At 38.2% G+C, this 144179-nt stretch overlaps 1 protein-coding gene across 1 annotated transcript; it reads right to left on the bottom strand.

Moving 5' to 3' along the window:
- Positions 1 to 53498: 53498 nt before the first annotated feature.
- efnb1 (ephrin-B1) lies at positions 53499 to 103883 on the bottom strand. Its single transcript, XM_067438581.1, has 5 exons — positions 102832 to 103883; positions 76127 to 76404; positions 60417 to 60509; positions 59941 to 60087; positions 53499 to 57336 (listed from the first exon to the last, which is right to left on the bottom strand). Exons 1-5 carry the CDS (start codon positions 102948 to 102950, stop codon positions 56951 to 56953), a joined length of 1023 nt encoding a protein of 340 aa, XP_067294682.1. The 5' UTR covers positions 102951 to 103883; the 3' UTR covers positions 53499 to 56950.
- Between the last annotated feature and the right edge of the window lie 40296 nt (positions 103884 to 144179).

Below are 144179 nucleotides of genomic sequence, written 5' to 3'. Positions count from 1 at the left end.
TCGCACACCCTGGTATTAAATCCCATGGGGGGAGTAATTATCTGCTGCTTTGTTTTAATTGGCTTCAGAGAACGATACGGCAGCAGAAGCAGCAGCACAAGGCTAAGTGTTAAAACTCTCCGATCATCATTTAATCAGCCCGAACATGGAGCCAAGAGCCCACGGCATGACTCTTGGAAGAGTTACACACACATTCTCTCGGCATATGCAAGTTTTGGGGATCACATCAAAGCAAGCGGACACAGTCTGGACTACCCCAGCCTGACAGAACGCTCGTTTTTTTGCCAGAATCCCGACTGGGATGTTTGAAGTTTGGGAATCGGTCCAGGACCAACGAGTCAGACAGCGAGATATTTTCTTGTTCGTGTCACCTCCGTGACTCAAACTCGCTGGCGAGATTCTTAAATGAATCACATCCCTCTTTTAATATTTTACAGAAATCTGTCACTTTAATTAAGCACCCTCTTGAGTGATTACTCAAAAGAATCTGTGTCTGTCTTGTTCTCTGTCACCATGGCAACTCCAGTATGTCAAGCTGCCAGTCACATTTCAAACTGTCATTTCAAGCTCTAATAAGAGTTTGATATTCCAGAGACTCACGCTCACGCAGTCCATTGACTCAACCTGCATACACACAGTAGTCTCTCTCTCTCTCTCTCTCTCTCTCTCTCTCTCTCTCTCTCTCTCTCTCTCTCTCTCTCTCTCTCTCTCTCTCTCTCTCTCTCTCTCTCTCTCTCTCTCACTTTTGGTTAGAACCGTTCGGGCAGATCAACTCATTGACACAAATTGGAGAATTTATCTCGGTGTCCTGAATTAAGAGGTAAACATCTCAGTGGCATCTGTTGGCTTCCAAAACCTTGCTTTGGAATGACATACTCATGAATATGCAAAAACCCCAATTAATTATTAAATGGGTGATGCCATATTGGGTCCTACTCAGGCACGCAAATGAGTGTATTAATATTAATGGAATATGCATTCACCTAGAACTGAGTGAACAGAAATACTCCCGATGAAAGCGAGTTAACGGTCACACACGCACCTGTGTACATTATTTGCCAGGGCGCCCAGTTATCAAGATCTAATGAGATCTTCCTCACTCACACAGGCAAACAGACCAGGGGAAAAAAGAGGTCTGTGTGTGTGCGAGATGTCCCAGTGTCCCTCTAGAGAAAACCATCAGACTTTGCAAAAGTGTGTCAACTATTCTTACCTCCTCATCATTGCTGCAGGCACAGTATAACATTCCTGCTACACTTTCCTAATAATGGGGGAGAAACGTTCAGTGCTGTCAGATATTTCTGTTTCCAGAGTTGGTTGAGGTTCAGATTTTTCATTTAATGGGCATTACAATGTGATTTATATTCTTTCTCTTTATTTTTCTTTGGTAACTTTTAGTAACATATATCACTAAATTAATTATTTTGCAGATTTCATAGATCAAGTGATTGACAGACTTGGCAAAGTAATGTACAGGTTAGACAGCTTTTTACAGAGCTTACACAGCATGGGGAATCGCATGACAGCGGGTCTTTTGTAACAGTCTCCTTGTCCTTCTGTCCTTTTCTTGGCTTGTTTGTCTTGTGCGTATTTTGTATTTTTGGACTAGCTCGTTTGAAGTCGAGTGAAGCAAACAGTGGCTCTGAGGGAGCAGACAGAACCCTGACACACTCTGTTGACAAAGTAATATCAAAGCAAACTGCTCCCAGATCAGTAAGAGTTCATTTCCGCTCTGACAGGTTCAGATAAAACACAACATGGTTTAATGTTCTGATGATTTCACTGGGTGGCAAGGCAGTCAAGTTAAGGAAGTAAAAACGCAAATAAAATATTCTCGTGACTCTACGAGGATAATCACCTGGGCACATACAGCGTGAGAGATAATATAATTTCCACTCTGCAGCCGATGTGTATTATCATGCTTATGGCTGCTCGACAAATCGCTAAAAATGTGGACATTACATTTTTGAGTTTATTTTTTAATAATACATATTTCCTTGAAAATATAGTTTTGCTTTAAAAGTTTACACACCCCTTGCAGAATCTTTGAAAATGTGAATAATTTTACCCAAATAAGAGGGATTATGCAAAATGCATGTTTTTATTTATTTATTGCTGTCCTGAATAAGATATTTTACATAAAAGATGTTTACATAATAGTCCACAAGACAAATCAATAGCTAAATATTTTTTTTTAACAATGACCCATACAAAAGTTTATGTACCCTTCATTCTCAATGCTGTGAGTTGTTCCCTGGATGGTCCACGTCTGTTTTTCTTGTTTTGTGATGGTTCTTCTTGAGTCCCTTGTTTGTCCTGAGCAGATAAACTGCCCAACGTTCTTCAGAAAAATCCTCCAGGTCCTACAAGTTCTTCAGTTTTACAGCATTTTTACATATTTGAACCGTTTCCAGCAGTGACTGTTTGATTCTGAGATCCATCTTTTCACACTGAGGACAACTGAGGGACTCAAACACAGTTATTAAAAAAAGGTTCAAATATTCACTGATGTTCCAGAAGGAAACGATGCATTAAGAGCAAGGGTTTGAAACATTTCTGAATTTGAAGATCAAGGTAAATTATATTTAATTTGTCTTCCGGGAAACGTAATTATCTATATATATATTTAAACAAAATAAGAAAATCTGGACATCTTCACACTCCTGCTCTTAATTCACATCATGTTTCCTTTTGGAGCATTAGTCAATGTTTGAACCTTGAAATCTTTGAGTTTATTATTTTATAATCTTAACTATATTATATTAAAGATTCTGCTAAGAAAAAAATCTATCTATTATATTGTACTAGGGCTGTCACAATATAAAATTTTCACAATACAATTATCGTGGCTAAAAGATTTCACAATAACAGTATTATCAGGGCATAAAATTTTGATTTAAAAAAAACATAAGGCTATAAGTCAAATTCTTTAACTTTATTTGAATCAAACTCAATGAATATGATGGAATCACACTCAAAATACAATTTTAGGGAAGTGGAAAACTGCAAACTACAAAAGAACTTAATGTTGATGGTGTCTAACCAAAAACTCCCACACAATTTTTTTTTTTTTTTTGTGTGCAGATAGAGTATCTCACTTTCATCTGTTACCTCCTCTGATTATTGGCTGAGCTACATATTAATTAGTTACATACTTTTTTCTGTTTTGTGATGAAGTGGCAACCAGCGTTAAACTGCAATATCGTCGCCTACGATATTGGAGTGCCAACCAGATACTGGTGCTGGATTATTTACGATCTTATTATATGTGAAGTATTAAAGGAACCGTATGTAGGATTTTAGTTTGAATTGCTTTTTTTCTTGAGTCACCAAGAGCAATGTTTTTACCATGACTCAGAGACACTATTTTGTCAAATGGCTAACATGGCATAATCAAAGAGAGCTTACTTACTCATACAATACACACCGATCAATCATAACATTAGGACCAACTTCCTAATGTTGTGTTGGTCCCCCTTTTGCTGAAGAAACAGCCCTGACCCGTCAAGGCATGGACTGCACTAGACCCCTGAAGGTGTGCTGTGGTATCTGGCACCAAGATGTAAGCAGCAGATCCTTTAGGTTGTGTAAGTTGCAAGGTGGGCCTGCATGGATGGACTTGTTTATTCAGCACATCCCTGAGATGCTCGATTGGATTGAGGTCAAGTCAACACTCCAAACTCGTTGTGCTCCTCAAACCATTCCTGAAAATTTTTTGCTTTGTGGCAGGGCACATTATCCTGCTGAAAGAGGCCACCGCCACCAAGGAATACCGTTTCAATGAAAGGATGTACATGGTCTGCAACAATACTTTGGTTGGTGGTACGTGTCAAAGTAACATCCACATGGATGGCAGGACCCAAGGTTTCCCAGCAGAGCACTATGTTGCACTATGCATTATGAGTTTTTCATATTGCCTCTGCCAGCTTGCCTTCTTCTCATAGTGCATCCTGGTGCCATGTGTTCCCCAGATAAGCGACACACATGCACCCGGCATGGGTACCCTGACTGGTCTGCAGCTGTTTATGCACTGTGCATTTTGACAGCTTTCTATCAGAACCAGCATTAACTTCTTGAGCAATTTGAGCTACAGTAGCTAGGGCCAGCCTTTGCTCCTCACATGCATCAATGAGCCTTAGCCATTATTCTGTCGCCGTTTTTCACCACTGTTCCTTCCTTGGACCACTTTTGATGGATACTGACCACTGCAGACCGGGAACACCCCACAAGAGCTGCAGTTTTGGAGATGCTCTTACCTAGTTGTCTAGCCCTCACAATTTGGCTCTTGTCAAACTCATTAAAATCCTTGCGCTTTCCCATTTTTCCTGCTTATAAAACATCAACTTTGAGGACATGTTCACTAGGTACCTATTATATCCCACCCACTAACAGGTGCCTTAATGAAGAGATAATCAGTGTTATTTACTTCACCTGTCATAATTTTATGCCCTTTTGGGATATTTTAAAATTAATTGCCAAGTCATTTAGGCCCAATCTCTTTTCTCGTTTATACCCTTTCACCTACCCCTATACCCCCATGCCTATTCTAGCTGTCACGAATAACAACACAAAACATGGCAATGAAAATCTCAGGTCGTTTGTGCTTTATTTAATATTAAAAGCGTGTGAATTCGAATGTCATTTTAGTGCTCCCAGCTTTGAAACTTTGTCATACTAAAAGCAACAATGGATAATTCACCTCAGTTGTTGAAAATAAACAAATGGAAACAAGAACATTCAAACTTTGAACATACAAGCATATTCTATGACAAAGACTGTTTTAGTAACTCAGTATGTATTTTTAGTAAGGCTGTCAATCGATTAAAATATTGAATCACAATTAATCGCATGATTGTCATGAGTTAACTTGCGAATAATCACAACTTGATTGCACATTTTTGTCAGTTGTAAATGTATCTTAAATTAAGTTTAAATTAAGTTTTTAATGTTCTAATCGACATTGGTATGGACATATGTGCATGCTTTATGCAAATGTGCATTTATTATTAGTGAAACCATACTTATTCAATAATAATCAATAATACAGCATGAAGTCTAGACATGTATCAAAGGTCATAGATGTTTATCAAATGACTTGTTCATTGTCCCTTAAAGGGTTAGTTCACCCAAAAATGAAATTGATGTCATTAATGACTCCCCCTAATGTCGTTCCACAGCCGTAAGACCTCCGTTCATCTTCAGAACACAGTTTAAGATATTTTATATTTAGTCTGACAGCGTATCTAAGTGTATGCACACTATACTGTCCATGTCCAGAAAGGGAATAAAAACATCATCAAAGTAATCCAACATCAGTTGGTTAGTTAGAATCTCTTGAAGCATCGAAAATACATTTTGGTCCAAAAATAACAAAAAATACGACTTTATTCAGCATGGTCTTGTATTCCACGTTTATTTTTAAACCTCAAATAAAGATTTAAATGGTAATGAATCAGCTTATTGATTTATGATTCTGATCGAATGTCAATCTGCCACACTGCTGAAATCACGTGACATTGGCGATTCGAATCATGATTCTAAGCTCATTTGCGGCGTTATCAAGCTACACCTTTCTTTTGAGTGTAGAAACTTACATACTCTGCCCACTCCACTCCACTGGGCCCAGTATGTAACACTCCACTTTTTTGAAAATAGGCTAATTTTCCACGTCCCTTAGAGTTAAACAGTTGAGTTTTACCGTTTTTTAATCCATTCAGCTGATCTCTGTATCTGGTGGTGGTAGCACTTTTAGTATAGCATAGCATACATCATTGAATCATATAAGTCCATTAGCATCGCTCTCAAAAATGACCAAAGACTTTATTTTTCCAAAGATAATATTCCTATTTAAAACTTGACTATTCTGTAGTTACATCGTGTAATCGATAGGAACTATTTTCTGATTCCTGTGTAGTAATCATAGAACTTTGCGGCCGTACCATGGGTTCAGCCCCGCGATGATATTACGCAGCGCCTGAAAGTAGTCCTCAGATAGGTAACTTCCGGCACTAAGTTTGTGTCTTTGCAAATAATAGAGAGTTGCATCCGGCAAATTATGTAGTGGATTTACTGTGCGATTAGCCATGGTTCTGTGTGTCGTAAAGAGCTGTGATAGCGAGTCGAATGGTGTATTCTATCATGTTTCACAGAATACCAACGAAAATTAAGTAACGAAAGAATCAGTGGTTGACTGCTCTGAACCATAGATATCAAAACAACGGTAGATTCAAACAAGAAACTGGGTGTTTGCTCAAAGCATTTGTGACCAGATAACTATTTGGAAAACAGTGTTACCACGGTACGGCGTCTAAAGGATATGGGCAGACCGAGCGAAGTGTAAAATAATTCCCCATGGCTGTAAGTATAAAAAAAAAATTGTTAGCTTGAACGACCAGATTGAAAAGCACTGCTGTTGTCTTTAGCTAACGTTAACTGTGAATGCAATCACTTATCGTGGGGGTTTGCGCGTTTATTTGCTATTTGGTTTATACAGTATATAACGTTAGTAGTTTTGTAGTAGCATTCTGGTGAGGTAGTGTATAGTTTGATTAAAATAGGATGTGGAATTGTTGTTATTGTTTATCTTTACAGTTTCTATGGCACCAAATGCTACGTTAGTGATGTTACATTCTGTGCCGAGGCTTTGGATTGTGTTTCCTGCATTGAAAATTATTTGCTGGCCGCCAAAAAATGTTTGTCCCGTCAAAGCCTTATTCGATCAGTTTTTTTGTGATTTATGAGTGATGTAGATGACAGGGCCCATGTTAACTGAGAGACAGAGATAAACAACGTGCACATTCTTTCTGTCTTCATAAAAAGCAGCACCATCTAAGCATTTTTCATTTACATATTACGTGAAAAGATTGGAAGACCAAATCCATGTAATAAATCATTGCGCCGATGCACCCATGACAGCCGCACAATTCCTACGCAGGAATGGGAAAATAATTCCTAGCTATAACAGTCTAAAAAATAGCAACTTTTCATTTTTCGTTGGTCTTACACAATGTAACTATAGAGTAGTCAAGTTTTAAATGGGAAAAATATTTTTAAGTCTTTGGTCATTTTACTGATTTACTGAATACTGATGCTGATGGTCTAATATGATTCAATGATGTACGCCAGATACAGAGATCGGCTGAATTGATTCAAAAACGGTAAAACTCAACTGTTTTACTCTAAGGGACTTAGAAAAATGAGCCTATTTTAGAAAAAAAAGTGGAGTGATCCTTTAACATAATATCAGTCTTTGATTTTTATATCATGGCTATTGCTACATCCCTACACTTGAACAAAACCATCAGCCAAGCAACAAAACACTCGCCTCGTACACACTGTAAAGTTTATTCCAACCTTATTTAAATACAAGTGTGATTTTTTTTGTGTGTACAAAACACAAATCACTCCCCAAATTTTGATGATTGCAACAGCAACATTAAGGCATCTCACACGTTTGCTATCTACTATTTTTGAACAAAGTAATATTACGTCGACCATTTCGACCAAAGACTTTTGATTAGCAATTTTAAACAAACCACCGTTGACGAACATCATGTTTTGTACTTGCTGCTTCACAGAGCATTCTCTTGCAGTGTTGCCATGTCCAAATAGTATAAATGTCCTTGGGCTTGTTATTTGGGTTTAGTGATCCAGTTTATGGATTTAGTAAACTTGGCAGGTTCATGTCTCAATATTTTGGTCTTATTTACATTATAAAGCATTTGGATTTATTTAGGTTTATTGTGGGCTTTTATGACAGTGAGTCAAGGCTTCTTTTCCTCTTTTCTTGTTTTTCCTTGAGAGACATCCCTGATGCATGTTTAAATACGTCATTAACAACTAGTTGTTCAGTTTGGGTCCTTGCACGCTTGGTAAATGTTGTCACTAATGAGATGGAGGGCAGTTGCATTTGTGTGCATCAAGAAAGCAAGTACGAAACATAACACAAGACAAAAATAGTAGCCCTGTATCATATTTCAGTATAACATGAAATATCGGACCACCTAATACAGGAAAACCAATCGAATTGTTAATTCCAGAGAGCAGTGGAATAATATAAAACTATCACATTGACAGATTCACAGAAAGCCAGTGAGTCTGTTAACACAACAGCGTGTTTAGGAATGTCCGTACATGTGTTGGTCCTCTCTGCTTCTGATTAGGAGATGATTTTCGGAAGCGCTCTGTTCGTAAACACCTCTCTGGGCACAGACTCTGATTAGCTCAGTTGGTGACGTGCTAAAACTGAGCAATTGCAGGCTGAACTGAAGCAGGTGTTTCAAAAGGCTTTGAATTCTTTATCTCTCTCAGTGGGATATGATGTTTTTGAGCCATCTGCTTGCAGGAGACTGTGGTTCTCATTACCTACCATGGCCTTTCATGTGAATTTATTACTGTAATGGCTGTCTCTGTATGAAGTCGCTATGTCACACAGAATATACTTTTTTAACTTTAGCCTTTTTTGAGAGACTTTAGACAGGAGGGGAAATGGATAAAGTACATTCTGGAAACCAAATTCGAACCAATGCTGCTTGAATGCGCACCACAGTTAAACATAAAAACATGGGTGATGTTAGGCTACAATTACAAAAAAACCTTACAGCTTTCAAATCTGGCATGTGTTGTGTTGGTAGTCTAAAACGCTGATCTAGAATGACAAAATTCTCTGTATAGCAGGAAGATGTTCATTCATCACACCAGGCATCAAAACACGTTTCTGCATGATGTAAACAAAGTGAAATTTGCAGCGGGCTGAAGCGATGTAAACAAAGTTTTGATGAAACCCGTAGCAGGCCGTACTATAAGCAAAGTTCACATCACTGCAGCCTGCTACATATTTCATCAAAAGATCATCAGAAAGGAGTTATTGGTATCCGCTGTGAGTATGCGAGTGCCACTGTTTCATTGACGGTAAGGACGTTTTGCTGGTTAGATCTTCATGCCAAAGAAGTTTCTAGCTCATGCCGCTCTGATTTGCACAGACAATTCATCAAGAAAGACTCCAGAGTGTGCCGTAAAGTGAGAACTCTCCCGTGCAATGGGCTTATCACATACAGGCGCACCACAGGTGTTCCACAGCCATCACTGCAGTTCTTTTGTTTGGCTCACAACTGTAACTAAAAGGAAACAGACAACCTGGATACGGATTCAAGTGCCACTTCCACAGAATTTAAATGTGCATGAACAAAAAGAGAACCTGTGTCAGTTTATTTATTTATTTATCAAATTCAGTCAAAGAGCTTTCAGAAGTTGTTTCTGAGGTTTGGTGATACACTTGAGCATATGACCTAATACTTTAAAATATTTTTTATTTTATAATTTGATTGGTTTTGCAGTGTTCCAAGACATTCAGGCCACACCATTACATGGTGGTGTAAGTGGTAACTTAAAAGAGATATTGAATCATCAATTGAACCTATTCAGTCCAAAACACTGATTCATTCAGGAACATAGCAAGTGACTGGCTTTATGAGTGAGTCATTGAATCATTCACTCAAGTTTATCAATCAAAATACTGATTTGTTCTGGAGTGTAAAGCCTGTGTGTTTCCCAAAGATGCTCAATGGTTATTTTGGCTGTGGATCGGTTTAGAAATACTTTCATTGGCAGAGCAAAATTGTTCAAAGTAACTCCCATATTGAGTATCAAATGTAAGTTTATTTTACTTTTCTAATGTTGCTTAAATAGGTTTCTTTATTTAGAAAGCTAATTAAATGTCAGTGAAATCCTTTTAATAAATTAAATAAAAGATGCAAAAGAATGTTACAGCCAGTTGTCATATGTTTTTGTTTTGTGTGTGAAATATTAACTTTGATAGTGTGTGCCATGAGGACACACAAATCATGACATGTGAAATACGCAACTCTTGGGCTGAGCGAATTTACTCTTGTGATTGGTGATTTTCGCTGTCCCCCTTAAAGGCAGGGCTGATCCAAATGCAATGATTTTTCAGCGTATGTATTCGTAAGTTCCTGCACCCTGCTCAGGCAGACATCACACATCATCAGCTTGTATTATGCTATGCAGAGTTAAACAGATGGCAGTCACCGAGCACTGCTATCGAAACAAAGCCCTTACTTTACTGTCTCCTGAACCAAAGCAACGAGCTTATGCTGTGTTCACACCATAACTACCACAATTTAGAAGAGATTAAATCCTGTGACGTTATACTCCGAGCAGTTTGTGAATCGAATGTATACGTTTCAACGTCAACACTATCAACACCGAAATTAATCTGCAGCAGTCCGCTGGTACTGCTCAATGCTCTAAGTTGTTAAGCTGTTCATTGTTATTGAAATGCTATGTGCTTTAAGACACGAGTTATGCTCTCATGACGCTTTTGTTTGCTCCGTGTCCTTGCTATGTGCGTTCATGTGTTTTTGAGGAGGAGTGCCTTTTTATAGTGCTCTGGTTTCAAAGCTAGTTTGTTATGGCAAGCCTCTTCGAAAATGGCCTACCTTACCTTTAATTTTGCATATTTTGAAATTGCATTGAAAATCCACTTGGCTGAAAAAACATAAGAGGGATGTGAATAGGCATGACGCATCTAAATGTTGTTGACAGGTGTTTAGTCCTTGGCAGCCAGCCATAGTTTATGATATTGCTGTTTCCCTATAGATATCATTAACTAAAACAACAAAGCAAAATGTGCTGTGCAGGTTGTGAATTTCAAACACGTTATTACAAAGCAGAGTGTTACCTTTTCCTTTTTAGTTCTCAATTGCAAACTAATTACAAAATTGCAGGTTCAGTTAAGACGTGTCTGATTAACGGTGACGAGCAGCAGAAGAATGAGCAGAACATGAGTAATCCGTTCATGTTCACACACATACCACGCACACATTAAGTAATTTCACAGAAAAAATGCAGAAGTGCTGACTCAACCTGCATACACACAGTAGTCTCTCTCTCTCTCTCTCTCTCTCTCTCTCTCTCTCTCTCTCTCTCTCTCTCTCTCTCTCTCTCTCTCTCTCTCTCTCTCTCTCTCTCCCTCTCTCTCTCTCTCTGTTTAAATAACCTCTCCCACTCTTTCCCCTCTCTGTGATATCTCAGAAGATGCAAACTGTTGAAGATAAAACACAAGCACACACTCTGAGCCCACCAGGCGGGTCAGGGCTGATTGATGTAGTCCTAAGAGAGAGCATAACATCCCTGAACTCCCATCACACTCAGTGGAAGAGAGAGAGAGAGGTGATATATTTGATGATGGAGAATGATGAGGGGCATTTATTTTCATTTAGTCTTAAGTTATTTCTGCAGTGGGTTCTGTGTAGTGTCTGGCAAGCAGATGGGTTAAGGTGGGTGTTACGCTTACACACACACACACACACACACACACACACACACACACACACACACACACACACACACACACACACACACACACACACACACATGTTTGTTTTTGTGAATTGTGGGGACATTCCATAGGCGTAATGGGTTTTATACTGTACAAACCGTATTTTCTATCCCCTTACACTGCCCCTACCCCTAAACCTACCCATCACAGGAAACATTCTGCATTTTTACTTTTTTTTAAAAACTCCTCCTGTATGATTTATAAGCATTTTGAAAAGTGGGGACATGGGGTAATGTCCTGATATGTCACCATTTTCTGTAATACCTGTGTCATACACATGTTATTATACACATTTTTGTCCTGATATGTCACAAAAACAAGCACACAGACACACACATACACACACACACACACACACACACACACACACACACACACACACACACACACACACACACACACACACACACTTATGTGACAGTAAAAAGAGCTTCCAGACTTTTTATATGCATTTAGAAGTGAAGACAGATATTACTGTGTGTGTGTGTGTGTGTGTGTGTGTGTGTGTGTGTGTGTGTGTGTGTGTGTGTGTGTGTGTGTGGTGTGTGTGTGTGTGTGTGTGTGTGTGTGTGTGTGTGTGTGTGTGTGTGTGTGTGTGTGTGTGTGTGTGTGTGTGTGTGTGTGTGTGTGTGTGTGTGTGTGTGTCTAGGTAAGAGCTCATTATTCTGCCATCTCTACTTGGAAGAGATTAAGATCTAAAAGGAGGGGTGAGAGAGAGAGAGAGAGAGAGAGAGAGAGAGAGAGAGAGAGAGAGAGAGAGAGAGAGAGAGAGAGAGAGAGAGAGAGAGAGAGAGAGAGAGAGAGAGAGAGAGAGAGAGAGAATCATGATGATTTTGCGCAATGGAACTCATATTGCCTTTTATTGCCTCTGAGAGTTTCCTCAAATATCATCACTCTGTCATACTTGTCGCTGTGTGTGTGTGTGTGTGTGTGTGTGTGTGTGTGTGTGTGTGTGTGTGTGTGTGTGTGTGTGTGTGTGTGTGTGTGTGTGTGTGTGTGTGTGTGTGTGTGTGTGTGGGCGCGCGTGTGTGTGTGTGGTTCAGATTTTGGCTACTTTGTGAGGGACCAAAGGTACCCACACGCTTATTAAAACCTGAAATCCCAAACCCTGTGAGGACCAAAGGAAAACAATTTAAGCATATTGATCATATTTTAATGAGGATGGAAAATACAAAATGATGTCTGTGGTGATTAGATTTATGATAGAAAATAATATTAGGTCAGTTTATAACAGTAGTCAATGGAAAAGTGCAACTTTGTTTAGTTAAACTTTATAACTTTCATATAAGGATTAATAAACTTATGTAATGCAAACATTATATAATAATGGTAATTATATAACTGTATTTTAACTAATGAGCATTACATAATGTAAAACTGTTTGCTAATGTTATTAATTAACTTTTTTATAAAGCGCTATGCTACTGAACTTTTGCAATTAAATACAATAAACATACAGATTTTTTTTAAATGAATTGTATTCATACTTTTGAACGGTAGTGTGTGTAATGTGTGTATATACCTGTAGTATATAACTGTAAACATTCATTTCCACAAGATGATAAGCATGTGAAAAATTCACAGTTTATATAGTAAAAGCTCCAGTAATCCAGGCAACACAGTCATACAGTCATTTGTGGTAATCTGAATGTTTCAGGGCAAGTCATAAACTTGTTTTTTATTGTTTCTTGCTGTTTTACCATAGCAGCTCAGCAGTTTCAGTTGGCTGACATATGCTCTAATTGACACGTTGGCATTAATGACAGGATTTCTGCTTGCTGATGGCCTGCTTCGTATAATAGTGTTTTTTGAATTAAACATCCTCAAGATTGCATGTACCGTTGCCTCGGCCCATAAACGTTTATACAGTAATAGAATTGCAGTTTTATCATGAACTCATTTTTCATCCTCCCCCCTATTTCCCCAAAATGAACAATGGCTCACTTGAGAGATGAATGATGAGTCACTTGAGACATCTTTGTCTTCTTTCCACTTAGCACAGGTTTGTAGAAGCGTTTTATTTTGATATTGGACCGCGCACACATGCACAACACAACCAGTTCAGAGATATTTTGCAATGCTTGCCACGATTCTTTGTCATTGTAGGTGGAGGCCACTGGTGCAGCTGATGGATGGCGCTCAGCATGGGGTAAACACAACGTTTGGCATCTGTGTCAGACACACAATCATTGGGTGCAACCCGGAGTTCTGCCAATCCTCTGTTGGATCTCGGCTCCTTTGATATCGGCCGAGGGCTTCTTTCCCACGTGGGTGTAGTCTCATCATGTCAGCCTTTTGTTTTCCCAATGAATCCATTAAACAAACCAATCACAAGCTGTTGTATTTTTACACTGCCGGTTGCGTCAAGATACAGACTCACATCAGCCTCTTCGTTTTTCATATAATCCCCCACAGCTGCATATTTTGAAGGGAGGGTGTGAAATCTGTGGAAGATTTAACGGCAGAGGTCTTATGATATCAAGGATCTGAATCACTGACCCATCTGGAGAAGTCGTACAACATAAATAAGCAGTACGCCCATTACAACACCAAATCAACTGGTGACTGTTAAACAACTAAAGACGCCACATGAAAGTCTCTGTTAATGCTGGCCATAGTAGATCATAAGACTGTAACCACAGTGGAACAATAACTAATAAATCCCCAGACTGTGATTTGTGATTCATGGGCTGAGGGATTATGTTCATTGTCTCTTGCTTTAAGGTGTTACGACACTTAAGGGCTGGATCACATGATTGAACATGTTTTATGAGCATCTCCTTTTACATTAAAATTATTAAGCCTGAACTTGCAGGCACAGTTTTGTCCTGCCAAGGTAGTTGAAGTAACAGATGTCTACCTGATTCTCCTGTTTTATTACATTTTATATATTTATATTTTGCTGATGCAACAATGCATTTAAATTGATTGGTTGAGTGAGGTTTTTGTTTTTCAAAAAATGTAAATACACTAATTTATGCATTACCTGTCAGGGTTGGTGGCTGTAGAAATCGCACGAAGAAGTATAATTCACCAAGAACTATATTTAATAGCAAGTACTATATGCAGTCACAACCACTTCAACAAACACAAATGGGACTGAACAAGAACTAAGCAAACTTAGGCTGTATTTACACTCCAGGTCTTGATGCACAATTCTGATTTGGTGACTATATCCGTTTTTTATACGACCTGCTTACATCATCTTTTCAAAAGTGACCCGTATCCGATATTTGCATTTACACTGTGCACTGGGAAAACAGCCCAATATGCGATGGACACAGACAAAATGATTGTACAATGTTTTGCTGTCTGCACTGTTCCACACAACTTTAAAGGTCGGCAAAACATTTCTCTCGTAAGGGGGAGAAAAAGAGGAAAGCCCTTGACAGGGTTGCCAGGTTTTCACAACAAAACCCGTCCAATTGCAACTCAAAACTGTGCTAAAGTATCCCAATTCAGCATGAAAACCGCAGCCTTGGCAACACTGGCCCTTGATCTCAGTTTGTGTCCACCTGAGTTGACGTCATTCGCCTCCGTCCTTTTTTCAATGACGTACGACTCGCATTTACTGGGGAATATCCGATTTGACCGCTTACATGGCAGACGCAAATGCACGCATCCAAATCATATCGGATTTATTACCACATATGAGTGAGGCCTGAAGCCAATCTGAGGATATCAGAATTCATACGTTTTTTTCCTGCTTACACATTCACATGTCATATCCGATCTGTGCCACATGAGAGGAAAAAATCGGAATTGGGTCACTTGAACCATGCAGTGTAAATGGGGCCTAAGGGCTTAAAGGGGGTACTTTAGCGCTGGAAAGATGAATCTGTATTTAAACTGGGTCATTAATGTAGTAGAAATGTGAAATTATTTTTTGAATTTGGCTGTAGTCTTTAACCTCTGGCTAAAAATTCCAAAGATGACGCAAATATCGTTAGTTTGCGTCACGGGAGGAATTTTTCCAGAAATAAAATGCATAAATCTCTTGTCTCAGGGGGATATGAGGGGGGGAGCACAATAATTTAAATACACTCCAGGGTTTCTACTGATACAAAGCCATTTGCGAATCGCTGAAGTAACCCTTTAAATACTCAGGGAAACACAATGATTAACAGGTGAACGTAATCAGTTACCACGGGAACAAATCAGGCTAGACTATTTAGGACTAAACTGAACCTCAAGAAACAAACATAACTCTGCCATTACACCTCCCTCCCACAAGGGCGTCCTCACACTGTATACAGTCCAACAGAGGAGGGAGGGTGGGGGCTCTTGAGGTGAACGAGGAGCTGGCGAAGGGATGGAAACAAATGAAGGTGACGGTGGAAGAGACCAGGGTGGCAATTACAGTGGAAGAAGCAAGGAGCAGGAGTAACCAGACGGGGATGCAGAGTGAAGCCAGGACGATGGCCCGAGTCGAGGGAGGGAGGTGCCATGGTGGAGACTTGGCTAATGACACCAGTGGGACGGCTGATGATGATGGAGCAGATGGAAGAGGAGACCAGGGTGCAGACGGAGAGCTGATGTGACCACACAGCACCGATGGCTCTGAAAGCTGAGCCGCAGCGACCAGTGTCTGAGATGGAGCCAGGGGACAGAGGCGGAGCAATCGAAGGATAACCAAGGTGGAGCATGATGAGTCGAAGGGGAGAAGCTGAAGGCCCTAAAATCTGTGCCGCAGGCTGAACAATTGGAGCGGAAGTGCAGAGGGAGCCTAGTAGAGCCGTAAGGATGACAGTCCCAAGTGGTGCCAAGAGAGGTAGGAACCAAGTTGCAGCTGACATGTTGACAGTAATCTAGGTGGAGCTATGGACTCAGAGGCTAGAGTGGCATTAGAGGAGAATTTGAGGGGCTAAAGGGAATCAGCAGAGGCAGGACTGACAGACTGGCTAATTTTGGAAGAGGATGCAGGAGAGGTAGGGTGGTTGGGAACTCTGGAGACACAGGAGACTTTGAGCTATGCAGAGACACAGGAGACGTAGAGCTGGGAAAGACCAGCGGGGATAGGTGAACCAGGGAAATATCGTCTTCAAAAACTTCATAAATACTTGCAAAGGCCAGCTTCAGCTCACTCAACTGTGGGTGTGTGGTCCCCATGCCTTCGTACTTCAAGAGCAGTCTGCTTGCTCACGTACCTGGTCAGACTCTCTGTGGGGCTTGGGGGCATTGGTTGGGTTATTTCTCTTCTCTGATGCTGACCCGTGCACCATATCAGACTCTGTCTTTCTGTCTACGGTGGGCTCTGGCATTAGCTCTGTGCAGTGTGTGAGGTGGCTGGATGGGGCTCAGGGTCCAGAGGGTGGCTAATGATGTCTTCAGAGGGGGCAGATGGTGAATACTCATCCATTATTCACCAGCGCCTACTCCATAAATGCAGCGAAATCTCCACTGGGAAGTGTGCTTTGGATTGCCGGCTGAGGCTGATGTGGTAAAAAAAAAAAAAAACACAACAAAGTGAGCGGTCCAGATAGTTTGTTAGGCACAACAGATCTAAAAAGTCCTGAGTGTGGATCTCCAGTTAATGGTCCTTCTCCAGGCAGAGCAGTTGGGTGGCCAGCAGGAGAGAAAAAATCAAGGTTGGTGATAGTAGAAATCGCACAACGAAGGATAATTCAACAACATTTATATTTAATAACTACTCAGCTATTTAACTAATCAGGAATGTACAAAAATAATAAATTACAACTATGCCAACATAAAAGCAAACGAGGCCGAACAAAGAACTAAGGAAACTAAGGGCTTAAATACACAGAGAGACATAATGATTGACAGGTGAACGTAACCAAGGGAATAAACCAAGGACTAATTAGGACTAAACTGAACCACAAGCATAACAAACTAAACATAAACAAACATAACTCTGACAACCACATAAAAGTACATTATTTTACATTGAGTTTAATTATTTGCTTATGCTTTAATGCTTTATACTTGTATGTAAAATGGTAAATATATCAAATAAATATATAAATAAGTATGTGACCAGATAGAGAGATCAGATCAAACCTCTCTAAAAAAAAAAAATATATATATATATATATATATATATATATATATATATATATATATATATATATATATATATATATATATATAATAAACATTTCTAAAATGAAGCTTATACAAAAAGCTGTCAAGTAACTCAATAAAAGTTATTTTAAACTGCAACTTTTACACATATCTTTTGAAATTTTCATATAATAATGACATATTTTTAATACAAAAAAACTCTTTGAAAGTTGGTTCAAGTATATTTGTAAAGACATTTTATGAAATCTGAACTTTTCGCATGGCAAAACATTTTCTCGCACACACACAAAGACGTATCCTGTGGATCCACTCAGATTCAAATTCCATCTTTATCTTTATGACTGCACCTCATCACACTGACACAGGTCAGCATGAGGCACTGTACCTCCTAGCCCTCCTCCTGCTCCATGCGTGTGTGTGTGTAAATGTGTTTTGTGTCAGCATACGTGTGTTGGTGGCCATTATTTCCATTACCCTGTTGAAATAACCTCTCTGCTTTCAGTAACAGGCTACAGATGTGAGTGTGTCTGTGTCCAGCATTAAACTCGCACCGAATTCCTGTAGTTTCATGACCGTGTGAGTCCGGATTAGAATTGCGTCGCTCTGCAGTCGAGCATGAAAGAGGGGAAAAATGGTTGTGTTTGTTTTTTCATTGGTATGACACACACACAGACACACAGATGTGAACACTATTAAATGCACTTCTACTGCTTATTTTGGTCAGAAATGATGTAGAAGAGTTTCTAAATGATTTCTAGAGGCCAGCAATTGTTCCGCTTGCCTGCTTTGGCCCTGAGTGTGTGTTGGCCTCTGTGTGCGTGTGTGTATATGTGTGTGTGTATCGCGGGGTTTGACCAGCAGGGGTTGGTCATGCTGCTGTGTTTGATTTAGGACTGACACGTACAAATATAGGCACATATGAATATAGGAAGGCAGAAGATAGACATGTTCTTGGAAGACATCTTAATCTTTAAAAGAAAGTGTTCGGAATTGGTCCAACTTAACCGTATCATGAAAAATGGGTGAACAGTGCACAACAAAAAGGAAAAGTGAGAAAGACAGCTTAATTGTTATTTCTATATAACTAAATAAACTGTTAAGGTATGCCAATAAAATGTCAAGTGTTAAAGTATAGAAAAAACGTTACTTAAAGCCTTTATGTATAATGCATATATAAGTAAAGTAAGTTAATATGCCTTGATAATTATGCCTTGTAATTCACTTTATAATGCACGGTATGGCCTCATGATTTTTTTTTTACAAAAGTTATAATACATAATACACCTTTAGAAAGTATAAATCTTTAAAACGCGACAAACAACCAATTTCAGAATGCATTTTAACTTTGTTTACAGTTAATAATTAAAATATACAGTGCATTATAATTTACATTATGAATAAATTATACATATATGCATTATACATAAAGGCTTCATGTAAAGTCTTACCAAAACTCCTAAAAGGGCTAGTTCACCCAACTGCACCCTTTACAAATATGTTTTTGCATTTTTTTTATTATTATTTTTAATAACAAAAAAATCTAATCATCCTTACAAATTGTTTTTTTAGAAGGAACTAAAATATTTGTGTTGACATTTTCAGAAATGTGGCCTTCTCAAGAGTAGCGAAAAAGAGAGCGAGGGAGAGAGATGGTGCTTTGGACGACCAGGGAATACATAAAAGGTCTATCCTAGAAGAGACATGACTGACTGTATCCGAGTATCTGTATTGACGTGACTGCTACGGATCCTTTAAGCCACTTTAACAACAGGTGCAAAGACTCAGTCAATTACCTTCTCACAATCTCACTGTATGTGTGTGTGTGATGGTAATCTTTGGATACGGAAACCGGATTTCTGTCATTTTTCTGTACAGCTGAAATCATTAAATCTGTCTCTGTCCTTTTTCACTCGGCAAAAAGAAAAGTTTTTAGATGTAAAACAGATCTGATCAGAACACTTTCTCTAGTTGTTTAGTTGGCTAAATTGATTTAGAATTAGCACAGATCCGCAGACAGAATGACAGCTGCACTTGTTCCTCTGAACACAGAGAAGAACAAAAGATGAATAAAATTGAATAAAAACAGACAATGTTAAAAGAAAAATATGAAAAAGATTCTTTCGGAGAACAAAGTTCCTTTGCGTGCGTGTGTGCGAGGATGAAATTGTGTGTGTGTGTGTGTGTGTGTGTGTGTGTGTGTGTGTGTATGCGTGTGTTTGACTGCCACATTCGTGAAAGCAAAAGCAATGGTTCGTGAATAAAGCACACACACAGGTTTTCCATTCGGGAGGTGTCTCCATGTCATTAACGCTGCTTAAACATGAAACCCCATTAGCAAAATAAAGCATTAAAATAAAAGGTAAAATTACAGCTGAACCATAGAGCTCAATTTCATCCACCTACGTGCATGCACATATACACACACACACACCCACACACGCACACCTCTGTTCACTTCCAGCGGTTTATGAGGTGCCAACCTGACCTGGCACTGCGCCACTCTAACAGTTTAAACTTGCCTCGCCGCAGACCTGAAAGGCTTTCTGCGATCCTGATCTGCGCTCACCAAATCCTGTGTAAAAAAACAAATGGAGAGATAAACAGCATGTGTGTGTTCTCTTATCTAAGTGCAGGATGTGTTTTGTGTATAAATAGGGTAACAATACTCTTAGTGATGTGCTGCCCTCTGGATCCATTTAACTGTTAATCAGACCAATCATCCCACACTTCCCCCCTCTGTCTCCTGTAGCCGAGCCCAGAATTTACCCTGCAGAGGTGTATGTGTGAGCGTTCATTTTTTAAGTTGGATTACGGCCCGTGAGAAAGACACGCTGACTGCGTGTTCCCTTTAGATATGATCCAGATTTTCTCCCCCAAAGCACAGCGAACTAAAGCAGTTCAACAGTTTTAACAGTACAGTAACAATAACCTCAACACACAGTGCACGACCCAAAGCAATATCGCCTGTACATCTGCATATTTGTCGGAAATTGCAAACGTCTGTGAGATGACATATGTTATCACCTTTTTTCATTTTGCTTTGAGAAAGTGTGTAATGAGATTTGTAAGTTGTGTGTGTGTGTGTGCACTTATGAGGCATGGGGAAGCCAAAGGAGCGCCGTTGTGGGGTTGCGGCAGGAGGTCAGTGTAATGGGAATGATCTGTTTCCGAGCTTAAAGTATTTTCCGAGCGGAATGTCCTCTGCCGTCTATATGCTGTGAACGCGTATGGCAGAGCGATCTACCGTAAAGCACGCACACCATCTCTGCTTCTGCTGCCGCTGAGACGTTGTGCTGTCTCAAGCGTTTTTCCCTCCCTCGCCTCGTCCCCATGCAGGCCGTAGATAGAGACGTACGAGAACAAACTCCAGTGGGCTCCTCTCCATCATAAAGCCCCACTTCCGTCTAACCATCACATCTCTATGATCATTTCCATATGCGCTCTTTTCTTTCTCTTGCTCTGTTGTGATAACTATACAAGAGAAAACCTAAATCCATGACTTTCAGCATAGTTAGCGTGATTGATTTTGAATTGTTTTTACTGGTAGCATTTAAAACATAAACCTACTTATTTTGCTCAAGTAAAGTGGACTAAGAATCGCATCGAAATCGCACAGAAGTATTTTTTCAATCTTAAAATAAAATTTTAAACTTAAACATTTAAGTAAAGTTAACTAGTTTCTAGACTGGAAATTGTGATTGAAGTATTATTGTTTTAACATAATTATTAAGCTAAATAGGACTAAATCTAAATTATAGTATAACATAATACCTTATTGTTATATTGCTCAGTCACAAACACTGCTACTTGGTGCACATAAAACTGTACATTTGTAAAAATTCCAAATTCATATGGGAAAAAATGGTTTTGACCAAGCACATAATTAAATCATTTGGTCGCATTGATTTATGGGTATTTCATCATTATGAGTTATTAAAATGTATACTAAATATATATATATATATATATATATATATATATATATATATATATATATATATATATATATATATATATATATATATATATATATATATATATGGTCAATAACTTGGGGTATATATATATATATTTTTAAATGGGTACTATTTTGGTAAAAAATTAGTTACAGTGCCACTGAAACTTAATTAAAATGGTATGAAAAGCAAAAAATTAAGTTTAAATAAAAAAATGTGGCATATTACCTGTGTGTTTGTTGACTTTTATGTTATTTTCTGTTGTATGTTTTGCATTGTCGTTTTTTTTATGTTGATTTAAGTTCCCCAGGTGTTTCCTATCTGCCATGCCCCCTTGTTACCTTGTTTAGCTAGTCTTCCCTGTGTATTTATAGTCCTTGTGTTCCACTAATGTTTGATCAGTCATTGTGTATGTATGTATGTGGTATTATTAGTTCCTTGTTTTGTTTTTTTTGTTTGTTTTTTGTTGTACTTTTATCATTAAATGTTCCTGCACTATTTGTTTCGCTGTCTGCTCTTTCTTTACAGAAAATTAACATGAAGAAACACAGGGAATATGTGACAGAGCTGTTAGAATTGATGGTTTATGGTTCTCACTTAATGACTGTACACCCGTCGCTTGATGTGTGGCTTCACAGCTACAGTTACTCATAATTTAAAAGAGAAATATTTACATATCTGACTCGTTTGTAAATTGCGGTCGCAAAGCAGGCCGAATTTTTTAAAGATTTATCGTCCGTGTTGGCAGCTGTTCTACTCAGTTTAAAGGATTGTGAAAGATACACTCCTCAGATTACAGGTTAGAACAGGAACAACCAGAGAAATATTTCACACACACACACAAAGTTCTTTAGTTTTAAGTTAAAGGTGTTTGCCGTTTTTAATTACTGAGACTAGACTATGCTCCGGGGCTTTATGTGTGTGTGTGTATGTGTGTGGGGTGGGGTGGTATGTGTGTGTTAGTTACAGAAGTAAGAGAAAATGTCCTCTGGGCTGAAATACTGATGAGAACTTTTTTTTTTCACAGAAGCAAACTTTTAAAGCACACTTTGCTAATGATCAGCTAAGCATTTCACTCTTTAGAGGTTTCGAAAATCACCCTTGAATGTCCTACTGTAAACTGAGCTGAGGATTGATGCTCTCAGCTGCTCTGAGTTCAGAGTTTTTCCATTTGTATACAAGATGGTGACCCAAAACTGTACGTTTGAATTAATGTAATAATATCTGGGGGCTCACATGAGTTTGTGTTAGTGTATTTGTCGCGCACGGTAACACAGTCGATCTGTTCTAACTGGAAAACTCTTTTCACAAGTGTGTCAGCTTAAAAATAACATCAATAATTATGACACAGCATTGCTTTAATAATTAATTGGAAATTGCCAGTTAACACATTGTTTTTAATTATTTAAATCTTCATGAAACTGTTTTCTTTATTTGTTTGAGAAAATCATCTGTGTAGCTCTTTCAGGCTCTGAATAGTTTGATGTTTTTTTTCTTCATGTTTTGTCTTTGTGTCTTTTGTCTGTGTACAATGTCAGTGAGCAGCTCTTATTTACATCTCTCTTTAGTGGTGTTTACTCAAGCGTTAACAAGGTTTCTGACGTATGGTTTGTGAGTGTGTGCGGTGGCATGCACATGGGCAGGTTGTGTGTGTGTTTGTGTGTGTGTGTGTGTGTGTGTGTTTGTCCATATGGGGACAAAATATCGGAAAACACCCTGAAGGATAGCACAAACCACCTTGTAAGTGACTATCCCAAGACCACCCCAAAAAGACTAAATAATGTCTTAATTATGAATTAAAAATTGTTTAAAAAAATAGTGCTAGAGTTAGTGTGTAACGACTGTAATTAGCGACAGTAGAGGTACAAGTCCACAAATCATTTTAGTAGAGGGGTGTTTGCTTTTTTGTGTTTACAAATATATTTGTTTGTGTGTATAAATTTGTGTGCATGCATGCGTGCAAAATAATGAAGTTATTTGTCATTTTAGCTGTGTAATATGCAATATGCAAGTATCAACATCTGTTGCAAATATGCATAGACCTTCAGTTAAACATACGTATGTACGCAGGCATTTATACACAAACAAACACACTGTGTTAAGATTTCCTTTCTGTGTCCTCCACAACTATTTACAAACAATTCATTTTACATTCTGTAAGGGAATTAAATTGAAAATTGGATAGTATGAGTATCTTTCTACATTGATTGGCTGGGAAAATCCCTGTTTTTGTGTGTGTGTGTGTGTGTGTGTGTGTGTGTGTGTGTGTGTGTGTGTGTGTGTGTGTGTGTGTGTGTGTGTGTGTGTGTGTGTGTGTGTGTGTGTGTGTGTGTGTGTGTGTACTGTCATGACTTCTACCAATATGAGTTCTGGTAAAGTCATCAATGCTGATACATGATATCACTTAATCTCAGCCACATGTGTGTGTGTCACCCTCCATAAACTCGAGTCTAACGTGTGTACGTGTGTGTGTTTGAATGGACTGCAGAGATTTATTAAAGTGTTCTTCCTTCTGTCTGAGCCTTAGATGCTCTTCTCTGCCGTTCGTGCTTTAGATTCTCCTGCAGAGAGAAACCATCTCTAATGAGGACACTGTGCAAGTGGGAGCCAAATATGGGATGGTCCTGTTGTGCATATCCCATCATGAGACTATTCTAGGTTATGGGAAAAAAAAACATATAAATATATATATATATATATATATATATATATATATATATATATATATATATATATATATATATATATATATATATATATATATATATATATATATATATATATATATATATATATATATATAAAAGAAAAAAACAAGTTAAAAACCAAGCTTTATAAATTTAAATTCTCTATGAAATTAAATTTGAAGTTTTAAGTTTTTTTTGTATGAATATGTTACTGTTATAAATAAGCCAATGTGCTCTAAAACAATGACAAAAATCCTATTTAAAATATATAATCATTTAAAACTGACAGTCTCTCACTTCCACCAATGTGGATCAACAATTATGATGACATTACTCTGCACTTCAGCTTCTCTTCAGGTTTTCTGTCCAATCAAATGCTCTCTAGAATCCAAAGCATCCAGCCCAATACCAGTACACTAGAAATGGATGCTGAAGCTGCGACTAAAATCTGACACATTTACTATTTTCTACATGGTGAATAGAACATAGTGCACTATATAGGGGATAGGGAACGATTCCGACAGTGTAAATATTGTTTCCATTGGGGTTAATGAAGCCTGGTTTCATGTTACTGTCTGTGAACCGCCGTAGTGCTCACACAGTCTGCTCCGGTCCAGAGAAACGATAGCACAGAGTGGATCATAGTCAGCACATGCCACATAATGAATCACGTATCAGACCCATTTTAATTTCTGCACAGAATGCTATTTTAAAGCAATATGGAGAAAAAGAAACGAGAATAGGTTAGAGAATAGGATGAAATTGCAGCTTCACCAAGATCAACTGCTCTGACCGGGCTGTGATATAAAGAGTCAATACAGGGTAAATATAGTTTATAATTACAACATAAAGGATGAACAAGTGAGAAGAGTCTGATTTCAGAACTAGCGTTACTTGTCTCAAGTAAATTAGACACAAAATATTGTCTTGAGTTGAAATATTTTATTAGCTCTTAAGCAAAGCTTCCGCAAAGAAAAACAGTTCCAAACTGCTTAAGCCTTTATCTATTACTGAAAAGATTGCTGTTGTTTTTTACCATATATGTTGTAATTAATGCTGAAAGGGATAGTTCACCCATAAATGAAAATTAGCCCATGATTTACTCACCCTCAAGTCATCCTACACTGAAAATTTTTTTTTAGAAAAAAAGTTACCTGGTTGCCTTAAAATTTTGAGTTAATTGAAATTCAAATTTTGAGTTAATACAATGAACTTTTTTGAGATTTAACAACCTTTATTAAAATATTATTAAAAGATTTTATAAGCATATTGGGTAATTGTGTGTGTTTTATTTCTGATGACGTAGCCAAATAGTGCTATTTTCATGATTTATCACATTTTTTATGTGGTTCAGATACAATAATATTTTGAGTGTCTATTTATTAAATAAATTTCCTTCATTGTATCAACTCAAATTTTTAATTTCAATAAACTCAAAATTTTAAGGCAACCAGGTTACTGACTTTTTTTAAGTTAAACCAACAAAAAACAACTTTTTTTTTTTTTTTTACAGTGTAGGTGTATATGACATTAAAAAGTCCTGGCTAATCCAAGCTTTTGCAGTAACTTAGTTGTAGCTCTCTTTTTGAAATAGATAAAAAAAAATGCATCTGTCCATCAAATTATGTGCTCCACGCGGCTCTGAAGGCTTCTGAAGCAAATTGTGTGTATAAGAAAAAAATTCCATATTTGAAAAATTTCCATATTTGAGCTTAAAGCTCCAGCCGATCGCTTTCCATGCAAAGTGTTGTAAGTGCCTTCTCGCAATTCATGATGTGTACGGCCTTTTGAACTGCAGAAGCACTTTCAACACTTTTCCCATGAATTGAATATGGAATGCGATTGGACGAGAGGCCGATCCCGGAGCCTTGAGGAGCACGTCATTTGACGGACAGATGCATTTTTTATGGACTTCAAAAACAGCTACATCCACTGCCATTATAAAGCTTGGATTAACCAGGACTATTTAAATATAACTGAATGTCATTTACATCTAGGATGACTAGAGAGTGAGTAAATCATGAGTAAAACACCTTGAAGTCTTCTTCCATTGTAACCTATGGTGCTTAAGTGTTTCATTCACATGATGGCACCAGACAGTCGACAGCGGAGTGACACGTTGAGTAGTACCTGTCAAGATAACTCGTAGTACCCGGATGAGCGGTGTGTTATTCAACTTTGTCGGTTGTTATCTGGGAATAACGTACCGCTGGAATGTGCGATTGACCAATTAGAATCAAGTATTTCACAAAGCCGTATAATACAGACTTGAAAGTCTTTCTCTTTAACCTATAAAATACTCAATTTCAAAATGTACTCTTGTAATTCAGTCCCACCCAAAGCATGCTCTACAGCGTTGTCCTGTTAGTTACTTTAACAATAATAAGTGTAGTGAAAATTATTAAGTTAACTTCCATTTTACAAATTTTCGTGGATTCATCATGAAATTTGTGACAAAATGTTAAAGAATTGTGCTTCTTCAACATATTAAAAGCACTTTTTTGTTGACTGAACTTAAAATGTCATGTTGGGGTGACTTAAAATCTGCAATCATTGTAAAGTCTCCATTGAAATCAAAAATGACAAATTCGTTATCGATCTTTCTTTTTATTTTAAATATTGTAGTATTTATCAGATGATTTATCAATGCACATAATTTTTATTTTTATCTTTTTAATTTGTGTGCTCCTAATCTTTAATCAAAATAACTTAACCCTTTTGCAGCAACATCTCTTCATGGTGACGTGTTTAACCTGCCACTCACATGAGATCACACTAACAAACCACAATGATCCAACGATCCAATCAATTCCCGTTGGACAAAATCAAGTCCCGGCCTACATTTTTTTTCTTGTTTGAAAAGCCATTTGCCTTTAATATGCATCACAATATAGGGGAGGAAAGACTTTTGTTTCATGCCAAAATTGTTATATCAAATATCAATAGTTGAAATTTGCATGGTTTTAAAGGGTTCATCTCATATATTATAAGAGAGATTATATTTAGTTGAGAGCCACTCTTATTGTCTGAACTATTGGCAACACCACATGAATCATCACATGAACTCATAAGACAAACATGAATACATTATAATGCCACTCACACAACCTCAGCTCTTGATGTGATACATCACCTGATCATTTGTCAGGTGAACATATTCACCCCAATGACTTTCATTGTATTCACAAAAACAGTTCAAAATAAAACAATAAAAATTGTTTTGTGTTCCACAACAGAAAGCCATTCATGCAGGTTTGAAACAATATGAGCCTGAGGGACATAATGTGATGACACTGTAAACCAAAAAGAAAAAGTCAAGTAAATCTGCTTATATTTTCATCTCTGTTATATTGCAGAAATTAATTGTGTTTGTCCAGCTTCTGTAGCATTGAGTCAAATCTAAACGAGGGATAAAGTGTGATAAAGTCAGTAAAAATGAATATGTGCATGGAAAAAGAGAAAAAATGAAGTGGGTTAAACTATAAATCAGACCTTATGTTTCATGTCTCCACGTCTCTCTGTCTTCCTTTCCATTCACAAACTTAATCTTGTTCTTTCTCTTTTGAAGCCTGTGAAGTCTGGACATCATCCATGGACCCATTCCCTCTCGCTGCCTACACATGTTCCCTTTTGGTTCTGATCTCTTGTATGTGTGCGTGTTTGTGTGTGCATGTGTTTGTAATTCATAAGGTCAGAGGGTAGCCCATAAATTCGCAGTGTGACTTTGAAAGTGGATTAAGGCAGACTAGTTAAACCACTGTGAACTTTAAAACAGGACGACTGATTCGTTTTAAAATTCCACACATTCGGCTGCTGCAGATAAAAGATAAAGTCATAATGATCAACTTCTAACAATCCGAACAAACTATAAAACTATTGGTGTGTATAAATAACACCTGTTCATTACTACTTAGATCTATTGATCAACTTGTCTGCTGTGGTATTGTTCAACTATCAGGATAATAAAAAATCAGTTGGCTTTTATATGTCATTGCATGTTGCCAGGCATTCTTTAATTAAAGTTTAATATCAAGCTTTGAGTTCAGGTTTCTAGCTCGTTTAGAATCAAAAATTGATTCAGTGAGTTAACTGACCGAATCAGTCTGATTCACATTTAAAAGAACAGACTCAAGAGCGCTTCACTGAACTGTCATCAAATTTACACATGGAAGCTTTGATTTAGTAGACCTGCATCATACACTGAATCTTTAATGGAAAGTTTAAAGGAAATGACTTTTGTCTTAAGTGTGTGTAGCGGCGGTACTCAACTTAACCAGCTCGGCAACTAACATCTTCAGTTTGCAATTTTCAAAACGCCTTGTGAAAATCCTGTTCTTTGTTTCATGGTGTTGCTTTGAATTTGATATTTTCTATTGTGACATTACCCTGCCACAAAGCAGACATAGATACCTTCCCACACAAGTTACTAATCCTGTCTGAATGTTCGGTATTCATCCTCATGTCTTCGCTTCATTTTGTCTCCTGCACGTTGACAACCACAATTTAAGTAAAGTTAGTGGATTGGTATGAAACAGTTACATGATTTGCACTAAAAAGTTGATATTAAAAATGAAAAACAAACATTCTGCTCAAGAAATGAAACTCTGAGCCACTGTCACTGAACACAGTCACTAAACAGCCATGCTATATTTCTCACAGTTTCCTATTTTACAGAAAATAACTGAATTATTGAAACAAAATAATGAATCACAATCATCCTGAGTTGCCTCATTTTTTTAAAGTTAAGAAATGTAAAGTTTTAGAAATCAATACTTGCTAGATATATTTTTATTTTGTAATCATACATATTACGCGCTCTGAAATTAATTTTTTGTAGTGAAAACTTGACTAGCTTTATCTAGTTAATTCAATTAATACCACTTTTCTAATTGGTTAAACAATTCTTTAGTAGCATTAGCATAGCATAGCACTTGCTGAATGAGAACAGCATAATATTTTTAAAATATATCTGTTCTCAAACTATAAGCTTATGCTCCACTCGTCACCATGATGATGGTATCCAAACCAACGTAACAGAAATAGCATAACAAAACATTAAACAACTTAAACTCCCACTTAATGTTAATCTCTCTCACACACACACACATGTTGGTCTATGTGGTTTACAGGGACTCTCCATAGGCGTAATGGTTTTTATACCATACAAACCGTATTTTCTATCTCCTTACACTGCCACTGCCCCTAAACCTACCCATCACAAGAAACATTCTGCATTTTTACTTTCTCAAAAAAAACATAATTTAGTATGTTTTTAAAGCTATTTGAAATATGAGGACATTTGATATGTCCTCATGAACCACATTTATAGTGTAATACCCATGTAGTTATACAAATTTGTGTCCTCATTAACCACATAAACAGGCTCTCACACACACACAAACACAAACACAAACAACAACAACAACATAACAATTAATTTTTGCATTTACTGTCCCTTTGGAGTGTCGTGTCAAAGCAGGCTGGGAAAAGAAATCCGAGCACATTTTTGTTTATATATAAGTTAGTCTAAATTAAAATAAACAAGTTCATTAAACTCAAAACAATGAAACAATTCAGATTACTTAAAATGTGTCCGTTTTGAGAACGTAAAAGTAAGTTCTTAATACTCATAAAAGTGCATTAGTTTGAACTAAATTGTTTAATTTGAGCTAGCTCTAGTCAAACCAATTCATTATTTTGAGTGTTATGGCTTATGGTTTAAGATATATGCAAACACCTCAAGGTTTGAGAGATAATATAAATAACAAAGCTCATGAACTGTTTGTAGTTTTAAATCAGTTGTAGAAATACATTTCTTTTATGGAAGATAAAATGTTTAAAACACACACACACGATCTGCAGCAGCATGGTTTTCTCTCCCCCGTGGTGTTCATGGACAGTTTAATTAAAGATGTCATTGTGATAAAATGCTCTGATATCACATTTTCATGCCTGTTTGTCAACAAAATATTTATGCCTTCCTGCTCTCAGCAGACTCCTCAAGCATATATATATATATACTGTAAAAAAAAAAAAAAAAGTCCATAAAAATAAGGCACAATGTACTGTATAGATATGAAGGAATTTTCCATATTGGTTTTTTACAGGTGTTTTACCTGTATTTTGAATTACACATTGCATTAGTTTGTATTTTAAGGGTTAACGGAAATTTCGTTAGTGTAAAATTACTGGATAATGTACTGGCAGAAAATTACCAGTACATTTTCCGTTTTTTGTGTGTGTGTGTGTGTGTATGTTATTTGAATTATTATTATTATTATTTATTTATTTATGTTGTTGTTGTTGGCAAAAATAACTTATTTAAAGCAGACCAGGAAGATGCTTTTTTTACACAAGCAGTAGTTTAGGGTCAATGATTTCAGGACATGTATAAACCTCGACTGTCTCGGCTACACAGAAAATAAACCCTGCTTTTTAGACAGCAGCTGCCTATAGGAAAGGACAGATGGAGGGGAAATAGAAGGTGTTTGTGATTGATGCAAAAGGATGAGACACGAGTGACATTTCAGTCTCACAGCCATTCATGTACTTGTGTGTGTGCACTGGTTTGACCTACATTATGAGGACCCAAAGTCCTTATATTGTGGTGTGTATTCAGGTTCCAGGCCATGCCACCTATACATTATGAGGACATGCCGATGTCCTTGTAATTAGAAATGCATAATAAATTATTTTTTATCAAAAATTTACAAATGCAGATAGTTTTATGTGATGTGTAGGTTTAGGGTTAATGTATTGAATACAATTTAATGTACAGTATAAAATCATTATGTCCATGTCCCCATAAAACATGAAAACCTAACATTGAAGGTCCACATTAAAAATGTGATTCAAAATCGAATTAAAATTGTGTAAAAAAAAAAAAAAAAAAACATTTTAACTTTTTCCCCCACCAGCGTTTAAAAAAAAATTCCAGTCACCGCCAGGGTTTTTGATCATTTGCACCTGAATATTATAGCCCATAGAATACAGGTCCTTCTCAAAAAATTTGCGTATGTGATAAAAGTTCATTATTTTCCATAATGTAATGATAAAAATTAAACTTTCATATATTTTAGATTCATTGCACACCAACTGAAATATTTCAGGTCTTTTATTGTTTTAATACTGATGATTTTGGCATACAGCTCATGAAAACCCAAAATTCCTTAAAAAAAACTTTAAAAATTAGCTTATGGTTCTCTAAACGAGCGATTAACCTTATCATCTGAATCAACTAATTAACTCTAAACACCTGCAAAAGATTCCTGAGGCTTTTAACCACTTAAACTCAGAGGAACCTGTACAGGGTCGGGAATGACATTGTCATGTATATCAACCCATTCTCACTCCCAAGGCGTCAAAAACCGAAGCATGGTCAAGTGCCTTCCGCGTCACAATACAGACGCTAAAGGTGCCCCAAGGCGTCATGTTTCGACGCGCTGGGTGTTCCATTCATTTCAGTGAGAAACCTTTGGCGTCATACACAGACGCGCTGGGTATTAGTAATGTTATCGTCATGGTGAAATTGTATTAGTTTATAATTTTGCCATTATGACATGTTGGAGTGTGTTTTTCAATTTAATCAGCAAGCATAATTTTATTTACATTTATTTTATTTACGCTATTTAGACATGCTTAACATGTAACCCAACCCCATCCCATCCCTAAACCTACCCATTTGTCTGAACATGATATAAAACACAGGATATAACATACGACTGCATCCACGAGTTATTCAAAAAAGTTAAATAATCCAAGTTTTCCGAGGCCAAACGATTGATTTGTATGAAGAAAATCCCCAAAAGCGATCAGCATCTCCATCCGCAGAAGATCATCAACAAACACAATCAAATTTCAAATATTGGCGCCGGTTACGTGAGATTTCATAGTGAAATTGCATTGGCTCTCGTATGTCTTGTGACCAATTGCGTCATTACGTCAGCATTGATTGTAAAATGTCATTGGCTCTCGTGTGTCTTGTGACCGATTGCGTCATGCTCAGGAGTCTTTTGAATTATTTGAATGAGATATGAATGAGTTCGTTCACGGGGCAGCGGGATCATCATTTCAGCGATTAAAACATCAAGATCGACTCTGTTCTTCACATGAAGATATCGTATGACTTCAGAAGACTTGGAATGCAACATGAGTTAATACTTTTATATTTCGGAGCAACTAACTCCACTCCTACCCTAAACCTACCCATATCTAAACAATATAAAACACGTAACAGGCAAATAAATGTACAGACACAGGTATTTATTGCAAAAACTGACCAAAGCAGTATAAAAGTAGCCTTTAAATATTAATAAAATCATGTCTGCTTTTATAAACGCAAATAATTAAATGCGTCTGTTTATGACGCCAAAGGTTTATCATTGTAATGAATGGAGCACCCAGCGCGTCGCAAAATGACGCCCAGGGGCACCTTTAGCGTCTTAATTGTGACGCGGAAGGCACTTGACTATGCTTCGGATTTTGACGCCTTGGGAGTGAGAACGGGTTGTGTATATACTTTCCATTTTAAATGTATTTACTCTAAATTACTCTGATATCATTTCCGCCTGGATTTGGCCTACCCAAATTGAAAAGCCTCCTATACACACATACAGTGGTCTAGGTTCAAAATGTTGGTGTCATTTTACCGGAAACCCTTTAAAGTTACATAAAACACTGCTAAAATTGATTAACATGTATATAATGTGTAAGCTGTTATAACCCCCCAAAAAATTTGGCGCTTTTTTTTATAGAAATTCATTTTTGAAAGTGTGTAACTCAGGCTCTGTGTGCTCTAGGACCCTGCAGACACTTTGGGCTGCTTCCAGCATATATAATTAATTTAATGACACTGGGATATTGCATTTATATCACTGTATATGTTGGTGGGAGGGGGGGTAGCAGGGTCGGGGGAGGGGAAAAAAGGGGGGTCATCCTTTCAGACCATAGACCGTAAAAAAATATGGACGACTCGACATCATCCGTTTCCACTTGGCAGATTTGAAGCTTTTAGGCGGCCTGCATGGTGCGGACATCTTGGGACCGAGTCTGCGCAGTAGCGATTTCGGGACTGGAGTTGCGCAGTAGAGCACAGGAAGTAGAGCAGGAAGTACAGCTGTGATATCAAAAGCTAAATTAATTATGTTGGTGTGAAATAAACAGTTATGGAAATGTAGAAATTAAAGCTAAAGCTCAAATCTGCTCCCAAAAATTCTGAAAAAAGTCCGTTACCCCGGTCACCGGGGGGCGATCGAGGCCCGAAAGCTTCAGTATCTGAGAGGGAGACTGCAGGCTTGGTTCAGACCCATTTGAGTAAATCTGGCATACAACATGACACAGACAAACTTCTTTTTTACACTATTTTCTGTAATTTAGTGGAAACAGCCCAAACTGTCTGCAGGTTCCTAGAGCACACAAGGCCTGAGTTACACACTTTCAAAAATGAATTTATGGAAAGAATAAAAAAAGCGCCTACTTTTTGGGCGGGTTATTTCAGCTTAGACAACATATACTTACATGTTTATCACTTTTAGCAGTGTTTTATGTAACTTAAAAGGGTTTCCTGTAAAATGACACCAAAATTTTGAACCTAGACCACTGTATGTTTGTATGGGAAGCTTTTCAATTTGGGTAGGCCAAATCCAGGCGGAAATCCCAAAAAATGGCCCTGAGTGTAAGAGGTTAAAAACTCCCAGCCTGGTTCATTACTCAAAACCGTAAGACTGCCGACAAATAATGAAAAATTCTGTTTTTGGTGGGGAAAGAGTTAAAGGTGCACCGTGTTCATTTTAGGGGCATATAGCGGTGAGGGTGTGAATTGCAATCCTCCACCACTCACCCCTCCCTTTCGAAGCACATAGAGAAGCTACGGTGGCCGACACAGATGTCAATGTCTGAGACAGAAGAGAGTAGTTTAGGGCTACTGTAGAAACATGATGGCGCAAAAAGGCGACTTTACCATAAGGGGACCCGCGAGATAGAAATGGCTCACTGTAATGTAATAAAAACATAACGGTTCATTCTGTGAGATCTTAACCACTGAAAACATATATGTATAATATATTGCATATATGTACACTGTAAAAAATTATATGTTCAATAAGTTAAAAGAAATGTTAAACTTGTTTTTATTAGTTATACAAGATCTCATTTTTTAAAGTCAGTGTAACATAATTTAAGTTGAAATAACTTAAACATCCAAGTCGATTGTACTGCAAAAGTTCAAAATTTGCCCTTTTTTTACAGTGTATATTATATTGAATTTCTGTCAATAGATAATCATAAATATTACACACTGCACCTTTAAAACATGAAAATGTTTTCATGTATCCATAAAAACATTGTACTTCTGCACTATTTCTAGATCACTAATCAAATGTATACATTTGTGACATGAACCATGTGACTAGAGACCACTGAAGCACAATATGCTCTTTGGATCATTCTCAAGTCAAATGTGATTATCAGGTTTGAGTTCATGCCCTAAAGCAAAATTCACAAATGTTCATGTTTTAATTAATTTAAAAATGCACAATTTTCATGAGTGTACTTTGAGATGTCTGCTTTCATCTCTTTTGCTCATTTTGTCTTTTTCTGTGTTTGTTTTGAGGGCAAATTTGTCCTTTGTCGAGGCTATTTGGTTCTCATCAACAGCTTTAGTAGCATCAGAACTGACAACCTCAAATTTAACACCATATTCATGAGCAGTATATTTGTACGTGTGAGGGGTGAGAAAAAGATATCTGTCTGTCATTGATATTATATGACTGTGAGTGTTTTTTTGTTAAAAACAGGCTTTATCAGAGGACAGACCTCTCTATGACCGCTTTAGCTCACTATAAAAGGCACAGCATCCATTCCAGTTTATGTCATGTGTCCTGAAAAGAAAAGAGGCAGAAGCAAGCAACTGTAAAATCTAATAAGCACAATATGTCCTATTTATAAATCAAAAAAGTCGTCTTTCCACTTTAAACTAAGGAGATCTATAATACAAACTCAGTAGCAATCCCATTCACCATTGGTGAAATCTGTTATCTGACTTGTTGAGCTAATCACCTCAGAATAAATGCAGAATGACTGATCATTCTGAAACCATAAAAAAGCTAAAATATTCACCACAGGACAACTCCTTTAACTCTCTTTCTCCTTCTTACACCTGGTATTAAAATGAGTTTTGGTCGATCGGATCACAAGCGGACGGCGCTAAATAAAGGTGTCGACGGGGTCTAAAACATTTTGAAATTGTCCACTTTTAGCCACTTTCAGAGGTAGTTGAAAACACATTTGATTGGTTTGCTTCCGTAGTGTAAACTCTCATGTGGTCAAATTAGTTTGAACAGCCGCCTACAAAAGGCCGCCTACTCTCTGCCTACTAACTTTATGCATAAAAACATTATGAGAATTGCGCTAGCCAGACGGGATCAAAGGGACAAAAGGCAAAAAAAGATACAGTTGTCTCTCTCATATACCCGTGTGCCGATCGACCAAAACACATCTTAATACCAGGTGTAAACAGGGGCTAATGGATGAAATATGTCATGACATTTACGTATGAACGCAAAAGGGGACAGTGGAAAAACACATGGAGAGCATAAGGCTTATGGCTGTTCCTAGATGCTACTTCATAATTAAATATATATTGTGTTTCTAACCGACACTTTTATGGCTTTAAAGGCTTTATTTTTGATGCTCAGATTATACCATGCCATATATCAGATTACACTACACTCAGGTCATTCGGTCAATGTTGGTTTGCTAGACGGAGTCATTAGAGAGCTACACAACTGGCCACAATGTAAAAAAAAAAGGAAAGAAAAAGATAATTAATAAGAAGTAATGCTAGATAAAAAATGTCATACTAATTAGACAAGAAATCAGTTTGCTTGCTGCTAAAAAATGAACAGAGGAAAATGTTTGTATATAAATTACAGCAGTGGATAATATATCCTGAAAAACTTGAATAAATGCATGAATGAAACTTATAATTTGTATTACCCTACATCTGATGGTTTTTATTTTTTATTTGAATATTTTTTCCAGGGCAAATGTTTTCTTAGAAATCAGTTCTCAAGTGTCTGTAATGTTTAAAGTAATGTTATCATCAGATTATGTAAGTGTTCTTTTAGTAGGCTATTAGTGGTTTTGTATTTTCCTTTTTCATTTTAATTAATTCATTTTGTTGTGTTTTTGTCATTTTTTGTTGTTGTTGTTTTAATGTCTATATCGTTTTTATTAAGTTTTAGTTTTGGTTATTTATGTACTTTACTTTATTTAAGTTAAATGTTGCTTTGGCAACTATCTGAAATAAAATAAGCTTACATTTAAATACATATATTTTATTTCAGTTATTTATTTATTTATTTATTTTTTAGTTCAATTAATGAAAGTTATTTTATGGTTTAAGTTTTAAAGTAACCGTGAATCATGTTAAGAAAATTCCTGAGTATTGCGTGTTGGGTTGAAATGCCACCCGTTCCCCGTAGCGTAACCGTAGGGTTGAACAGCGTGAGTACTCTGTGCTGTCTGAGGACATGGTAAACGTTAAATGTTAACAGTCAGATCAAAGAGGGCAAGCTGGTGGACCATGTATGAATTACATGAATCAAAAGGGTAAAAGGCTCGTATAGTATTTCTAAATAGATGCTCATAACATGTGATCAGCTATATGAGACAACATCAGCACCTTTCCCATGAGGGTAGTTTTGCAACGCAGTGCATCAGAGCTCATGCACACGAGCTGCCAAACAGAGACGATTGTGGAACATCATTTCAATCTATCAGGTGACTAGACTGAATTTCCGTCAAACCGTCTCATCACTTTCACGTTTCTTTTCAGTCTTCGGTTAGACATCTTAAGTAGGGATGGGACGATACACTTAAACTCACGATACGATGCACCTCGATATGCCAGGGTTACGATACGATACGTCACGATACGATATCAAATTTTATGTTTATTTTTTTAAAATCTGTGATTTTTTTACCACCAAAGTAATGTACTTAAACGAACGGTAGGATTTTTCTCTTTTTTTGCATTTTGGTTCTATGTTGTTTATGTTGTTAAAAAAAAAAGAAGAATTTTTAGAAGTCCGTGACCACATCTTAAACAGGGGTGCCAATAATTGTGGAGGGCACTGTAGGGCTGTCAACCAATTAAAATATTGAATCGCGATTAACTGCATGATTGTCATGAGTTAACTCGATTTTAAATCGCACCTTTTTAGCAATTGTAAATGTATCTTAAATTAAGTTTAAATTAAGTTTTTAATACTCTAATCAACATAGGTATGGACAAATATGCATGCTTTAAGCAAATGTACATTTATTATTAGTGAAACCATACTTATTCAATAATAATCAATACAGTATGAAGACTAGACATATCAAAGATCATAGATATGTTTATCTAAGAAATTGTTCATGTCTCTTAAGCCTAAACTTAAAAATAATGAGTAAGTAACTGTTAGTGATTTCTCTCATTTTAAGAATATAAAGGGAGTTTTTACACTGGCAGTTTAATTCAGAACAGGGCAAAGTTCGTATGAAAAATTGTTAATGTGTACCAGTGAGCGAACCAGAACCACACCATACCTGGAGGAGGTCCATATTACACGAGTAGGAATAAAGTGCGGCCCCTTTAAGAGATCCGCATTTCCTGTTGAACTGCCGGTATTTTGCGCGTGCGCGCCGAACTGGGCCGCGATTCACGTGGACAGTGTGAAGAACACGGACTCGGGAGCGCGCTTGTTCAGGAAAGTAACCTGTGCATTCGTTTTAGCCGATTGTAATGTATTTAGTTCAATAAAACAGGTGTACTGTAAGCGGGGTGATGGTGTTAATGATTTACCTCAGACATGAGCGAGAGTGAGCTGCAGTGCATCGCGCTCAGACTGCAGAGAATGTGCTCAGTGAAAAAACGCCCTTTTCTTTCTGGAGTCTAATAAAAGTTAAACAGAAAATATGGTAGTTTATGTAGGCAATAACTGCATTTTTCGTTTAGAATATTAATGCTAATGTCAACCCTTTTCTTTCCCTATTAATGTTTGCTGCTGCACCCCAACCTCATTCTACGCAAATCATGCAGCAGTGCGATCTATCTTTATTTCGCGATACATTTTTTTCGACCTCGATGCGTTTCGTCACGTTTTGTATCGCGATATTTTGTCAAACGATATTTCGTCCCATCCCTAATCTTAAGCATCATGTTTTTCAAATATGGTGACTTTTTCAAACACGAGGTAAACTAAATCTGTACTTTTACCTTCTAATATACTCAAAAAATACTCAAATACTTGTTGAATGTACATAAAAAGCAGCGTCAAGTGGTTCCACACAACTATATTGAGTAATTTTTACAAATAACAATTTAGTGAACAAAAGAAATTCAAGTAAAGCTCACAAAATGCATTTGAGTAAATACAAACCATTTGGATTTGTCACTGTTACATAATATTTATGTGCAGTTCACTTAATAATGTTATGTTACAGTTATAAAAGTTTATTAAATTAGTGAACACATTTATCAATTTAATTTACCTTATTAAATAACCTATTTGCTCTACAAGTGTAAATGGAAAACTATTAAATAACAAGCATATTTTTAGAAACAAAATGCAAAAATACCTAATTGGACAATTTTTTTTATTTATTATTATTTTTATTATTATTTACTTATTTAAAATGTCTTTCAATTTTTTTGAGCAGGAATTCCAAATATGTGCATACGAGTGCCAACAGCATAAACAAAAGCACCACTCTTCTGTATAATGGTAACCAAAATTACAGAAACTCATAGAAACATATTTACCTTTACTGAAAAACACATAAATAACACTTTAATCCCTAAAGGCGGGCGTACACTGTGCGAATTCGGACACTCGGAAGGTCGTGAGATATTGCAGACGCTACGAGTCATTTAATTTGATCATCGCATCAAATCAGCTGGTACACGGCACGACTGTTTGCACCGCGAGCCGGCCGCGATCACACGAGTTTTCATGTAACACAGACACCGGAGCTTTCAATGTTGCTGCTATAGCTTTAGATACAAAAAAATAAAGAAAAAAGATGTGAAAATGATTTGTTGAAAAGCAGAGAACCTCTTAACCGAAACAACCAGAGGGAGGGAGAAGAGTGCACGTGAGAGAGAGAATGTGTGTGTGTGTGTGTGTGTGTGTGTGTGTGTGTGTGTGTGTGTGTGTGTGTGTGTGTGTGTGTGTGTGTGTGTGTGTGTGTGTGAACTCAGTATGTGGCAGCCACTGAGCTAATAATAGTCATAGATTGAGCGTATGTGACGTGCTTGTGCATGATTTGGCAATAGGGGACAGCCATATGCTGGTAAAAATCGGGCCGACTCCCCGAACTTTTTAAACATGTTTAAAAATTATCATAAGGTCGGGAGGTGCTCTTAACGTGCTCGGCTCGTCTCGTATTTCCTCTCACACGGTGCGAGCCGCGACCATACGAGCATCCACGATGTCCACGCGATTTCTTCCGAGAAAAAAAAATCGTCTGCGAGTTCAAAAATCGCACCCTGTACGCCCGCCTTAAATGTACTCTCCTAATGTAGTCCCTTGCAAAGCATGCTGGGAACTACAGATCCACTGCAGTTTGTTCATTTTATTCAGCAATGTTACGTTTTACCGAACACACAATTATTAAGTAAGTGCAAGTAACAACTCAGTAAATTTAAGTTTATGTAGTAACTTGAGTTTTTTTTTAACTAACTAATTGCTTTTTTTAAGCAACTAACAACAGTGAAAGTTAATTTTTTTGAGTATATCAGACTTTTTTCTTTCTTTCTTTCTTTCTTTCTTTCTTTCTTTCTTTCTTTCTTTCTTTTTTTCTTTCTTTCTTTCTTTCTTTCTTTCTTTCTTTCTTTCTTTCTTTCTTTCTTTCTTTCTTTCTTTCTTTCTTTCTTTCTTTCTGAATGTGAAAATGTTTTTATTAGTCCACCTGGAGATTTGTTTTGATTGTATTATTATTATAATATGATTGTATAATATGTTGTTAATACATTATGCTGCATTCAAAAGATTTGAACATTTATAAATGACAAAAATAGCATTTTTTATTTAAAAAACCGTCAAGCATCAGACACATCACTTACACTCTGAAAAAGAATGAGTATCAGTTTGCTTATGGTAGGAAAAGTACTATAACCTAATGCGTTACAAAAATAACACATAATTGCTTTCTATACAAATTCCCAGTGTAACATAATTAGTTTGTTCTTATTGCTTGCTTAAAAATGTAATTATATTTTATTAACACGGTTTGGTAGGAGCACGTTGAGATCATCAGCATGAGTGGAGAGCACTCAGCTAATCAACAATAAGAGGTATATATATATATATATTCATCAGTCTTACCTCCGTTTGTTGACAGTTTATCAGCATCCCTCCACCACCCCTTCTCCACACTTCTAGTTACACGGGGGGAGTACTCTGGGTTCGGGCCAAATTCTGAGCTCAGAGCCCTCTCCCTGGACAGCACACCAGATACACATTAAAACTTCACTCCCTCTAAATCATGTGTAAGTGTGAACTTGTAAGACATGTTATCGATCTTACAGCGATTTGTGTATATGTAATTTTTTTTTCTTTATTTTAACCTTGAAACATATTCAAAAAATAGCTTTGTTAAGCGTTAAATAATGGGCAAGTAAATTAACAAACGCACACCTTAGTAAATCACCTTGCATGATTCATTTAAATACTCTCCTCCCATACATTTTGCGTCTGAAAAGGAAACTCCTATAAATGCATATGCAATAAGGTCAGCCGCAAAAAAAACACGCCCTTTCAGCTCTAATTTTTCACTGCATGTTTTTAGTAAATCCTGACAGTAGTTTTTTTTAATGCCAAAAGAGGGTTTGACGCTGGCACAAGCTGTTAGTGAATCTGGCCCTATGACTTCAGTATAAAAACAACATTATTTTTACTTTGCTTGTGTGTATACGCAAGGGATTTTTAACGTATTTTATCATAATTTCTTCATGTCCTTTTTCTACGGTTTCAGGCACAGAGTCAAAACCCAAAAAGCAAAGAAATAACTGTGTATGCTCAAAAAAAAAAAAAAAAAGTATCAGAACAGACAAATTGTCAGAACATAGTAATCTCATCTCGTTTGCTCCAACAGTTTCCATGGTTGTAAAGCATGTGTTAACAGCTGCCTAATATAAGGGAACATAACATGGGCCTGCTCACCCAATATAGTCTGTTGGTGATACCTGAAAGTTACAGACCAAAAAGCCGGCAGAGTTAATGTCCTAGCGCCTTGACCTCTTATTACCGTTTTAAAGTTTATTGGCTGCCACTCCAATACTATACAACCTCTAACGACCTCCCATAACGTTCATGGATTGAGCTCAAACATCATCTGCAGGACAGATGATTTGTACCCGAGTCAGACACTACAGCAACATATCAGCCAAGTTAGCATTAGCAGCTCTCTGGCTAATTTGCCTTATCCTGAAACATAACTTTAATATGCTTGGCACATGCTAATGCTATTTATCTCCAAAGATAGGGCCAGCACACATGTACCATTCATCATCTTAATTGTGATTAATATTCAAATATCCTGGAGTGCTAAATGAGCTCCTCGGTGCAGAGTTTTCTCTTTAAATAAATTTCACTAGTTTGCCAATTAATATAATGCATAGGAGGAGAATAGGGATAGAGGAAATGAACGAGGTTCGTCGTCCGCAGAGGGATTAAAGTAGAACCTAGTTTGATGCAGAAGCAAAAGTAGAACTCATATCACCTACAGCAAAGATATCACCAAAGCCAATATAGTTTGACTCTTTTTTTATCGTTCCATATCACATACAGTGAACATCACCACAACCAAGAGAGTTTGACATTATTTTATGTATTAATCAGATGTGTAATGGTTAAAACACTTTCCATTATGTCTTGTATTTAGAGGGGAAAACTTATTGACGGTGGTTGTTTTGGCAGAGCTACCAACAAATTTAATTTCATATATCATCATTACTTGTGCATATTCTTGGCAGATGCTTTTTAGGCAAACAACATCAAGAATTTCATCAGCCGGTAGGAACAGATGAAACTGGAAAGACTAAACTATGATGTGGTGATGAAAACCAATATGATTATAGTACTGCATGTGCAGGAAGTGCCTGTTTTTTTTTTTTTTTTGTCAATTCTTTGAATAGTCTGTTGGCTAAAGTCCCTCAACCAAGAAAGATAGAGTATTTTCCATCCCTCAGTGACTTTTATCTCAGATTTGTGCTAAAAAACCTTTTGCTATTTGTCAAGTTTAACGGTGAAGGAACAATGTACTTAACTGTATATTTCTTCTTAAAAAATGTCTTACTTTGGCTGATGAGTCGTGTTCTGCCATCAATTTGTTGTTTTTGCTTTCCTTTTATCTTTTGATATGTGCATGGAAAGAGAGAAAACAAGAGTATGTTTTCGTCCTAGCAGATCTGTGACATTCTTAAGCTATTCTAGGAAAACAAGAAATGCGATCATCTCACACAGAACAGACACACAGAAATCAGACAATGGCAAGCAATGCATTTTTGAAGAATATAATATCAGAGACAATATTAAACAAGATTAGACATTGTCCAAATTAAATCTGGAAACAGTGATTTCACTCTGCTGGGTTCACTTCAACATGCCTAGCCTGGCATTCTGACTGTATCCACAGAGGGGTGTGTGTGTGTGTGTGTGTGTGTGTGTGTGTGTGTGTGTGTGTGTGTGTGTGTGTGTGTGTGTGTGTGTGTGTGTGTGTGTGTGTGTGTGTGTGTGTGTGTGTGTGTGTGTGTGTGTGTGTGTGTGTGTGTGTGTGTGTGTGTGTGTGTGTGTGTGTGTGTGTGTGTGTGTGTGTGTGTGTGTGTGTCTGTGAGTGTGTGTGTGTGTGTGTGTGTGTGTGTGTGTGTGTGTGTGTGTGTGTGTGTGTGTCTGTCTGTGTGTGTGTGTGTGTGTGTGTGTGTGTGTGTGTGTGTGTGTGTCTGTCTGTGTGTGTGTGTGTGTGTGTGTGTGTGTGTGTGTGTGTGTGTGTGTGTGTGTGTGTGTGTGTGTGTGTGTGTGTGTGTGTGTGTGTGTGTGTGTGTGTGTGTGTGTGTGTGTGTGTGTCTGTCTGTCTGCCTGTCTGTCCAGGGTTTTTGAGGACACAAATGTATATATAATGACATGGTTATTACAACGTAAACATGGTTTATTGGGACACTCCTGTGTCCTCGTAAACCAAATGGCTTAAAGGTGCTTTATGTCATTTTTTTTTAAAGTGAATTAAATCATAAAAATACCATATGTTTGCAGATATTTAGGAAACATGCTGTTGTCACTTATTTCTCTGTAATACAATGCTACAGCCAGTTATTCTACTTTGAAATGTGTGTTTCGTGTCAGAATGTCTGTTTGTTTTTTGGTCTGTGTGATTACGCCCGCTGTGAATTTACCTGGATTGCCATTCGATAGTAAACACAGCGCATTGCAACCATGGAAGCCAGCAAATTAACTGACTTACCTGACCTAAAAAGCCTCAGCATCCATCTAAAAATCTTTGAATGGGAGCATATTAAAACACAGATAAATCGACCAATTAGCAAGTCTCCTCGCCTTCCATTGTCAATTGTGCTCAGTCTTGTTGCGTGTCCTTAATCTGGCATCCCATGTGAGCAGCAAGTCTGAGGACGAAGAGGCAGGAGAAACAACTCTCTCCAATATTTTAAATTTGGACTGCAGTACCCATTTCAACCACTAGCTGTCAATATTACATACTGTACCCTTAAAAACATACAAAATTGTGTGGGGTTTTTTTAATGCCAAAAGTTTTGTGTGAGGGGTAGGTTTATGGGTGGGGTTACTGTTGTGGAATAGAATATACCATTTGTACAGTATAAAAACCATTAGTCCCCGTAAACCACATATATTTACAGATTTTGTGTGTGTGTGTGTGTGTGTGTGTGTGTGTGTGTGTGTGTGTGTGTGTGTGTGTGTGTGTGTGTGTGTGTGTGTGTGTGTGTGTGTGTGTGTGTGTGTGTGTGTGTGTTTTTCTAGCCTGGTGGGGACTTCAACCTGAATGGACTCATGTCACTGTGGAGACCTAAATTGAGGTCCCCATGGGTACAAAAGCTTATAAATTATACAGAATGAGTTCTTTTGAAAATGTAAAAATACAGAAAGTTTTGTGATGGTATAGGTTTAGGGGTAGGGGCAGTGTAGGTAGGGGGTTAGAATATATGGTTTGTACGGTATAGAATCCATTATGTCTACGGCGAACAGACGTGTGTGTGTGTGTGTGTGTGTGTGTGTGTGTGTGTGTGTGTGTGTGTGTGTGTGTGTGTGTGTGTGTGTGTGTGTGTGTGTGTGTGTGTGTGTGTGTGTGTGTGTGGACAACTCATTGACAACGCCGAGTTGGTTTATACGGTCATATAAATAATCTTATCTAACTTCATACACACACCTCATCAAAACTCTAAACACTCATGGTCTCCCAAGATGATACCACGATGAGCTTATAAGTCTGGCTGTCAGCAATGCCGCCTGGGTCTCATATGCAGCGAATAACAGCATTAACATAAATGGACTGATGATTGGTGAATTTCAGGGTGTTCTGCTGAGAATTTGGTCCTTTGGTGCAGATTTGTTAAAAGGTTTCCACAGAAAACAGGATGCAGTGACGGTTCGTGAACTCATCTGTTTAAGGGCACTATATCAAAAATGAAATCTAAATGACTGCAGTTCACTGGCCTTTACAATTTTGAAGAAGTCCAACATGGCAATCACAATAAAGGCCTGACCTGTAGAGCACCTCTCTTTTAGAGAGAGAGAGAAAGAGAGAGAGAGATGATTCATATGGGTCAAGATTAATTTGGAACAGGGTTTGGTCGTGTTTCACATCCAGAATAAATCTTTGGTTTTTCCCAATAAGTTGCACAAATCTTCTTGATTTATAAGAGACGTTTTTTTCTTGCTTGTTTTCAGGCCTCTCAGATTCTTTCCATTTGCTTAGTCCACATAAAACCTTCATTTATATATTCTTAATGTTTTGTGGAATACTGCTGCAGCGCATTTGGAAAGTCATTCCTGAATTAGAGTTTCAAGTTTGTTCACCACCATTATGAAATGCAGTGAGCAGAACGTCAGAGTCCGGCCAAGACTTTAGCCAGCCAGACTCAGAGAAAATTATAAGTCATTCTTTTTGAGTCTTTTATTTTTGGATTATAAATGATAATATTTATGTATATTTATGCATTTGTGCTTTTTAATTTCGCAACAGATATAAGTGCTCTAATTATCAGGCACACCTTATTTTAACCTCAATAAATCCTTTTTGGAAGATACTCAAATATGAATGCAGTGCAGTCGGGTGGCGTTTGAAAAAACTAACTCATAAACTCTCTCATTAGAGAGATGCTCAGTTCATGACCTCTCGTCCGTTTTATATTCCGTTGGATACGTTGTATGTGCCGGCTGAGGGGCAAGCAGGCAATATGTGCTGTGGACTTTTGTGTGTGTGTGTCTGTGCATGTGAGAGAGAGCGAGAGAGAGACTCAGTGAGCATGTGGTGTGGTATTTAGGTCACATTTCCAGCAGGCTGGTTTTCCAGCGTCAGACAGAATTTAAGAGCGAGGTTCTGCGAGTTCTGGACGAGTGTTTTAGCCTCAGACTGAGGAAGTAAAGCAGGTTCCTCATCTTTGCTATCATGTCCGTGCGGCTTCATCATAAATACATTAAGATTTAATAGGCAGTGGAGCAAGCTGCTTCCAAATGAACCTCTGCGACTATGGCCTCACTTGTCATACAGTCGCACTCCTTTAAAACTCAGAAAAGATGTTTCACATACACGCAAAAATATAAAAATATAACTCTCTCACTGTCGTGCATAAGTACATTTCAGACAACACACACCCTTTAGACGATTAAAATGATTTACAGTTACAGGAATTAATGTTGGCGTGATACCAATAACATTTCAGAAACATGTTTGTGCACTTGTGTGAGATACATTTAGTTTTGTGTGTTTATAGGGGCTTTTATGCTGTCTTTTTATATTTGTTGTTTCTTTTTTTTGTGTACAGACACACACACACATGCACACACACACACACACACACACACACACACACACACACACACACACACACACACACACACACACACACATATATATATATATACATGTGTGTGTGTGTGTGTGTGTGTGTGTGTGTGTGTGTGTGTGTGTGTGTGTGTGTGTGTGTGTGTGTGTGTGTGTGTGTGTGTGTGTGTGCAAAGTATTAGATTGGTACTAAAACAAGAAAATGTCTCATATTCTAATTTTCATTTAACATAAATTATTTCATTAGTAATTATTAAATAAATTTAAACTTTCACGTTAAGCTGTCAAACCCCTACAACCATCAAAAGAAAATTGCACTCTGGCCTTTTCTGCTCATACTTCTATATATAATACTTGGTTCAAGTATTTTCACAAAATTAAAGTACTGACTTAATTAAAATTACATGAAATATATATATGTTAATATTTTTGTGCACTAGATTAAAAGTGCAGTCAGCAAAACTTACAGGCCAAACCAGGTATTCAGGTTTTTTAGAGAGAGAGAGAGAGAGAGAGAGAGAGAGAGAGAGAGAGAGAGAGAGAGAGAGAGAGAGAGAGAGAGAGAGAGAGAGAGAGAGAGAGAGAGAGAGAGAGAGAGAGAGAGAGAGCGAGCGAGCGGCTACTCTACTGACATAGACAAATGAGAGGACATGAATGAAACCACCCTGAAACTTCCCCCCTACAGATCACTGGGAATTAGAGTGAGTTAGGGGGCAGAAAGAGCAGAGAGACAGTGAGAGAAAGAGAATTCTCCTGCTGCTCCTGCTGAGATCCCTGTTAAAAGTGTCCTACACACAGAAGGGAGAAAGGAGAGCGCGAAGGAAGCAGTGATTTAGAGAAGGAAAGGCTTGTTTCTACAGAGCTCGTTAAAAAATAATTAACAATTAAACTAAGTAAAATAGAGGAAGAGAATGAAATAACTGTATAATCCCTTGTCCTCCATCTCTGTCTGTCTCTCACTCTTTAGGCATCAATCTCTCGTTCTCTCCTTTGCAAGGTAGCAGACGGTATAGTTCAATATTTATGTTATTCCCCGACTGCGGCTCTCAAATACATATGAACCTTTCTCGTGTGTCCTGAGTTCATACAAGTCAACCCAGAGAGACCAACGGCAGATGAAAAAACACTTTAGGGGAGTGGGGGGAATCGTCAAGTGGAATTACATTCTCACTATACAGTCAAACCAAAAATTCAGACACTAGATATCATTTTTACTAGTGGGTACAGGACACTATATGTAATTTATGTAAATGAGGATAGCAAAATAAAGTAAACTGCGACATATTATACCCAAAAATTCTTCATACAGTGGACTACCAGTAAAATGTATAAACATCTGGGACCAAAATGATTCAGACACTTTGACCTGACTATATGCTTTCCTAAAGTGTTTTTTCTTTAATTGCTAACGCGACCTTTTACACCACAGACTGAACAAAATGAAGCTTTGCTTGGTCATTGGTTGACATAAATTTGTATCATCTAATTGTGTACTTAAGCTTAACTCAGCTGACAGGTTGATTGGTTGATTGTAATCTAACTACATACCTTTCTATCAAAGTTATCTGACATAATCGAGATGAATTTCCCTGAAGAAACCCTCCTGCAAAGCTACAGTACTGTGAACAGTTTAAGACAATTGTGTAAACATGCTGTAAAGTGAGAATGCTTTCAAAAAATAATGTCATAAATAGATTTTGTTTATCAATTAACTCCTAATAACTAAATCAAATCTGTGTTTGGTGTGACCACCCAGCTTTTGTCCTGGTACACTTGCTCATAGTTTTTCAGGCAGCTTTGCGTGAGGGTTTCTTCAAGCGTCTTGGAGATGTTGTCGCAGTTCTTGTGGATTTTGTCTCAGTTTATTCATGTAATCACTGACAAACTCGATGATGGTGAGATTAGATCACCGTGTGGATCAAACAGCTGTTGCCAGACTCCTTCTTCATACAAAAATCTCACTGGAATGGATTATTACAATTAATGGCAAAATAAATGTTTGAAAATGCAAACTGATACCGAAACCTACTGACACACTATTACAAAATGTGTACTTATTTTTTGATGTAAGTACACACTCTCAGAAAGAAATGTACAGTGCTGGGCGGTACCCTAAGGTACAAAAGTGAAAATGTACATATTTGTACCTTACTCAGCCCTAAATGATACATATTAGTACCTTAAAAGGTACATATCAGTACTTTAAGAGTGCAAATTAGTTCCTTAATGGTACATATTAGTACCTTTTCGGTTTTGTACCTTAGGGTACCAACCCCCAGTGACTGCAATGTACCTTTTTTTCTGACAGTAGTAGTTAAGGCCACCTAATATAAAGTGGGATCATAATTTTTGTCCAGGATTGGTGTTACAAAAAGTGTTACACAAAATAAAATAAAAATCTTTGAAAGATACTGCATATTATTCCTTATATTTCATATACCGTATGTTATAGAAAGTTTATAAGACTTAAAGGTGCCCTAGGATGATTTGAAAAAATATTTTAAATTATTCTCTGATATCTAAATAGAGGGTATGTGGCTTATTTATGGTCAAAATTGTCCAGATACAGTTTTACAGGTCCATTTACAACCCTAGAATGTCCCTAGGATAAATTGTCTCTAGGATGTAATGCTCTGTTTTTGCCTTATTTGGAAGAGTCATGAATATTAATGTTGAGCTCTGCTCTGATTGGCCTTTTCACTGCGCAGCTCAATGACAGCTAACACATCTATACCATGCCTCATGGCAATGATGTGACAATGTTTGCTTCTAAGCTTTGAATCACAAACTGAACTGGGTAGCGCATAAATATGTTGTTTGTACAGTAACGTTACAGTTTGACAGTACAAACTGTACTGATTTAAAAGTCGATTTATTTAGCCAAACAAAGTAATGTAGAAGCCACTCAAAATAGTCAGTGTCATGTTTACTACTCACCCGCTACAAAATAATCATACTTCAGTTCTCAAAAATGTTTATTTATTTAACAAATTGACTAGAAGCCTTGTCAAATGAATATCGTTTCAACTTAGATGGTGGAGAAGGTGACGTTATCTATAAGGATCGAGTGAGCGATCTGTAAGCTAACAGTAGTAGTAAACGTAGTTAGCTTCTGAGTTATGTGTTGATGATTAAATTTAGGCTAATTTAGATTTCAATCCATCAAAAGGGATCGACATACGTATCTGCTGTTGTATTTAATGACAACACTGGCAGGAAATAATATTGAGCTTTGTCATTTGACAAACTGTTATGTGTGCTACTCGGAGTTTACAATTGTTACTTTACTAGTATCTTGCATTGGATCTAAACAACACAGATATTATCATTAATTTGTCTTACTAATAATCTTTCAATTTATTCAAAAATGGGTTCAAAAGGCAAGAAGTGGATAAAATCCCTACTTACTGCTTGCAGGAATATGGTTGGAATCGGCCCTTTCTTCAGTTTTAGACGCTGAGCGAATCCTGCTTGATATTGTCCAGGTTAGAAAAACTGTCTGTGGTGAAATGAGCTGAACAAACGAACGATTTTGAATGAAATTGTAGCGGTATCCGATTATAATAAACATCAACCATGACTGTTGACATTTTTTTATCTGTGGGAAGGGTATGAAAAGTCCTCACATCCCCAGCACAGCCTGGATCATAACATTTATTTCCATGATCTGCCGTGTTCGCTGAACAATGAAGGAGACGTATATATTAATGATCCCAGCGATTGTGTCACAGGTGGCGTTATGTTGAGAATCGCTTATTTTTCTGTGTTGTTTTTCACAAACAAGATTTACATATGAAGGAGGAGGCAATGGTGTTTGAGACTCACTGTATGTGATGTCCATGTACTGAACTCTTGTTATTCAACTATAGCAAGGTTAATAAAATGTTTATTTCTAGGGCACCTTTAATATATTATAAATAAATAATGGATGTGTGTTAAAACATAAGGCCTTTTTATTTTGCATTCACATTTGGCTAAAATGTTTTAAACATTTCAAGTAACCTAGTTTTTAAAAGCCACTGAGCATTTTGAAATATGAAATTATGAGGATGTGGTAACTTGTCTGAAAACAGTAGGACGCCATTTCTCAGGATAATAATCAAGTGTGATCTGATGGCAGCTGCAGGGAACAGTTCAGTGTTCACGTCTGATTGGATTACTGACGAGACGAGAGATCTCAGCCTTGATTGTTCTCTTCCATCTAACGGTGCATCATCAAACAGATGATAAAATGAAATCAATCTTTCACAGATTGACGAGTATCTTCCCTTCTCTTTCTTTCACTGTTTTCAAGTCTTTTCACTGATGTCTAACTTCACCCGCTGAACTCCCTCCTCCAGTTCTCTTGGTAGATTCTCTCTCTCTCTCCCTCTCCCTCTGGGGGCTGTAATAGTAGCAGATAGAAGCTTGCAGAGCCCACGGCATTTACCCAGAATGCACTCGGGGTGAGTGGGCAGTAAATCTAATATCAGTCTTGTGCAGATTGATCACCTGTCACATGACTAGCCTAATATTCTCTAAGTCTCTCCTTGTGTCTCTGTATCACACACACACAACTTTAGTGATATATTAGTGAATACAGTAAACTTTGTCATTCCTAAATACAATTATACAGTATCTCTGTTGCTGACCTAGCAAGAACTACTTCACCCCAATAGTCAAAATAGCTGTATGATGGGCAGTTAGCATTAGCATGGTATATAGCTCTGTAGTTCTCAACCTAGGCTCATTGAAAATAGTGCTGATGATGTATTTTTGTAGTCAAACGAGAAACAGTTTGAGGTTTGCAAACCTCAGAAACGAGTTAGCATTTTTGAACTTTCAGTTCCATCATCCCAAAGTCGATGGTTGTTTTAAAATGGGATTTTGGTTAAAAGCCTGAAATAAGGTCTGTGGTGGTGAACACAATCTTGAGATCTTTTTAAGTTTTATTCTACGACATAAAACACACCAGTAATACCTCACTTAGGACTTTTTTTTAAAAGTTTCTTGAATGGGACTGCAGACATCGTTGGACACTGAACAGGCAAACTCATCTACGCATTAGTCCGTTTCACAGATCGTTTTGTGTATAATCAAGCTCTATTCTAACTCGCACTTTCAGGAAAATGTTTTTTTTTCCTGAAAAAAAAATTAAAAAAAAAAAAAAAATTCTTTTAAAAAAATATATTTTTTTACAAAGACTGAAAGAGTTATTGGAAGCTTGGTGATGGTGATGTTGAAGCTGAGCGACTGTGGTGCTGTTTGTTCATAGCCCAAGTGTAGCTTTTCATTTCTGCCGATTGTATTTCAGCCTCAAAATTCATAAAAGTTGTGGTCATTTGTGAAAATGATCTTGATAGACAAAACATGTAAGTATCATAAACTTTTGTTGATCACAGAAATTATTGTTTGTGATTCAAAAGCCTATTAGGACTTTGTTGAGGGAACCCGTGTGATGCTAACTGATGGGTTGACCTACAAAAGCTATCACTGCATCTCTATCTAGTATCTATGATTTTGCAAAACTTCAAAAACGTACAGGGACAAACATACACACAATTCGCTGCAATTTGCACATTAGAAGTAATAATATGGCAACTACTTTCATTCCTCTTTAAACTAAATATGAATACAGTGGGAGATTAACAATAAATGGACATTTTTGCGTATATTGTTATACAATACTGTTATCACCTCAAAACGCTTTTAAGTATATGATTTGTAAATGCATTTTGACATTTAAATCACATAACTAGCTCCACGGTATTTGGCTTATGTTATGTCTAAGATTGCTTGGTAGTTATGATAAAAGAGTTCAAAAACTTGTACCCAGAAAGGAATTTTAAAAGACGTCTAATAGCCATCCAAATGTCCGGACATCTAGGATAAACAAGGCAAAATTTGGGCTGTCAGTGAAAATGTAATGGATGTATAACCATAGCCCAAGAATAGACTAGTCATCTAAAACATGAACATGTCAAAGAAATAAGAACCAATCTCCTTGTGTAATCACTGTTGACTTACATGATGGAATACATCTCGCACGTTATTTTGGCAAAAACTACATGTAACCAAATTCAAGGTTATTTTGGCTAAAAGTAGGTAACTCATAGCCAGACTCGGGTATATAGTGACTATTGCTTGCTGCGTAGAAGCCAGTTTATATGGTATGGTTACTCTAGAAACTTGTTTTCATCTCACATTTGGGATAAAGTTTAAGTTTAGATTTGAGTGTAGGCAGTACAAGTTGCCATGATAAAAGTTGGCATGAAACGGAAGTCAATAGTCTTTTCTTCCCTCTTGTGACATACTGTATATCCGAATTAAATTACTTCTCCAATAAGCCGCGGGAATTCAATTTGTCCATCGGGAATTGATTGGATTATTAGATTGTGTGTTGCTATTGCTGTGCTCTTATGTAAGTGTTAAGATGTCCCACCCTCACGCCACTGAACACGTCATTAGAGAAATGTTGACGCAAGAGGAAGTTAGTTTAGTTAATTATGAGGGCACATGATTTAAAAAAGCGGGAAAAATATGATATGCATGGTTTGAACATTTATAAGAAATACTGAATTCATATAAATGTAATATTAATATTAATATAAAATAATTGTCCATTTTGATTTCATGGAGACCTTAACCTTTTAGCGCCACTCACTCACTCATTTTTTTTTTTTTTTAAACTACCACATTACGTTCTGCAACCCAGCATAATAAAACATGGCCAGATTCACGTTTATCTGTTCTTGATGAAACTGCATATGCTTTTAGTGCAACTAATTGGACATTTCACTCGAAATGCATCAAGCAATGTAATATCAGTTTGTAGAAATGCCTCCACAGGCACGTATTTCAAATTAGCCTGGGTTGGTATTTCTGCTCATTGAAAAAGTTCACCATTTGCAAAAATCTTAAAATCCCCTTTAACAGTAAATTTTTTGGTCAATCTAAAATAAATTCTAAAGTTTTTAGATAGCACGATGCTAACCTGGATCAAGATAGCAGACAACAAAATAATCTTCCACAAATACCGTTAGACATGAGACAGAATGCTTTCGCACTCCAGCCCCTGACTGACTACAGACTCACTAAAACTTTAATGCGCTGAAGTCAAACAAGAGTGTTTGTGTGCGAGGCTTGAGTGGCCAGGGACAGATACCCAGAGGCATTATGAAATATTTGTGACATAGAGAACGTCACTCGCTGAGGCAGCTTATTATGTTTGAAATAGCAGCACAGTTTGTGTTTGTGTGCATTCAAGATAGGAAAAACTGACATATAGCATGAGTACATCAGACAAACACAGATGTGAACGCTTGAAATTCATTCATTCTCTCTCATTGTGTCTCTCACACAGACAAGCAGTCAGAAACACTAGAGACAAGTGGCTTCCATAGGAAAAAACTTTATTTATCCTTTTAAAATGCTTTCTGAGGGCTGAGACTTGGCTTTAGTGTCATATATCGGGGAACTCTGAGGACACTGTGTGAATTCTACCAACAACAAAAAAAAAACACACTGTCGCCACAGAGGCGTCAGCACTGCCAACACATACATCAAAACTTAAATCAATAATACTGAAATCTGCAACAAAATCTTAGTAAAAGAAAATTATAACAATAATAATGTTGTTCACTGAATAATAATAAAAAATCAGCAACAGCAGGAGGAAACATTGTGCAGCACAAGCGTTTTTGTGAACATTTTTTGTGGGAGTCGTGGTTGGCCTAAGGCCTCAGCACTGCACTGACCCGCTCTATGAACAAGTAAATTTTGTGAAAGAGTGGATGAACTGTGTGTGATGGGGATGGATCTAGGCCAGGGAAAAGGTTTTCTCATTAGATTTGTCTCTCTCATAATATTGTGATAATCCTTACAGGGTCAGAAGTCACAACCAATCTGTCTCTTTGCTGGAGGGGGGAGGGGGATACGAGAGTGTGTGTATGTTTGTGTGAGTACTTTAGTTTTAAATAAGTTCTCCTCAAATAAGTTGACTTCGCTGGGACAAATATTATTAACAGATGTCTGCAAGATCCACACAACATCACAGGTGTCTAACCGCAGCATTAGAGAGGAGTCAAAGCCTCAAGCCTATTCCGATAAACAAGATGGCTGACTTATTTTTCACTCTATTGTTGTGGTACAGACAAGCGTCAAAGGAGGTGTATGCCTTACAGCTGTTAAGAGTGCCGCAAACCAAATGTGTAAGCTAAGCTGCAAAAAGCCTGCAGCAAGACAGTCAGTCACTGAATAAAATCCCACTACAGCAGAGCTGATCCGTAAAACTACACAAACTATTCACAGCTTTTGCTGTTAAGTAATGTACAGAGATGCCAAAATTGGGTTACTTTTTTAATGCACTGCAAAAAAAATCTTGTTTTTGCAATGTGATACTTTGACTCATTCACTTTCACAATATTACTGGTGCGGTCAGTGCACCCCTGCATTTCAATAGTAAAAACAAAGCCATGATTTTCAAAAAGTGCTCTTCTAATGTCAATCGTAAAGACCTGATCTTCCATAAACACTCAGACAAACATACATAAATATTCTGTTTAGTTGCACAAGCTGTTGCTGGTTTAGGGTTTTTTTTTAAATGTAGTTTGCTGGTGCTTGCCCTGTATCTAATAGTGTTTATATTATACTGTATTATATGTATATTGTGTGCTATAAGAATGGTGTGTGTGTGTGTGTGTGTGTGTGTGTGTGTGTGTGTGTGTGTGTGTGTGTGTGTGTGTGTGTGTGTGTGTGTGTGTGTGTGTGTGTGTGTGTGTGTGTGTGTGTGTGTGTGTGTGTGAAAGTAAGCATTTCTTGAGTAATAACTCTCTTTCTCCTCTTTTCCTCCTCCTTGAACCATGTCATGGAATATTTGACCTGGTTCCATCACAGCATTTGTAAAAATGAAACACAACAAAACAAAAATACCACCATTCCCTTGTGTAAAAGGGAGGATAAAGTGTGTTTGTGTGCGTGTGTGTGTGTGTGTGTGTGTGTGTGTGTGTGTGTGTGTGTGTGTAGGGACTAACATGTCTTTTTGCTGCTTTAGGCTGACCTTTTAAAACCCGTTCTACAGGGACCTCTAAGTCTCCTTAATCAAAAACCAACCGAAACGAGAAAAAAAACACAAAAAAACAATTTAAAATAAAAGAGAGAACCATGAGACAAGAAACATTTTACTTATAAAATGTCTTTTTTCCAAAAAAAGACTATTTACAAAAGCTTTTGCATTTTCAAAAATCCTAATTATATTTTAATTAACAGGGTCTATAATAAAATGGAACTTTATATTCAACATTTTTTCCCAACATACATTATTTACATAATCTCGGGCCTTAGAAACTAAATTAAGAGGAAACGACAACAAAAAACAACAGCAATAAACCCTAATCGAAATATAATTTCAAAAATCTATTTTATGAGAAAGCTACAGAGAAATATTGGGCTTCCTCTGATTGGCTGCGCTGGAGGCCAGATGCAAATGCTGCTAATTTTAAATTAGCATAGGCGTAAACGCACCTGCCGCCACTGTTTACTATTTATCATTTCACGTGCAGTCCATATAAAAATAGATCTAGCACTAGATTTTCCAGGATTCGTAGATGATTGCGTTTTTTTGTATGCAAACAGGGATAATTTATGTGCATATATGAGAGGATGGAGAGGTGAAGGCATAATTTCACGTGTTCTGTATGTCGATGGATTTTTGGCTTCTGCGTGGGACTCTACATACACACGGTCATACTGGTTAGAGTCCATGTCTACATCCAAACAGCGAGACATGAGTTATACACAATTATACAAAAGACATGTTAGTGAACTAAATTATGCAAAGATATGTTAGCATGTTTTGTGACTGAAAAGGGGTCATAGGCTCATGGTGTAGAGGCAAATCCTTGAAGATTTTTTTTGACCTACAAACCTTTGGGAGATAGAATAAGAAAAAATAAAATAATGGCAAAATACAAATATTAGCACTTCACGCATCACTGACAAAAGATAGCAAATATCTACTTGTGTTCGGCTGAGAGGATTTCAACTGAAATGTTTCTTAACTGAACAAAAAGCAGACTGAGAGTTCTGGAAGGTCTGACACTGGTGTTTACATATTAAATTCCCTATTTCACTCACTCGCTTTTCCACCGAGAGGCTGTTTGTTTCTGACCCGTGAACGCCAAAGTGTGTGTGTGTGTGTGTGTGTGTGTGTGTGAGGCTGAGTGTGTGTTTTTGTTCAATTGCCTCTACAGCATGTAAAATGAATGAGTGTCTGGAGAGACGCGAGGAAATGAGATGAGAGGACATACTGAGTGTGTGAAAAAGAGATGGGCATTCGTAACAGTGCTTAAGACATTTCTTTGAGTGAGACACTGTGAAAGCTGCAAGAATCGGGTTGATACTGATAAAAAACAAAACACTGTGATGGAGTGAGAGATGAAAAAGAGACAAAAAACTAAGCAAAGAGTTGCAAAGGTACAAAAAACACACGAATGAGAGCTTCCTGCTTTGTGATGTCACTCAAGTGTCCCTCTGGGATTGGTTGTCGGCTGTTCTTCAGCAGTGAAGTCCATGCTTGAGAGCCACGCAACTTGGGGAGGTTTCCTACCATTTCACGCACATCGAGAGCGACCGGCACACACACGTACACACAGTGCAGTGTTCGGAAAAGGGACAGAGGGAAGGAAATCTGATAGGAATATCATCCACGTAGTCTTTTTCATTCCTCCTCTCCACTTCTCCCTCTCCATCCTCTCGCACGCGGAGTAGACGGGGTTAGGTAATGAAAAAAAGAGTCAGAATACCTTACAAAAACAAGTTCTTATTGCGTTTGCTTCGCTCTCATTCTCTCAGACTTTGTAGTAGATATTGGCAGGGCTCTGGGGTGGCATTTCCTGCACTATGTAGACGGGGTGCCCATAGTCTCCACTCACTTTTTCATAGTGTGGACAGTAGTTATTCTCTGTTGTCCGCAGGGGGATGATGATGTCACTCGGTTCTGAGCCGGCCTGGGCGGCTCCTTTGGGCGTGGCCAGAGTGCTGAGTGACAGGGCAGCCCCGCCCCTGGGTTGCGAGTGCTTGCGTGTTCTCTTGCGAAGCTTGAGGAGCAAGACGATGAGGATGATGATGATGAGGAGGAAGATGACACAGCCTGCTCCGATGGCAGCAAAGAGAGCTGGTTTAGAGCCAAAAATCCCTTCCACTGAACCAGGACTGTTATCCTGGTTTCTCGTGTCTGACAGGAAAAAAAGAAAGATGTTATGAATGGCGCACACTCGTTTTTCTTTTCCGTTGTAAATCATCGTTAAGGATGACGTTAGCAGCACACACTCTGATTATCTCTGTTGTCTGAGGCAAAGATAACGGACAATGGCTGTAGAAACAAACCTTTGTGTTTGTTAGCATTGGCACTGAGCAACTATTAAAGTAAATAAAACTGCTGTGTTTATTGTTGAGTTGCCAGCTGAAACAGCTACCGATGACTCCTGCAGCTAAACAGGCATTACGAATACACATTTTTGCTTGACAATAAAATCCATGTTGTCAAGTATATTTAACAGCAGCATGAAGCTAAACAACACACACCCAGACTAGAATAATCCTTCCAAACGGTAGTCCAGCATGTACAAAACTGTTAGCACTTTAAACTAGTTGTGTATTAAAAAATACACCATGGCCAACTAGTCATCCTTAGTAAGGTTAACTCTCTACACTACCATTTAAAAGTTTGGGTCAATAAAAAAAATGTTTCAATGTTTTTGAAATAATGATTCATGACCGTTTGAATCTTTATTTGAGGTTTGAAAACAAACGTGGAAGAGAAGACAATGCTGGATAAAGTCGTAGTTTTTGTTATTTTTGGACCAAAATGTATTTTCGATGCTTCAAGAGATTCTAACTAACTAACTAACTGATGTCACATATGGACTACTTTGATGATGTTTTTATTCCCTTTCTGGACATGGAGAGTATAGTGTACCTACACTTAGATACGCTCTCGGACTAAATCTAAAATATCTTAAACTGTGTTCTGAAGATGAACGGAGGTCTTACGGCTGTGGAACGACATTAGGGGGAGTCATTAATGACATCAATTAAATTTTTGGGTGAAATAACCCTTTAATGCTTACTAAGGCTGCATTTATTTGATTAAATAGATCAAACAGCAATATTGTGAAATATTATTACAATTAAAACTATTTTTATATTTTAAATTGGAATTTAAAACACCCTAGCGGTAGCAAATCTAATTTGCAACGAGTGTCATCTAGCAACTCTCCATAGACTTGCGAGCTTGAAAAACCAAACTCTGGTCAGGCCAATCACATCATGTATAGAGATGGAGGGCGGGCTTAACAATGACAGCAGAGTTGCGGAGGTTCCATGTGCTACTTGTAAACAAAGAAGCTGGCGAACGGCAGTCTTTCAAATCGGCTTTGGCTGCAACTCTGAAAGACATGTTGTTTAGCATTTCTTTGAGAAAAGAACGGCACTGAAATCATTCTTAAGAGGGGAAGATGAGTCCGGAATTTTGTCGACCAGATATGGCGAAAGTTTAATCTATCAACTAGCTCTGCTTCACGTTGCTCTGGTTGGTTGTAGCTCTATCCAGTTGTGTGCAGAGAGAATTTGAAAGACAACCGTTTATCCCGACCCTTGAATTGACCCCTGTCAATGGTGAGTTCCCAGACCCAACATCTTCACGTAGGTCTGGCTTGTCAGGCTAGCATTTATTATTATTATCAATGTTGAAAATACTTTGCTGCTTAATTTGTGTGAAAAATCCCCCAAAAAGATCTGAATCTTTTTTTAAAGATCAATAACATGAAAATAAAATAGAGTAAATTCCATTTTATGCTGATTTTAAAGGAAGTATATGTAAAATTGTGGCCAAAACTGGTACTGCAATCACTTTCAAATGACTGTAGAGCGGTGTATCCCCTCTCCCCCTCCGCCCTGACTCGAGGTTGCCAGATAGGCTGCAGGATGTGCTGCAGCTGTGTTAACTAGAGCAGAGCTGACAACCCGGATGCCGAAACACTACTGACTTCGTGATTGGTAGATAGGTGGAGAGTGGAGCTTCAGGCCAAAACACAACATGTCAACATCAACATCAGTTGAGGGCATCAGCAACAACTTGTCAGTGATAGAAGTATTTGAAATTAACATGATTTCTTAAATGTCTAGTGACATATCAGGGCCATTTTATGATTAATTCAAATACATTTCTTACATACAGTTCCTTTAACTATTAAACGTGCCATGCATTCTGGTTTATTTAATTTGTCTATCTTATGCAAGCACGCCTAATGGAATCAGTTGATCCTTAACTGAGCTTAATTAAAGTATACCAATCAGTCGACTAGTTGTTCAGATAACCCACCGACTAGCTGATTTTAAGATGTATTAGCAGTTAATGTCTGAGTGTCCTCTCAGAGAAGAGGAATCTGAACTCAAGAATCTGTGTGGTGTGATCACTGCAGAGATGCAGCATGAGCCCCTCTGTTCTTTCTTAATGATTCTGTCTCTCTGTTTCTCTCTTTCTTTCTCTCCTAATGAAGTTTAGACCTCCCGTAGGTTAATGGCTGCTAGGACGTGATAAAGACATGCTACATTAACTCCTGTCTCTCTCTCACACACACACAGCTGCCTGAGGGAGGCAGTAGCTCTGCATTGCCGTATTTCATCTGCTGGTTTTCTTGGTGAAATTTACTATGGTAGATCTGCACTGCTGAACTCAGATCAGTTTGGGCTCTGAATAACCAGGGTCATTTGTAGGAAAGCACCATCATATTCCCAAACCAACTGACGTAAACACAGATGATTTGTGTTTCCTCACCTCTGCCGGGCATTATGGATCCGTTCCCATCTACGTCTCCTTGGCCTCGATCTGTCTTGCGGGAAGGGCTGGTTGTGGGCTCCTTGATCTCATTGTCCTGGTCCCGGTCTGGGAGGTCCGTTAAATCTGGATCTGGTGCATTTGGATCTGAAACATACAATCACATACTTAACAAATTAAGAACAAAAAACATTCAAGGAAATCAATTTCAGTACAGCATATGTTTGAGCATATGTCCTTTAGATTTTGAAATTTCCAGTTTCTGCTGACGAGACAGGCGCCTTAGAGTAGAGTACAAATCCTAGAGACAGAAACTAACTTGCTAACTTGGATCATGTTGGATCAACTGCAATCTAATTGGTGGTTAATGAGTCAGCTGACTTAATCATTCACCAAATGGGGCTTAAATGACTTTACCTTTGGACATGCTGAAGATAAAGAAGGTATGTGTGTGAGTAAGTGTGTGTGTAACTCACCTTGGCCCACTTTCATGATGATCTTCATGGATCTCATGCTACAAACTCCACCTTCTCTGTTTTCCAACCCTTCCTGTGTTCCATTAGAAGTTGCTATAGAGAGAGAGAGAGAGCGGGGTTTTGTGATTGTCGAGGCGAATTAGGTTTAGATTTATAGGACTTTTGATTGGAGTTCTTGCTGCAAACCAAAGCAGGAAAAGAAAACCCTAATTTACCTCTATAAATCACACGCAAAACACAAGCACATGCAAACACACATATACAGACAGTCTTTGGCTAAAGAAATACTCATTCTGCCGTTAAATCAGACATTGCAACCTAATATTACCTTAGAAACAACCAAAAACAAACTAACGTTTGTGTGTGTGTCTCAGAATATGGACAAGATGAAAAAAGCTCCAGTGTATTCTCCTGTTACTAGTCCCTATGATAGTAATCTGATCCCATGGGAATGCACAAACACACACACACACCGCCATGCAGAAAGAAAAGCCATGTGTATGAATTTTGTCTTTTTCTTGCATAGGTCCAGAAGCCTCTGCGATTTCTACACAATGATCCTTGTGAGTTTAAACGATCGCAGCCACAGAAAAGGCTAAAATATGCCACAATGTACTGAAGGCCCTGTTGCTTCTCTGCTATGTGTCTGAGAAAGAGATAATGGTGAGAAAGTGAGTGTATTCTGAAAAAGACACACCATACCATATACAAAATGCCTGAACTCACAGTTTAAGTCAGCTAACTCACAGTTAAATAAACCGATATTGTCACAGCAGGTGATCCACCATCATTCAATTTAACCCCCAATTACACTCACACAAGTGTACGCGCACACACATACACATTATTAGCTACTATTAGTTCGTGCTCATTAGGAGGTGTGAGGGAGAAGTGCTGAGAGTGCGCGTGTGTAATGTTTAAGCACCAATGAAGAACTACACAACAGGCAAGATAATAAAATGTGCTTATTCACTAAAATGCACACATTCACAGCCATCAGACATATGATGAATTCTCACTCGTTTTGTTACTTTAAAATTAGGTGGTTTTTTTCCTAAACTTATTCACACTTTAAACAAACAAGATCATTTTAATTAGGAAGCATTTCCTGTTTTATCGCTAAAGTTAATCACGGAATAATATAAAAGACAAAAGTTGCGTTCCATTTCGCATAATCACATACATTTTGTAGTAGCAGTGTACGTACTGTGTTCACACCGAAAAACGGAGTAAGGAGGAGTGCACGACGGGTGTCTGTTTTAACTAAAAATTCTAAAGCTAAAAGCAATTCATCATGTGCATTTAAAACATAATTTCCTTCTAATGGAACAGAAAAAAGATCCCCAGTCTACAACTAAAAGTGTTGAAAATGCACATAAAAAAGCTGTGATGATGATTTAAAATATAGATGACAAATTATATCTAAGCGAACCGTAATCATTAGTTCTGAAGAAATCCAGAGCCATTACATATACTGCAGCAAACTCCCTCCCTGAACTGAAAATCATTTTTCAGTTATGTATGTCTGATTTGAAATGAACCATGAACCATTGGTAAAAGAATAAACAAACAAACATAAATATGTATGACAAGCTAAAAAAAAATCTTAAATTTAAATGTTTAATTCCCTAAAAATGTTTGGCTACCTCATTATTTTGTTTTATTATTGGAACCCGCGATTACTGACTTTCTTACTTACGAGTCCTTTCCATTTCAACATTGCCATCACTTAAAGAGTTTGTTTTTTGTCTAGTTGTCATTCTTCAGCCCAATATTGTCTTCATGAAGCTTTAGAGCAGCAGTATGGATCCTTGTTAGGAAAGAGCTGCGAGAGAGTCCAGTGAGGGAGAAAGGCCAGGGCACTGTGATTGTGAATGGTCCTTTGTGGGCGTGTATGGGGGAGGGGTGATGTGTGTGGTTGCTAGGAGCTGCTATGATGTCATGGAGATTGAGATGTATGGCAGTAGGCAGAGTGCCAGTCTCCTTACGGTAGCGCCATGCCAACCTGTCACCGTGCCAACCACGAAATAGCATCACACGGTGCACACACACACACACACACACACACACACACACCATCCTGACTCCAGCACACTCTCACTCCAGGCTAAAACACAACAGACATTCCAGACAGGCAGGGTAATCCCACCCTGTGTACTGTTAGCAATGGGATGAATTGGCTATGAAGCATTTTTGCAGCCACATTCTGTTGTCACTACATCACTGCTGGATTTTAACTGGTACAGAACATTTTGGTCTTAATAGTTTCCTGCCTCTGTGCACAGAAAAAAAATCTGCATGGATTGAATTAGACTTAATTTCTTGTCAGACAGATGTCAAAATAAATTCCAAGAAGTTCAAAATAGTTACTGAGAACACAGCAGGTATTTCTAAAAAGAATATACCGTAAAACACAACACACAAACACACAAATCCCCAATGAACATGCTGGGAGATTAACGTGATATAGATTTAAAACAAGGTGTAAACACACATTAAAAAAATGTGAAGGGGCTGGGGATTTACCATCTGCCTCCGTGTGTGTGTGTGTGTGTGTGTGTGTGTGTGTGTGTGTGTGTGTGTGTGTCTGTGTGTGTCTGTGTGTGTGTGAGAGAGAGAGAGAGAGAGGAGAGAGAAACAATGAAATATTCAGTCTTGTCACAATAAATATAGTGTTGCCCCAGTTAGCATCTCTTATTGACTGACATATAGTGTGTGTGTGTGTGTGTGTGTGCGTGTGTGTGTGTGTATATCAGTGTTTGTTTGCAGTTGTACACTCATTGAGCCACCATGGAGCCATCTCATGCCTGCCTCATCTTTTCTCAAACAAGCACACAACCCCTGAAGTAAAAACAAAACAAAAAAAACAGTATTATTAAAAGTATTTGGGGTTTTTAAAAAGAGTGATAAACCAATACATCCACCCGGCTGATTAAATGGCTGATATATGGGCCATTTTGAGTGAAATATTTTGTGTATATATTAATTCTATAATAATTGAATGACAGCAAATAATATGTGTATATTAAAAATAATTTAGTAAATAAATTAAATCATCATCCTCTTTTGGCTGTTCCCTTCAGGGGTCGCCACAGCGAATCATCTGCCATTTATTAACCTTAATTTTAGTAAATAAATTAAATAATGTGTGTGTGTGTGTGTGTATATGTATATATATATATATATATATATATATATATATATATATATATATATATATATATATATATATATATATATGCCATCTATATTATTCTATTTGATTTATACTTCAATTATAATATATTATTCTAATTAAAGAATGTTGTGTGTGTTTGTATATATATATATATATATATATATATATATATATAGACACACGCACACACACACAACATACTTTAATTAAAATAATATATTATAATGAAAGTATAAATCAAATAGAATGATATAGATGGCATCAGTAACAGCAACAACAGTAAAAATGTAAGCGGTAAGAGAGGAAATAATAATAATATTTTTTTATTAATATCATCATCAAAATCTCTGAAATCATTATATGCAATTTAATCATTATTATTATTATCATTATTTGTACTTTTTAATAATAATAAATAATTCAAAACATTATTTTCAAAATATTCAAAATTCTAATAATTGATTGCAGAAGAATATTTTCTGTTTCAAAGGAAGCGTTGAATATTCAGCTGCATGTCTAGGGTTTTTGTACCATATTTTCGAATATGATCATTCAGCTGTTAAATCAACACGACAGGCCCTGATTGAGCTGAAGTTCTCGCATCACGTCTCTCACAGAATGAGAGAATCCAAACCTCAACGAACACACTTCAAATGTTCACAACCACAGCTGAGTCAGGCTTTCAAAACGAATATTTTTAAGCTATAACATTTAACGTTTCAGTCGGCAGAGCCCAGTACTGTTTCCCTCGAGATTGATGAGTAACTGAAACAAAGAGCAGAAGGAAAAGACGCTTCGCTGACTGAGTTAGCCACAGTAGCCAACAGCTCCGGGCTGAACCTTCAGGGAAGAGACCACCGCACAGAAAGATCTGATAAACAGCTTTGTGCGAGACAGACAGACAGACAGACCGACAGTGTATAATGTAGCTGCTAAAGGTTTTCAATCTTTTGGTGGGTGAGCATGTGTGTTTGTCTGTGAGATTTGGGTCAGTGTTCATTCTAATGCAGTCGACATAACACAGAGAGCCAGTGACAGGTCAATCCAACACACACACACACACACACACACACACACACACACACACACACACACGTACACAACTCATCAGATCAGACACAGCTAGATTAGATCCTCTTTTACTTCCAAAAGCTCATCCAATCAGATCCCTGCATAACGGCCGACCTTTAAATCCGCAGGACGAGCAGCTCATTGGGAATGTGTGTTGTGGAAGAAAATTAAAATGCAATAACCATCCAACCTTATAGGCCTTCCTGTGCTTTTACATCCACATAGAGACGGAAGTGCTTAATGCGAATACAAACCCCTCCTGAACCGAACCGAACAACATAAATTTGTCATCTCTGCCAACCGGTTCAGGGTAAGTGTTTGTCTGAGTGGGCACATCATACTGGTGTGTGAGTTTTAGGGGTCATTGTTTGTCATCTTCAACAAAGCTTAGATTGTTTCAGTAGAAAATCCTTCAAAATGAACCAATACACTCATGAGGTTTGAGGAAGGGAGGAATGAAACCAGAGGAGACTCGGCCTGCTGTTCCCCCCCCCCCCCCCCCCCCCCCTCTCTCTCTCTCTCTCTCTCTCTCTCTCTCTCTCTCTCTCTCTCTCTCTGCATGGATCACTGGATTGACGGAATTCAACACTTCTATCATGTAACCACTCATTCCTTTCTTTCTTTCAGTTTGTTTATTTTTTTCTTTCTTTCTGCTTGTTTTTTGCTTATTTGATCACTTATTTCTGTTTATTTATTCATTTATTGCTTATTTCTTTAAATTTCTGTTTCCTCCTCCTTTCCCTCATTCTTTTGTTTTTCCCTTCCAGTCTTTCTTTCTTGCTTTATACATCTACATTTCTTCATCATGTTTCTTTCTTTCTGTCGATGTTTTCCTTTCTTCCTTACTTTTTTCTTTGTTACTATTCTCTATTATTTTTCTTTCTTTCTTTCTCTTTCTTTCTTTCTTTCTTTCTTTCTTTCTTTCTTTCTTTCTTTCTTTCTTTCTTTAACACTGCCACCCATTCACTCAAATTACCTGTAAGTGAAGAAAATGAGCAGCACATTCTGTTAGAAGATGGCTATCTGTGTTCTCGCAAATTAGACCATTTCAAAACACCAGCACAAACCATTATTCCTATTATATTCAGACTATATTAAAAGCATTTCTGGGTAAAGCGTTTTGTGACTAATGAAGCAAAGGGAAAAGCTGTTTGTGTGTGTGTGTGTGTGTGTGTGTGTGTGTGTGTGTGTGTGTGTGTGTGTGTGTGTGTTGTCTCAACGGCAGTAATCCAGATCTCCCAGAATTCAACATGTACAGGAGCACGTTTCATTCAGATCCTGACCTTCAAGACCTGCTTGCCCTTGTCATATTTTAACCTGTTAGGAAGAGAACAGAGACTGTGCACAATGGGAATGTAATTAAATGTCAATTAGTCTCTGTTCTGATGTGGCTCACATACTCGCATCCCTGTCTCTAGAACACACCCAAACAAACACTCATTACGTGTGTTAGCTCCATGGGTAGTGTGACCCATCATGCATCACTGACCTTCATCGCCCACTGGGACATCCGCATGGGCATCACTACAGCAACAGTGACCATTACTGCAGCAACCACATCCATACACACACTGATCGTAAGACAGAGTGACATCATACACACACAGCAGAAATCTCGCTCGGTTTGGAGCACGCACCTGGTGCTCGATGTCCCATAAGACAAAGAAAGATGAACTCCCTGTCTTATTGCTTTCTTTCTCAGTCTCTTTCCTTTTCGCTCTCATTCGCTTCTGCCTCAAAGGGGAGAAAAAGTTGTTTAGCTGACTATGTCTTTTTGTACTAGTACTTGCCAAAGAGGTCAGAGATACCACAAGCACAGAACTGAATATTCAGCCAGTGTTTGTCTGCTGGGCACCACAGATTTATTGAGTGTGTTTGTATGATGCTCTTGTGTATGATCTATTGAGAATAAATGTTTACAGTAAGTACTCTATAATTTCAAAAAGCAGTTTATTATTCAGTTGACCTCACATTTGCACCTTAACAATGCCTATTCAGAGTTCTGAAACTTGGCTGTCTCAGCCATGGTGAGGTAACACAGAGGAAGCAGGATAGATACTATTATTCCAAACACCAGAATACCTAATGATAAGAGCAAAATGTGGAAAAGTCTGCCAAACCTTGTGCTATTCCTGGCTGGGTATAACACCCGCCGCCGCTCAGGAGAACAGAAGATCTTTCCTACAGAAGATATATATATACAGTCGTGGTCAAAATTGTTGCTACCCCTGGTAAATATGATCAAATATGGCTGTAAAAAAAGAATCTGCATTGTTTATCCTTTTGATCTTTTATTTAAAAATTTCACAAAAATCCAACCTTTCATTTAAGTAAAATAATTGACAATGGGGGGTAAATCGCATTATGAAATAAATGCTTTTCTCTAAAACACATTGGCCACAATTGTTGGTACCCCTAGAATTTTAAATGAGTAAAATATCTCTGAAGTATATTTACATTAATATTTAATTTTGTTAGCACACCAAGGTGACAAGGAACATGAAATTGTCCAGCTATGATGTCTTGTTTCACAGGAGGATAAACATAAGGAGGCATAAAAGCCAAATTCCCTTAATCATTTATCACAATGCGTGAAACCAAAAAATATAGTTCTGACGTGCAACAAAAGATTGTTGAGCTTCACAAAATAGAAAGAGGCTGTAGGAAAATAGCTAAAGCATTGAAAATCCCCATTTCCACCATCAGGGCAATAATTAAGAAACTCCATTTAACTAAAGATGTTACAAATCTGCCTGAAAGAGGACGTGTGTGTATATTGCCCTAATGCACGGCGAGGAGGAACGTTTGAGTGCACAAAGACTCTCCAAGGATCACAGATGGAGAACTACAGAGATTAGTCTTGGGGTCAGAAAGCCTAAAAAAAAATTCAAACAACCCCTACATCACCACATGTTGTTTGGGAGGGATTCAAGAAAAATCCTCCTCGTTCATCCAGAAACAAACTCCAGCTCATTCAGTTGTCAGACATGACTGGAAAGTCAAAAGGGACCTGGTTCTGTGGTCAGATGAAACTATAAAATAGCTTTTTGGCAGCAAATCTACCAGATGGGTTTTGGGGTACTACCACATGGGGTACTACCAAAAGTACCCCATGCTCACGGTTAAAAATACCACTGGATCTTTAATGTTGTGGGCCTATTTTTTTGCTGTAGGTCCTGTGGACATCTTGTTCAAATACAATGTATCATGGATTTTAGCAAATACCAAAAGATAAAAAATCTAAATGGTTTCTGATGGATACTGCTAGAAATCTTATATTGGGCCATGGTTGGATCTCCCATCAGGACAACGATCCAAAACAAACATCAAAATCAACACACAAATGTGTCACTGAGCACAAAATGAAGCTTTTGCCATGACCGTCCCAGTTTCCTGACCTGAACCCTATAGAAGATGTGTGGCTGAACTGAAGAGAAGAAGCACCAGCATGGATCTGGGAATCTGAAGAGGTTCTGTATGGAGGAATGGTCTCTGATCTCTATTCAGGTGTTCTCCAGACTCATCAGGCATTATAGAAGAAGACTTAGAGCTGTTATCTTGGGAAAAGGAGGTTGCAGAAAGTATTTAATAAAAGGGTACCAACAATTGTGACCAACGTGTTTTGAAGAAAAGTATTAATTTCATAATGTGATTTACCCCTCATTTTCAATTATTTGAAAGGGTTAGATTTTTGTGAATTTTTTAATAAAAGATCAAAAGGATAAACAATGCAGATTTATTTTTTACAGCCATATTTGATCATATTTACCAGGGGTACCAACAATTTTGACCACGACTGTATATATATATATATATATATATATATATATATATATATATATATATAAAAATTATCCCATAATTTACTCACCCTCAAGCCTTCCTAAGAGTATATGACTTTTTTTTTTCTTTTTTTTTCAAGCAAACACAATCAGGGTTATGTTTTAAAAAATCCTGGCTCTTCCAAGCTTTATAATGGGAGTAAATTGTACTTTAGATTTTGAAGCCCCCAAAAAAAGTGCATCCATCAATCCATCATAAAAGTAATCCATATGACTCCAGGGGGTTAATAAAGGCCTTGTGAAGCGAAGTGATGTGTTTTTGTAAGAAAAAATATCCATAATTATAACTTTATCTGTAATCACTAGTATAGTAGCGTAAGCTTAGGTGACATTAGACTCTTCCAATATTTCTCTTTAAAAAAAGTTTTTAGACTTCTAATATGTGACCGTTGTTTTGTTTTGTTTTGCTCTATCCTCTGCGCTTCCGCATTCATCAATGCATAATGCGACAGGTCAGGGTCACTCTTCCGCCAGAATTAGACTCGCATACGGCCGTTACCAGAAGCCAGTAATAATAGTTTTAAAAAGTAATAAATATGGAATTTCTTTTTTAAACCCATCGATTCACTTCAAAAGGCCTTTATTACAGTTTTTCTCGATTGCTAATACACATCTCTTGAAAGCTGCTCTCCTTTTCTCTAAACTGTGAACACTAAACCCAATTTTCAAGCTACATTCACAAAACCAAACTTTCCCCTCAAAAAGTCCAATCTGTGCTCAAAACTGAACTATATTGTCAAATTGTCCCCCGAGTCAATCAAAATTAAAAACACTACTGAACAGTCACTAAACACTACGTAGAAAAATAGAAATTACAAGGCTCAGGACATGAAGCTGGAGAGATATAAATGTTTATTCACTCTAGGCTAAATGCATGTCAGATTTCTATCCATTGTAGGGCCTTAAAAACCAGTGCTCTCTGAACTGGCTTACTGTATATGTTCCCTCACATCATTAGCCACAAGTGTGATCAATTTTGAGGTGTTGTGTTCAAGTTCAAGTTAGATTTTTGTCACATGTGCCCACCATTATGCAGCACGGGGGCATTTCAATGAAAATGTGTTGGCAAGTTGTGTCTAAACAGGTGAAAAGTGCTTATGGTTTGGCCAAAAAAAAGGGATTTATTCAATCAGTGGGTTCAGGCAACTGAGCATTTGGTTCAGACAATAGGGTTTAGTGTTTAAGCAATTGAGAAAAACTGTAACCCCCTCGAGATGTATGGATTACTTTTATAATTGGTGAATGCACGTTTTTGGCTTGAAAATCTAAGGTACCATTCACTCCCATTATAAAGCTTGGAAGAGCCAGGATATTTTTAATATAACTAACTCTTAATAAGTTTGATTGTAACAAGAAAGTCATATACACTTACTATAGCTTGAGGGTGAATAAATGATGGGATCATTTTCATTTTGGGTTGAATTAACCCTTTAAAGACACAGAACCAAAAAATAACCAATTGTAAAAGTTAAAGATAAAGAGGAAAATATTTGTAAAAAAGTATTACTATAAGTTACATTTTATTATATTAAAACCAAAATATGTAAGTGGACCTCAGGAGAAGAAGTATGTAGGAAAATAAACAAAGAAATGTATACCCTCCAGGGTATTACTAAAATCTAAACATTTTGCTTTGAGGCAACACTGCAACAATAAAAAGAAATTAATCAAAGAGGTTTTTTATATTTAATATAAAGTTATTTGAATGTAAAGCAAAATATCAATCCTATTAAACAATTTTACTATGGTAAAACAACAGTGTAACATAACTATATCTACAAACATTAACATTTAAAAAATACTTTAGGCTGTGCTTGCAATAGCAGGTTAAACATTTCAGAGAGCAGAATCTATCAGGCTGGGTGAATATTGGATTGTTATTCAATAGCGCTCTGCAATAGGAGCCATATTCTTCTCACATTACAAAGCGGCTAAAACCAACCGTTTGCGCTACGTTTTTGTGCATGTTAAAAGGGTAGTTTAAATTAGGCATCTAACACACACATTCACATACAGCTCGATGTGATATTTGACCTCTCTCACCCCAGAGCGACCACAGCGAAATGAAGCCACTCATTTTCATACTTCAGCTGTGGCCTGAGAGACAGTTATGGTGAGAGGTTACACAAAGACCCACACACAACACACACACACACACATCATTCTGGTGCAGCGGTTTGGTCAGAATTACTTCAAAGCTGGACTGTCTGAAATCAGAATCATATGTTGCTGACACAGCCTTAACACAAAAATACACACAGAACCAAACACGTACTTGCTCTCTCTTACACACACACACACACACACACACACACACACACACACACACACACACACACACACACACAACGCAGTCAGTCGGCAGAGAAGCTCACCCTAAACAACCCTTAATTTAGCCCTTTTTTAACGCTCTTAATCCTGAAAACATTGCATAAAGCAGAGCCTTTCCAACAGCCACAAACTCCTCCTCATCTGGTCATTACGTGCATTTCATGCAGTGATAATCGCAAAATCTTGTGACTGCTCACTATTTTTTCACTTTCCATCCTACGTTTTTTTTTTCTCTCTCTTTCTCTTTCCATCATGTTTAGCGCTCCCTGGACTGTATGACGGTACTCTTTCCATTGTCATGCTTTTCAAATCAACTTCTCAAACACGCATACATACTGCACGCACGCACACACACACACACGACAATTTGATATCTTTCAGCAAGATTCGTTTATGGGGGTCAAATTTTGATGAATGAGTGAATGTGTGGTTTGGTTTCTAAATATAAAAAAATTGCAGGGTCAGAGCTGATTTCTGTCAAAGTAAAGATCATGATCCGGTCCCTAAAACGCAGAAATCCTTTAGAAACGCTTCTAAAGTTAATGTCTGAATCACGAGAGCTTGAATCACTTTCATCCAAAAGGTTCTGAATTGAATTCAGACCCTCAAACAATGACTCAGATTCCATTTCAAACCTGTACTGCTTCATGTCACTCTTGTGTGGATTCATGATCAGCCCACTGTCTTTCTGGAACATATACTGGAATTAAACCAGGCCATAAAAGACAGTGAATTTCTCAGAATCTCTCTTCACAATTAGAAACAGACACAGAATCTGACCAAGCACAGACTTACTGACCCCAGTCCAGACAGAAAAATACCCCAAACAATAAAAACACAAAGCTTAACGCATGAATGAAAGCGGTGTCAAAAGGACTGCATATTTTTGTATTCATGCCTACATGATTTTGATTAATATTTTGTTGGTTGAACTTTTATTACCCGAATGAGCGCCACACTATAAAAACTTTTTTCATCTGTATTTTTATCTTGTTTTACGGAAAAAATCTAAACATCCGTAAACCAAAAGAATTTAAATTATATTGGTTTGTTAATATTTGTTTTGAAATTGAATGACTGTACAACTTAGTCCATGTCACCTAAAATAATTTTGTTTACTACGGTAAACATTAGTATAACAGACATTACATGACAGAATCTGAAAACAAAAATACTTGAGAACACTAGAGATTTGAGATTTATTTTTCTTACCGCAATGGATCATTTTTAAATGTTTTGAGCATAAACCTCACTTTTCAACCTTGAGCATAAAAAAATGATGCTTATGTGAGATTTATTTAAATATGATGAATGTGGTAAGGGAAACAAAAATGAATGCAAAATATATTCTCTGAAAACCACCCATTTTTTAAAAGATATTTTTACTAGAAAACAAGACGAAAATACTTATACATATATATTTTTTTTTTAGAGAACACCACAAGGTGACGGGAGAGCTTGAGCTAAATGTTACGGCACAGCTCCACAGGATAAAGTTAACATGTATGATTTGGAGGCTGAGCTACGCGAGCGCAGGCCCGGTCTGCTTCAAAGAACCTCTGCAGACAGACTGGAGACGATTTGACAAATAGTTACATGGATAAAGAAAAGGAGTGAGGAGATTTCAAGACGCCGGGTTGGCCTCTGGAGCCAGTGCACTGAACCTCAGTAGGGACTACATTGTCTACTTATCGACTTGAGAATCCTGGGACGTGTGCAGCCTTCGGCTAGATGAGCCGATCATTCGAATAAATTAAATCTCTAAATTTAGATTTATACTATAACATGTCCTGGAAGATTTACATTAAAATTACAGATGAAATGGATGGTGCCGTTGAACTACAAAGAGAGAATCAAAGAGCTCGACGGTTCTTCCTAAAATGGATTAAAGGGGCCGTATTAGGGTACGACGCGGGTGGCATGACGATATGGTGCGTGTTGAGCTCTGCAGGAAAAGGAAACGTAGTCAGCATCACCGAAATCAACATACTGAGGGTACAGAAAAGGCACAGAGGTTGAGAGAAAGAAACTCGACACCAAGCCGAAAGAGTATAATATAGTGAAAGGGGAAACAGCAGATCCTCGTGGATGTATAAAAAACACCTGGAGTGACGCTGTAGCTACTGAAAAGCCTGACAGACACGCTCCAGGCGGGTGGGCAGAGCGACGCCTAATGATTTGTCAGTATTAATGAGGTCTTGCAGTTGTATCTTTTTGCTCAGACACGATCACAACAAGTTAAATGCTAACAGTTCGTTATCAAACCACACGGCAACTTTTCACTAGCATAGTGCTAACAAAAATATCATAAATGTAATAATTAAAAGTGCCATAAACTTTAACCACAAGTATAATGCGAGAAAGACAGAAAACCCCGGGTAGAAATGTAACTGCTTTTTTACTCAGGAATTCGGAGAGCATAATTAGTTCAATATGCTTTTCTTGAGTTTGTGTGTGCTTTAAAAAGGGTTCTAGTTTGAGTGGTCAGTTTAGATGTCTGGAAACATCTTGCTTACATTTAACACACAAAGGAAGACATTTATATTAAACTGCATCTATACTTATGCCAAAGTACAACCAGTTCAGTGACTCGCTGCATGTAAACAATGTAAATGTGACATACCAATAGCACACATTGTAGAAACGCTACTCAAGAGGCTTTTGCTGAGGATGCGTGTGAAACTGTCACGCTCTAAAGTCTCTCGCTGAGTTATTAACTCGAATGACCAGTGAAAACAAGATGACCAGACAGCAAAAACCACTGAACCCAGAACACAAACACATTTCAGCAAAATTATTTTAACCAGACTCATCCTGTTTACCAGAGCAAGATAAAGGAGCTGGTTGCTAGGGAGTCTGTGTGTGCGTGTGTGTGTGCGTGTGAGAGAGAGAGAGAGAGAGAGAGAGAGAGAGAGAGAGAGAGAGAGAGAGAGAGAGAGAGAGAGAGAGAGAGAGAGAGAGAGAGAGAGAGAGAGAGAGAGAGAGAGAGAGAGAGAGAGAGAGAGAGAGAGAGAGAGAGAGAGAGAGAGAGAGAGAGAGAGAGAGAGAGAGAGAGAGAGAGAGAGAGAGAGAGAGAGAGAGAGAGAGAGAGCTTTACTGGATCTAATAGCAGCCTGCTGCTTTCGGGGGGTGTAGTTGTGGTGATGGGTCAGTAGAGGTGAAGTGGATTATGGGACATGTCTGGGCATCATGGCCAAGAGACCAAAAACTCAGTGAGGCAAGACAACCAATGAGACATGCCTGACTGAAAGTGTCTATCCCTCCCACCATCCTTGGGGAAAGAGTTAAAAAAAGAAAGCGGGGTAAAGTGAAAAGGAGTGTTCGATTTACCATGCTGTTCCCTGTTGTTTTCATCTCGTATGCTAAGGGTTTAGCATGCATTTATGCTGAACGTGTTAGAAATATTTAATTCTCAATGAATCATTAATCAGTGCTTCAGTACAAATGTTGTGTGCTGTTTGTGGCTGGAAAATCATGCCTCACTGAAATCCTCACAAAAGCTTGACTGTGGCATTTACAGATTTACACAAATATAAAACCATTACTATGAAAGCCTGTTCCTGCCTTTCTGACTGTATTTGTCATAATTGTGGCTTTATTTCTCATATTATCCACACTTTGTATCACAATGCGAGTTTATTGCTTATTTTAAACTGTACCCTTCGTTTTAAACTATTTCAAATACCTGTTTATTGTTTCCTCCAAGACAGAAACTGGCCTCTATATATTACACATACACACACTTTCCATTGACTTCTACTGTTTCTATATTGCAGTAATGAAATGTTCTATTGCTTAACCCTACCCCAAACCATCACATAGTCTGAGGACCTTTGGCTCGTCCACACAATGTGATGTCCAGTTTTACTATTTTGGGGACATTTGGACCCCGAAAGGTAGACAAATCCTGACTCAAACATTTATTGTGCTTTTCAACTGTGTGGAACAACTTTGTTTGGCACGGCACATCTCAGTTTAGTTTAGTATTTAGTTTAGCTTCAAAGTGGGTGGGATTATAAACTGATTGTTTTAGTTGCGTTGCCTCTACTGCCGTGACATCATCGTAAATGCGTGACTAGGGCTGGGTTTCGATTCAAATTTCAAAAATCGATTCGATTCCGATTATCAAGATCTTGAATCGATTATCATTATTCTATCCGAGCCGATCTGATCCGATCTTCGAGATTTAGATAAGTGTTTTTGAAGAAAGTATTTTTTTCCAGCTGTTATCTAAATTACTGTATTTATGCAACATATTGATACTATTATTATAGACATTCAACTGCAAATTAATGAAGTATTGATGGTTGTAAAGAACAATCCCCCTTCCAGAGTGTTCTAGTCAGCGAACGCGCACTGTGGAGAGGGCGCACGCTGTCATGACAAGGCAGCCATTACAACTTCCTTGGCAGTAAGAACGCGCTGCAGTGAGAATGGCTGTGACGTAAGTCGTGTTCTTGACATATCCAGCAGCCCGAGTTCACTCGTCTAACTTACTCTAACATTCTCTGTCCGCCGCAGAACGAGAGAAGAGGAAGAGTGAGGAAAACTCGGTCTGTCCGCGGCGCTTCTTCAGCACGGTGACGGCGGTATAGTGAAGAGAGCTTCGGCTTGAGTTTGTTCATCCACTCTAGTATTCTTGGAATTCTCAAAGCTGCCATGTTCGCTGTTTTAATGTCCTTCCACCTCGCCCGCATGCGTGAATTCAATGACGCGGCAAATTAAAATTCACAGGGAAAATGTAGGCCTATTATCAAATCGATCCTCTGAGTTACAGATCGATCTTTAGAAATTAATATGAAAATCGATTCAGAATTGGTGAATCAATTTTTTTAACACAGCCCTAGGGCGTGACACAAACAAACGCACAACGCAGGAGCAATGAAGCATTTCGATGAAATGGTGTTCTTGATTCTCTGCATCTGGATGTTTTTCACTGCATCTTGTCATCCAATGACGCTGGTAGTGACATTATAGATTGACTTCTATAATGGGACTTCTCATTAACTACTATTATATTTAAAATTAATTACAATAGACTAATACTTGTAAAGTTGCGAAATACAACTTTACAGCTTTTTTTAAGTGAATCAATACTTTTCAATTTGTTCGTGAATCAATCAATACGTTAAAGGGTACAACAGCTTGTCCGCAGGGACAAGCATCCAACAACAAGCTATTGCACCCCTAATCATTTTTGCAATTATTTCAGTATAAATAATTGTAACTAAATTGTTTCCAAAAGCATAGGTAGTTTAAACAAACACAGAAAAGCTGGAGTTACTTACAAGTGATGTAATAGTTTGTGAAGCGTTTGAATTCAAGTCCCATGTAGTTTGGACTGAACTCCTGGAACTTGATGGTGAATTTGATGTCTTTCTCTGGTTTGTTGCAGGTCACCAGAACATTGGGGTCCAGTATGGTGCTGCAAGACTCGGCCTGCTCTTTCTTCACCAGGTAGAGTTTATAAAACTCATATGGTCTCCCAATGTCCCCTTTGGGGCAGATAATGTCCAGTTTGTCACCAATCTCTGGGTAGATCACCAAGCCTTTCCCAGACACAAACCTGCAACACAAAGCATACAAAGTTACAATAAATCACAAACACATTTAAACAATCCTCTCTGAGACTGACTCTCAGTAGAATCTGCCTCTCTGTGGACCTCACAATTGTGAGAGGAAAAACTTGTGTTCAAATAGCCCTGCAAGTCCAGACTGCCAAGATCCTCCACAAAACGCTCCAGAGGGACTATCGCCATTCCTTTTTTTCCTTTTAATAACATATTTCAAAATATCAAACAATTCCAAATATGAAAGAACAGAAGAGCAGAGTTAGAAATGAGCTGGATGGAGATGGAACTGGATCTGCTGACTATGACTTATTGGACACACGGAAAGAGAAGCATCTCACTTCATTTATTAGAGTTTATAATTTATTGTTCAAGTGCTGATCAACACTCCTCGCACATTCAGAGAATATATGATTCATTCTCAGTAACACTGACTTGTGTATGTGTGTGTATCCCCCATCAATATGCGTCTGTAAGGAGAGACGATTGCAACACAGTCCTTTACACATTTTACTGCTAACCGCACACAAACACACACAAGAACAAATGCAAACACACACAGACATGCCCTAAAACTACATACACAGAGACAAAAACACATTCCCTAAACAACAAACCGTTTGCAAAAAACACACACACCCTCTAATCAAAACGACATGCCCACATAAATAATGGCAAGTAAACAGAAACCTTTAAAAAATAAAAAAAACACATCAGGATAATTTGTGTTTCCCTGATATATGGTCCAGATCAAGCTCAAATATTGTCTCTGTATAATGTAATTCTGCTAGTTATTTCTGCTCTCGTGTGCATACTCTTCGCTGCAGGCTGTTCGCTGGTTTAACACACATAAGAGAGCACAAAACATCTTCACAGACGGATTAACAACAAAAACCTTTTACTGGGGCGCAGACTTCCGTCTATTTTACAAAACATGCTGTATGTGCGTTCACATGCGTGTGTCTCTGTCTGAGGTGTGTGCAGGATTGTGAAATCCAATTATGACTGAGTGATTACAGCCATTGAGAAGCACAATTATGTTCTCAAAGAGAAGAAAGGAAACAATGGCAATAGATAGACTTATATAAACATAAATACACACATACACACTGCAGTTATGATAGCTTACAGTTCTCTCATTGAAAAGAGTAGAGAGAAAATGTATCTTTAGCTAAAAAATGTAAATTAAAAAAACCACAGCAAAAAAAAAAAAAAAAAAAAAAAGTGGCATGTAAAGTCAGGAATTTAAAAAGAAAAACACAATCTATTTAAGTCAGTAGTATGCATAATATATCTTTACCATATCACTTACCAACCAATATTAAAGTTTTGTTTTAAAGTTTTGGTAAAGGTTGATATTGGATATATAAACACTATGTTCCGATTTTATCAATTAATATTTATATTCAGCAAGGATGCATTATATTGTTCAAAAATGACATTTATACTGTTACAAAATATTTATATTTCAAATAAATGCTGTTTTGAGTTCTTTTCATTAAAGAATAAAAAATATTAAGCATCACAACTGTTTTTAACATTAATGTTTCTGCACCAAATCAGTATATTAGAATGATTTCTGAAGGATCATGTGACACTGAAGACTCGAGTTATGAAAAAAAAGCTGAAAATTCAGCTTTGCCATCACAGGAATAAATTACATTTAAAATGCTTAAATACAAAACAGTCATTTTAAATTGTAATATTTCAAAAATGTATGATTTTTACAGTTTTCTTTTCTTTTTTAAAATCAAATATATGCAGCCTTGGTGAGCATTAGAGACTTAAAAAAATATCTTCAAAAACATAAAAATCTATAAATCCCGAACCTTTGAAAAGTATATTGGAAATAAAACACTAAATACCAATAAACATATATAATATATAATAACGTAACTAATGACTATCTCTGGCATATTAAACAATGACATGCTAAATGTATCATATTATGAGGAAGTATACGATCAGCCCAGAGGTTAACGTTTTAGTCAAATTTTCGAGCAGTTCATAAACGCAGATATCTAAGGCGTTGGCATGCAGAACTAGAGAATATCTGTGTGCGCGTGAGAGAATAAGACATTTGCATGACTAAAGGAGTTTTGCAGGGTTAAACTCTTTGTGTGACATTTGCCTCCTCTGTCTGCGGCCTCTTCTCTGTTCCTGTCTATCCCTTTCTTTTATCCCTCTGTTTTTAGATCTCTCTTTTCATCCCTCTCTTTTTTCCCCATCAATGAAGATGTCAAACTCATGCCCTTCCTCTGACGGCCAGCTATGACTGAACAAATCAGAAACAGAAAGAGAAAGCGAGCGAGGAGGAGGAGGAATCTGACCTCCTCAACTCAGAAGAAAGACTTCATCACTTCCTGTCAAATCAGCAGCTGCTGCAGACTGAGAATTTCAGAAGCAGGACCTTAGAGGGATTGTTTGCGAATGTGTGTGTGTGTGTGTTGGAAGCTCAGAGAGGTTCAATAATAGGCATTTTACTCCCTAAAACACACAGCGCTGATTCTGAGATCGCACCAGCAAATGTACAATCATTTAAGTAACCCTTCCTGTTCCTAGACGGAGTTAAGGAGTTTGTGTCCCTGTGTGTGTGAATGTGCCGTACATTTGTGTCGTGTGCGTCACGTGTCAATCAGTGTTATTTTAATTAAGGCTCGTTTACTTTGGTAACACTATTAAACTTTGGGGGAAAAAAAAAAAATGAATATTATTAATTATAGAACTTTCAAATAATTCCCTTTATGACTTAGTAACGACTTTGAATGTACATTGATGATCTGTTCAAGTTTATATAATGTAATGATTCTCATTATTATACATAAAAGTTCCTCTTACGCGGTTTACTCTGTGTAGTTAAAACAAATACAAAAATAAATGAGAAAAACAATATTTTAGAAAGACATATAATAAACAAACGCCATTTCCTGCTTAAAATTGAATTAAATCGGTAGCACATTAGAGTGGGGGAGATGTCTTAATTCAAATTGTAAATGTAATTATCCACACACACACAGACACACACACAGACACACACACACTTCAGTTTTTGTGCACTGTGTGAAACAGAGTTAGACCCACAAGCTCTCTCTCTCTCACACACACACACACACACACACACACACACACACACGCATACACACTCAATAAGAGGCCTCCTCGCTTTTTAAACAAGTGAACACGGGATTAGACCAGGACTGAATGGCACCAATTAAATACTGAATACAGCAGCCATGCAAATCAGCCTCATTCAAGAGGGAGGGAGAGGGAGAGAGACATAGACACAGACACCTCTTAACACACAAGCGCCTACGTTCTGAGAAGGGGCTGTAATCACATGTCTTGGCATTAGGTCTAACCTCCACAATGGACCAACAACAGCAACTTATATATACTCAACACACACACACCTTATTTTACAATTTAAAGACTGGAAAGTTCAGGTTTATTTTTGGTGCGTAACACATCCAACGGAGAAATTTAGTCACCTATCTCTCATTAAATAGACACACACAAACTAATACACACACTCAAAGTGGAGACGCTGGGTGTATGTATAGAGTGTGGGTCATGTGATTGTCCATTCTCAAGGCAGAGCTCCTACAAGTGGCTCTTTGTCTGAGAGAGAGAGAGAGAGAGAGAGAGAGAGAGAGAGAGAGAGAGAGAGAGAGAGAGAGAGAGAGAGAGAGAGAGAGAGAGAGAGAGAGAGAGAGAGAGAGAGAGAGAGAGAGAGAGAGAGAGAGAGAGAGAGAGAGAGAGAGAGAGAGAGAGAGAGAGAGAGAGAGAGAGAGAGAGAGAGCTTACACATATCCCACTCACAATAACAACTGCACACAAACTCACACACTCAAAAAACACACAGAGCCTTGGGCATCTTGTTGAGAATGAGAGAAATGAGTGAATGGAGTCTAAGAGAGATGAGGAATCTCCATAGCAGACTAGAGCCCCCCCATCATCATTAATTCTCTCTCACACACACACGCGCACACACACACGCGCACACGCACACACACATTTTGGATCAACTTTTTTTATTTTTTGAGTAAAGATTTTTACTTTATTTAAATATTGTTTTTACAAAGAAGCACATCTCTGGATGTTCCCAAATTGATGAGAAATTCTGATGAGAAATAAGTCTTTAAAGCATAGCTATGTAAACACACACACACACACACACACACACACACACACACACACACACACACACACACTATGCGTAACATTCACACATGCATATCATTGATGTCTATTGTTTTTAAACATAGCTAAATATAATTACGGCAGATTAAGCCAAAAACTTACCAGCCAAAAAAGTTTCATTTTAGTTTCTCATTTAACTTACTAATCGGTTTCTTAGTTTAACAACATAACTAAACGTTTAATGGAAGGTTCATATCCTGCATGAAATCCTAATCTAAATATATAGGCTAATCCTTTCATATCCTATCTGATAGAAACAGAATGCAGGCAAAGGGGATTTCTGGGATTTTTAGTCAACGGGCAATAGTGCAGCAGTTTTTTTTTTCTGTTTTTTTTTTATCAATCGGCCTTGAAGGGAAATGATGACTCCCCATCACACAATCAGACAGAAGTGCATTCTTTCACTTGATTCGTTTCCTGCTGTCCTCCTCAATGTCTTTAGCTGCTGTTTTTCACCCATATTACTTTCACCAGTTCAAAGGCGCTAAAGGCTAGAGGTCGAGCTAAACTTCCCTACTGAACTATCAAGATCTGCAAATACATCATGTGAACAGACAGAATTCACAAGAACTTTTCCACTTCACTGTTTACCAGTGTCATAACATTTCCATTCGCCCCGATCCCCGCGTAGGGACTGGTGCTGATGGTACAAGTGGAAATCACCAGGCATCCCACAAGAGAAGAACAAAACTATTTTTAGTTTGCAATGCAGTACAGTCTGCATTTTTTACTTGCGATGACAATGCACTTGAAAAATTGTGGCAGTTTTTTATCGGACTGCTGTACGAGTTTCTTGTGACATTTGATAGTTTCGCATCAAGCTTACAGGAAGACATCTATATGACAGGTCTTCCCATAGTGCAAGAAGATATCTTACATCTGTTCAGCCCTGAAACAATGACTTGAGCCACTGTAGGATTTTCTTAAATCCAAACTCTCACAAGGGCTATTTTACGATGGACATGATCAGGCAGCATCATATTATTTTGGGTCTTTTGTGAACATAATGTAATTTTTTTTATCCATTTTAGCTATCCTCCAGATTTTCTAACAAAAAAAAAAAAAAGATTTAGTCTGAGATATAATTTAAATATTTCCTTATCTTTTCTCCTTCAAATAACAAGCAAGCTAGCCACTTTGTTTGTATCTTTTTTCAAAAGGACAGCTCAACTGCAGTTTAACATCTAAAGTTTCAAAGAATCTTCCAAAGTATCTGTTGTATCTCTAAACTCTGATTTTTCTAAAATTTCTCTGATTCTCAAAGTAATATCTAAATAACAGCACAATTATTGATTTAATTAATAACAGCATTCATAACCAAATGTAAACATCTTCATCTGAGCTCTAAATTCATTAGCACCGTGGTAACAGTTGCTATGGCAGACAGTATATATAGAGTGCAAACGGATAAAACTGCCAGAAATGCTCATATTTACTCTGTCTCTCCTCTCTCTGTCAAAGTCTGTCTCCCTCTCGTCTCTCTCTCTCTCTCACACACACACATTTTTGCTCTCCCACTCACTGTCAGGAGTATTGTGTTTGTCTGAGTGTGAGATGAAAGGTATGAATTCCTCCAGAGCTCCTCCAGGATACCACCGTTAAACACACACAGAAAGACACACAGACAAACACACACACAGACACACACACAGACACAATCTGTGCTCTTAATGTGTATGTTGGGGTGTGTGTACACGTCACAGGTCATAGTGATGCAGAAACAGTTTAAGAGTGTGCGGTTTTTTTTCTCACAGAATCTCACATTACAGAGCAATTAAAGCAACTGCAAACACACACACAGACACAGACACTCAAACAGGTTATACTTGTTCGAAAGCTCACTCTAAAATGCCTGGGAGAACACAGCAAAAGAAATCAAACACACACACACAAGGAAAAAAATGCCATTTTACTAATAGCGATGTCAACACATTTGTAGTTATCTGTGACCGCATCACTGATTGATATTTACACCTATGAGAAATATAATAGGAGATAGAGAGACTCTTGGGAACCAAAAGCAACAAGAGAACAATGACAAGTTGTCATTAGACACTAAACAACTCCATCATCACACTTTTTGTTTCAGCACGTCTGTTATGATAATGTGGGCTAGAATAAATATAAAATATACACAAACACGTGTTGGTTTCACTATATTTAATGTTCATCTTTGTAAATCTTTAATTTACAAAATAACAAATAACAACCATATCTTTTTTCAGAACATTTCCCCATTGGTTGTGTTTTTATTTGAATGAAAAATGTTAGTGTCAGTTAGATTTTTTTAATGGTTTTAGAAAAAGTTACTTATGCTTACCATGGCTGCATTTATTTGATCAGAAATACAGTAAAATGCTAATACCGTGAAATATTATTTTAATATATTTATTTTATTAATATTAATATAATATATTACTTAATATATTAAGTCATTTATTCCTGTAATCTCAAAGTTGGATTTTAAGCATCATTACTCCAGTCTATCTATACATAATTCTTCAGAAATCACTCCAAAAAAAAATGTCAATCATGTGATGAAACATTTTTTTCTTTCACTGTCACATTTGATCAAATTCATTGCCGAATAAAAGTGGTGGTGCATCTTTCGTCATCACACAAACTTTGAATCAGCGGATTCAAATTAAAACATGAGTTTTTGAACCTTTCCTAAAGTGAGGTCCACTTTGCAATACGTTTCAAAGCATTTGTGAGGACATTTCCAAAATTTGGGCCTCACAAGCCCAGCCAAACGCATGCAAATGAATAAACTCCCTTTCTCTCTCTCTCACTCATGTTTTATGAATTGTGTGTGTGTGTGTCAAGTGTGTTTTCAGCATTGTTTTATAATTAGATTTTCCATTTGTTCTGTCCAGCTGCAGGCAGAGATCACTGTCTCACCAATAATGGCTCTAAACTCCTTCTCCCCTCCATTTTAAATAATAATGAGCCTTTAAAATGGCTGATTCAGACGTATCTCTCAAAGCAGCTTTCCACAGCTCCTGGACCAGTAAACAGCTTTCAGCCTGATCAAACTGTGGGCATCCTGAGTCTGATAGTTGGGTGTTTTCAACCAAACCTAAGATCAGTAAGGAGAGTTTGATCTCCCGTGTGCGTTCAGGAGTAAGTCTTCTAATGGCAGGTAACCCTAAGAAGCTTAAAACCATTTGTGAGAGATCTGTTCTCAGGTCAGCTGGAGCTAATAAAGGTTATTGTGATTGGAAACTGCATGCAGAGAGCACTGAGCTCAGATCAGCTGGAGATGAAAGCAGGCTGGAGACTTCAGCTTCTCTGATGCTTTATAGCGGCATTTAGCTGACTGAAAGCGTGACCATTTCTCCGGACACACACGCACACACGCCGGCAAGGAATGATGGGTTTAGTGAGTGTGATGGTCTGAGCTGTCGACTGGAAAGTGGATAAAAAGGATGGAGGAGCTTTGAACTCTAAAAGGGTGTGACTGATGGCCCGCTGTGTGTGTGTGTGTGTGTGTGTGTGTGTGTGTGTGTGTGTGTGTGTGTGTGTGTGTGTGTGTGTGTGTGTGTGTGTGTGTATACGTAGCCGAATTTAAGCAGGTTTGGAGTTACTTGCAATGCCTCTCTTTGTTTACAGTACGAGTATAAATGTGTTAAGGGTAGATATATACCCATAATCCACCAGTGCGTACTGTCTCACATAGTTAAAAAGGAAAACAAACATGAGAGTGTGAATGTGCACACAGGGAACTGAAGGAACAAACAGATCGCAAACCTCTCCTTAAAGAACGCTAATCGTTTTCCACCTCACACCCTTGTGCTTGTTGTGTGAGTGTGTGACAGGCTATCCGAATATCCAAAGTCACTTTGCAGGAAAGGTTGCAGCTGTTGTACAAAGGGAAGAGTGTGTTGTAAAGGAGACGCACATTATGGTCAGATCTTTCATGAGATGCTGAATCCCTCTTTAAAAAGAATGACAGAGTCTAGGTATTTGCGTAATGAGTGTTAAGAAGTAGGGCTGCAAAGTTTCCAGAAACTTTCCAGAATTTTTGGAAACTTTACAGAACTTTTTGGAAAGTTTCTGGATATTTACATGAAATTTTCAGCAACCTTTGCAACCCTAATCAGATGAAGGAGAAAGGAAACGGTTCACTAAAGAGGGACATATATCCGGCCCTACTGTAATGATATATTCGAGCACCCACCCCAAACCACAGCACTATAGTGACATTTATCCAGCAGGCTAAATGGATTCTTGTCACGTTCTCATGGCAGTTTGGAAGTAAGAGTCAAAGCAAACTTTAGGTAAAACATAGAGCTGGGTTTATCTACAATACAAAATTTTATTAAAATATTTAAGAATCTTAAGAGATGAAAAAAATGTACAGCTATGATAATTTAAAGGTGCCCTAGAATGAAAAATTGAATTAACCTTGCCATAGTGAAATAATAAGAGTTCAGTACATGGACATCACATACTGTGAGTCTCAAACACCATTGCCTCCTATTTCTTATGTAAATCTCGTGCATGAAAAACACCACGGAAAAATAAGTGATTCTCAACATAAGGCCAACCGTGACGCAAGCTTTGGGGAGCTTTATATGTACGCACCCAACATTTGCATCTGTCCAAACATGTTCATTGTCAGGCAGAACTGACAGAGCCGAATCATCAGTTCAGCCGATGAACAAGCGACACTTGAGGATAGCAAAAACGGCAGCTCTCGTATGGACACAAGTCATGTTTCCTTCATACCCTTCCCACAGACAAAAAAATGTCAACAGTCTTGGTTGATGGATACCACAACAATTTAATTCAAAATCATTCGTTTGTTCGGCCCCTTTTAAAGCAAGCTTCGATCAGCGTCTTAACTGAAGAAAAGTTCAACTATATTCCTTCAAGCAGTAAGTAGTGATTTATCCACTTATTGACTGTTTAAACAATTTCTGATTAAATTGAAAGTTTCTTAGAGAGACCGCATTGTCTAGATAACGCAAGATGCTAGTACAGTAACAATAGGAAACTCCAAGTACCATGTATAACCAAAACACCGGATAGTATACTGGTTTTGGTTTTGTCTGAGGGGAAGAAGAACGTTTGTGCTTGCGGTTGCCAGATTTCAGTCATTTAAATCCCTCAATCAGAGCTTTTAATAAACATACTATCCGGTGTTTTTCCTAAACGTGCGATCTGGCAACCATGTGCACGTGACGCCCGTTTCACACATACTCCGTCTGCAGTGCGTGTGCGGTGCGTGTTGCGTTGCGTGTGCGTTGCAGGAGCCCCACACCCTGTAGTCCTTTCACATATGCTGCGTTTGCAGTCCGCAACTGATCCGCTTTTACATACCACAAACACAGCATTTATTAATGATTTTTTTATTTAAAATCCAGAAGTTGTTACTTATCTTGGCTCATCAGAATTGCAATTCTCTTTGTTTAATCTTTCTGAGTAGACAGGTTAACGTAGGCTACAAGCCTACATTTAAACAACATTTTTTCAATTCATTAATTCATATTTATATATTAATATACTTTAGATTTACCTCACACAAAAGGCAAAACATTTAAACATAGGTTATAGCCTAAAATCATAAACATTTTAAATTAGAAACTTACAATAGTCTATTCAAAAACAGCCGACTCTCGTCTTTTCTTTCGTTTTTAAACCCTTTGAAAAGAAATCCTGCAGGTCAAACTTTGCATTTCACCTCCAAGAAAGTAAGAGTGCTCTCCATTATGGCACTTTTTTTTTTTAACCTAAATGCCAGGTAAGGTGTCGTTTTGTTGCTTTACTTGAGAAAAAAAGCCATGTGTTGACTTTGAAACAAGAGTATATTTTAAATGATATGCATCCGTGTTGAAATTACAAGATTTTCGCGTCAGTACATGTTTATTTTAATGCGAACAATGTTCTATCGCCCGTTTCACACATACTCCGTCTGCAGTGCGTGTGCGGTGCGTGTTGCGTTGCGTGTGCGTTGCAGGAGCCCCACACCCTGTAGTCCTTTCACATATGCTGCGTTTGCAGGCCGCAACTGATCCGCTTTTACATACCACAAACACAGCATTTATTAATGATTTTTTATTTAAAATCCAGAAGTTGTTACTGATCTTGGCTCATCAGAATTGCAATTCTCTTTGTTTAATCTTTCTGAGTAGACAGGTTAACGTAGGCTAGCCTACATGCCTACAAACAACATTTTTTCAATTCATTAATTCATATTTATATATAAATATACTTTAGATTTAGCTCACACAAAAGGCAAAACATTTAAACATAGGTTATAGCCTAAAATCATAAACATTTTAAATTAGAAACTTACAATAGTCTATTCAAAAACAGCCGACTCTCGTCTTTTCTTTCGTTTTTAAACCCTTTGAAAAGAAATCCTGCAGGTCAAAAATAACTTTGCATTTCACCTCCAAGAAAGTACGAGTGCTATCCATTATGGCACATTTTTTAGGCTACCTAAATGCCAGGTAAGGTGTCGTTTTGTTGCTTTACTTGAGAAAAAAAGCCATGTGTTGACTTTGAAACAAGAGTATATTTTAAATGAGATGCATCCGTGTTGAAATTACTAGATTTTCGCGTCAGTACATGTTTATTTTAATGCGAACAATGTTCTATCACTTTAATGCAGCAACGCAACGCAGCGCAGCGCAGCAAAAAATAGACTCGGTACGAAAACGATCCGTGCACTGCTGCAGACGCAACGCTCCTGGAACGGACTGACGGACCGCACCAGCGTGCAGTGTGAAAGCTGTTATCCGTTAACATGGGTACGGAAAAAAATACGCAACGCACACGCACTGCAGACGGAGCATGTGTGAAACGGGCGTGAGCTCTCTCTTGCCCGTGTATGAGTTGAAAACACCAATAAACAAATAAGCTGCATTTTATCGGTCTCCATTTGAGATGTTCTGCTTAAAGAGTCATTCAGTCGGTCTGTGTTCTGTCACGGCTCACGACCCGCTTTGCTGAACAACTGAACTGCTGTGTGAGCTGCTGAAATAAGCCAATCAGAGCAGAACTCCGCATTAATATTCATGACTCTTCCAAATAAGGCAAAAACAGAGCATTACATCTTATTTATTTTTAGGGACAATTTATAGGGTTGTAAATGGACCTGTAAAACTGTATCTGGACAATTTTTGCCCTTAAATAAGCCACATACCCTCTATGTAGATATCAGAGAACAATGTAACATATTATTTTAACTCATTCTAGGGCACCTTTAATCCAAAAATAACAAATCACCATAAAGTGCATTTGACTCGCAGTATATTACACGCGACAGCTGAGTGTCAGGAACAAAGACAAATTATTGGCTCTCAAATCTCTTTCAAAAAGAATCATTCAAACTTGCTGTGTCTTCAGGCAGGGAATTTTGAATGTATAAAAGATATTTGAGTGCTTAGGAGGAGGGGAGGTTTTTCAGGGAATGCCGACTTAAATTTCAGTCTGTTCCTCACACAAAGCGATCACATTGAAGACTTTGAATTACTAAAATTACCACTTTTATTGTACTTTTGCCATTTCTGAAGCCTGACAGTAAAAATCAGAGTGTGTTTACTTTTATTGCAGCTTGATCATTTTGGGACAAAAAATAAGGAAAACCCTTCTGTGTGCCACAGAACACTTGAAATCTTACAAGTTTGGAAAGACATGAAGGTCTGAATTCTCACTGTAACCCTAGAAGTTAGGGCCTTGGGTAAAGTAATGAAATCTTCTAAAAACAAGTTGAAATGCACAATAGTGTCATTTTGGTGGTACAGGATAAAACACAGAAAAAAGCAGGAAGTATAGGGACTGTTTACAAAAGTCTTGTCTGTTTACAAAAAATAAATTGAATGCTGGTACAATGATATGGCGGCAATGTTATCAGATGTTATTACTAAATTCCGATATGCATCAAGACACTGATTAACATGTTCATGACCCACAGAAACCACCTTAAAGGGACAGTTCACCCAGAACATAAAAATAGCATTTACTTACATTTACATTACCGTCATTTGCTTACCATTTGGTTGATGACTTTTACTGTAAGAATTTCTTTTCTTACAGTAAAAAAAGAAATTTCTCGAAATATCTTTTATGTTCCACAGAAGAAATAAAGCCATAGTTTTAGAACGACATAAGGGTGAGTAATTGATGGGAGAAAAAAATCATTTTTGGGTGATCTATCCCTTTAAAAAATTAGCAGAGATCACTGACATCCCCCAAAAAAAGCAGTCTGCTTACACGTCTTCCTAGCTATCTAAACAAGGACGTTAGGCAGAGACTTCTACTGTTTATAAATAAAGCTAATTATAATTACAACAGACTAACCATAACCTAAACCCTATTAGAATCCTTTTAGCCTTTTTACAGTTACAAAAAACTTAATTTACTTTTGGTTTATTTATGAATGCGTTTGACCTCTGAGGATGTCCTGGACCTCCCCAAAGGGAGGTTTTGTCAAATTTAGCTAACTTCTGGGGACAATTTCGTCCCCAAAGTATAACTAAGTAAACCCACCCCCCAGCAGCTGCCACTGCTCCTCTTCCGTCGTGTGCTGCAACAGACCCTACAACTACAAACATTACAGTCCTTAAAACAACACGGGCGCTGGGCTCGGAGCGCGTCTGTGCGTGTGAGAGCCGTTTGAGGAGGCTGTGAGAGCCCAGCGGTCATGCTTGGTCAGGGACAGACAATGTGCGTTTGTTACTTAAGCACTGTTGTTAATGAAGCCTTCCCTATGCGCACACACATATGGATGTACAATAAAAATTAGGTTTCACGCCAACCCTTCTCACTTTCCCTCTCTGTGTTATATAACGACTACAGAAACACGGTTTTAAGTAGCAAACTGAATCCCCGTTAAAACACACATGCGTTCTAGCCGTCACATCGTTAGACTCGGGATATGACATTAACAGAATCCAACTCGCTCACACACACATACACTGACAAACATCCACAACACCGTGAAATGCTATCAACGTTGGAACAAAAGCCACTTCACACACACTTCAGAGAGGAACAGGTCTGTTGTGGAAATGCCGGCTGAGACAGAGGGAAGTGTGTGTGTGTGAGTCTGCGTGAGTCCTCTCTTGCTGTTCAACATATTGAAACTCTGACAGAGTTAATCTCCTCACTGTCAACTCCTATTATAACACCACTGATCATGACACACACACACACCAACTCATGCATACACAAACACACACACACACATTCACGCGTACACACTCGTAAATGCACACGGGCGCATGATTGAAAGTAACACGACTCTGAGAATAATTACTGCTGTGGATGACTGAATATATGCTCAAACATGTCCTAAATGATCCCAAACAGTCACACTCGAATCCATTACTTTGATCACAGTTGAGACCAACATGATCCCTGAGCAGGTCAAAGGTCATTTATGTCTTTTCATGTCGTAATAATTAGATTCTTTAGACTCAAAAAAATTGCTTTCAGAAATGTCTAGATGTTAAACTCAGCGAAACGGTCAGCGCGTGTGTTCGCAACAGGTTGGAATCGCTCACAGGGATGTAGGTTAGAGTCCGGCCTTGATCATATGCTTTCTATGTCATTCTCTTTTATTCTGTAATTATTTCTTGAAAATCCAGGGCCAACTGCTAGAAAATGGCTTCATCATTTATTAACACTCATTTACAAATTTTGTCTGTGGAACATAACTGTTTTTGTCCATATAATTTAATTCAATGGGGTCCAGAACAACATTGTTTTGAAAAAAAAAAAAGTCTAATTTTTTTTTAAACCTTTTTAAAGGGTGTTCATGAGCTAAACAGGATGTTTAACTGCTGCTTTAGATGGTTATATGTGCACATAGAAGTTGCTGATTAAGACTAATTGTGCACCACAGAGTGTTGGGTAAATGAGCGAACTTGTACGCTTGAATACACACTCACACACACATAAGTAAAGTACTTCAGTAGCATTTTTGAGCTAATGAGAGACAGATTTCCAATTAGCTCCTCATCTCCTCCCTTAGCACTGGAATATGGCCAAAACACACAGGCACATTCATACATATATCATGGATTCCCTTTTACTTTGTTCTTAAAAAAGCCAAAAGCCAAAAGAAATTTTATTAATTTGCAGTCGTTCATCAGAAATTTGTTTCTAAACAGCTAGAGTGTTTTCTTGATAAGCAAGTGGCTGCCAAGAGCTTGAATGTAGTAAAATTATATTAATTTGTAACTAGAAGAACTTGATGATGTAACTGGGAAGTAAAGCGAGTCCTCGTTTTGTTGTTTATGTGTGTTTGATTGGGTGTATAGTGTGTGACACATTAAGGGAATAAGATATAACCTGAAAACTCTGACTCAATGTGATAATTGTCCCAATGATTAGCTACTTTATTCTCTCTGTCTGTCGTTCTCTCTCTATTCCCAGCGGAATCCACTTCTCTTTTCTTCCCTCAAGGCAGAGGAAAGGGAGGGGAGGGGTGTCGCTTTTACATTTTTCTCAGTCCAAATTATAGCTGTGAACCATGCAGATAGGAACAGAATTATACATCTGAAACCAGCGGTAAGTCTGTGCGTGAGCGCGTATGTGTAGTTGTGTCTAGAAGTAATTAAATTTACATAATTGTGTCAACAGAATAAATCAGTGAAGCTCTTGTTCCACCAAATGTTTCTTCCAGAGAAAACGCAGCGGTAGCTTCAGCATTCAGTAAACTTTGCGTTTTGCTGATATAAATATCAGAGTGCTGAGGGGTGGAGAACGCAGCCAGAGTTTTTCCAATTTTACAGTCCTTCAATTATATTTTCGCATTCAGTCTGAGAGAAGGCTGACCTAAAACACAAATGGCACATTATTATGGGTAAGTGAGCCGTGTGTGTGTGTGTGTGTGGTGTGTGTGTGTGTGTGTGTGTGTGTGTGTGTGTGTGTGTGTGTGTGTGTGTGTGTGTGTGTGTGTGTGTGTGTGTGTGTGTGTGTGTGTGTGTGTGTGTGAGATGGCCTTACTGCTGAGAGTCTGGTGGTAAGAGGTTTAAAGGGTGACTTGGACTTAGTGGTGGTGGACGCTCCCATATGTCCGCTGTCGAGATAGAGCGCAGAGAGTGTGTTTGCCTGAGGCCCATATGTCTTTATGAGAGTGCTTAGGATAATCTTTGCGTTCAACGACCAATTCATCCTGTATATTGAGTTATTGTGCTGTACTTTAATGAGATGTGGGATTGAGATATGCCGACATGTCTCTCGTAAAACAGTCACTAACAAACGGTTCTGATATTCTTTTTATCAACTTTATTCACTCTTTCAAAGCCCATTCCTTTCAGTGTACTGTGTGGGTCTCTGAACTTGTAATTAACAACACACACATGCTCACGCACAGGTGCATACACACACATACACACATTCTGTAAGTAAATAAACATTAAGTACTTAAAACAACATGCAGCAACTGTGATAAAACAGACCAGGCCAGTTTGAGCATCTGCTGTGCCGTGGAGCTCAAAGCTGCTTCAACGAGTAACACAGAGAGGCTCCAGCAATAGATCGGACATTTTTTCTCGCAGGAAGAAAAGCTCAAATGTTGATGTTTTTTTTTTTTCAATCTCTGTATTGGATTTAGGTCCTATGTGTATTTGTAAAAAAATAAATTAAGTAAAAAATAAATAAATTAACTTAAGAACTCAACATTAATTTTCTATAATCAGAGTCTTGATGAGCCCAAATGCTTTTGCATATGGCAAAATCTATTCTTTTTCAACATATACATTTTTTAAAGTTATAAATAATTAATTTATATATAGAATATCTGAAATTGAATTAAGGAACCATATCAAATGTAGTCAAACTTTATGAAGTGTAACTTAAAAAGTAATTTAAAACTTTATGCAGTGCTTAACAGATATAGCTATGGCTGATTTATAAATGGTGCATAACATTTCTAACTGTTAGGATGTAAATTAACTGAAGTTCTGTTATGCATTAGCCTACATAATAAAGTAATGTTTATCTATATGAATTTAAAGTTTTATAAAGTGTTGCCAATTTCTAAGCAGTTGACTTTAGTTCCCGTTTTCCTTCCTTGCTCAATTTTCGCATGAGAACGGTAAACATTTTTTTTAAAAAACATAAATTTATGTTCATTCGTAATTTAAGGCGCGGTTTTAGTTTTAAAAGCACAATTTATGTTTTCGCGTCGACCCTCGGGTTCTCAACATGCTAAAGTGTTTTGCTCATCTTTTACAAGGCCAACCGAGAGACTCCTTAATTAAAATATTCCCCTCGAGATGAAAAACACATGTGCACTATTCCTGTCCCCCTGTTTACGACTGGCATGAAGTTGGTTTGACGTTAGACGTTTGATATTCGCAAATTTAGGGACCGTCTCTAAAGTTGCATACGACATTGGTATGCACGTTTCAAACTTCAATAACATTTGAATGGAATAATTTACTGTCATAAATCCAACTGTACAGTGTTCATCCAGGTGTCAGCTATCATGCACATCTTTTATATTTTTGATTTATATTAAAATACACTGTCAAATCATACTTAAATATTGCTGTTTTTCACTACTGTATATTGGCTCATACATAAATATGTCATATTTTAGAGCTCAATAACATTTGAATGGAATAATTTACAGTCATAAATCCAACTGTACAGTGTTCATCCAGGTGACAGCAATCATGCACATCTTTTATATTTTTGATTTATATTAAAATACACTGTCAAATCATACTTAAATATTGCTGTTTTTCACTACTGTATATTGGCTCATACATAAATATGTCATAATTTAGAGCTCAATAACATTTGAATGGAATAATTTACAGTCATAAATCCAACTGTACAGTGTTCATCCAGGTGACAGCAATCATGCACATCTTTTATATTTTTGATTTATATTAAAATACACTGTCAAATCATACTTAAATATTGCTGTTTTTCACTACTGTATATTGGCTCATACATAAATATGTCATATTTTAGAGCTCAATAACATTTGAATGGAATAATTTACAGTCATAAATCCAACTGTACAGTGTTCATCCAGGTGACAGCAATCATGCACATCTTTTATATTTTTGATTTATATTAAAATACACTGTCAAATCATACTTAAATATTGCTGTTTTTCACTACTGTATATTAGCTCATACATAAATATGTCATAATTTAGAGCTCAATAACATTTGAATGGAATAATTTACAGTCATAAATCCAACTGTACAGTGTTCATCCAGGTGTCGGCTATCATGCACATCTTTTATATTTTTGATTTATATTAAAATACACTGTCAAATCATACTTAAATATTGCTGTTTTTCACTACTGTATATTGACTCATACATAAATATGTCATATTTTAGAGCTCAATAACATTTGAATGGAATAATTTACAGTCATAAATCCAACTGTACAGTGTTCATCCAGGTGTCGGCTATCATGCACATCTTTTATATTTTTGATTTATATTAAAATACACTGTCAAATCATACTTAAATATTGCTGTTTTCACTACTATATATTGGCTCATACATAAATATGTCATAATTTAGAGCTCAATAACATTTGAATGGAATAATTTACTGTCATAAATCCAACTGTACAGTGTTCATCCAGGTGTCAGCTATCATGCACATCTTTTATATTTTTGATTTATATTAAAATACACTGTCAAATCATACTTAAATATTGCTGTTTTCACTACTATATATTGGCTCATACATAAATATGTCATAATTTAGAGCTCAATAACATTTGAATGGAATAATTTACTGTCATAAATCCAACTGTACAGTGTTCATCCAGGTGACAGCTATCATGCACATCTTTTATATTTTTGATTTGTATTAAAATACACTGTCAAGTCATACTTAAATATTGCTGTTTTTCACTACTGTATATTGGCTCATACATAAATATGTCATATTTTAGAGCTCAATAACATTTGAATGGAATAATTTACAGTCATAAATCCAACTGTACAGTGTTCATCCAGGTGACAGCAATCATGCACATCTTTTATTTTTTTGATTTATATTAAAATACACTGTCAAATCATACTTAAATATTGCTGTTTTCACCACTATATATTGGCTCATACATAAATATGTCATAATTTAGAGCTCAATAACATAATTTTGAATGGAATAATTTACTGTCATAAATCCAACTGTACAGTGTTCATCCAGGTGTCGGCTATCATGCACATCTTTTATATTTTTGATTTGTATTAAAATACACTGTCAAGTCATACTTAAATATTGCTGTTTTTCACTGTCATACTTAAATATTGCTGTTTTCACCACTATATATTGGCTCATACATAAATATGTCATATTTTAGAGCTCAATAACATTTGAATGGAATAATTTACAGTCATAAATCCAACTGTACAGTGATCATCCAGGTGACAGCAATCATGCACATCTTTTATTTTTTTGATTTATATTAAAATACACTGTCAAATCATACTTAAATATTGCTGTTTTCACCACTATATATTGGCTCATACATAAATATGTCATAATTTAGAGCTCAATAACATTTGAATGGAATAATTTACAGTCATAAATCCAACTGTACAGTGTTCATCCAGGTGTCGGCTATCATGCACATCTTTTATATTTTTGATTTATATTAAAATACACTGTCAAGTCATACTTAAATATTGCTGTTTTTCACTACTGTATATTGGCTCATACATAAATATGTCATAATTTAGAGCTCAATAACATTTGAATGGAATAATTTACTGTCATAAATCCAACTGTACAGTGTTCATCCAGGTGTCGGCTATCATGCACATCTTTTATATTTTTGATTTGTATTAAAATACACTGTCAAGTCATACTTAAATATTGCTGTTTTTCACTACTGTATATTGGCTCATACATAAATATGTCATAATTTAGAGCTCAATAACATTTGAATGGAATAATTTACAGTCATAAATCCAACTGTACAGTGTTCATCCAGGTGTCGGCTATCATGCACATCTTTTATATTTTTGATTTATATTAAAATACACTGTCAAATCATACTTAAATATTGCTGTTTTTCACTACTGTATATTGGCTCATACATAAATATGTCATAATTTACCAAAAAGGAGCAAAAAAATTATACATTTCTTAATAATGAAATCGAACAGATTACACAAACATTTTATTATATCAAATTAATATATATATTTATAATATATATAATTATAATATAAAGCGTCCGTGAAAACAAACAGGAACTAGCTTCTGATCCTTCAGCAAGCGATCTGTGTGAACCTGTCTGTCTATTTGGTGTTTTTGTCTGTCTATTGCAAGAGTTTTTCCACCCTTTTGTTATATATTCCATATATATATAACAAAAAAAGAGAAAATAAAATAGATAGAGAATGGCGAGCGAAAGCAGCAATTTCAGGAAGTGTGTTCATCCCTGCCCACGCTACATCACGGGTGGGGATACACACTCTCTCTGTGTTGCCTGCTTGGGAGCGCAGCATGCCCAGGCAGCCCTTGAGGGGGCTGCTTGCGAGCATTGTGAGAAGTTACCGCTGAGAACGCTGCGCTCCCGCCGGGCACTCTTTGAGGAGGGTGCCTCGGCTCGTGTTCCCCGCGGCTCTGGTCCCGCTTGCTGCCGAGGCGGAGCGGAGGCTGCAGTCGTGGGGATCACAATTGGATGTTGCAGAGGGGTTAGAGATGGGCGCTGCCTTATCTCTGCCCTCACCTGCACCATCCAGCGGCTCTTCTCGGGGCATGGAAGCACGCATGGCGGTTTCTTCCCCCCCGAGAGAGTCGCCGGTGCTTCAACTGTCCAGCTCTGAGGAGGTGGACGTTGAAAGCATCGAGACTGAAGACTCGCCACTTCAGTCCCCTGCATGCGAGGAGCTCGTTGAGGTTCTGACGCGAGCGGTGGCCAGGCTTAACATCGACTGGCCAGCCGAGAGATATGAGGCAGGAAGAAAGCGTACAAGCAAATTAGACGAGAGATTCCTGCCTTCTCGCGCCTCAGAGACGGGGATTGCCGTTCTTTCACGACTTGCACACTGAGGTGGCAAGGTCGTGGAGGAGACCGGCATCATATCGTGTTTTCAGCCCACAGACTTCGGTCTACAGTAACATCGCTGGGCTGAAACAGTATGGTTATGGGGCGATGCCAAAGGTCGAGGAGACGCTCGCGAGCCATCTCTCGCCTTCTTCGGCATCGTCCCTTAAAGCCCCGACTTTGCCCACCAGACCTTTAAAAACAACGTCGGCGCTGGTGGGCAAAGCGTACTCGGCAGCGGGTCAGGCGCTGCATGCCTGCACACGATGGCAATCGTGCAGGCGTACCAGGCTGACCTGCTGAGGGATCTGGATAGTAGTGATGTCGTGGGGGGAGATATTATTACAGAGCTGCGTTCCTCCGCTGATCTAGCTCTCCGGGCCACCAAGGAGACGGCCAGATGTGTGGGCCGCTCTATGGCAGCCTTGGTGGCCACGGAGAGGCATCTCTGGTTAAACCCCACAGACATCAAGGAGAGGGAGAAAGCCTTTCTGCTCGATGCGCCGCTTTCTCCTGGAGGCCTCTTCGGTGACGCAGTCCATACTGTCACCGAGAGGTTCCAGGAGACGAAAAAGCAAGCTGCGGCGCTCAAGCAGTTCCTCCCTCTCCGGGTCCAGGTCCCTGGGGCTGCTGCTGACATCAAGCAGCCCAAACCGAGTACGAGCGCCTCGCACAGGGCAAAGCAAAAACAGAGCGTCGCCACCCGAACTCCCCCTCAGCGCGGGGACGAGGGGCGGCGCTCTCAGACGAGGCCTTCGAGGGGCAGGGCTGATCTGAGGACAGTCCTGATCGCCAAGAAGGCCTCGTCGAAGCGTTCCTGATGCCAGAAGCGTCAGGACGCTGAGGGTGGTTCCCCCCGTAGGAAAACGGTGTTTACCCCTGCCAACGGTACCCGTTTCTCTGCGGCACCCTCTGGGGGCCGCGCTGCCAACCCCGCCGCAATGTCGGGGCGCAGTCGGTCTCCGCGGGCCACCCGAGGGTGGTCCGCGCCCCCCTCGGGGGGCCCCCGAGCAGTCAAGTCAGTTGTTCCCTGCCGGTCCGCCGCTTCAGGGCACTGTGCTTGTTGCTCAAAGTACACCAGAGGCCAGCCTCGAGAGGCTGGTTCCCTTAGTAGATTTTCTAGACGAGTGGAAACGTCTATCAAATATATCTCATTGGGTCCTGCAGATAATCGAAAGGGGGTACGCCATTCAATTCAAAAGTCGGCCACCTCCTTTCAGCGGTGTCCTACCTACAGAGGTGGGCCCGGAGCAGGCTCTGGTAATGGCACAGGAAGTACAGACACGCCTGCAAAAAGGGGCTGTAGAGAGGGTTCCCCCTCCCAGCAGGGAGTCTGGGTTTTACAGCCGTTACTTCATCGTGCCGAAGAAGGATGGGGGCTTACGCCCGATATTAGATCTGCGTCTACTAAATCGCTCGGTGGCCAAGCTCAAGTTCAAGATGCTCACACTCAGACAGATTGTGTCGCAGATCAAACTAGAGGATTGGTTTGTCCCCATAGACCTCAAAGATGCGTATTTTCATGTCTCCATCCTTCCACATCACAGGAAGTTCCTCAGGTTTGCCTTCGGGGGAGAGGCATTCCAATATCGAGTACTTCCTTTCGGTCTAGCACTGTCACCCCGCACATTCACCAAGTGTGTGGATGCAGCTCTGGCGCCGTTGCGTCTGCAGGGCATCCGCACACTGAATTATATCGACGACTTGCTGATTCTAGCGAATACAGAGCAGATGGCGGTTCAGCATCGAGATGCTGTTCTCGCGCATATGTCGAAGTTGGGGTTGAGGCTGAACGCCAAGAAGAGTGTGCTTTCTCCGGCTCAGAGAACCACTTTTCTAGGTGTGAACTGGGACTCGGTAATAATGCGGGCGCAATTATCGCCAACACGCATAGCATCGATCCTGGCAGCAGTCAAAGAGCAGAAGCTAGACCGGGCCGTCACTGTGAAACAGTTCCAGAAACTGTTACATCTCATGGCAGCAGCGTCCAACGTAATACCTTTTGGCCTACTGTACATGAGGCCACTGCAGTGGTGGCTCAAAACAAAGGGGTTCTCCCCGAGGGGAAATCCGCTCCGCACGATCAAAGTCACGCGGCGATGCCTACGTGCTCTGGTCATGTGGAAAAACCCGGGGTTTCTATCTCAGGGTCCCGTGTTAGGGGCTCATGTTCGTCGCGTAACGCTAACGACAGATGCCTCTCTCACGGGCTGGGGGGCGACCATGAGTGGTCGCTCATCCCAGGGTCTATGGCAGGAACATCAGCAGCACTGGCATCGGCTAGAGATGCTCGCAGTGTTTCTTGCATTGAAACAGTTTCTGCCCGACCTCAGGGGCCACCATGTGTTAGTCAGGTCAGACAACACATCGGTGGTCGCCTATATAAATCATCAGGGGGGTCTGAGGTCCCGTCCACTGGACAAATTGGCGCATCGGATCCTCCTGTGGGCCCAAGGGAAATTGCTGTCAATCAGGGCAGTATATATCCCGGGGGTCCTGAATCAGGAAGCAGACAGCCTGTCGAGGCAGGGGCCGAGGCCCGGGGAATGGAGACTTCACCCAGAGGTGGTGGAGCTCCTATGGAAGGTATATGGGAAGGCAGAGATAGATCTTTTTGCTTCGGCGGAGAATTCCCACTGCCCGCAGTGGTTTTCTCTGACCCATCCAGCCCCGCTGGGGTTGGATGCCATGGTACAGGAGTGGCCGAGGCTACCCCTGTACGCCTTCCCCCCGATTGTCTTGCTTCCAGGAGTTCTGGAGAGGGTACGCCGGGACGGGGCCCAAGTACTTCTGGTGGCTCCGTACTGGCCGACCAGAGTATGGTTTTCGGACCTGGTATCTCTCCTGGAAGGCTCTCCGATGGAGATTCCGACCAGGAGGGATCTACTCTCTCAGGCGGGCGGGAGATTCCTGCACCCACGCCCAGAGATGTGGAAACTATGGGCTTGGCCTCTGAGGGGGCCAGGCTCATAGAGGAAGGTCTCTCGGCCGAGGTCGTTGAGACCATCCTTCACTCCAGAGCTCCGTCCACGAGGAAGCTGTACGCTCTGAAATGGAAGCTTTTCTCAGCTTGGTGCAGAGAACGCCAGTGGGACCCAGTTAACTGCCCGGTTGGTACAGTGCTGGAGTTTCTGCAGGCTAGGTTCTCGGCAGGGTTGACCCCCTCCACAATAAAGGTGTACGTGGCGGCCTTGGGTGCCTTCCACGTCCCTTTGGGTGGAGTGTCTTTGGGAAGACACCCTCTGATTACACGCTTCCTCCGTGGTACTTTAAGGTTGAGGCCTGTGATGCACTCGAGGGTCCCAGCTTGGGACTTGGCCATTGTTTTGAGGGGCTTGTGCGGGCCGCCATTCGAACCCTTAGAGGAGGTTTTGGACAAGTTCCTCACCCTAAAAACTATCCTTCTTTTGGCCATATCGTCTCTCAAAAGAATAGGAGATATTCAGTCCCTGTCAGTGAGGCCCTCATGTTTAGAGTTTGCGCCGGGATGGTGAAGGCCTTTCTACATCCGGGTTACGTCCCCAAGGTTCCTACGAGCCCACGGGGCCCCATTACTCTCCAAGCCTTCTGTCCTCCTCCGTTCACGACGTCAGACCAGGAAAGATTAAATCTGCTCTGCCCTGTTAGGGCATTAGATACATATGTCCACAGAGCTGCCCTGTGGAGAAAGACCGATCAGTTATTCGTCTGTTTCGGAGCCCCTAAGAAAGGGGCTCCAGTATCTAAGCAGAGAATGAGCAAGTGGGTGGTCGAGGCCATTTCACTTGCTTACGATATTTAAGTATGATTTGACAGTGTATTTTAATATAAATCAAAAATATAAAAGATGTGCATGATAGCCGACACCTGGATGAACACTGAACAGTTGGATTTATGACTGTAAATTATTCCATTCAAATGTTATTGAGCTCTAAATTATGACATATTTATGTATGAGCCAATATACAGTAGTGAAAAACAGCAATATTTAAGTATGACTTGACAGTTTATTTTAATACAAATCAAAAATATAAAAGATGTGCATGATAGCCGACACCTGGATGAACACTGTACAGTTGGATTTATGACTGTAAATTATTCCATTCAAATGTTATTGAGCTCTAAATTATGACATATTTATGTATGAGCCAATATACAGTAGTGAAAACAGCAATATTTAAGTATGATTTGACAGTGTATTTTAATATAAATCAAAAATATAAAAGATGTGCATGATAGCCGACACCTGGATGATCACTGTACAGTTGGATTTATGACTGTAAATTATTCCATTCAAATGTTATTGAGCTCTAAATTATGACATATTTATGTATGAGCCAATATATAGTAGTGAAAAAAAGCAATATTTAAGTATGATTTGACAGTGTATTTTAATATAAATCAAAAATATAAAAGATGTGCATGATTGCTGTCACCTGGATGAACACTGTACAGTTGGATTTATGACTGTAAATTATTCCATTCAAATGTTATTGAGCTCTAAATTATGACATATTTATGTATGGGCCAATATATAGTAGTGAAAAAAAGCAATATTTAAGTATGATTTGACAGTGTATTTTAATATAAATCAAAAATATAAAAGATGTGCATGATAGCCGACACCTGGATGAACACTGTACAGTTGGATTTATGACTGTAAATTATTCCATTCAAATGTTATTGAGCTCTAAATTATGACATATTTATGTATGAGCCAATATACAGTAGTGAAAACAGCAATATTTAAGTATGATTTGACAGTGTATTTTAATATAAATCAAAAATATAAAAGATGTGCATGATAGCCGACACCTGGATGAACACTGTACAGTTGGATTTATGACTGTAAATTATTCCATTCAAATGTTATTGAGCTCTAAATTATGACATATTTATGTATGAGCCAATATACAGTAGTGAAAACAGCAATATTTAAGTATGATTTGACAGTGTATTTTAATATAAATCAAAAATATAAAAGATGTGCATGATAGCCGACACCTGGATGAACACTGTACAGTTGGATTTATGACAGTAAATTATTCCATTCAAATGTTATTGAAGTTTGAAACGTGCATACCAATGTCGTATGCAACTTTAGAGACGGTCCCTAAATTTGCGAATATCAAACGTCTAACGTCAAACCAACTTCATGCCAGTCTGTTTACGCTCATAACTCAGCGGCTGTGTCTCAAACCCTTCTGAGCTGCCTACCAATGGTGCCCAAATTGCTGTCTAGGTGCCCAAAAACTGCTGGCAGGGTAGGCAGCCCATTAGGTTTCTGAGACACACTCGGTAGCCTATTTCACACTGCACACAAAGGCTCAAAACAAAGAAAATCACGTTAGTCAACTAACAAGTCAAAATTAAAAAGTTACCTTTTAGTTACGATATAGATTTTTTTTAACTACACAGATTGTTGTTTTGCAAATGCAAAACTCAAACAACAAGCTTTATTATTCTGTTGAGTGAAGCCTCGGTGGCGTCTCGAGCCATTATTCAGGTTAGGTAAACATATTGGACGCTCCCTAGAACGTTTTATGGGCAGCAATCAGAGAGATTTTATGAGCGTCTAGGAAACCCCTGCTTAAAAACCTATTAACTCTCTCGACACAACTCTGATTTGATCAATATGACAGGCGCAAAGAGCCACCGGGCCGCCGGGATTTAGGCAGGCCGGTGGCGGAGAGTCAGCACGCCTCTTCAGGGAAAAGAAGAAAAGCTGGACAAGCCGAGAGGAAGAGAGAGTTTCGTGCTAAAAACTAAAGAACAGTAGCTGATCCATTTCTAATTTGTAAAAGTATAAAAAGTTAAATAAGGCCTGCGTCAAGGCCACACTTTACATTTTGACTATCCGAATTCCTAGTTAAGAAAGCCATGAGATGTTTGAACTGCGATATTCGTAGAAGTTGTACTAGCATGAAATTGTTGTCGAATCCCCGCTCAACAAGGGATTTTGCGAGTTGATGAGATGCGGCGGTGGAGTATGACAGATGTGTGTAATATCCCGGGAGAGAGCGCGCGCCTGCACGGTCACTTCATGCTCGAGCTCAACGCGAGCTTCATGTCATCATGCCGGAGTGCGAGCCGTGACAAGAGCAACGGAGCTTTTCACATCGGATTTAACCGTACGTCTATTTTTTTTTTGTATCGATACAAGTCGAACTGGTAATATATCACCTATCTGAGACTGTATGATACACTTCATACTCTAAGGGATTTTAAACACGCACTCGTGCACTTACTTGGGATTTTGTGAATTCCACACAACAGACTCCAGCGATTTGGCAGCGGGTAACGCGTATCTGCACATGGCTGTCAGAATCCAGAGGTAATATTTCCACGAGCCGTCACTTCCAGCCATCTTACAGGGTTCTCGGAGAGAGACAAGCCAGCTAGAAGATAAGATCCTTTCGATCGACTGTACTCCGGGTTACCGAACCACATGCAAAAGAGTAGGTTAGGCGTCCAGGCGGAGGGGCTCCATGGCTCAACTTCCAAATCCAATTTTTCTAACGTTGCCTGGAGGAAAAAAGGTGTCGCACAACGTTGCACAGGCAAGGCCAACGTTTCTCTATTACCAAAATCGCTGCTACCTTGCACTTAGGTAGACGGCAGCGCGTGACTGTTTTATTGTACTCATCTATTAGTGAGCTAGTAGCCTTACAAAAGGTCAAATCACGCCAGATAGGGGGTGAGTGACATGAACACAGCAGGTATAAGGACCATCAATCCCGTGTTGGGATTCGGGTTTGTGAACAAATCCGGTCCAAATCATGTGTCAGATTTAAAACTAGATTCCTTTCGCTTTTGATCCCAAATCAGAGATGAGCTTTGGATATGCAACAGTTTTTGTCCGTAATTTATCGACCTAAATCCATTTTCGAAGTGTCCAGCAACAAAGCTTAACTGTCAGTCGCAGGACTGCCAAAAATATCTGTCCAATTCCATTTGGATTTTCTATCGAAAAAGACAAGAAAAGTAAACTCCCGAGTTTTGCGGCTTCTTATATGCTGGCGTTTCAGTGCATGTTGATAGACGGGATATCAGCTACTGTCCGCTGCTGGCTCGTGTGCCACAGGGAGCGCACAGTTTAGCCTCAAGGATTTAAACAGATGGGGAAACTCCAGCAGTTCGGCGCTGTACTGACTTCCTCGGCGAGTTAATGACGCGTCGTTTAGCCTTGGATCTTGTTTGGAGTTGTTCGGCGCTCGACCGTGGATCCGGTGCGTCCGCAGTCAGTCCCGCACACCGTTCACAGCGCAGTGACTCGCGATCCATCACCTCCACTCCCACCGAGCTGCTAAACCCCGCCCCATTCAGGAACGGACCAATCAAAGCGCATGTTTAGGATGACGTCGCAACATGGTGTCACTCGCTGTACAGTGAGTTTCGGAGAAGTTCATCTGCAAGAAAAACATTTATAGTTAGTCTAGTCATTATTTTAAAGCTAAAAGAAAGCGTTTTTGAAAAGGTAGGTGAGTTTAAGATATCCACTGTCAACTGTTTTTTTTTTTTTTTTTTTTTTTTTGCAGATTTACTATTCCGCTAATTAATGTTTTCTTTAGACATCATAAAGCGAGACTGCTTGTTACTGTGGCTACTCCGTAAGTTTATCTCTAATGTTGCATTTTCGTTTCCCCTCCCTGTTTATAATTTTCACCAAGATATGCACTTCTTGAGTAATTTTTCAATAAGTTTTACATTCATAATACGGCTAACAGCTGAAAACACAGGTCTTCACCGTATAAGCGTTTAATAACAGATTTAGGATCATTATCCCAAAGACATCCAAGAGAGTGACACTAATGATATTTGATGGTCAAACAAAGATAACGCTAATCCTTTCAGTAGTCAATACCGCCCCCTATCGGCTATTAATATTTAAAACTGTAAAGGATTTTGAATTTTAATATTTCAAACTGTAAAGGATTTTGTTTTTGTTGGGTTTTTTGGTCTTTGTTGCCATAGAATATACTTTAAAACAAACGGTGACATGTTAAAATGAGAAGTTAGTCGATATTAAGATGGTTTATTTGTTAATCATTTTAGCTGCCCCTGTCTGCAGGCTATGTTGTCTGTAATTAAGGTCTATGGCTAATTTGTGTGTCCTCCTCCCCGAGTAAGTAGCCTACTAAGTAGTGATTCTGAGTGACATATGGTTCCTTGTCAATCTACTATACAACTGGTCTGTGTGTGTGTGTGTGTGTGTGTGTGTGTGTGTGTGTGTGTGTGTGTGTGTGTGTGTGTGTGTGTGTGTGTGTGTGTGTGTGTGTGTGTGTGTGTGTGTGTGTGTGTGTGGTTCTTCAGAGAGCCATATGTCTTGAGACGGGTTAGTCCTCTGGCTTGTTTAGATAACATGAGTGTGGTGTAGCTTTTACTCTCTAAGCTCGTGTGTGTGTGTGAAATGTCAGTTTATTCATTACCCACATTTAGATTGGTCTGAAAGACCAGCCACACATTTATAAATGACATATGCAGTCATGTGATCTGTTTAGGGCTTAACATCATCAACTATGGCAGAAAGAGGAGTTTGTGTTGAGACAGATGGCTTTTACAGTAGTAAGCCGACATGCATTTTTGTTTGATGTTTTGTCTGTATGATTCTTTCTGCAGTTTTATGTGTAATAATGTTTGCATGTCCTTTTGCATAAGTACAAACATCTGACCTTTTCTTATTTCACCAGCACTCAGAGCTAAATATAGTCCCCACCTTAACCTGACTATTATTAAGATCTTTCAGCCATTCATATGCCCTCTTTTTCCTCTCATTTTTCTTTAATGTTCTCTTTGTGTATCTGAGGTGATCTGATGTTTAGTACTGCTAGCCTGAACCCGAAATATTCATCGCAACAAACTCTGAGAGAGCAAAACCACACACACACCCAAGAAGAAATTACTGCCATGCATTTGTCAGCAGCTATTCACTAATATGTCCACACTGCGGTCTGAACACAGTTACTAGTAAACCTAAAGCACACATGGACACACACAACCACAAACACACACACACACACACACACACACACACACACACACACACACACACACACACACACACACACACACACACACACACAAGCACTTTGAACTTTACATACAAAGTTGATAAGCACATATGCATGTGTGTGTGTGTGTGTGTGTGTGTGTGTGTGTGTGTGTGTGTGTGTGTGTGTGTGTGTGTGTGTGTGTGTGTGTGTGTGTGTGTGTGTGTTTAAAAGAACACATTTATGCCGATCAGGGCTGCATTTAAAATATAAATATTTCTTTATATTGACCAAAAATATAATTTATATTGTATACTTTTATAATTTAATATAGCTTTTTTTTTTTTTTTTTTTTATAATTTTAGCTATTTAAAAAATGTAATTTACTCCTGTGATGGTAACACTGTAATAAATGAATACTTACTGAATATAAGTATTCTTTTTTTTATCTTTCAGACACCAAACTTATTTATATATCATTATCATTTAGATGACATTATATTGTGTTTGTGGCTGATAAAACAATTTTATTTGTAGTTTTTAGTTTAAATTTGTATCATTTAATGTTCATTTTGATGTTTACTTCTAGATTGTTTAACTGAAAATAAAAGTTACTCCAGCATATACAGCACAGTGTGTGTAGAACATACATACAGTCAATCTATATAATCCCTGTTTTCCTGTGCAATGCTTGTGTTAAAGTCTGAGCCTTTGTTACTAGGCAGCAAAAAGTTTGGATAAAGTTGATTTTGGTGGTGATGGTGGCTTGACGGGCCTCTGCCCTTTTTAACTTTTTATATTACTAATTGAAATCATTATTAGTTAAGCTAAGTTAGCATTCATGTCTGCATGTGTATAAAGCAGCATCTGTTTGTGCATGCATGTGTGGGCGAATGCCTCACATTGTGTAATGTTGAATTTGGTTTTGGTCCAAAATACAGTAGATTAACTAAACAATGTTTTGGAATAGTCTCACAGGGGAAGGTGAGTGAGTGTGTGTGACGAGGAGGTGGAATGACTGTAATGGAGGAACTCAGGAGGGTGTTGATGGAATATTCAAGCAGATAATAGACCAATTTCACACAAACCCCCCACTCCAACACACACACTTCTCTCTCATTCTCTCTCTCCTACCCTAGTCAGTAGGGAATCATGAATGACAATCCAACACTGCCCCACCCAGAAAGCCCCCGATAGGCCCAGCTCAACACACCGAGGACACAGCATTACAACAAAAACATTTGCTCAGACCGAGAAGAGACACACACCTACACATGCATATACAGGCCAGTTAAAAAAGCACTAGCAAAACCAGACACCTACACATGTACATAGACCCGCTTGCGGTGTACCAGTCCTCTATGAGTATGTGTATCTGGGAACGCAGCCATAGGCAGATGATCTGGTTGTCACGGTGAGCAATGGGCTCACGAAACTTCTTTTTGTCAGTATGCGTGAATAAGTGTGTGCGTGAGTGTGTGCGTGCGTATCTGAACCGGTAAACTTGGCGTGAAATTGTGGTGGCGACTGTGACGGATCTTCATTTCCACTCTGACAGTGGTGCTCACACACACATTACTACCTTTGTTCTTAGACAACAGGTTGGAGAAAGAGAAAAATGTGTGTGTGTGTGTGTGTGTGTGTGTGTGTGTGTGTGTGTGTGTGTGTGTGTGTGTGTGTGTGTGTGTGTGTGTGTGTGTGTGTGTGCCCTTGTTTATATTACATGGTTGGGACCAAATGTCCCCATAAGGATAAAACCTGAGATTACCTACATTGTGGGAACCAGTCAGCGGTCCCTACTTTTCAAAAGGCTTATAAATCATACAGGATGAGTTTTTTTTTGAGAAAGTAAAAATGCAGAATGTTTCCTGAGATGGGTAGGTTTAGGGGCAGGGGCAGTGTAGGGGGATAGAAATTATGGTTTGTACGGTATAAAAACCATTTAGTCTATGGAGAGTCCCCACAAAGATAGTGAACCAGACGTGTGTGTGTGTGCTTGCATGTATCAAGTACAAAATAAAAGTTGTGTTAAGTGCCCTTAATGATTGTTTAAAAAACCATTATGTTCGGCAAATGGATCCTGTATTGATTTCATGTCGTTGTATGAGTGTCCGTGTCTCAGGTTTGATCATCTTTCTTGACTCTTAAATAATGTATTTCTAATGGACTCGAGGCTGCACTTACATACTCCATTTAAACGTGACAGGATTCCGATCAATCACCGATCAATAACCTTTAACCTCGGCATGCAGGTTGCTCTTAACCACATATCTGCATTCATTTCAGACACTGAGTCGGCTGGGTAATTGTTTTACGTCTCAACAGGGAGATTTTTGTTGCATTGTGTAATGGCTAAACCTACACGCAGGCCTTCCAGTCTTTCACTCGTTTTAGCATAATTCGTTTTATTTGTGGGTTCTTTTTCAAATTTGTCGGGGAAAAAATCTGTCAAGATCAAGTTTTGGTGTATGGGGGATATTTTAGGTCATATTTATGCCATTACAAATATTTACACTGAGAAAAAAATTATCATAAGATGAATAAGAGAAAGGTTACTGGATTGAATCTGGTTATAACCAGTTAAATTAAGAGTCACTGTATAGTTTCAGTACCAGTGGAATAAAAACAGTGGAAATTAAATGTTAAAGTAAAAAAATATATGGCAAAAATAGTAAATTGCAAACTGCTATATGAAACGTTTTAATTAGTATTCTATCATTTTTGTTTACAATCATTAACATTGAACTGAAATTGAAAACAAAATTAAGGCCGTACTAGCAGCCATTATGCTAAATGTTTTTATCATTTGCAATCTTTTTATATACTTTCTCAAGTATAAAATATAAACTCATTTAGGTTCAATAGACCTACATCGTTTTAAATGGGTTTTACAATGTAATCAGAAATGCAGTTTATGACAAGATAACAGCTATTATTATTATTTTATTTTATTTTAATTTCCGTTGTATTCTACTGTCTGTATGCATGTTTCATTGTTTCCTTAAGCTGTTTGCAAAGATATCCTACTTTTCTTTCCAGAGAAATGCAAGAATAAGATGGATGAACATGCATTTCATGCTTAATGAGAGTGCATGATGAAATACTATTCACTGATCATTATAAATCTATTAGTTTATAGCTTCTCAAACCACGACAGACTGACTGCACAGTTCATGAATAAACAAATGAACACACACACACACACACACACACACACACACACAAACACACACACAAGCGGAACACTGCTCTCAACACACAATTATCCAGAATTCCTTTGTAATTTAATATAGTTTCTCTCTCTCTTCTCTCTCTCTCTCTCTCTCTCTCTCTCTCTCTCTCTCTCTCTCTCTCTCTCTCTCTCTCTCTCTCTCTCTCTCTCTCTCTCTCTCTCTCTCTCTCTCGACAGATGAATTTAGGAAAATCTTGTGTGTGTCATTTTGTTCCGGGTTTTAAAGATGTTCGAACATCAGCCAGCAGGTATTAGCTTAGACATCTGATGTAATTATCCTGTAACTGTGTGTTTGAGTACAGCCCAATACGTTGGCTCTGAGATGTCTGGTTACAGATGTCAGTCGGAATTGTCTCCTCTTTTCTCTCTCTTTTCTGTTTCTGTGGTGTTGCCTGCAGCTATAGTCTGTGATAGATAAGATATTATCATGAAAGAATCTGATGTGATTGCGAATGGCTGTTTTGAGGGAGCCATGTGAATTACATCACCATCTCTTTTCACATTACAGATAACTGATGTTTTATGTGCTACGCAATGGTTTCACGCTAGAGACGATTTCAAAGCGTGTGTAAAAGAACATTTTTCAGTGTGCACATGTGCGTTTGTGTATATATTTTAATGAGCGTAGGGTTCTGAGTGTGTGTCTACAAATGAGCATGTGTGTGTCTTCTGTAACTGGAGCTCTAACGACTGTCCTGTTTCTTTAGCACCTGTCATTCATTTCCAACCCCACCATACCGGCCGTGAACTCCTCAAATGGTTTTTTGTGTGTGCACACATAACGAAACAAGATGACAGTGAAAAAATTCCCATATCCAAAAGAACGGACTAACATCACTCACTCAACGTTTGCACACACAGTTGTGTTTTGAAATTCCACCGCTTACCGAAAGATTTGGTGGGGTTAAAAATAAACCCTGCATCTCCCTTTCAGCAAAAGCATATTTTCTAATGTCTGTAATAATATTGAGAATTTAAACATTATGAAAAGTACAAAAATACCTTATTTAGAACTGTCTAGACTCTCTGACTACAGAGATATGGACACAGACATGTAGGGTAAACGTGTCCGAGGATTGCGTGAAATGAAAATTCTGTAAAACACAACTCCCAAGAACCTGCTCTGAATTGTTTAAGTGCTCTAAAATGGTATTGTGTCTGAGGTTTCTGTTCTAACGAGACTGAAATACAATACAAGCCAATTATGTTCACAAGCTTAAAGGTGCCAAGCAAGCAAAGGACCCTGTCGTTCATTAACCCCACAATGTTCACGGTGTGTGTGTGTGAGCCTGTATGTGTTCATTAGTGGGTGCAGTAAAGCGTGTCTAAGTGGCACAGTGTGTAAGTAAATGGAGCTGAACTGCCTCTCAGCTGTGGATTTAGGTTCGTGTGTGTGAGAGAGCGTTTTTTTTTTTTTTTTTGTAAGAAAGGGGGGAAAAGTAGTTCGCCTTTTCAAAGTGAGCTGCTTTTTTTGCCATTGAGATGTGCGTGTACCCGGAGAGGAAACTCCCGACCCACATTCACACTTTTTTAACGCATAAACATTTTTTAGGAAGCAAATTAAGGCAGAATGTGTATATTTCAGACTGCATGTGTGTTTTTCTCTTGTTCCTCAGAAGTGAGGGGACAGATGTCACAGATTGAGCCGGCCCCCCCTCCCACTGCTCCGCCTTTTCCCCTCCCTATCAAAGGCCTGGGAGTGCCGGAGTACACATCAATCATTCTGAGTGACAGGTAGGAGTGTGTGTGACATTGTGGGAACATGTATAGTGTGTGTTAGTGTGTGTTCAAACACAAGAATTCCTCTGTCCAGATAAAGGCACTTTATCTGCTGCTGTCTGCCTGGTCAGACATTATTTACTACTGCCCATCCCCACACACACTCCCTTCTTTAAAGAGGACAAAATTGCCCTTCTCTCTCCCTCATTCTTTTTTAAAGTCACATCCCTTTCTCTTTCTTACTTACCTGAGTATCTGCCAATCTTGTACCATGAACGCATGTATATTGCTCATGTATATCAACTCACATGGAGTCATATTTGTAATTTTATAAAGTTCATAATTTTAGTTTTTTCATGAATATGTTTATCTAAAAGTCATGTATATGCTACTTGCTTAATGGAACTTAAAATTAGGCCCTTTTTATTGTAGTGGAGTTTTACAGCCTTATACAAATGGACAGCTATTACATATAAATCTGTAAATGTATTATGAGCGATAGAGTCACTTTGAAGTTGTGTTAGTCTTTAAAGGTATAGTTCACCCAAAAATGAAATTTCTGTCTTCATTCACTCAGCCACACTCACTCAAGGCATCTACTAATGTTAACATAACACAATGTTATCTTATTTATCCTAAAATTCATAAAATTGTATTCATAAAAAAAAAAATCTTCCTATTTAAGATATGCTGGATTGTGTGTTTGACCTGAAAAGGGCGGCTCTAAGGTCATATGGGTATTTATAACCCTCCAATCAATGTAGCGGGAAGTTAAAGGAAAGCAGCAATCTGACTGGTTTCCTTCCTGTGAAGGAGCCATTACGGGAGCCAGATTGATAGTCGATGCACAGCTATATTTTAGTTAGATTTACATATGCACTAGCACTCAAAAGATTGGGGATATACATTTTTTGTTATGTTTTTGAAAGAGATCTATTATGCTCACCAAGGTTGAATTTATTTTGATAAAAACTAATATTTTTGAAGCTAAATTTTCAGCATCATTACTCCAGTGTTTAGTGTCACATGATCCTTCAGAAATCCTTCTGCTAAGCAAATCTGGTGCTCAGTAAACATTGCTAATTATTATTGTGAATGTTGAAAACATTCGTATCGTTTTGTATAAAAAAATTATAACTTTTGGATACTTTTGTTTTTGGCAATATGTTTTTACAGTTACTTTTGATAAATATAATGCTCCCTTTCTGAATAAAAGTATACATTTTCTTTTTTAAATTTCTCTCACTTTTAGAGTAGTGTAGATTTACTATAGTAGTGCAGGTTTAACGTGATGTTGACTGTCTGCAATGCTGCAGTTGATCATTTAATGTAGAGTCAAGTATATAATGCACAGTTATAGTTAATAGTTTATTTAGTCATACTGATGGTTAATGGTTAATGTCTCTTTTTAAAACATGACTGCCTGAATTGCATTTACCTCCTCTCTCTAAATGTGAGTTTATCATCTTTTACTCTTTGATTTTATAATGTAATTATTAAATCAGAGTAATAAATGTTGGGCGGTGCATGTAGGAGGATAGATTGAGGTTTGAATTATTATACTCAGAATATACTTCTGTTGAGGTCAAACACACAGTGTCACGCTTCGGTGCTCACCAAGGACACAGAGAGGGAGGGTGGGAGGAGGATGTGGAAAGGTGGATCACTGAAATAGGAGGAGGACACCAGAGAAAAGGGAGTGAGAGGGTATGATATGGACCCACTCGTGACCTGTGCTATCTCTCTGAACATCACTGACAACTACAGTTGAATTACTCACCGGCCCTCTCTCGTTCTGTCTCTGTCTGGACAGATGTATTACTGATGTGGACAGTAAGTCATATTAAAGGCTTTGTGTCTGGCCCGCTAAGAAGCTTTAGCTAGTAGGTTTCTAATAGGGCTGAGATGCGGTTATTGCAAATCATACGCTCACTGATGAACAATTTGCACACTATTCTATATGGTAGACAAAATTATGACCACAGTTGCACATATTAACCCCCCCCCCCCACACACACACACACACACACACACACACACACCCCATTCTGAGAGGCAGAATAAACTTACAATTTCAGTGGTGTAAAGTATTTGAGTAAATGTAATTAAGTTACTGTATTTAAGTTTTTTTTTTTTTTGTATCTGTAATTAAGATATTAACAACTTTTACTCACTACTTGACAACAGTTAAATCTACTTTTCCCCAATACATTTGTAAGTTTGTAATACATTTGTATGAGGAATGCAATTACACATTACATTTTGCATGGCACCTAACTTTTTCTGCAGCAGTTTGTTTCTGCCAAAAGAAGCAATGTCACATCTAAGGACATTGAATGTACTATATCTTGTGTGTTTTGCCTTTACTCACCCAAACTAGCATGCAGTTGTGAATCGCAGGTGTTTGATTTATGAGATGAGGTCATGACTGCAGCCGGTGATGCAAACCAAACCAGCACATCCAGTGCAAGTTGACTATTTCATTTTATTTAACATTTGAGAACATTTAATTATTCTCCTATATTGACGAGACCTTTCTGAAGGATATTGGTTTACTTGTGGCCTTTTTGTGCACTTGAGCTTAAGACATTAGAGTTTTTAGATGTTTGTGGCTGTTGTGTTTACCTTGATTTATTGCAGTATTGAGGTGTTCAGTTTTATTTTGATTTGAGAAAATAAACATGATTTATCATCTTACAAATCAAAAGTTTCTTATTTTCACTGGCATGTCTCTTAGGTGTTGAGCACTAGCATCATTGAGCCTACATTCAGAATGAGTAAAATACTTAAGTACTGTTAAAATCATATACTTTAAGACTTTTACTCAAGTTGTATTGGAATTGGTGACTTGTAACTTGAAAAGTTATTTTTGCTGTAAGGTATCTGTACTTTTACCCAAGTATGGTTTTCGAGTACTCTTTACACCTCTGTAAAAGTTCAATTTTATTTCACCTAAAAGTGAATTAATAATCCACTTTGAGGTAATGCATTTAGCTACATGCTAACATAGACATGTAATAATAAACTAATAAACCATATAGGTGACAAAGGGGTCGCCCTGTTTGTACCACTTACTTAAACTACAGGTCCTTCTAAAAAAATTTGCATATTGTGATAAAGTTCATTATTTTCCATAATGTAATGATAAAAATTAAACTTTCATATATTTTAGATTCATTGCACACAAACTGAAATATTTCAGGTCTTTTATTGTTTTAATACAGATGATTTTTTGGCAAAAACCCCAAATTCTCAAAAAATTAGCATGTTTCATCCGACCAATAAAAGAAGAGTGTTTTTAATACAAAAAAAGTCAACCTTAAAATAATTATGTTCAGTTATGCACTCAATACTTGGTCGGGAATCGTTTTGCAGAAATGTCTGCTTCAATGCGGCGTGGCATGGAGGCAATCAGCCTGTGGCACTGCTGAGGTGTTATGGAGGCCCAGGATGCTTCGATAGCAGCCTTAAGCTCATCCAGAGTGTTGGGTCTTGCGTCTCTCAACTTTCTCTTCACAATATCCCACAGATTCTCTATGGGGTTTAGGTCAGGAGAGTTGGCAGGCCAATTGAGCACAGTAATACCATGGTCAGTAAACCATTTACCAGTGGTTTTGGCACTGTTAGCAGATGACAGGTTGTGCTGAAAAACAAAATCTTCATCTTCATAAAGCTTTTCAGCAGATGGAAGCATGAAGTGTTCCAAAATCTCCTGATAGCTAGCTGCATTGACCCTGCCCTTGATAAAACACAGTGGACCAACACCAGCAGCTGACATGGCACCCCAGACCATCACTGACTGTGGGTACTTGACACTGGACTTCAGGCATTTTGGCATTTCCTTCTCCCCAATCTTCCTCCAGACTCTGGCACCTTGATTTCCGAATGACATGCAAAATTTGCTTTCATCCGAAAAAAGTACTTTGGACCACTGAGCAACAGTCCAGTGCTGCTTCTCTGTAGCCCAAAAGTGGCTTGACCTGGGGAATGCGGCACCTGTAGCCCATTTCCTGCACACGCCTGTGCACGGTGGCTCTGGATGTTTCTACTCCAGACTCAGTCCACTGCTTCCGCAGGGCCCCCAAGGTCTGGAATCGGTCCTTCTCCACAATCTTCCTCAGGGTCCGGTCAGCTCTTCTCGTTGTGCGTTTTTTGCCACACTTTTTCCTTCCCACAGACTTCCCACTGAGGTGCCTTGATACAGCACTCTGGGAACAGCCTATTCGTTCAGAAATGTCTTTCTGTGTCTTACCCTCTCGCTTGAGGGTGTCAATGATGGCCTTCTGGACAGCAGTCAGGTCGGCAGTCTTACCCATGATTGCGGTTTTGAGTAATGAACCAGGCTGGGAGTTTTTAAAAGCCTCAGGAATCTTTTGCAGGTGTTTAGAGTTAATTAGTTGATTCAGATGATTAGGTTAATAGCTCGTTTAGAGAAACTTTTCATGATATGCTAATTTTTTGAGATAGGAATTTTGGGTTTTCATGAGCTGTTTGCCAAAATCATCAGTATTAAAACAATAAAAGACCTGAAATATTTCAGTTGGTGTGCAATGAATCTAAAATATATGAACGTTTAATTTTTATCATTACATTATGGAAAATAATGAACTATATCACAATATGCACATTTTTTGAGAAGGACCTGTATGTACTTGTGTGTTCCTAGTAAAGAGTATTTGTGTGTGTGAGGGGAGGGGGGTGGGGGGAGGTGAAGTGAAGTGAATAGTTAGTAGTAAGCCTAATGATGTTGCAGTGCTAAGCTGTTTCTCTCATTACTCAGACTGACATTTGAATGCTAATCCTGAATTAGCTGGTAAACTATCTAAGTGTTAAAATGATGACTTCATCAAACTTCACTCCATCTGTGTGTGCCTGACAGTGATAGATAACAACTGTGGTTGCATTGTTGTGTTTTCTTAATTGAGAAAACATCTTTTTTTTTCTTGTTGTATAGTCATCAAAGTAATGAAGGGATATGGTCTGGTGTTTAATTCAGTTTTTATATATTGTGCTGTTTTCAACACTGAACAGAAATGTTACTTGAGCACCAAATCAGCACATGAGAATGATTTCTGAAGGATCATGCGACACTAAAGACTGGAGTAATGATGCTGAAAATTCAGCTTTGCCATCACAGCAAAAAAATAAATGTAAAAATTATTTAAATAGAAAACATTTATTTTATATTTCACAATATCACTGTTTTACTCTATTTCTAATGAGACAATCAAGATGAGCATAAGAGACTTGTTTGCCCCCAAACTTTTGAATGGTATAGTCCCCCACAAGACCTGATCAAAATTACAGGATCACATATAAGGATTTGTTCAGCTCTGGATAAGGATTTGTAGTCGATATGTTTTAGAGCCGAGTATAACTTGAACAATATATTTTTACTTTTCCGGGTCATAAAATCAGTTGTCCATGACCGTGGGAACCATGTTCAAATGTTTTTGGACACAAAATGGACACGTTTGTCAAGCAAGCATTGTCTGTGCTTACACAAAACTTCAGCATATAGCTAATGTCCAGCAGCTAAAACAGAGAAAGATAAAACATCCTGAGGTCTGTATCCTTCCTTTTTGAGTGCGTGTGTGTATATAATTGTGTCTGCGTAGGTGAGTGTGTGTTTGTAAGAGTCATTAGGCTTTCTGTTATTAAAGTCTTGTAAAGGAAGGACAATATCCAGACATCCAAATTTAGCCTTGAAGGTCAGGGAAAAGGTTAGCATGCCTGAAAAAAGACCCCCAAATTCTTGTGTGTATGTGTGTTTGCAGGTGTGGATATTTGTGTGTTTGTTCAGGTGTGTGGATGAGCATAGATGCACTTAAGTAGACAGTAGTCTAAAGTCTAAATCTCATGCGATACGGTTTAATCGTGCTCACTCTTAAGTGTTTACCGATAACTGAGTGGCATTCTGGCATGGCTGTTGTCACTTGGCTGTTCAGTGGAAACGTATGACCTCCATTATGTCATTATGCCATTATGTCATTATAAACTGATTTAAAATCAGAAGACAAATGCACATTGGAAAAAACATACCAAGGTCATCTCACAGCTGCAATGTGATGAACCTCAAAAATATCCCGTAACTTCAGTCTGTCTATCGCTCCCAGCAGGGCAAGTGTGTGTATTGCAAGTGCTGCAAGAGATGTGGGAATAATTACGTTAATGTCAAGCTTCTGGAAATATTTTCAAGTTGAATGTGTAATTTTAGTTTGCCTTGTAATGTAATGTAATTTACATGGTTAACTTCAAACATTCCAGATGTGTATGTGTGTGTGTACAGGCAAGTGACAGGTTATCTCTGTTTACAGCTATCTTTATCAAAACACATTCCTCTGTTGCACACACACACACACACACACACACACACACACACACTCACACCCTGCTGTGTCAAAGACAACAGCTCTATACAAAGTGCACCTGTCTGACTCGTCTTACTCAGAGTAGGGTCTCACCTGTCCGTGACCTGACTACTAAATCATACATACATGCACACATGTACACATTCTCAGCACACTAAATCAGCACAACTTTATAAATATGCAGCCGTTACTCACGCACAAGATTACACACAAAGTGAAACACGAGTTTAAACCCTTACAACCTTCTTCTAGCCCCATGTTCCCCCTCTGACACTGGCATGCACACGGGCACTTTGGACAGGGTGATTCTGACAGGTGACCATAAACAATGACTATTTGTGGCTTTGTAGCATAACAGACATATCTGTTCCCTGCTCTCATGGAGTTTCTTCTTGCCACTGTCACTCTTTCTGAACTGATTTTAGACTTTTGGTATTGTAAAGATGGCAAACAAGTAACTTAGATTTGAGCTGAAGCAACTGCATAATAAAAATCTTTTTTATTATTTTTAACATTTTTATAAACAGATGTTTGGTTTCATAAGCGTAACTTCACTCTAGCGACTTAGGTTGTAACACCAAAACAATATTCCCAAAAAAATTATTGCTTAATTTCTGTTTTATCTGTCCTCGTGTATAAATGGAAATGTTTGTAAAAAGAAATTTTGGGAGGAAAGTCAATTCTCAACAGTGTCATTCTCAGTTTTCAGCGGATGGTCTTTACTGACACTGCTGTCTCTTCTGAATGTTCAGCATCATTCCTCTAGTCTTCAATGATCCTTCAGAAATCATACTTGGTGCACAAGAAACATTTCTTATAATTATCAATGTTGAAAATATTTTTGATGTTTCAGATGAATACAAAGTTGAAATAGAATTTTTGTAATATTATAAATGTCTTTACTGTCACTTTAATACATACATTGCTAAATACATTTTATTAAAATAAAATAAAAATTGACCAAACTTCTAAACAGTATAGTGTAGACATCATATACAATAAATATTAAAATGGTTTATGACTATTTCAGTCTTTTTTCAGACCAGAGCATTATAGTTTTAAAACTGGATTTTTGGAGTAGATTTTAATGTAGAAAAAAAAAAATCTACTTTAAATCTACTTTTGTGTCCCATGGCCAGTGTTGACAGATCTTGCTAGAAAAAAAGTTAACTAGTCTGACAAAACAAGCTCAAAATAAGCTACTGGCCACACTAAAAGAAGAACAAATAAGCAGCTTCTGGACCCAGCAAAAATGCTGAAACGCACATGCACGCGCACACAGAGAGAGAGAGAGAGAGAGAGAGAGAGAGAGAGAGAGAGAGAGAGAGAGAGAGAGAGTGAGAGAGAGAGAGAGAATGCCGTCCACCTCACTCACAGTGCTCATTCAAAGACAGGCAAACGGCAGTTATATTCAACACATGGATCAAGAGTGATGTTATTTATAGTTGTAATGACAATCAGTAAAGTACCAACTTTTCTGTAAATATCCTGTTTGATAAAGGCCTCGACATGACACGGTCTCTGAAAACTGACTTCATTATCATGCCCGCAGCCCCTGACAAAGCATCCATCAATTAAACAAGCCCATCCCCCACCCCTCCTCTGGTCCCACCCTCCCACTGAGAGCTCCCAGCATGCTCTCTGAGAAGCATTCTTCCTTTTCTTCCCTTATGTTATCAGTGTTCTCTTCTTCTATTTGTTTCCTCAGCTTTTGCAATCGCCGGGTTCCATTTTTCATTGGGAGCGGCGAGCTCCGATGTTTCATATTTTATGAGAGGTTTCAGATTCAGTTAAATCCCAGCAGACCCTCTCTCTCTCTGTCTGTCTTCAGTTTATTAAGACATTGAGGAGGGAGTGACAGTGATTAGAGCTTGTGTTCTATAGACAGAGACGCTGTAATGGGACAGTATTTCATAGCCCCCACACTAAATAGAGACAGTTTGTTTCTCATTTCCTGTAACACTTCAGCACTCAAGCCCAATTTCAGCTGTCATTTAGAAGAGGTACTTTCTCATCTCCTTATTTATCTGCAAAAGCGTCTGTCACGGGACATTATAGTCCATCATAGCGGTGTCACATTCATCTAATGATTTATGTATGTTGTATTTAATGCACTACAAGTTCATCTCCTAAATGTGTGACGATCTTATCTTAGTCTTATTCCCCTGGAGAGTTTGCAAAGCCACACGTGACTGCGCATACACACAAATGAAGACACACAGATTCCCTTCCAAAAATTTGAATAGCAGCATTCTTTACGAAACCCTGGCAGGAGATGAGAGAACAACCTGCCTGTGTGTGTTTAGGGGTGATGATGGGGGTGGGGGAGTGATATCAGCAAGGAGGAGACCCAAAATCACGCAGCATGACTCTCCTCTCCAGAGGGGAAGAGAAACAGAGTGATATACACCTCGTCGGTCTGGGGTCATTGTGTGAGTTTAGGTTAGCTTTCATCGCTGGAATGATAAACCGTCTGCAATATTCCATTTGTTCTGGAGGAGAGAGAGAGAGGAGAGCAGAACTTTGATCTGTCTGCAGTAGATCAGTTTGGGAAGCGTTTCATTATTCTGCATTTAATCTAATGCACACACTTTCTTTTCTTTCTTTCTTTCTTTCTTTCTTTCTTTCTTTCTTTCTTTCTTTCTTTCTTTCTTTCTTTCTTTCTTTCCAATTTGCTTATTTATTTAATTGCTTATCCTATTTATTTTAGTTTTGAAAGTTAATTGATTGATTTATTATTGGTTCCATTATTTTATATTTGCTTATTCTATTTAAGCATTTCTCAAGTATTTTACCATTTTTCTATGATGTCTATGGATACAATAAAACAGTGTGTCGGAAAGAAACTTACAGCAGTCTTATTCCTACATTGTTAATTATTGTTGATTTTGGTGCAATGAACAATTTAGCATGTTATTAAACTGACATTTAATAATAATAATTCATAATAATTTGTTACATTTATATTTATATTTACATAGAATGGGGACCAATTTACCACTTATTTACCTGGTTTAAAACAAACAAAACAAAAACCTATTAATTAAACAATAGGTTTAATTAACAAATTAACAACATTTCTCAGTGTAATGTTCATTTTTACACAATTAAGTTATTAAACGATTTTGTAAGCATATTGGGTAATTGTGTGTGTTTTATTTCTGATGACACAGTGAAACATCCCAAATAGTGCTATTTTCATGATTTATCAATTTTTTTATGTGGTTCAGATACAATAATATTTTGAGTTTCTATTTCCTTCATTGTATCAACTCAAATTTTTAATTTCAATAAACTCAAAATTTTAAGGCAACCAGGTTACTTACTTTTTTAAGTTAAACCAACAAAAACCAACAATATTTTTTTTACAGTTTAGGGGTAAGAAAATATTTTTCAAATTGTATATTGATATAATGTTTATCTGATTAATGACTTAAAGGGTTAGTTCACCCAAAAATAAAATTGATGTCATTAATGACTCCCCCTAATGTCGTTCCACACCCGTAAGACCTCCGTTCATCTTCAGAACACAGTTTAAAATATTTAATATTTAGTCTGAGAGCGTATCTAAGTGTATGCACACTATACTGTCCATGTCCAGAAAGGGAATAAAAACATCATCAAAGTCGTCCATATGTGACATCAGTTGGTTAGTTAGAATCTCTTGAAGCATCGAAAATACATTTTGGTCCAAAAATAACAAAAACTACGACTTTATTCAGCATGGTCTTGTATTCCGGTTTTCGACTCCACAGTGACGCTGCTGACGTAAGATGCTGCTAACATGTTATCTGTTGCACCCATGCTTCATTTATAATCTGAAGGAGATGCACGCTGTAGCCAAAACAACCTTCACAAACATGTCTAAGGATTTTGACACAGAGGAAGACTTGCAATTTTTTTTTTCCTCAGCCATATATTTATTTGAATCCAAATACATGGGCGCACAAGATTACACGTCAGCAGCGTCTTACGTCAGTGTCTTACGTCTTACCTTATCGATGGGTTTTTGTAAGCAAAATATCTAGCTTCTGGGGACTACCTTCCATTTTTACCTTCCTCTTGCAGTTCAAAATGCTTATGCTATGTCCGACGTCATCGTCACGCCAGTTACACTTTTTTCATAAGCTGAATATGGAAGGCGGTTGGCTGGAAGATTATACTTTATAAAGTGTTAAATATTTTTTCTTACAAAAACCCATCGCTTTACTTCAAAATGCATTTATTAACCACCCGGAGCCATATGGATTACTTTTATAATGGATGGATGCACTTTTTTGGGCTGCCATTCACTGCCATTATAAAGCTTGGATTAGCCAGGACATTTTTGATTATAACCCTGATTGTATTCATCTGAAAGAAGAATGCCATATACACCTAGGATGGCATGAGGGTGAGTAAATCATGGGGTAATTTTCATTTTTGGGCAACTATCCCTTTAAGCAATAGTTGCTGATCAAACGCAATGGTGTAACGGATCATTTAATCATTTGACAAAATACAAAATATCACACACAAAAAAACAAGAGAAGGGTACAATTTAAATGCTATATGACCATATAACATAACGTTTACATATCTATCATGTGTTAACGACTACCGCAAATGTAAGAGCTATTCTCTTGTAGTAGATGGTTACAGAATATCACAAAGTAGCAAAGTAAGTTGTGTATGCACTATAGACTGCCAGAATGGCATTGCTGTTCCATCAGCAGCTGCTGCTTAAAGTCCCCTAGAGCGATAGCACAGTACAACGACTAGCAACAAAGAGGCTGCCGGTGTGTGATCAGGGTGTAACACTATAAAATCTCTTATAAAAAGGTTTAGTGTGGCTCTATATAGAACTCTAGGGTTGTTGATGCAGTTTTAAAGAACCATTTATGCCACAGAAAAAAAAGTTTAATATAAGAAGAAATGTGTTAAATGATTTTCATGTTTAAAGGGTTAATACATTTTTTTCTAGTGATAAAGCAAGTTTACGAGCTATTTAATTTATATTATTTAATTTTTTTTAGATTAATCAAAGCAAAATTTACTAAATCCTTAAAATGATCCTATAATGGGATCTTATGGGAACCCTATGAAACACCTAACAGAACCCTTCCACAGTAGATAGAACCTTTTTCTTCTCGTTCACTTGCAAAAGCCAGAGATAGCTTAATATCTGCTTTATCTGTGAATAAAGAAATACCTCTAACCAATGGCATGTGTGTATACTTAATAGGCATAATGTAATGTAATGTAATCTGCGTTGTTAAATTTATTTAGAATCGTTATCAGACCAAATGAGCTTTGATTTATAACTGAACATTAGAGAGAGAGATAGAGAGGGAGAGAGAGATAAAAATATCTCTTTTACTGCCAAATTCTTCTTGTCTTTAATCATGTTTTCAAAAACCAACAACCTATTTCACATAGACAGTAACATTTGCTTTTGGACAAGCTCATTATGTACAAAAACAGTAAATACCGCAAGTTCTGTAGCTCACACACATCTGGCTGGCTCTGTGTTGTTTAAGTTGGACGTTTTCTGCATTTTAGAATCTCTGACGTAATGAAAAGACTTAAATAACACAGTGGGATGGCAGATGTGATTGGGGGGATGTTGAGCGATAGAAAGAGTGTAACTGTTCCCTGTGTGAAAGGTGCAGAAGTAGATTAAGATCCCGAGGGTGGAAGCTTATCTGTGTATGAAGCGTTACTGATTAACTAACCTCACGTATACATAAAAACACATGGCGCACATGCATAAACCTTCCTTGCTCAGCTTCTGTCAGTCGTTATATCCATTTGATTTGGGTTGATGAGAGAGTTTTGTGTCTGATATACAAATAAATAAACATCTAAAAACTGGCAGTGGAATAAAGGTTTCATAACAGTAAGACACAACTAGCAAACTGAAATAAACAACTTGATTTATTCAAAGCCTTGGATAAATTAGTGCTCTTCAACCTTTCCGTGGCAGGACTGCTGGGAGAGTTTGAGGGTTTTGTGTCTAATTTTTTTCCCACCTGAGATGTCTTTGCATTTACAATTTACACAGGTTCTGTTCAGATTCAGAGCCGAGGTCCAGCAATTGCAAACGGTAGCAAGTTTGTGACACGTGGCGCTCTCATTGGGGACACAAGTTTAAGTGTGGCCTGTGTCATTTCCTTATCCCATTTCCTCCACCATTTCCCTCTACTTTCCTGTCGGTCTCCTGTTCTGTCCATTAAAGACATAAAATGTGTGTATATTTTATTTTATTTTTATTTATTTTTTTAAACAGGTTCAGAAGCAGTCCAGCAGCTGTACATCCCATTAGGCATCAGTGATGAACTGCTGGGCACAGCTGGTGGATTGATGTCATACTCAAGGGTTTTAATAAATAATACATCACAAATAGTAAAGATGAATTCACAGTGTTATATTTTTCCTACACTACAACCCTGCCGCTAGGCAGAGTACACGTACACTACATTGCCAAAAGTATTGGGACACCTCTCCAAATCATTGTACTAGGTGTTCCAATCACTTCCATGACCACAGTTGTATAAAACAAATCATGCACCTAGGCATCCAAATGCTTCTACAGACATTTGTGAAGGATGGGTTGCTCTCAGGGAGCTTGGTATCGTGAAAGATTGTCACCTGCATGTGCAAGAAGTCCTTTCGTCAAATTTCCTTGCTAAATATTACATAGTCAACTGTTAATGGTATTATAACAAAGTGGAAGAAATTGGAAACAACAGGAACTCAGCCACGAGGTGGTAGGCCATGTAAATCACAGAGCGGGGTCAGCGCAAGCTAAGGCACATAGTATCAACTTTCTGCAGAGTCAATAGCTTCATCGAGACGTGTTCTCTGGAAATACCAATCAAGCTTCTCTGGAAATCCAATAGACAAGTCTGAGTTTGGCTGTTGCCAGGAGAATGGTACTTGCCTGACTGCATTGTGCCAAGTGTTAAGTTTGGTGGAGGGGGAATTATGTTGTGGGGATGTTTTTCAGGGGTTGGGCTTTTCCTTTCAGTTCCGGTGAAAATAAATCTTAATGCTTCTGCATACCAAGACATTTTGGACAATTTCATGCTCCCAACATTGTAGGAACATTTTAGGGATGGCCCATAAAAGATCCATAAAGACATGGATGAGCGAGTTTGGTGCAGGAAGAATTTGACTGGCCTGCACAGAGTCCTGACCTCAGCCCGATAGTACACCTTTGGGATGAATTAGAGCGGAGACTGCAAGCCAGGCCTTCTTTTCCAACATCAGTGACTGACCTCACAAATCCGCTTTTAGACGAATGGTCAAAAATTCCCCTAAACACACTCCTAAACCTTGTGGAAAGCCGTCCCATAAGAGTTGAAGCTGTTATAGCTGCAAAGGGTGGGCCAACTCCATTTTAAACCCTACGGATTAGAATGGGATGTCATTGAAGTTCATGTGCATGTAAAGGCAGGCATCCCAAAACTTTTGGCAAAGTAGTGTAATTAGCATTTATCAATTCTCTATATTAATAGTCTGCTTGCTCAGTATATTTCATACACATTATACTCTTACTAAAATATGAGGGCAACTCTCCAAACACTACAGTTCAAAGCCAGATATCATGATACAGGCTAATTCGTCTGACACTAACTACTAAGAAAATTTCCCAACGAGCCAATAGGATGCACTGGCATGTGAAGTGGAACTCGCACACATCTGGAATCAGAATCCGTTTTTAATCAAAATAGATCATATTTAGCCGAAAAAAACAGACATGTTTTTCCATCTGAAATATGACTGGTGTTGGCACACTGATTAAATTCTCATGCAGTTCAGGTTCCTCTGCTGTTTACTTTTAAAACATATTTATACATACATAATTCAAGGAACTCCAGATCTGTTGGCTGAACAGAGGTTTTAGTATATACAATATATGCCTAAATGAATTTGAGCAGTGATAACTTCGCATTTACTCTCCGGGATCCCTTTCATTTCAGTAGATGTGATGATATTAGTCAGCTAGAAAAGCTATGAATGTTATTAAGAAGGATAAAGTAACACAAAACTTTTCATTGTCTCTGTGAAACCGCTAAACCTTCGTTTTCTCTTTGGGGTCTGAAAGATCCCGATGGGACCTTTTAATAGCTCAAAAATAGACTTACCATTGAAGTATCAAGTTGAGACTTAATGCTTCTTTCTAAGCTTATGAGAACTGATTATACACAAGATTTCAACTTGCTAACATGCTTTAAACGTCTTTGGAGTCTGAGCACATAAAAAGACAACGAAATAACTATGATGAATTTTCCCGTGCTCATATTTTCAGATTGTTTCACACACTGTAAAAGTATGTTGTGTTTTATTGTATTCATCTACGCAGTGTGTTTCAAATGTATTAATGTTTTAGTTTTTTTGTTGTTGTTTTTTAACAGCAGTTAATGCATCATTGCTCAAGCAGCTGACACAGATCTTTAAGGCAGGTGTGTGTGTGTGTGTGTGTGTGTGTGTGCGTGTGTGTGTGTGTGTGTGTGTGTGTGTGTGTGTGTGTGTGTGTGTGTGTGTGTGCGCCCTTGTTTATATTGCATTGTGGGGACCAAATGTCCCCATAAGGATAGTAAAACCTGAGATAACCTACATTGTGGGAACCAGCCAGCAGTCCCCACTTTTCAAAATGCTTATAAATCATACAGGATGAGCTTTTTTAAGAAAGTAAAATGCAGAATGTTTCCTGAGATGGGTAGGTTTAGGGGCAGGGGCATAGAAAATATGGTGTAGGGGGATAGAAAATATGGTTTGTACGGTATAAAAACCATTTCGCCTATGGAGAGAAATAGTGAACAAAGATAGTAAACCAGGTGTGTGTGTGCGCTTGCGTGCGTGCGTGTGTTGATGTGTGTGTGCGTGTGTGTGCGCGTGCCTGTGTGTGTTGGTGTGTGTGTGTGCGCTCATATAACGTTTATTTTTGTAGACTGGAGATGACTTAAAAGCTTGTAGCATAAAATTTGTTGCCTGCATACTCGTGTGATTTCAGATATTAACTTGTTTGACATCTGCTCCATGTTTGCCTGTCATGATTTGTTCAGGCAAATAAGAGTGAACAGCAAGCCATGTCCAAACTGGCAGACTGAGATTTGTGTCTAGAGAGAAAAAAAGGCAGTTAAGTTCATTTCATGTGATCGTAAATTTCCCTTGTAATCCTGAACACATCTAATTGGATTTGACTCAACTGTCTTGAGACATAACATACACGTATGATCTTTCTCAGATAAGTCTATCAATGGAATTTGCAGACTTACTAAACGCTGTCTATCACATATCCGCTGTAATTTATGCACTCAAACGAGCGATGAGGCACTGATAAGACTGATGAGGTAATGGAGAGGCAGCTGTAGTATCACATTCTAGGAGAATAAGTCATGGTGTTTCAATTTACCATTTGGTGTACCTTTAAATGGATAGTTGTGTTTTTATCATAGTATATTTTTAACATGAATTAATAATAATTCTACCAACATACCATATGAAACCATTTTAAAATTCACATTCTTCCTTGTATTGTACAACAGGGTCACTGTTGTAATTTTTGGTTTAAAATAGAATGAAAGTGAAATAATTCAGTTTAAATGAAAAACTGTAAATCTAAAAATGAAATAATAGAAAAGTAGTCATCGAGCACTCATCCCATGGTGGAATAATCTGACCTGTGTGTGTGATGGAGAAAACATCCTACAGGCCATATGGTGTGTAATGGCAGTAAGGACACTGATACTGATGACAAAGATGGACACAAATGAAATCACAGTGGCTGGAAGGCAACAGCAGAGCACTTTTCATTCTGCTATAAAATGTGGTCTTTCGTTGGATTCATTTTAAGACCATTTTTGTATGTTAGTATAAGTGCACAGTCATCCTGAAACCGAGAACTGAACGTTTTAACATTGAACTTTGCTTTTGCTTTTTTTAACTTTTTCTTTTGTGGCTTTTACAGGGTTTTTTTACAGTTGTTTTTTTTTTCAATTGCTAACAAGCATCAGTCAATACTGAAACCACTTTTTCAAAACTCTTCATACAGTCAGCAATGAAAAGATGAATATTGTCTAAACAGTTAATCTCACCTCCAACATTTAACCTCACTCAGACTTCATATGCCTCAAAATAAGCTTGTTCCGCTGGCAACAATTCTCAATCAGAAAACATTCACTCTGTCATTCATAGCACACTGACCTAAAACACTAACAACAGGGAGCATTGCGTAAATTATGATTTTTTTTTTTATTTAAAGTTTGAATGATTTTTCACATGAACCAGTGTTTCATTACAGGGTAAGAATAAGGTCTTTCATTTTACTGACTATATAACTGGCCCTTTAGGTGAGTGTGAATATGGATGTGTGCGAGTGTGTCATCCCTGTGATGGACCGGCCATCTGTCCAGGGTGTTTTCCTGCCTATGACCCGAAACGCTGGGAAAGACTCCAGCCAGGGATGGATGGATGGATAAATGAGGCATTTATATAGCTCTTTACTATGTACTATATAATGTACACCCAAAGCGTTTTACAATCATATCAGGGGTCTTTCCTAAACCTCCACCAGTGTGCCACATCCATTTTTCGATGATGTGATGGCAGCCACAGAACAACGGCACCAGTGCGCTCACCACAGACCGGCTGTAGAGAGAGTGATAGAGCCAATTCAGTGGATGGGGATTATTAGGAGGCTATGATTGGTAAGGGTCAATGGAGAGAATTTGGCCAGGACAGCTCTTAAAAGAAGTGCCATGGGATTTCAAATGACCACAGAGAGTCAGGACCTCGGTTAAGGATCTCTTCCGGAGGATGGATGGATGTACAATAATGTGAGGATTCTCTCTCTCTCTCTCTCTCTCTCTCTCTCTCTCTCTCTCTCTCTCTCTCTCTCTCTCTCTCTCTCTCTCCCCCCTCTCTCTGCCACTCTTCTTTCCCCATATATCTTCCTTTATCCATGTTTCCAAAGAAACCCATTTCGAAGCCATCCCTGTTTACCAAAATATGACTGAAAAGTACTACTGTAAAAGAAAAAGGACACTTGTGTAGACGTTTAGCTGAAATTCCAGTTAGTTGTGTCTGTAAATTTCATTGTAAATATTGTGCGTAGATTTTATATTTTGAATGTGCTTTTATCAATAAAAAAACTTTAAAAAATTGCTGCAAATATAGTGTTCTGCAGATGGTGAAATATGAATGACAGAAGGATTTTGGAAAATGTTGTTATTTGAATGCATTTTGTGTAAACAACAAAAAAAAAGTATTCACAGTTTAACCCACATAGAATTCTGTTTTGTTGAATGTGTGAAGCGTTTTGAAATTGTGGCTTCAGTATTGACCGATGCTTGTTAGCAATTGAAAAAAAAGAACTGTAATAGTTCTGAAGTGATTCTTTGTAAATGAAATACACTGCCGATGTATTCAGCATGTGTCTTGTTTTCTGTTGGCGGTGCAGGAGAATCAACAAGCAGCAGACACATCGACACGGTGTAAACCCAGGATGCTTTTTTCCATTATTTTAGATATAAATCTCAGTGGATTCCTTAGTAATGCTGAAATATGTCTAAAAAAATCATATGACTCTGAATCATCTCTTTTTTTCCAAATCCTGTCATGGCCTTCCATAATCAACTCCAAACTCCCATTCAGGTCTGGCATTGTCACAGTATATGTAACGTCCCATTTCATGATCCAATCTATTTGCAATCTTGTGGAATGTATACGCCAAAATGAGTTTTGGCGTGCATATGGTACGCAGTTTTTCGCGTGCATATGATACACACTTTATGGCGTATTATACGAACACAAGGATTCAAGGATATACAAGGATCACGTGACACTGAAGACTGTAATGATGCTATCAATAAATCTTTCCCAGCTCAGAAATTAACTGCATTTTAAAATATATGAAAATAGAAAACATTTATTTTAAATTTTAGTAATATTTTACAATGTGACTGTTTTACTGCATTGTTTTACATGTAGAGTTGATGAGCATATAAGACACTTCTCTTACTGATCTCATTCTTTTCAACAGTGTATGCTGCTGTGTCAAAATTATGTTTACGAATGTTTTGACTTTAATACTCCGTAATCAGTATCTGAAAACTGTTTATCCCATGTTGTTATAGTATTATTCAAAAAAGGCATATATAATACTGGGAATTTTACTTATAAAATAAATCAGCCGTTTGACTTGTTTGTCTGATTACAAGAGCTGACCACTCTGCTATTGCCTTTCAGTCTCTCTGAAACCCCAGAGTTTGATTGTGTGACCAAATGTCTGTTTGCATATAGTGTATCAACGTGATATATGTTTTATGTTGACACTTTCAGCATTTGCATGAACAATATCCCATGTTTTCATATGACTTGTTTAGTGGAGTTAACCAAGCAAATAAATGCAAATTTCTCATTGCACAAAAGATTGATTTCAGGGTTGGAGGGGAATAAAGGGGTGGATAGATTTCTTCTCCGTTTTCAGAGCTAAGTGGCTCTGAGACAAGAGCAGCGTACACTCCGAACATCTCATATAACCACACACACACACACACACACACACACACACACACACACACACACATTGCACTGATTTCTAAATGCTCCCTCTTTATCGTGGCTGATGAAATCACATATCAGACCTTCATTAAGAGAGCAGGAAAGAAATAGATCATTTAGAAAGAAAACACATCGTTGGACATTTCCTTCATCTGGTGGTTTTTCTCAGTTCTTTCATCAAAGGAGCAGCATACACTTTTTCATTCTTCACATCTCTCATATTCATTACCCAGAAAGCATTTGTGTGTGTGTGTGTGTGTGTGTGTGTGTGTGTGTGTGTGTGTGTGTGTGTGTGTGTGTGTGTGTGTGTGTGTGTGTTTGTGTGTGTGTGTGTGTGTGTGTGTGTGTGTGTGTGTGTGTGTGTGTGTGTGTGTGTGTGTGTGTGTGTGTGTCTGTGTGTGTGTCTGTGTGTGTGTCTGTGTGTGTGTGTGTGTGTGTGTGTGTGTGTGTGTGTGTGTACCTTTATTCCTCTGTTCGTATTGAGAGGATACAGCTGCTCCTTTAGATTTCCCAAACATCCCAAAAGCAACCTTTTTATTTATCCAAGAGTGTGAATTACAAACAGCTGCATGCGGTACTGCATGACATGACATGTTGTGTGTGTGTGTGTGTGTGTGTGTGTCTGCGTGTGTGTGCGTGTGCGTGTGCGTGTGTGTGTGTGTGTGTGTGTGTGTGTGTGTGTGTGTGTGTGTGTGTGTGTGTGTGTGTGTGTGTGTGTGTGTGTGTGTGTGTGTGTTGCCTGACCCCTTCATTTCCTGTGTCTGTGTAAAAGTTCCCGCTGATTGTTCCTTGCATGGGGTTGGAATCAGAGACACAACCCAGCAGCCAACCACTTCCGGGAAAGACTCGCACACCCTTCTCCTGTCTCTTTAGCTGGGGCTTCACACAAGAGGATAGAAACAGAGAGAGAGAAACAGTTTGTTTGTGTGAATGTAAATAACCATAAAATGAATTGCTTTCTATTTATTTCAAATCATTTTACAGTTGAGCGAACAGTGAAAAGACACACACACAAAAAACACTTTAATCAGCTAACCTCATTTTATTCCGGATGATATTGTTTTTGTGGCTGCAGTTAGTTTTCCGTCTTTGTGTTTTGTGTATGTGTGTGGGTGTTGCCTGGTTCTAACCGTACATGAACTTGATGACTGTTTGCTTTGGAAATTAAATGAAATTTCTCACAGCATACCCATTCTCGCCTGTGTAGATGTGCTGCTGTCTCGTTGTCCCTGGGCCTCTTTATCCCCCATCCAGAAGGGACTTGACAGCATAGGGAATTGTAAGCCAGCTCTTTGAGTGTGGGTTTGTAACAGGGCTCGGCCCGGCTTCACTTTGGCTCCCAACCCTGTTGGCTTTGGTCGTTCGCTTCATGTCTGGCTGTAGTCTCTGCTGAAATAGTTGGCTGTTGCATTAGCACTGGATTAATCTAAGACATCTCATGCTAGTCTATTTGTATACCTTCTTCTGTTGAAATCAATTGTTTGGAGTGAATAAGTTTACATAGACATTGCACCAGAGCCACTGCCCTTCTGCCCTCATTGGCTAAGGTGCCCCCCCCCCCACCCCCTTCCCTTCCCTTCCCTTCCTTTCCCTTCCTCACCCCCAGGGGATTCCCATAAAAGTGTTCTGTTCCGCTAAAAATCTAGTAATTCCGTGTTTTCCCTATCGCTCGGCAGCATTGTTCAAAGTCTGTGGCTGTGTCTGCTCTCTGTGGTGACGACAGTTCCAGAATGTTGTCCCGTTAACAGGTATATAATGAAGTACAATCCACATTACAGACAGGAGTTGATCCTCAGAATTAATAGTTTGGTAGTTTGTTTGTTTCACCATTGCAAACAATGCAATGTTTCGAAAGCTCCAGCACTGCCAGTGTGTATATTGCCATATACTGAATATTTCCATGACAGTTTGTCACTCTTTAAATCCTGTAGGAAATATATTTCAGATTATAATCAATAGTATCTATAAGATAAACTGTCAGAAAAAAGGTACATTGCTGTCACTGGGGCGGTACTCTAAGGTACAAAACCAAAAAGATATATGTACCTTTAAGGTTCTAATTCACACTCCTAAAGTAATGATATTATAGCTTTATTCCAAAATTGACTAAATTCCCTATTTTCCTCAATTGTACACTGTAAAAAAAAAACATTCTCCATTTGAACATTTTCTAGTGACTGATCACATCTAAAGTTTTCAGTTGGCTGAATTGAAATTTGGTAAAGTGATACATTTTTCAGTTGGCTGAATTGAAATTCTATGAATTGAGGCAATTTAATTCACAGAAATTCAGTTTGGCCAATTGAAAAATTTAGATGTGATTAGTCACTTGAAAATTTTCAATTGGAGACCTGCATTTTTTTTTACATGTGTACAAACAATTTCCCATAATGACAATGTGAAAGAAGTTTGTTTGAAATCTTTGCAAATGTATTAAATATAAAACATGAAAAAAATTAAGTATTCAGAGCCTTATGTGTGCGCAATACTTTGTTGAAGCACATTTTGTACCAATTAAAGCCTCTTTTAAATATGATGCTACAAGCTTGGCACATCTATTTTTGGGCAGTTTCTTTCATTCTTCTTTGCAGGACCTCTCAAGCTTCATCAGGTTGGGTGGGGGGTGACATCTGCAGAGATGTTCAATCGAGTTCAAGTCTGGGCTCTGGCTGGGCCATTCAAGGACATTCACAGAGTTGTCCTGTAGACACTCCTTTGTTATCTTGGCTGTGTGCTTAGGGTCATTGTCCTGTTGGATGATGAACCTTCGCCCCAGTCTGAGGTCCAGAGCGCTCTGGAACAGGTTTTCATCAATGATGTCTCTGTAAATTGCTGCATTCATCTTTCCCTCGAGTCTGACTAGTATCCCAGTTCCTGCTGCTGAAAAACATCCCCACAGCATGATGCTGCCACCACCATGCTTCACTGTAGGCATGCTATTGGCCAGGTGATGAGCGGTGCCTGGTTTCCTCCAGACATGATGCTTGCCATTCAGACCAAAAAGTTCAATCTTTGTTGCTTGTTCAATCTTTGTAGAGAATTTGGTTTCTCATGGGCTGAGAGTCCTTCAGGTAACTTGTTGCAAACTCCAGGCTGCCTTTAACTGAGGAGTGGCTTCCGTCTGACCACTCTACCATACAGGACTGATTGGTGAAGAGCTGCAGAGATGGTTGTTCTTCTGGAATCTCAAGAATGATCAGTTGAAACAGGATGGACCTGAGCTCGATTTTTGTCATGGCAAAGGCTGTGAATACTTATGAACATGTGATTTTTTTGTTTGTTTGTTTGTTTATTTATATATAAATTTGCAAATATTTCAAACAAACTTCTTTCCCATTGTCATTATGGGCTATTGTTTGTAGAGTATTGAGGGATATTATTTATTTAATCCATTTTGGAATAAGGCTGTAACATAACAAAATGTGGGGAAAAATTAAGCGTTGTGAAAACTTTCCAGGGCACTGTATCAGGCTGATCAGACATCTACACGAAACTATGCTGATTGGACGATGTTGATTTTGAACAGGAACCCTACTTTCAAACAAGCATTTGGTTTAAACATTAATGAAGTCGCCTTTGGTGTTTAACCAAATACTTCAATTCCTCAAAGTAGGCTGCATTACTAAACCCCAGTATGGAGGCCCAGAGTAGAGCTTCCCCCTTTCCTAATACGTTTTGTTATGCAAAATAAACAGTTAAGCAAAAAAGAGGGGCTTTCTGAGGTCTTTTATGTCAGTAGGGGTTGCTACTGGTAATGCTCCACCCTCTAATGCTACATTATAGACTGAACCTTTAATGGCACAGTAAGGGCTGAATCTGCACATGCTGAGAACAAGAGATGAAAAAAGCATCGCTTCCACTGTCTCAGGACTAATAAATACTGACAGAGATGAAGAGAAATAGGAAGATATGAGAGACAGAGGAATGTGTGTCCTCCAAAGACAGGATGTTTGTTTTTGCAGTGCTCAGCGTGTACTATTATTTGCGGCCCTCCTCTCCTGTTGTCTGTGGTTGATTAAGAGAAGAGCTTTCACGGCAGAACGCGTTTGCCTGTGCAGGGAGAGGCTTCATTTCACAAACCACAGAGAGACCACTGCAGTTCACTTTTATAAACATGCCTAAAACCAGCCGAGGATTAAGATCATTGTTTGTGCTGGACCGCAAATACACGCCGCCAGCTATGAGAAAGAGAGACTGCGAGTTTGCTTTTAATCTGAATTTGCTTTCTGTAAGTATGGGTTATGTTCTGTGGTGATTTAGTACAAAAACACCCTCCGCATGTGTCAACAACTTAAAAATGTATGGAAATATAATGAATATGAAAGTATAATCCATCAACCATTGCACTTGCTTTGCACTGTATCATTTAGATGTTTTTCAACACTTCAAAAACAAGCTAATTTAAGGATTTACGCCCCAATTAACAGGTTAAAAAGGTTTTATTTACATAATGTGTTTTCTTTATTTAGGCATGATGTGACACTATTGCACTGAGCATTCTGGTTTAGTCACATCACATCACATCACGCCGTTCGCTTGCGGTGTCAACAGTGTATGTTGCCATTATTAGAGATCTGCTGCGGGCCCGACTGTGTTATTCTAGCCATAAAGCCTTCACTGTAGATGGCAAAACACAACACTGTCATCTTCCTCTCTGGCCTTGTCACAGCCATCAGCAGCAGCGGCAGCCTAAACACTTTGATGAGTAAATTGGATGTTTTGACCAGAATGGGGGGTTTTGGCTTCACTGCGTTTATGCATCTAAAGTAAGCGGCTGCTTCCTGAAGTCTCCTCTAATTCAGTCTTTGACTTTTCCGCGGGTCAGCTGGAGCTTCGCAATGCTTTGCTTTATGCGTTTGTGAGTGTGTGAGAAAAGGAGAAAGTTAACAAAGAAAGACAGACAAAGAAACACAAAAAGAGACTCTGTCTCACACATTCATACACAGAAGGGCCAAGTGAGACAGACGGAGAGAGAGACTGAGACATGCAAAAGAATGTGTGTCAGACACAGAGAAAAAGAGTGAAACAGAGAGAATTTCCTAAGCTTACGCTTCAGCTCATGAGAAGTACTTTGATATTAGATCTGTCACAGTGTAGTTATTTTATGTAGTGTGTGTGTGTGTGTGTGTGTGTGTGTGTGTGTGTGTGTGTGTGTGTGTGTGTGTGTGTGTGTGTGTGTGTGTGTGTGTGTGTGTGTGTGTGTGTGTGTGTGTGTGTGTGTGTGTGTGTGTGTGTGTGTGTGTTCGTGTGTGTGTGTTCGTGTGTGTGTGTTCGTGTGTGTGTTCGTGTGTTATTTATATCTATATATAGTTATATTTTTCTATCCCTGTGTGGACTTCAACTTGAATGCACAATGAGACATGGGGACTATCACCGTGGGGACTTAAATTAAATAAATCATACAGAATGAGTTTTTTTGTGAAAATGTAAACATGCATTTTCTGTTATGGGTAGGTTTAGTTTATGGGGATATAATATACAATTTGTACAATATAAAAACCATTATGTCTATGTAGAGTCCCCACAAAGATAGTGAGCCAGACGTGTGTGTGTGCGTGTATGTGCGTGTGTGTTTTTTGCATTGCATGAGTAGAAAGGCTATAATGTTGATTTAGACATACTTTTCACATTTGTAACGTGCAGTTGTTCGTAGTTATTTCTACCTGATTTGGTGCTTAAAAATGACTTTTGAGGGTGTAACTATATGCAGTCAGGTTTATACAATTATATTAAATAATATATTTTTACTTGAAAAAAGATCTTTTAAAAGATTTTAATATAATAGTTTAATGCATTTTATAAATACAAAAATAAATTTCCTTTTTATTTATTAAATATTATTCATGTATTAATTTAAAAAAATGTATTCCGCTTTAAATTAGGTGGCCTTAATGGTGTCATGAACTCACTTTTTTTATATATACTGTTATCTGAGGTCAACTAATGATGTTCGTGTGGTTTTTACATTCATAAACATCATAACTAATAAGTAATAGGCTATTTTCTACACTGGTTTTGAGGCTCTCTCCAAATGCTGGGTTTTGATGGGCGTGCCGCTGGAGACTTGAAGGTAAACGCCCACAGCTAGGATTGGATAAGATTTGCATATTTAATGAGCTTAAGCTTCCCTGTCAGTTCAGAGAGGAGAGAGAGAGGGAGACGCGGCAATCGAAATGATTTTCTCGATCACAGGGCTCGTAAACGTCTTTATCAAACAAACATAATTATTTATTTCTCATCTACCCATGATTTATTGGGCTATTATTTTTATATTACACATAGCCCGCAAGATCGGACGATATTAGTGCAAACCACACGCACACACATACACGTCAGCACGCACCCTGAAAACTCAGATGTCAACTTGAGAGAGACTGAGAGAGAGAGAGAATAGCAGAACAAGAACGGGATATTATGAGATTAATTGGCCTGCCAGGCTTTGCGAGCCCTGGCCCATACGTGTCTTGAGTCCAGCGTGCTAAAGGTATATTTCTGTTAGACACGTACACATAAGCAGAACGATCTATTACATATAAAAACACGTTTTACTCACATAAGTGTGTTGCACCATTCCTGTCGGATCCTAATCCAGCATCGACCGGAGATTTGTTTACAAACGATCCCGCAGTGATCTGAAGTGAACACCAATGTCTTCTCCACGTGAGCTGGTACTTCATTAAAAATAAAGTTCAACCACTCATTCCTGATATTAGGATCAGAAGGACGGCAGTGGCTCAGTGGTTCATGTAGGTTGTCTACAAACCAGAAGGTTGGTGGTTCAATCCCCGGTTCCACCTGACCAAGTGTCGAAGTGTCCATGAGCAAGACACCTAACCCCAGCTGCTCCCGACGAGCTGGATGGCGCCTTACATGGCTGACATCGCCGTCGGTGTATGAATGGGTGAATGTGAGGCAAAATGTAAAGCGCTTTGGATAAAAGCGCTATATAAATGCAGTCCATTTACCAGAAGGAAGCTTATGCAGCGACTATGTTCTTCCACAACCAGGAATAGTGCAATATCTTAATCTTCCTCGGCATGTTTATTGTTGTTGGCTATAGCACGAGCCCTCCATGACTCGGTGGGCGAGGCTACTGGATTAGACGCGCGGTAGAGGCGGTGTTTCGATGCGCAGTGATGTAAGTATGAAGTACAGGACCGTTTGTTGAGCCTGGTGTCTATAAAAGCTTTTCTTTGACTAACAAGGAAGTTTTCAGCTCTGAAAATTAGAGGATATTCTTATATTACCATGACCTTTTATATATTAACAGCTCAAGGGAATGTTGATTCAATTCATCACCCCTTTAACTACTATGTAATGACATTTAAATTAATAATTTGATGTAATGCACTTATATATGTTTTTACATCTGTAGTTACATTTATACTTACAAACTTACCCACAGCACCACACCTGTCTCTAACTTTACCCGTATCCCACCAGGAAAAGGGTTCTGAAATACAATATAAGTATATTGTGTTTATTTATTTTTTATGTGAGTAAATAGTAGTTAAGGCCACCAAATATATAAAGTGGGATCAAATTCACATTTTGACTCTTTAAATAATATTTCTTTAAATGTTTTTTTTTTAACATTTTGTTCTTTTTTGATAATGGTTTTACTCAGATGTATGTCACAATACAGAAGATCTGCCGCTACTTCTGTTTCTTCTCTACTTTAATTTTTTTTTAACTTCTCAAAATATACATGATGATTTTATTGTATTTTAATTTTTTTATGTTTATTGAAGTGTCACCTCACAAAGTCACATCAAACATTTTTAGACAGCCATTTTTTGTTTCTATTCCAGGATAAAAATAGATGAGATAGCTTTTATGCCTTTGTAATACATTGAGCTGTAGGAGTTTCTCCATGTTGGACCAGTTCATCATCTCTCTCTTTTGTTATTTCAGTGAAGTATCATGGGATTTGAAGTCCTTCAGATTCTCCCTATGTAAATCCTCTGAGGTTGATCCTTTCATAAAATTCCTGTAGAGCAGACTATGATGATACAGACATACTCACTCAATCTTGCATAAACCGCCGTTGTGTCTTTTATCAACATGTTTCACATAACAATGTCTTTTTGTCCTCCCACTCCTCTCGCTTTTCACATCTCCTGGCCACGTTGTGAAATAATACAGAACTGCAACCCCTGATTACAAAAACAGCCTGATTTTCCATTAAAATAAGACACACACCCACACACACACTTGATCACTTTTGGATATGTAAAGCAGAGCTTAAATCTGGGTGTTGTCCAGATCATATGATTCAGTATTAAATATCTTAAATATTTAGCTGGTTCATTTAGGGATCTTGAGTAACATACATCTTTGTTCTGTGAAAGTCACCACACTACTATATAAGACAAATAGAAAGATGATTAGCTGTGTCTGTGAGAGTGCACATTGCATGCCTACATCTGTGCAAATAGAAGGTGTTAAAAGTTTTCTTAGCAGGAAGGCAACCGCTTACGATGAATCCGTCAGCACCGAGGGGTCAAAGGTAAAGACACGTGGTAAAGGATACAGCGGTGTGTGTTCTCGAATACACACACACTCATTTAATCACCTATTCAAACCATTGTTTTTTCTTATTGTATTCTGGGAAAATGTGTTTTAGTTTGTGTCAACTTCAAGAAACATAAATGAAAAAATACTCGTGTCTGCAGTATCTGTGCTGTGTATCTTTCTGTAGCTTTCGGTGCAAACAAAAACCAAAAAGTTTACTCCGCCAGCATAGCTCCCTCTCTCTCACGTTTTTTCATCCTGAGCAAATTGCCAGTTCTGATATACAGTATGTGACAGCTCAAGACTAAGTAAGATGATGTTAAAATATGGTGACACATGGTGTAATTTTTTTGTATAATTAGTGTAAATTCAAACACCATCCAGTTAAAAACAAAACACAACTACACAGGTAATTGAAAGTGTCTATGGGTGGGGATTTGAGGGGGTCCTTGTAAACGTTTTGGGGACCAAATGCCCACTTTTTTATTTTTCTGAAAGTTTTCTGTGATGGGTAGGGTATGTTTAGTGTATACAATTTACAGTTATACAGTATAAAAAAATAATTCTGTCTATGAAAGTTCCCCAAAAATGGAAACCCAACATGCATGTGTGCATGTCAATGTCACCCAAGTCAAAAGGCATGAGATTTGTTTTGGAGAATATTTTTTGAGGTGTAAATTAGAATGATTTTGGAAAAATTGTGTGCCACTGAAGACTGTAATGAAGTAATAATGCTGAAAATGCAGCTTTTCCAGTATAAATTACATTTTTAAATATTAAATAGAAAACATTTATTAAATTGTAAAAATATTTTACAGTATTACTGTATTTACAGTATTACTGTTGAAAAAAAGAGACAACTTTAAAAACTTTTTTTATATATACAAATATTACAGACCCTAAACTTTAAAAAAAAAAAACAATGTATACAGTATGTTACTTAAAAGCATACAATTGAACCTTGCCTGCCTGCTGCCTTGAATGTTTCAGCCAATCATTCTCAATAATGATTAGTCACATGGCATTTACAGCTCAGGGGCCGGTTGGACCAAGTTACAACTTAGCCTAGTTTTGACATGAATGGACATTAAAGGTCCCATTCTTTGCGTGTTTTCGAAGCTTTGATTATGTTTACAGTGTGCAATATAACATGAGTTCATGTTTCGCGTGTAAAAAAAACACAGTATTTTTCACACAATTTACTTATCTGTACACTTAGCTTATTCCTCTGTCCTAAAAACGGCCTGATGATTTCCTTGTTCTATGAAGTCCCTCCTTCAGAAACACGTTACGTATAGACAGGAGGAGACGCTCAGAAACAATCTTTCACTGTCTATGAGACAGTCGGGGGGACGTGGAGACATAAAGTCTGATAAAGTCAAGGGAGAAGAATGGGGAGAAGCCCATAGTGAACCAAAAGCAACGGGAGAAAATATTTAAACAACGTGATTCAGATTTCACTTTCCACAACTACTAGAAGACCTACAGCTGTTAGACAGGTTGCTTACATCACATCTACGTTGTCAAGCTCAGTCTGAGCCTGCGCAGTTCGCTCAGCCATCAGGAAATGAGTGCCATTGGCCTCATTTTCGGCCGTTGAAGTCAATGGGATAGCTCTGTCCATTTGTTTTACTGTCTATGGATGCAAGCACTGAATGCGCGCTCTTCTCCACATGAGAGAGCAACAAGACCACTCCCACTTTTTTGCGTGTTCTTGTGGGCGGAGGGTTAGTCAACAAACGGTTCTAGTGACGTCATTACATCCCTGCACTTCCTGCTGTAGTCCAATCCGGCCGTTCGCTGTAGGCTTTGAAAGGGAACTTCTGTTAAATAAAATATCTCGCTTGGCATTGAACTTTGAGCTTTATCATTTTACAGGTATTATTTATGCTCTAACAGCAACATTGCACACTAACTAAAGTTTGAAAGATGGAATCGCGAAGAACAGGACCTTTAAGTTACAACTTATGCACTACTAAATATTTTTGTGTTGCACCATTACACTTAGTTGAAGCCTAACTCTACATACACTGTAAAAAATTATTTAGAAAAAAAGTTACCTGGTTGCCTTAAAATTTTGAGTTCATTGAAATTGAAATTTTGAGTTAATACAATGAACATTTTTTTGAGTTTCAACAACCTTTATTAAAAGATTATTAAAAAAAATTGTAAGCAAATTGGGTAATTGTGTGTGTTTTATTTCTGATGACGCAGTGAAACATGCCAAATAGTGCTATTTTCATGATTTATTATTTTTTTTATGTGGTTCAGGTACAAAAATATTTTGAGTTTCTATTTATTAAACAAATTTCCTTCATTGTATCAACTCAAATTTTTTATTTAAATAAACTCAAAATTTTAAGGCAACCAGGTTACTTACTTTTTTAAGTTAAACCAACAAAAAACAACCAATTTTTTTTACAGTGTATAAACTAAATATTAACGTAACGGTTTTAATAAAATAGCAGACTGACTGAACTGCATCAATAAGCTGTTGTTTTACATAAAAACAACTTTAATTTGTTACACGTATATGATAATGCTGACATTTACACTCGCTTAACATTATGTGAATAGATTACTTTAGCAACTCTTAAACACGAACCCGTTCTTAACAGCGCGCCGCTGTCTACTATCTGTTTTCTTTTTCAGTAGTTATTTGTTGATCCTTATTAATCTTGTTTCATATACTGAATGTTTCTGAATGTTATTTATTTATAAATACACTTATGCTATTCATGATTAAGTGTCGCATTGAATGGAAACTTATTTAACCATCGGTTATGTGAGGCAAAAGGTATAATAATGAAGGATAAACTGAAATTCACAGAAATTCAACACAACTTCTACTCACGTATTCGAAGGCTGCTATTGGATCGTCTAGGTTAAACATCATATTATATGACTACGCATTACTTTACGGAGAGATTGCAACCTGCCTTATATATCAATTGGTGCAACCGAAAAAAGTACAGAGTTAGTTATAAAACTAGTTAGTATAGTTACTAAGCCTGTAGTGTGGACTTTACGTTACAATTTAAGAACTTACGAATGGTTGGTGCATCCCTACCCAGGTGATTGACCTACATGGGGAAAAAGACGCTTAAGATGGCAACATGCCGACTGCTTATTTCCAAAGGGTCCTGTGCCAACCAGCAAATGCCATTGAGAAATATGGGAATGTTAACAGATTTCTCTAGATATTACAGATCTCACTGGATGGAGAGACACAGGGTGTGGTTGTAATTTTCCTGATGCTGTGTTGTAAAGTACTTTATCTTTCTTCATCACACACCCACACACACACAAACACTCATCACACTGAATCTGATCTACCATGTGATTGCACATGCTTTACCTCACCTCCCCTTTGCACTGACACTAATGTAACTTGGCAAAGCGGACAATTTTTCTGTCATTGGGGGAAGGTGTACAGGGCCATGGACCACACATTCAGATACACACTCGTACGCACAGGCTGTAATATAATTGTGAGTCAGTATTTTTATAGCTGAGCGGATACTGGCTTTCCAAACATCATCTCAGAACAGCAGTTCTCCAGAGAAGCACATACACTGTTGTCATTCATTCATACGAACATACACAACATGTTGGGTCTCACAGTTCTGGGGTCTGACATTTTAACTGCAGGTGTCACTTGTGTTTGTGTGAGTTTGCATATTCAGAAGTAGCATTTGTAGCCTGTTCTTTTTGATTTTTTTTATTAAAAAACAATGAATATTCTACCGAACAGCTACACAACACACCCAGGAACACCTTTTTAGTGCATATAGCGTTTTATGGTTAATTCAAGACTAAAAGACTAGTGCAATGAATATGGTTGGTACTGAGAGAGTCTGGGGAAAAACTGTGACAGCCCATCACTCAACTCCATCTGTGAATCACAGTGTGGGGTCTCATGGCTTGGACATGGGGGGCTTCATCTGGCCCTGCTCACTTGTCTTTGTGGATAATATATAGATGGATGGAGTTTATCTATTAAAATTTTTTTTGGGCTACTCAGATACAACCAACATCTAAATGTGGCTTCACAATATTGTGTTCGCATTTCACAATACTGTTTTTTGTGTGTTTTATATATACATGTGTTAGGCCTATTGTTTAAATCCTTTGCTGCTTAATGTTTTTGTGGAAATCATGATGCATTTTTTCTTTGATAAAGAAATAACAGCATTTATTTGAAATTAAAATAAATTGTAACATTATCAATGTCTTGAGATTAACCATTTTAAGGTATTACCACACTTATTGTAAAGCGATTTATTCATGTATTAAAGTATTTATTTATTTACTTTTCAGAAAAATATCTTTCTGACTACTTTCGTGAACATAATATTAAACAAATACAGGCATTTAAAGACTCGAACAAACTGAAAATATGAGCAGCTCAGACAATAGGAAAGCTATTTCTAAATCACATTGAGTTTGATTTATCTCATTAATCTCACAACAGACATTCAAGCAGACTTTTTCTTCAAAGATAAACATCACGACAGTTTAACTCTTAGTGTTTATCAAGGAGACAAACACATTTATCTGTACCGGTAGAAGGACAAACCTGAAGAGAAGATCACGAGAAGAAAGAGAAGGTCACAGAAAGTTTCACCTTGCCTGGGACACACCAAGCCGACGTCAAAGAACTAGTAGCGACGAAAGCCCACAGTGTCTCTCGTTGGTTGCGTCTCAGCCAAAAGGCTGTGCTTGAACACACCAAAAGGACTAAAGGCGCCTAGCAAGTACTTTCTGCGTCTGTGTGAAATTAATGATCTGTCTATCAGCAAGTATGAATAGTCTATTTTCTTCATTCAAAAAGGGAAATCGAAACTAGGGCTTTTCTCTATCACCAACTGCCCGACGTGATTTAATATGCTGAAAACCCAGACGTGTCCAACTAGAGCCAAAGGCGCAAACCCCTATAGAACAAACTAAGCCAACCGATGCTCAAAAACAGCAGCCGACAGTTGCTTTTGTGTATCCCGGCCTAGCCTTAATACAAGGTTAATAAATCTATACAAATGATTTAATACTGTTAATATCTGTTAAATAAACTATTAAAATGATCAAAAGTGGTGACTGTCAAGTTGGAGTCTTTTTAATATGAGAAAGCAAAACAATAGAATATAATCAGTTTAAAATGTAGTTCCTGAATGTGCTGCAAGTGTTAACAGAGCAGACTGAAATCAATTCTGACTAAAGGGAACCTGAATACTGTTATAAGAAACTGTTTAACTTAAGGGCTTTGACTTATGTGTGTTTTTGGTGCAGATTTGCGGTTTCTATGGTTCCTTATGAAGCAGTTGGATGTATTTCTGAGAATTCCAAAGCACAAAATCAATCTGCACATTTCATTACAAGCGCACACACATTCCACACAGAGATAGGCCTATGTAAAGCAGATTCTGCTGCCCTCTTCTGTCCCTCTGACAAACTGCAGTCTTTCACCACTCTCTTTACAACACACATGTATCACATACAGCAGTATACATTACACTGATTTCTATCCAGAAATACATTACATTGATTTTTAACCAGAAATAAACTTATTTCACTGCATACTTTCACTTTTTAAGAATGTCAAGTATCTGAATTAACACAGACTGAATCTTATTGATAAGTGTTCTGTAAACCTCAGCACATTCCCAACTTGACCTTTATCTTTCAGGGGTCATATGTCAAGGATCATGATGAGTAACTCAGTAACGTGGGAGAGGGGGCCACTTACATTCACTTCAACCCCTAATCAAAGGCACAACAACAGTGTACAAGTGTATGCCAATTAATATCCTCCTCCAAATCCAGGGTACTAGAATAAGATTTTTATCGCCATGTAGGATTGATTCAGTGGAACTCTATTGTCTCCTAAACCTGTGTATATCATGTGAAACTAAGTGTTTCTGCATCCGTTTGTAAGTAAATGCCAGCAAGTGTTCTTAGTTGGTGTGCGTTTCTATTGATCTTTATCTCATCTTTGAAGTTTGACTTGTGCCCTCTCAACTGTGACCCCATGTTGGATAAAGCTGAGGGGTTGGGTAATTCATTCACAAAACGAACATACACACAAATGTTCTCTCAGTCCTCTCAACAGCACAGCACAAAACTAATGATTATACATATCAAGAGAGAAGAAAAGAGAAACAGGAAAAGATTGATGCAAAAAGAAATAGGGAGAGTGTGTTTTGTCTTTTTCCTTCTTTCAAATA

Source organism: Pseudorasbora parva, chromosome 3, assembly GCF_024679245.1.
Source record: "Pseudorasbora parva isolate DD20220531a chromosome 3, ASM2467924v1, whole genome shotgun sequence".
Lineage (NCBI taxonomy): Eukaryota > Metazoa > Chordata > Actinopteri > Cypriniformes > Gobionidae > Pseudorasbora > Pseudorasbora parva.
Note: the sequence above shows the minus strand (reverse complement) of the source record. Positions and strands in the feature narration are given on the sequence as shown.

Excerpts from the sequence above, each read along its gene's own strand:
- efnb1 (XM_067438581.1), bottom strand. The coding sequence starts at position 102,950 with ATGGCTGGAAGTGACGGCTCGTGGAAATATTACCTCTGGATTCTGACA. Across the intron at positions 76,405-102,831 it reads TGGAATTCACAAAATCCCAA|GTTTGTGTCTGGGAAAGGCT; the intron begins GTAAGTGCACGA and ends TTTGTGTTGCAG. Across the intron at positions 60,088-60,416 it reads CATCATGAAAGTGGGCCAAG|ATCCAAATGCACCAGATCCA; the intron begins GTGAGTTACACA and ends TGTATGTTTCAG.